Source organism: Argiope bruennichi, chromosome 8, assembly GCF_947563725.1.
Source record: "Argiope bruennichi chromosome 8, qqArgBrue1.1, whole genome shotgun sequence".
Lineage (NCBI taxonomy): Eukaryota > Metazoa > Arthropoda > Arachnida > Araneae > Araneidae > Argiope > Argiope bruennichi.
This window is the reverse complement of record NC_079158.1, coordinates 30,558,438-30,691,814: the sequence shown is the minus strand read 5'-3', so window position 1 is coordinate 30,691,814 and position 133,377 is coordinate 30,558,438. Positions and strand designations below refer to the sequence as shown.

At 28.5% G+C, this 133,377-nt stretch overlaps 4 protein-coding genes and 2 long non-coding RNA genes across 9 annotated transcripts in view; 5 read left to right on the top strand and 1 right to left on the bottom strand.

The window, feature by feature from the left end:
• Window positions 1–20,712: 20,712 nt before the first annotated feature.
• On the top strand, window positions 20,713–28,500 carry LOC129981752 (snake venom vascular endothelial growth factor toxin cratrin-like). The gene is made up of 2 exons (XM_056092735.1): window positions 20,713–20,867; window positions 26,861–28,500. Exon 2 carries the CDS (start codon window positions 26,893–26,895, stop codon window positions 27,355–27,357), a length of 465 nt encoding a protein of 154 aa, XP_055948710.1. The 5' UTR covers window positions 20,713–20,867; window positions 26,861–26,892; the 3' UTR covers window positions 27,358–28,500.
• A 2,265-nt stretch (window positions 28,501–30,765) lies between these two features.
• LOC129980888 (uncharacterized) lies at window positions 30,766–84,581 on the bottom strand. Of its 4 annotated transcripts, XR_008785275.1 has the most exons (5): window positions 84,567–84,581; window positions 51,395–51,555; window positions 35,249–35,608; window positions 32,929–33,140; window positions 30,766–30,974 (listed from the first exon to the last, which is right to left on the bottom strand). It is a non-coding gene; the product is annotated as an uncharacterized LOC129980888 (long non-coding RNA). The 4 variants fall into 4 exon arrangements; XR_008785274.1 differs by lacking the exon at window positions 51,395–51,555; XR_008785277.1 differs by lacking the exons at window positions 51,395–51,555; window positions 84,567–84,581 and adding an exon at window positions 48,961–48,975.
• LOC129980887 (uncharacterized) lies at window positions 62,238–67,695 on the top strand. The gene is made up of 3 exons (XR_008785273.1): window positions 62,238–62,390; window positions 63,747–63,937; window positions 67,496–67,695. It is a non-coding gene; the product is annotated as an uncharacterized LOC129980887 (long non-coding RNA).
• LOC129980886 (uncharacterized) lies at window positions 83,156–97,157 on the top strand. Its single transcript, XM_056091342.1, has 3 exons — window positions 83,156–83,310; window positions 94,745–95,103; window positions 96,513–97,157. Exons 1-2 carry the CDS (start codon window positions 83,293–83,295, stop codon window positions 95,093–95,095), a joined length of 369 nt encoding a protein of 122 aa, XP_055947317.1. The 5' UTR covers window positions 83,156–83,292; the 3' UTR covers window positions 95,096–95,103; window positions 96,513–97,157.
• Window positions 97,158–102,540: 5,383 nt separating this feature from the next.
• On the top strand, window positions 102,541–117,241 carry LOC129981964 (mitochondrial ribonuclease P catalytic subunit-like). Its single transcript, XM_056093040.1, has 7 exons — window positions 102,541–102,673; window positions 104,101–105,060; window positions 106,416–106,457; window positions 108,889–109,144; window positions 110,188–110,324; window positions 114,889–115,081; window positions 117,083–117,241. Exons 2-7 carry the CDS (start codon window positions 104,153–104,155, stop codon window positions 117,212–117,214), a joined length of 1,668 nt encoding a protein of 555 aa, XP_055949015.1. The 5' UTR covers window positions 102,541–102,673; window positions 104,101–104,152; the 3' UTR covers window positions 117,215–117,241.
• Window positions 117,242–126,242: 9,001 nt separating this feature from the next.
• The window catches only part of LOC129981805 (T-cell acute lymphocytic leukemia protein 1 homolog), a 17,419-nt gene continuing 10,284 nt past the window's right edge, over window positions 126,243–133,377 (top strand). Inside the window, exon 1 of the mRNA XM_056092821.1 lies at window positions 126,243–126,365. Within this exon, the coding sequence (XP_055948796.1) occupies window positions 126,266–126,365 (100 nt within the window). The 5' untranslated portion in view covers window positions 126,243–126,265. The remainder of the gene's footprint in view (window positions 126,366–133,377) is intronic.

Sequence of the window (133,377 nt, the reverse complement as noted above, 5' to 3'; positions counted from 1 at the left end):
CTGGATAATCTGCCATTCAACCACAAATTCTGAAGTGATTATTGATTGGCACAGGATCGGGCAACTGCATAAAATTTTAGATTGTAATTCTTTCAAAAATGTTTGTTAACTCCAACATTTTAAAAAATAATTCAGAGCATTTTTCCAGCTGTAAGTATATACCTATCTAATGGTTTAGAAATTAGTTATTGGGTCAATAAGCCTAGATATCCTCTAAAACTGAATTTTTCACTTTCTGAAATCCAGAATTTCTGGATTTGTGGAATACTTCAGTGAGTAGAGAGATAGATTTTATTTTTTTTTATTTAATACGTAATGCAAAGTTATATTATTCCATAAACATCCACATGTAATATTATACTAGAGAAAATTATAAAATGCCGGTGAAAATAGATAGTTTTTAAATTATTTTTAGATTTTGAAAAATATCATTTCTCAATAAAGATAATTCAATCTGAAAGAGAGAAAATCTTTCTCAAATAGGTCAAAGGTCAAATATCCTGAAATTGATATGTTATCATCTTCTGTTTTTATCAGATTATTTAGAAATTGTATTGATGTAAAATAAGTCTTCAGAAAAGAAAAAAAAAAAAAAAAAAAAGGTTAAAAAAAAAACCATTACTTGGGAGATTTTTATCAACAAAAGATCTTTTTTTCCATCGCTTAATTAAATACCATTAAACTAAAGTTTTTTTTAATAATTTAGGAAAAGTTGTCTGCTTATTGAGTTTTTATCCAAGCAGAGTTGGTCTTGTGTTAGTTGGATCAGTTGTTCCCGCTTTCGCTGCACACCAGAATACTTTTAACTCAAACTCAAAAATGAATTGCTCATCACTCAAAAATGAAAAATATTAGAATGGTTAAATTTAGCATATGGTTTTTATCATAGTTGTTAACATGCATTGCATTTTGAACCAAATCCATGAAAGGGTTAATTATGTCGGCCTATTCATGTGCATCTGAAAACTGTCATTGTAAAAATGTTAGAGTTTATACAAAAACCAACTTTTTGAAAAACCAGTTTTCAAATTCAATATTTCCAAAAAACCAGTTTTCGATTTTTTTTTTCAAAATAAATAGAATCGGGGGAAAATATTTTATTTAATTTATATAAAATAACAAAGAAAAAAATGATATCAAATTCAAAGTCAAAATATAAACAAAAAATTTAAGGATTACGTATACATATTACACAAAGTAACAAAAACTCAAACAAAAATTGAAATAAGATTTATATTATTTTCATAATATTTATTTTATTTATTTAAATAAATTTATATTTATTTATTTGATGATATATATTTAATTTAATTTCTCCTAAGAAAATAGGATTTTAAAAAACAAAAAAATATCCATTGAATGGTGGCTAAGTCTTGTTCTTATTTCGGACACCATATTGCCTGAAATTGAAAATACTCATTCACTAGTTACTGAGCTTGATTTTATAGTTTTCATGGCATCAAATAACAAATCTTTTTTATTCGTTGCCTCAATAATGAAAACTCATCTTTCAGTGCCTTTGGATTTGAAAGTTTTTCTTCAGGGTCTTCAAGATTATGAATTGATTTGTCCATGGTCTCTTTAAATAAGCATGACTCTGAGTAGTTTCTTCAATTTGCTTTTCGTCAGAATTAGTTTCCACATAAAAATTTGGAAATATTCTAGACAATATCTTCCCAGATAAATTAAAAATTTAGGTTTTTCATGCTAAAGCAAGTACACTATATTTCTTTGCTAAACTAAAAATGTTTTGTGGATTTTTCAAATACAGCAGAAGAGTTGCTAATTCTACTTGTCTTCATCTTGAATTCTTTATTCTAAAGTATATATTTAATCCAAATTTATTTCAGTGTTTAAATTTTTTAGTTCATTTAACAGAAATTCAAATATACCTTCACTTATTAATAAATTGGTATCTAGTCCTAAGCCTTCAGCTGCTAGACGAGTCGGCCCCAAGACGTTATGAAGTTCTAAAAGTTTAGGATATTCAACTTCATTCCACATATAAGAAGAACCAAACAACTACACATTCTTTTATTGCCAGAAATCTTCCAATCATATCATTCATACTATTCCATCTTGTTTTGCAGTCAAGAATTAAATTGAATTCATTTCCTTTTTCTTTTTTTTATATAATTTTGAAGAATGGTGTTTCTTGCTGGAGATTTTCTAAAGAACTTACAACTTTTTCTAATTGTGAAACTGGTTGTTTGTAATTGTCATACAAAATAGGAATAAAATGTTCTCGGTTAGAAACATTATAAAGGGAACCTTCATAATCGCTATATTCGTATTCGTCTTCATTTTCCGATTCCTCAATTGAAACATTTACTTCAGCTTCAGCCATTTCTCTATGCAACTCACAACGTTGAAAAAATGTGTTTGCTGCCCATTGTATAGAATGAATAACAAATCAAATAAGTTTAAAATTAATTTTTACATAATAATATGAATTCTTTAAACCGGTTTTCTTAATTTAAAAACAGGTTTTCAAATGTGACAAATTTACTTTAAAAAAACCGGTTTGAAAAATCATTGTGTAAACCTAAAAAATATAATATCTTAAATAAAGAAAATATACTGTGTGGTCTTATCCTAAAATTCATGAGAAAGTCGTAGGAAGAACAGCTCCCTTAATTTACTTTCAAAGATGCAAAGATACATCATTAAAAAGCTCAAACTCAAGATTTTTACGAATCTACAAGTTTTATATCTTGAGTTTGAAAAACACATTTTTGGAATTATTTCACATTATTTGGAATTATGTCAATGTTATTAGACACGTTTAGTGCAAATCTGAAACAAATTTTGGACAACAGTCGTCAAGGGGTCGACCATTTGTCAGTCCATATATTTTCAAACATGTACTTGCGGTAACTTATAAAAAAACAACTTCAATAACTTGTATTATGCAATCTTGTAACTAAAATCATGAATCTGTGTGAAGTATCGGAGTTATCTTTAAAAAATGGATTTGTTAAATTCATTAAAAGGAAGGAGGGTGCATTTATAATGCATATTTGGTTGTCCTCACTATAATACGAAGCAGGAAACGCTCGTGTGAAATAAAAATTTGAGCATTCACGCCGGTCGGAAACTTGCTCAAGATTCACAATTTTTATGCGGGATTTAAGAGATAATACCCTTATTAGGGAGTGTGGAAAAAAGTTTTTGGAAAACCATGCCGGCCATACCAGTTTTGGTGGTTTTGGAAAATCATGATGCCAGTTTTGATCGTAAGCGAATATGATCTTGTTTCGAAAATAAGATAGATGGTGTTTTGAGTGAGCAAAAGAATTATCATTGCTTTTCAGCATGTAATGAAGAATGTCGAATTTCAAAATCTGCCTTCACCAGTCTTGCTTTGATTTGATTTAACAATGTATTTTTAATAACTAGAGTAGGAAGCACCAACTTCCAAAAATTTGGAATTTCATCAAGGTTAATTTAAATTTTTCTCCCTTGGTCACGGGATCAAAATGAAAAATGTTTTGCTTATAGATAAAAAGAAGAATTATTCGTGTTTGAGATTTTTTTAATGATATTTGTTAACAGGTTTGTTTGGCCGAATTTCCTGTCTTCCAAACTATTAATGTGGAATGAATTTATTTAAAATTTCATTTTATTTGTTAATAGTGCAAAAATATATAATATAAGTGGGGAAAAATGTGTATATAATAGAATCATTCTACTACAAATTACTGAGCTGGCAAATAAAAAGGCGAGTTCGCAAATTGTACAGACTAAGTCTATGGCAAAGGATACCGACGTCCTCTGATTGGTTTAAGGCTTGGCATCTTTTTGGCAATGTTTTGCCAAAAAGATGTCATACCGAAATATATTTTTATAAAAATAAATAAAATCTGTAAATCCCCTCTCCCTCCTTATTTTTTACAGTTTACATGTAATATTAATCTGGAACACATATTCAGCAGAAAGGATCAAATCCTGAAACCTAAATTCAGGAAATATAAAAATTACAATTTATTAAAAATATTTTTTGTGCGTGTTTCTTCTTAATATTATTTTGATATAACTAAAAAAATTAACTCGAAATCACATATTCCGTTAAAGCTGACATATTTATACGTTTTGGGCATTAAGTAATCATCCCCCCATATGTAGTTGGTGGGAAAGTAACAAAGGTTCAGTAACAAGTTTTAATCACTGCATACATTTTCTAATAATGGCACGAAAATCAGAAAAATAAGAATTATTTAATTGCTGCATCATATGTTGTGTAATTACTTTCATGCAGTTTTTATAATTCTGTGCATAAGCAACATTAGTTACTTGTATTACTAGTATTATTAGTAATATTTATTATTATTAATAATAATAATTAGTATTAGTAGTATAAGTAGTAATATTTAGAGAAAGCAATTATACTAATAAAAATTTGATCGTGTTGATATTCACTCGTATCTTCCATAAAACTAATGAAAGATACAAGGTTTGAGCCAAATAAGTGAAAACTACACTATTACGAGTGCAAAACATTGCCAAAAAGATGCCAAGGCTTAAACCAATCAGCTCACGTCGGTATTCTTTGCCATAGACTTAGTCTGTACAATTTGCGAACTCGCAATAAAAAGTGTATATACTTTCAATGGAAATGAATAACCTACTTCGGAATTTATAACAAAATAAAACAATTTTTAATCTTAATTTTAACCTTGGCAAAAGCACGCGATTGAATGATGGATAGAACGATGAAATTATTTTGAATTTTTGCAGCAACAATAAAAACATTCTTATAGATTGTGTATCGAATTAAATTTAAATAAAACAAATTAAAATCTGTTATTGCGAATTTGAAATGATCATGTGAGAACATTACTTTTTTTTTAAGTCACTTGGTATCAATCCTATTGAAACACATAAATTAACTGAATTAATTTATTGCAGATTAAAAAGTGTGCATATTATGAAGCAAATGCGGGTGTGAAAATCTTACACAACTGAGTTAATGATTGGTAAAAATACGCAACTGAATATTTTGATGGATAACACCACAGCATTTAAAAAGATTATTTCGGTTAGTGTATCAAACTGAATTAAAAATATCATTAAAATTAAGTGAAAACTATACAGATCTGAAATTGATATAATTAAAAAGGTAATTTTTTGAGTTTAAATATAGTACAAAGACTATTTGTTGAAAGATACGAAATCAGTTTCCGTAAGAAAGTCATAAGGAATTACAACTAGCCTTAAGATTAATTTACAGTCGCCAAAGTTGAAATAATTGGAGCTGTTTCTCACCAAATGTAATATAACAGTTTTTATTACAACCTCTAAAAGACTTTTGTTATCATTTCTGGTATCTACTGAGGATGGCAATCTTTAGACGAGATTTTGGAGATTGGCACAATTTTGACGTGCTGTCCAGACAGGAGAATGGGGTACATGGCGGACATTTGCACCAATTTGTAACTTTTTGTTAGCGATAAGTTGCCAAATGTAACAATCTTTTTTTTTTTATCATTTTCTAATAACCTTAAAAGCAAAAACTGATGCCTCAAAAACGATAAAAAATCGCCAGTTTATTGTCCATACATTTTGAGGCTTCAAACCCCAAACAAAAACAACATCATGTTCTCACATGATAAAAATTAGAAAAAATTGTAGGGAAATAAAATTGATCGTATTAAAGAGATGTTTTGCGTTTTAATAATAAAAAAATAAAAATATTTTTATGTGGATATTTTTGGAAGATGTGGCAGAAAGACACTAAAAATTTGCTTAATTTTTAATTAACATATTTTATTTAATTCTTGGATTTTGAAATGTTGGCAATGATCTTTTTTTTATATTGAAGAACACAAGTGTTAAATTTTATCAAAATCGTACAAAAACTGTAAATTTGGATAAAATGCATGCAACCACCACCATTTTTATGTAGAGAGACTAGAAATATTCGGGAAATACAGAAACGAGACCAAAGCAGTTTTGTATACAGATGAGCAACATTCTTCCGGAAAACAGAAGTTGAAGGAGTATAATTGCAAGATCGTGTACTGAAAAGTCTATAAAAATTTCTGAACGAATTTGAGAACGTTGATAGAAAATCTAGGTCGACTCAACTTTCGTACCTCCTAAAACTGGTTCAGTTCTTAAATCAGTATGTAAGTTCTTAAATCTGGACGCTCACGTTTCTCAAAAGTTGCTCTGAAATACTTGCAATTTCTTTGAATGTCATGTCGGCTATTGACCCCAAAATGGGAAAGTAATATGATTATTCATGGGTTTATGTATTGGTAGGAAATACTGTGAAGCAAAATTTTGTTTTGATTGTGTTTTTAATTTCTCGTATAAGTAGTGTACAGAAAATATAGTGATCGTCAAAAAATTCAAACTCGAGATTCTGACGAATCTCCACGTTTTAGGCCTCCTTGAGTTCGTAAAACCCATTTTTGGAAAATGTCTGTATGTCTGTCTGTGACAAAGATAACTCAAAAACGCTTTGAGAAAGAAAACTCAAAACGCTAGGAAATTGAAATTTGGTATATAGTCTTAACACCGAGTTTGCAGATTTCTATAAAATTTTGACTAAAATCCGTTCTGAGGAAATCATTTCGGCTGTTCGAATGTAAGTTAATACAATAACTATAAAAAGAAGGGAAAGGAATTTCTCTAATTTATATAAATTAATCAGAATCCAAAATCAAACTTCATGTTAATCAAAATTAATATACAAAATTAAAATTTGAGCATCTTTTTTTACGTACTTTTTCCTAAAGGGAGAAAAAAGAAACAGAAGCACTGAAATTAAAATAGATAATTTAATTATAATCCATTGTAAGAAAACAGCCGATAAAAATTGTAATATATATATAATAGACATGAAAAATCACTTAATTTCTGTATTTACTGGATATACGATGAAAATAAGACTTGATCGTCGCAGACAATGATATCAAAACTGTGAACTACGTAAAATGGACCTTATTATGAATTTTTCATATATCGAAACTCTCCAAATCGGGTATGCCCGACATTGGCGGCAGTTCAGTGAACAAACACAGCCACAGGTGGAGTTTCACACAGCGTTTTTTAGTTTAGTTACATTAGCGTCCCGCTTTAAAGCAACGCTAGGGCTATTTAGGGACGAACCTCGTAATTTTGAACCGTGATCAGACGACGCCTGAGCTAGCATCCCCTTTCCACACCACACTACACTACACCAGGGTGGGGGACGTTTGGCCTGGACGGATTTAACGCTCACCAGACCCGCTTAGACGACGGTTTTTCCGGTGGAATCGGGTCACGAACCTGAAACCCTCCGGTTCCGAAGCCGAAACCTTAACAGTAAGCACCGCGCCCCGAGTTTCAGACATCAGTCATGAGTTTGGAGACGCAGTAAAACCATTATTGCACCTTGCACCTAAAAAGGAAATGGAAAAATGTTCTTCTCATGATCATACTGAGTTGACAGCAGCTACTTATCACATACTCGAGGTAGACTTTCTGAGGAGTATTATGTTCAATAAAAAGAATAAAATTCTTTGCATGTTCTGTGATAAAAATTGGAAAAAAATTTTTTAAAAATAAATATTTGCATTTGGTCATTCAAGAAAGGTTATTGCAATGAAAGTGCTGAAACTATTACTTTAAATTGTCTAATTACTTTTAAATATTTTAAATTCTTTTTAGATTGTCTGAAATTATTAGCATAATAATATATATGAATAAAAAAATGTCATTAAAAACATATCTTTGTATGGGTAAATTAAGTCATTTATTTCAATTCGAATCAAGAGCTTCACACTAAAGAAGATCTACTATATATTAAACTCAAAATATAAAGACAATAATTTTGAAACCTTGCTATCAACAACAATTTACATTCCTTTTTGTATATACTCTTTAAATGGGAAACTGAAAAGATCACTTCAACTCCTTCCTCCGTTTCTTTTAAAACAAAAGATATTTTAGTTCTTCCATTTAAAGTCGATGCTTAGAAGACCATTTTACAATGAATATGTTAAAATTAACAATGTCTTTTTGAATAATATATTTGATAACAGAATGCAATTATCTTGAACTTTTTGCTTGTCATTTTCGGTAATTGATATAAAAATATCGTTATATTTAGTAACTTGAAAAGTCTACATAAGTTATGCAATTTATATAGAGAAGACCGGAGCTTGTTGTTACACTTTTTTTTTCAAGAATTTTTATAAAGAAAGCATTACAAGTACTTTTCAGAAACATTCTTTAAAACTTACTCAGCTGCTCAAACTTACTCAGAATTATTGATAACTTAAAAAAGCTTTAAAACTTACTCTAATTATTGAAGATCCATAATATATTTCTTTTGTAAACGATTATACAGCGATTATTCAACAGTAATATTAACAGTTTTATACTCCTATGTATATTGTTACAAATCTGTAATTTTGCTATCCGGCACGGCGTGAGGAGCTTGGTGACCATTTGGCGACTTGGCGATGAATTTGGCGAGTTTGGCGACTAAATGGATAATACCGGAAAGTTCGAGAAGTTTCACGATCCATCCAGTAATAACCGAGATACACCGAGGTACGCCCTGATTGGTCCGAAGATTCTAGCCCCGCCTCCCGGAACTATAAAAGACGAGCACTCTGAAGTGAGGAAGTTGTGTGGATCGTCAGAGAAGTCGTGTGCGAGAGTCGGAGTCGCCGACAAGTAGAGGTCTTGGAGGATTAAACAGCAAGAAAGCTGCTGAACTATAACAATTAAATGTGCTGCGCTATTACAATTGATTAGCGATATTTGTTGTAGAAGAAAAATTTTGTAACAATATAGTAAGAACTTGTCCCATATTGAGATAATCTGTTATATAGCAATTTTTACAAAAATGTATTACGTGAAACTATCTTTATGCTTGTGAATCCATTCCAATCAATTGCGACACTGAAGGCAGCCTAAATTTTAAAAGTATTCAGAAATCTCAATTGTCGTCCTCTTCATCTAAAGATACTTGTTAAGAATCAGTTTTCCTTCGTTTATTTATCCGGGATGGTACGATTTCTGTTTCAGCTCTTGATATTTTTCCCCCTTTATTGTCTATCAATTTGCAACTTCTGTTTGGAAAGTATTTTTCTCATTGAATATGTTAAAATGAAACTCACTATCGGTATTCGCTTTGACCGCTTTTCCATAGTCAGTATTTGACATCTGACATGAACCTTTCTTCCTTCATGACGAAGTAGAGGGATTTTTATCTAATGAAGAGCTTGTGCTGCATAAGAGCTTTCTTCTAATAGAATCTCTTACTGTTTTTGCATCACTCCTTTGCGCATGTTCTGCGACGTTTCTTCACTCAAGCGAATCTGCTGATTGTAAGCGATCAGCCGTGGAAGACGGTAAAAATTCTGCATCACCAAAAATATGCTAATTAAATAGGCAGATTCCAGTTATTAAAACCTGCCATAACTTTATATGGTGTTATAGAATTTGGTTGAGCCTATTTCACTGAAAAAAATATATACATGGCCAAAGTCTTCTCAGGACTATTTCTCATCCAAGAATCAGTAGCGTTCTTAGTGATTTTTTTTTTGAAAGACCCAAACACAAACATATCTCATGGTTGAAACTTATGTCAAGTGTGAAATGAGCTTTTACATTTCTTGGCGAAATAATCCCTTCGTGTTTTTTGAGGAAATCCATTGTTGGTAACGCGGCACGACAATCATAATTATCCAAGGCTATGTTCCTTCTTTTTGTGGCTTTGGTAAATTTTTCAAAATGTCTCATGGAGTTTTAAAAATCCTACCCTAAAATCTACACATATTTATTCGTTGAAGCTACATGGATTTCAGGTATGCATGAAAGGAAGTAATATTAAAAAAAAAATTCCTATAAAAACAAAAAAAGTAAAACTCAAAGTAAACAAATAAGTTATTTTTTGAAGAAATCTTAATATTAGTAAATCAACATGACGCTCATAATTATCCAGACGGAAGTGCCTTTATTTGGTGGCTTTTATATATTTTTCAAAATGTCTCATGAAGTTTAAAAGATCCTGTTCTAATCTACACATATTTATTCATTGAGCGAGCACTTCTCTCAGGTATTCAAGAAAGAAAGAAATAATTAAAAATTTTCCTAGAAAAAGAACAAAAAAGTAGGAGCCAAATTGCCATAACTTGAGACATTCTTAGCAAAGTACACTCCTTGTTATGCATTCTCAATGTATTAAGGTATCCGACAAGTTTGTAAAAATGCTTTTTCCAGAAAAATTTGAATTTTTTTTTATGATCAGAAAATAAACTCCAAGCTTCGTAAATTCTAAAACAGACTTTGTTTTTAATAAATGTGAGGTAGAACTATAGATACAGTAGTTTCAATAATACACTTAAATAAAAATGAAATCGGAAACAGTGGTATTTTTAACCGAAAATATGTAATTTATTTTATTTTTATAGTAAAATACACCAAAATAATATTTGATATGTCTATATTAACTCTCTACCTATGTAGTTTGCTTATTTCTGGCATTTCTGTTAAAAAAGCGGGAAAACTACATTTGCTTCCAGCTTATTTGGATGAACTAATTTACAAGTGCAATATCTAATCGCATTTTCTGAAGAATGAATATTTCACTGTGATTGATTCACGGAAAACATGATATCTCAAAATAAAGTCATTAAAATTTCATGAAAGTTGGTATGCATTATATCAAACCTTTGAGAGTGCTATAGACCGCGGATTTTAAGATAGCTTCCTTCATTTAGACGTTTTATAGACTCTTAAAGTTCAAAATATACTTTGACAAAAAAACATTAAAGGGAACTTCTAATATTCATAAAAATGTTATTCATTAAAATAATTTTTACCTTGTGGTCTTTTACATTTTATGTAGTTTGAGCTATATATAGGTCAAATATTTCCATTATTTTTTAACTTACTCCGTTTTTCCTAACACTGAAAATTTTGTTAAATTTCCAAAAACTAAAGGCAATGAGTGTATTTATCTCTTCTGATAGTGACTTTCAAGTCTGTTTTAGGTATTCGGTACAATAAAGGTTTATTTATAATTTTTAAAAAATTCGTTTCTGAACCTAATCGGATACCTTAATATATACTAGTATATTGCCAAAAGTGCTCAAACTGCATTATCATGAAAGCAATACAACAAAATTTAAAAATCAAACCAAAAGCTATATCTGCAGTCCTAAAATGTCAAAGAAAATTTTGAATATCTTACTATTGAATATTCTGAGATGAGATTTTTTTTCTTTATATTTGTACTGTTGGATATATATATATATATATATATATAATTTAAGCTTCATTCTTTGTTTTAGACCAGAACAAATATACTGAGAACAACCACATTCAGGAAAAATGTATCGCATCTTGAATTTTTTTAACCATACTTCAGTTAATAAATTTTAAAAGTTAAGATATTGATTTTTCAATCTTTTCGATAGTTTAAAAGTATTAATACATTATTTAGAACTTTACCTGTCGTTACTTACTAAGCTTTAAAATTTTATACTAAATGAAGAATAAAAGTAAAATTTTGTGGCTTATAGTTATCTAATAATTCTCAGTAAATAAATATGCATTTTTGTTGCAACAAATTTTTCATATTTTATTCCGTTTTTCCCAGAGTTAAGCATGATATATGTTAATGCAATTATTATAAAAACGACGAAGAATTAAGTGTCGAGAGAGAACGATTTTATTTCAAGATTTATAGTGTAAGAAAAACGATTGCCACCTGCGTTGCAACACTATCATTGTAATTTGTTCTATATGACGTCACTTGTTACGTGGGCTATCTCACGTCGTTGCTCGCACCTGGGTTATGTATTGAGCCCCGTGGTATTCCCCCCATGCAATGTTTAAAGATGTTCTGACGAGTTTTTTTCCTCTGTTTTCTTTTTTATTATTTTACGCTTCTGAGTGAAGGATGTAAAAAGAATTTAGGTTTCAGTTTCTGTTTTGAGACCTACATATCTGGCATCAAAATCAAATCGTCTGGCGAATCCGCTAAATCAGATTTGAATTCTTTTGGAATGTTACTAAATATTTTTTCCTCTCATTTTTCCGAAGGTATTTAATAGCAATAGTTTTTAAATTTCATCTATTTTCTTTGTGGGATTTTATTCCCCGAAAATATCGTTTTTAATGCGAACATTCCAAAAATTAATTTACCGAATTCTTTATATGAAGATTTGCATTTGAAAATTATAATTAGCTTCTCGGTAATCTTGACGTTTTACTAAGAAAAAAGTTTTCTGAAAGTTCAAAGCTCTACTTTTGCTTTTGTCGGATGTATTCAAAACAGTTACTCAACTGTAAAGGTAAACTTCTTTTTTCATTTAATGGTTTTGTGCACATACAGTTTTTTAAAAAGTTGCATTTTCTATTTTTAAATTCGTAGTGATTGTATAATATGTGCTATAATGGTTTTTTAATCTCTTAAATTCTTTGACATTTTATTCTCTTGCAATATTTTTATTCTTGCGATTCAGTTTTGTAAAAGAAAAAAAGTTTAAGCAAATAATGTACTTCATATTTATTTGTATGCGCTTTTCTAAACACATACAAAATATTTCGTTGTAGTTAACATATATTATCTAACATATTTTATTTAGAAAGCAATTATAATTATATATTTTATTTGCAAAGATTATTTAGATTGAGTACTTTATTATTTTTATTCTGACTAAATAAACAACCAGCAAACTTGTTCTCAAGTAAGAAATGGTATCTCTTTTGAATTTATCGTTTGTATTTCAGTGCTTCGATATCCAAATCTAAACAGTGCAATTATTTTATTTCTGTTATATTCTTCTTCTGTTATTCGATGATAAGAATTTCAAAAATATAAAAGTAAATGAAAGGCAGTACGAATAATGTAATTTCCTTTTTCTTTTAATGCTGATGATTCTTATTCTTAAGCTAAAAAAAATTATTGAATTTATCATATACGAAAATTAAAAAATAAATTGATTAATAAATAAATGTAAATTTCATAGCGAAGAATGCTAGTATGAAACAGTATATTTATCTTTAAGCTTTCTAAATGTTTATCCATTTTGGTAATGTTTCATTTGCTATTATTATCACCGGAAGTTAGTCAACTTATGTGATTGTTGAGCAGGTGAGTTAAAAGGAGACAGTGGCTAGATCGACGGAAAAGATATTACTAGCCTAGTTTGTAAAAAATATAGTTTTTGCGAATTATAAAATATTAAGATAACATTAGCACTTAAAGTCTAACTGATTAAATTCCTATGATTTTCATTGGATTCCATTAGTTATTTAAAAACATCAAGCTTCCCCTCAAATAATATTTTTGCAAACATCGATGTCACAAATTTCAATAAATAAATAAAACATAAATATTTTTAGAAGTTATTTAAATAAAAAAATTAATCTATAGCAAATTATTTATATGATGTTAAGTTACAATGCATTGAAATGTAAAATAAAAGTATCATTATTATAAGGGAAATTTTATTGTATTACCTAAAACCGCAAAATGATTAAATCCATCATAGTAGACGTAACTGTTATTTAACGGCTAACTCTAAACTGTATTATGTTATCCTTTGATATCACGTCCTTTTTTCTCTGGCAAAATGCTCAAAGGACTTTAAAATTTATTAAAATTTGATTTGTGTCACGGGAAGATAAAATGACTTCATTAGTATACATTTTTAAAATGAAACATTTTATGATGAACACACTCGAAAAAAAGATGCTTATAACATAAAACATCAATTAAAAAAATAAAATTTCTCACACAAAATTTTACGAATTTGTATATACGAAAAATATTATTAAAGCATAATAACATATCCAAACTGAATGTAATCATATGAATAAACTATCGAATTAACTCTCAGTAGGTTTTCAACAAAGATCTAATCGAAATCGAACGAAGAAACTTTCCAATCAGTGAAACATAATCTCCGATCTAATTAATGTCTAGTAATAATGATTTCCGGTTTAATCATTCGTTTTTGGCACTATTTTGCAGACGAAAATTATAATTTCTCTTAGACATCTGGCATTATTTCGATCATTTTTTTTATCATAATCATTTTTGAGTAAATTATGCTCCATACAAATAATATCTCTGGATAAAATAAAATACCTTCATGCAATTTTGAATCTGTCAACCAATTCCTTATAGCGGATAACAATGGGATTTAAAGCGAGAAAATAAGAAAATGAATGAGTTAACAAAGTTGCTTTTTTAAAACAGTCTTAGCTGTTTTTTTTGTTTTTGTTTTTTTTTTCATGTTAAAACATGCCTATTTAAATGCGTAAAAGCCTCCATTATTCACCGGTGACGTGGATGTATGTGCTCTCCTTCTTTGTTAATTTAAGTTGTAACTTAGTATCAAAATAAGGAGAGTGGATAAAGTACTACCCTCATCGTCTGATATTATCCCAAAATTATCAGGTTTAACTGGATATCCCGTATGCACTTTTCAACATCAGTCATTCTGTCACCCACACTGTGACAGGTTCATTTGCATATTCCTTCGCCAAGATTCGTCCCCTTCTTTTATTTTCCCATTGCTCGTTTTTTTTCTTTTCTTTTCTTTTTTTGTATTCAATGTTTAATGAAAATTTCTGGATGTCTCAATCCATGCTTTGATATTGTAGTAATTATCAATGTAATTAGATATAATCACGTGAGATTACATTCATATGACGAACGCCGTTAAACATATTAATTAATTTCTATCTGCATCATTTCTTACACTGAGTTGTGATGTAATTTTTCTCTTAAAATTAACACTGAATTTCAAAAGGGAATTTGTTCGGTGCAATGCATTACGCGAGCATGGATAGACCCCATTGCATTTTTAGACATGTAAGCATTTGTATTTCTTTCTCCAGTTCTCAACGATATTCAGTTTGTGGTTATAGTTACTTTCTTTTTGTCATCGATTATTGTACTTAGTAAAATCGCTCTAACTATGCATGTCAAGTCTTTAAACCAATTTAATCTTTGGACTGCATTGTGCTTTTTATTGGAGAAAAAAGGACATGACTTTAGGGTCCATCCATTCCTGCTCTGAAATCTTCATATAAACGTTTTAGTAATAATTTTTATTTATTGTGAGATCATTACGCTTATCGTTAGAAAGTATTTCAGTCATTTTGAAAATAAATAATGACAGAAAATTCTTAATTTTGAGAATTTTCTATAGAAACTATAGATCATGGGATCCCTCCCTTTTTTCTTGACAACAGATTTCTAAAACAGAATGCAGAAACTACAATCTTGATAGTTTTAATAATTTTTTAACTGATATTATGGTATGAACGAGAGTGCAGAATTTTTATTAAATATATATTCATAATTAAAGTTGCTTCATTAAATTTCAGATTGTAATTTTTTTTAAATTTAATATATTTATTCAATTTTATAGTAATGTATGAAGACATTACTGACTATGTATTTGAAAATATCTATATAAGTTAATTATTAATTTTATTAAAATTTTAAGACAAAATTTGCAATTATTTTTTTATATTTGATATTGTATTACTTAAACGATTACTGCACCAAAATCTGAATAACATAATCATTGTTATAATGTCCAGTATTAAAATATATACTTACGAATAGTCGAACGTTTATGAGATATTATTTCAATTTTTTCTGTATCTTGCATACAGATAATAATCGGATTGAACTTGATAAAGAAAATCTTAGAAAAAGAAATTAATGAAGAGTTTTTTCTGTCTGAAAACTAGATGAGAAAACGAATTGGAAAGAGAGAGAGACAGAAAACCGATAACTTGTCTGGCATACTTATAATTTGACCTACTGCCAGAGGCTCTTGCTAGAATGATGGAAAAGTCATTAAGATTAAATTGTTAGTGCCTTCAACACATTTGTCACTTCCACTAATGTTATATAACTAATGAAAAGCTTTTCTTTAGTTACACTATAACTTTTTATACGGTAGTTTTATAATTATAGAAAATACGGTAGATGTAATTAGCAAAATCTCGTTTTCTCTATAATCATTTACAGGATTACTTTTTCAAAAATCAGTAAAATGTTTCTTTTCCTCGATGTATACTTTATTTAATGAATTCAGTTCATGTTCACATGATGTCAAATGTGCTGCCACAATTTTATTTTAGAATATATTGAGCACTTTTCACTACTATCACAGAGTCAGGGGCTCTCTAAGAATCCTTAGGAAATTTAAGGCTGTGAGATCCTTCCTCACCCCCCCCCCACAACATCCAAAACCATATTTCTAATTGATTTTAAACTTTATATACGCAGTTTTAGTAGTAAGTTTTGGCAAACTGAAATAACAAAATATTTAACTATCGTTTATTTTCAAATTGATTTCACTATTTTGTCCATGAAAAAAAAATCGAATTTAAAAATAATTCTAAACAAAAAGGTTAAAAAAAATGGCATAGACACAATATAAAAGTTGCAAACGATAACTAATTAGGAATGCTGTCAGAATAATGCTCCAAAACTTAACTTGACTTTATTGAATAAGTTCGATTGCATGATAGTTGGAAGTTAAATTTTTTTTCTGAAAATACCACCAAACGAAATCTGGGGACACTGGGGCTTCCAGCTAACTGCTGCCTCCTGGGCAGCTGCCTAATTTACCTCTATTTATTAATCCGGTCCTAGGACGTTCCAGCGTAGCTTGAGACAACATCATGCAATTAGGTATCAGAAAACTTACTTCTTATAGCTGATATGCGACAGTGATGAAATGATTCCATGAAAGTCTTGCAAATTAAGGAGAGGGGGGGGATTGGTTTCGAAAAATTCATATTAAAACATAATTTTTGATCGAATTAAATAGCCTTAATTATTGTTGAATTTTTATAAATCACATCGTAAAACTCATTATTATATTTCCTTATATAATTAAATAGTTTTAAAAATATATGATTGTAACAAATATTAAAGTATGAGCTTATTTGAAAGCGCGTTCAAATAATTTTATTTTAAATACTTTAATATGTTGGTAACTTTTTCATATTGAACTCCATATAGAATTAGACTATTTGCTGATATTTTTTTATATCACTTGCATAAAAAGTTAGTGAATTTATGTCATTTAATATCATATTCTCATTTTCAAACATTAAACTAAGATTATTATAACTGTCGAAGTATTGTCTTGTTTACTTATCTTGTTCGTGTTAAAGTAAAGCTCTGACTGTACAAAATGATCTATGGGACCCGGCGAGTTTTAAAAGTATTACTTCCCTGTTTTTTTTAATGAAAATTAATGCAATATGTAATTTTTAAATACTTAATTGTTTGTTTGAAAAAAATGTGGTTTAAACAATGATCATTTTTAAAAACAAGTGTTTTTTTTTTTTTGTTTGTTTGTTTTTTCCAAATCTGTGGAAGACTGAACAAAATGATTTCTTAAAATCAGTTTGCGCAATCGTATGTTTAAAAAACATTTAAGTTTAGAAATTGTGTAATACTAAAAATTAAAATGGAAAGAAAATTTCAATATTTATTCAAATTTAACATTTTTATTTTTAAAAAAAACACAATATTTTTTTGTACCAAAATAAAGATTTTAATGTTTTTCTTTTTTTATTTCATGCTCAAGTGATACACATCAAGTGCATATCATCAATTTTATTTTGAAATTTATCAGACATCTTGAAGGAAATTATTTGTTTGACGATATTTTTTAGGGAGAATTTAGAAATAGAATTTCATTTGATGAAGATGATTGCGTTTATTATTGTTGATTCACCAATTAATGTGATTGTACTGATCAAGTCAATAGAAGGACTTTCCCTATGGTTTTCTCATACATTTGCACTATATATTGTTGGGGGGGGGGTTGTATGTGTATTTAGTTTCATGGCACAGTAAATAAACTCAATGAGTTTTTACGCTGACGTGGTCCCAGATAAACAGAATACCTTTAGGAAGATCTCATCCAAAATTTGATAGAAATTAATAAACTTGGAAAGAAGACCATGTACTAAATTTCATTCGGCTAGATTATTGTGAATTTTTAAGCTACATTGTACGTAGACAGACTTAATTAAAAATTATTCTTTTATCCTTTTGACATAGAACGGTTTCTGAAATGTTGAAACTCATTAAAATGTCGATTAAATTTTCTTATGATTATGATATTTTTTTTCTGTCTTTCCTATTCGAGAGTAAAAATATATTTTAATTTAGCTATTCTATAATAAATTTGATGGTAAATCCTTCATAAAGTACTTGTGAAGTATTTACCATCAAATAAGAGAAGGATTTACCACGATAATATTAATAAACCAAAATTCGAGCAATTAATACATAAAATTGAATCAGTCCTAGACAGATAAAGGTATTATAGTCTTACAAAAATAATAAGACTTTTTTCTAGCGTCTTTTGATAACTAGGCTCCCTGCGAAAAAGTGAAACAATAATTAAAATAATTTATATTTTCTTAATATCAATGAGCTATTAATTATGTTAGTAATTTACGAGAAATGCACATTGTGTGTAGGGATTGCAATACCGGTATGCCGGGATACCCAATACCGGTATTTTGAGCCATTTGTACAATTTTGTAATACCGGTATTCACAAGTTTAAATACCGGTTTTCCGGTATTTACTAGAAATTTTTAAAATTGTCTCCACTATGTGTTCAGGGATCGCCAACATAGCAAAATAGTATACGTTTTTGTTTTTATGTCTCCCTAACGGGCGAAATGAATTAGCTAATTAATGGCTTAATTAATTGCTTAAATCCAAATTAGCGAAACATGGATTATCCCTGAAAGAAAATATTGTATCCATAACGACTGATGGAGCAACAATTATGAAAAAGGTTGGAAAGTTGATTGGTGCAAATCAGCAGTTGTGCTATGCACATGGAATTCAATTAGGAATAATAGATGTATTATACCAAAAAAATAAAGAACAGAAGAATCCAAATACTGTGGATATAGAAACTTCGGATTCCAACTTTGAAAAGAGTAAGAGTGAGAGTGATATTGACAATGAAGATAATGACAATGTAATTGTTGAAGAAGATATTGCTAATGAGGATGAAATATTAACCTATCAAGAATTGCTTCCTATCATTTATAAGTTCGAAAAATTGTTAAGATATTTAAACGTTCCCCTATAAAAAGGATATATTACTAAAATATATACTAACTGAAAATAGAAGAAAATATATGTTAATATTAGATTCTAAAACACGTTGGAACAGTCCTAATGATGGAACGATTTTTGAAACAGAGAAATCCAATCCAAAAAGCAATAATCGACTTATACCTGTAAATTAATTTTTCAGATAGTGAATTCGACTTACTATCCAGAACTATATCAACTATACTTCCAATAAAACTGCCTATTGAGGCATTATCTCGGAGAGATTCTAATTTATTAACAGCTAATGCAACAATAAATTTCATGTTGCAGTCACTGAAAGAACAGCACACATCACTATCTAAAGAATTATATATTACATTGAAAAATCACACAGAAGAAAGGCATACCGAAATAGAAAATATCTTATGGTATTTACATAATTATAATGATTTTAAAAATGAAAATGAAAAAGAAGAAAAGAAAATAACCAATTCAAATCTGATTAAGTTTAGAGTAAATTTTCTTAAAAATTTTTATCCACAAACCTATCCACATTCAGAAGAATTCGGTTCAATTATCGAAGATTATGATGTCACTTCTGCCGATAGTGAAAAGGAATTGTCTCTTGAACAAAATTTAGAATTAGCGATAAATAAAAAAATTTCAACGAACCAAAATACAATACAGAAATCAAAAATATCCAAAACCATCCGACGAGAAATTCATTTATTTGAAGATGAGGGATTTAGAGGTAAATACTTGGAAAAAGCATTGCTATGTGTACCACCAACTAGCGTAGATGCTGAAAGAGCGTTTTCAACAGCTGATAATTTTTGCCCAAAATTACTTTTCAGGCTTAATGACAGTACAATTGATGCATTATGTTTTTTAAGATCACATTTCAAAAATTTGTAATAGTACCGGAGACTGAATAGTGATATTTACACTTTTTTTGTGATTTAAATAAATAAGATGCTTCTTTACTTTTTTGTGATTATATACTGTTATAATTTATAAGTTACAAATTATTTTTTGGGATCTCTACCAAAACTTGCAAATAAAACAAAGAAACACCTGTGTTTTCTTTCTTTTTCTAAAATTTCTAATACCGGTATTAAAACCGGTATCCCAGTATTAAGATTTAAAAAATACCGAATACCGGTATTGAAATTTTGGTCCGGTATTGCAATCCCTAATTGTGTCTTATTTCATCTTTCTTACTTACGTAAAGTGCTTTTTCTACTTTTGGCGAATGACTGTATATATCATACTGACTTCATACAGACCTGCAATACCCCAATATTTAAATAAATGATAACTAATAATTAATCGTCTATCAAATATCTACGACCATTAATTTTATTTTTCAACACATCACCAAGTTCATTATAATAATATATCCATAAAATCATAAATTAGGCATCATTTCCCTGTAATAGAACAAAAATTATTATCGGTTTGAAATCTTTGTATCAAGCACGGTCAAAATCTTATTTACCATCCCTGTAGGATTATTATATAGAGTTTGACCTTGTGAAATGCATCCATTTGACCTTTATTTCACAACTCCTAATTTCATGTGTGTGAGGGTACTTTGACGACATTCAGGTTATTTTTTTCCTTAACCATTTCCTCCACAAGGGGAAAGTTTTGGATCATTATAATTCTTCTGTTTCGTGCTCTGAAAGATTATTGTCTGTCTTAAAGAATAATCAATGATCGTATTTTTTGCTGGCTAGCATGACCATATTGTGTTCGTGGTTCAGTGAATGAAGCATTTTGAACTTAAGGTAAGATTGCTTCTCCTTAATTTTATCTTTGCATTAAAGACATTTTTTAAATATTACTAGCTGATATATATAGTATTACGCGGGATTTAAGTTCGTTCAAGTATACTATTTTTAACGTTTAAACTATATAGAAGACTTTTTTATCGTCTGAAAGGGTTTTAATTAAAATCAAAATATCAATCGAACCAGTCGATTTTTAAAATCGCTGTTAGCTAATTTTCTGTATTATTATTTGTTATAATAAGAAAGATTGCATTCTTTGAGATATTAACTTAAGCTAGCTTTAAAGCATGAGTATCTTGCTACTTTAAGACCAATAAAAGCACTGTCAAAAGACGAATTAAAATAAAAGAGAAATAAAAAAAATTCTGGTAGAGTATTTCAAAGTGTAAAAAAGGCAAAAGTGTGCTTCATTTCTAATTACCTAAATATTTAATTAATTTTTGCACTTTGGAAAGTTGACGCATTCATTTCTCATGTCTTATGCAATAAGTGTATGAAATTTGGTGAAGTCAGCTCAGTTATTTAGAAGGAGATGTGGAGCATACATACATAAACACAATGGTTTTTAATTTTTATATTATTATTCGTAGGTTTTATTTCTATATTTTAATTATTCTAATATAAATAAATTACTCATACATTTCTGTCATTAGTATGTAGACCAATATTTTAATTTTCCGTCTATTTACTGGATTGTTCAGTAAGTTTAAAAATTGATAGGCGAACTTTTCTTTCGTTCGTTATAATAAAGTATTATGCAACGTGTTAATAAGATTCATCCTTAATTGGTTTTAATTACACAAAATCGAAAACTTTGTTGTTAATTATGCTGTTTAAGACACAGCATATGCTTTACAGGAAAGTGATTTCATACAATATAATTTATGTTAATTTGTTGTTAAGTTAATTTCGAGTTAATTTGTTGCTGAACATTTTTTAAAAACTTTCTGTGGCACTGACAGATGTTAACTTAAATTAAATGACACATTTTCAAAAACCATATATTTACCATTTTACGCAATCTCTTGAGTGCATACTGTTATCAAATAGGAAAGTAAGTATACTGTCACAGTAATAACGTTGAAAGCAAAAATACGTTTAAAAACTTTTTGTGGTACTAATGAGTGTTGATAGTAATTTTGTTTGTAATTCCACGAGTACGAGAAATTTCTGCGATTCATGAGTCGCTGTCAAAATGGATAAGATCACAATTAATTGCGGTAGTAAAATTGCTGCATTTGAATTAATTAGTTTTAAATTTTTAACTCCAATTAATCGTTTCACAGCTTAAAAACATTAATAATTTGAAACGAATGATTATTTTTTCTTTGGATATTTTGGTATAGTCCAAAGACGTACAGAAATGCACATTCCATTATTCACTCTAGCAATATAATCATTCGCAACTTCTTTGAACTATTATCTTTAGTTATTGTTAATTGTATTAGTTATGAGTTAGTTATGATTTATTAAAAATATTAATAAAAGAATATACAGAAGGCTGCAGGGGTTGGGCTCTGGAGGAGACAAGGGCACGTCGATTAAAAAACTCTATTAAACTAATTTAAAATAAATAATTTTTTAAAAAATGCATATTCTATGAATGATAAAATGTTAGAATAACAATAGCAATTTATTATGTATAGTTGACCGCACTTCTATTTATTTCATTGTATTCACCATGGTATTACATTATTTATAAATAAATACCTAGCATCTGCTTAGATAAAATTGTGTATAAATATGTATGCCTCTGAATTATAATCATAAGTCATAATAAATAAATCATTTAATAGTAGCATATAATTTTTTTATAAAGTTTTTAAAATAAAAAAATAAAATTTAAATAATTCATTAACAAATTGATTGTTAAAAATGAATGAAATGCGAAACTAAATTAACTACTTTATTAAAAGAGGAAGCTTCATAATGTACGCTTTCTAAGACCACAAAACACTAAAATTTGCCACTGCTAGATTGCTGACAATATGTAATTTGAATCGAGATTAATTTCAATGAAATGGCGTTTAGGCATGAGACAATTTATTGATATAAGTAATGCACAACTAGACTGTGTGTCTGTATATACAAAAATGAAAGTACTTACTTGATTAAGTGATTAAGATTTATGCAAATATTCAATGCTTAGTATTTCCTGTGTTTCGCGTGATTTATTAGTCGGAGGATGTAATATTCCATGGGTTGTAGGATAAATTCTGTTATACACTTGATGCACTTAATCATATTTATATGTTAGAGTTTATGAAAGTAACGGATAAATTTTATGTTATTTTAGCTACTTGAATACACCCTCCATTGGTATTATTGCATATATTTCTAAAACAGTACAAAAAAAAATCGGATTAATTTAATATTCTGGATTTAACTTTTCTTGTCAATTTTAATTGAATATCTTTCTAACGACTTTTGTTGAATGCTGATTCTTTAGTAGAACGAATTTTCTAAGTTTTAAATAATTAATTATGAATATCAAGTGTGGTTGTTTTTTTTGTCTTATTTATGCATGCTATTTGAATCACTTTTTGTTATAAACTAGTTATACATCTCCTCTTATGAATATCAAGTGTGGTTGTTTTTTTTGTCTTATTTATGCATGCTATTTGAATCACTTTTTGTTATAAACTAGTTATACATCTCCTCTTATGAATATCAAGTGTGGTTGTTTTTTTTGTCTTATTTATGCATGCTATTTGAATCACTTTTTGTTATAAACTAGTTATACATCTCCTCTTATTTTAGTTAAAATAAGTACAAAAAAATATTTTTGTCTTTTTTTTTTTTTTTTTTTTTTACTTTCTTGTATACGTAGTATAGAGATAGTATAATTATCGTCAAAAAATTCGAACTTGAGGTTTTGACAAATCCCCACGTTTTATACTCCCATGAGTTCAAAAAACACAATTTAGATCCTATGTTTTTCTGTCAATCTGTAAGTGAAAAAAAAATACACTTTGAACTAGATGAATAAAATTTGATTGACGGATTTTACACCAAATTTCCGGATTTTTATCAAATTTTGGGTAAAATCTATTCAGAGAAAATCGGTTTGTCCAGCTGTTCGAATATAAATTAACGCGATAATTGCTAAACCAAGAGAGCTAAATATGTAAAATTCTGAACACAAATTTTAACTTCTATAGTGTAGATACTTGTCAAATTTTCAGCGAAATCAACCGATTGACCGTCTGTTCGTCTGTACTTTCTAAAATATGTAAACGTTGTAACTCAAAAATGCAGTGATTTAAATATACCAAATATGGTATAAGATTTTGTAACTACAAGTGCAGTTTTGTGTCATATTTTGGTTGAAAAAAACGTGTCTAAAACACAAATTCGATTTTTGGATACCATTAATGCAGGTCAGGGATTAATCGTCTTATTACTCGCCAAGGATAACACGATAGATTCAGTAAAAATACTAAATTCATGCCAAAAATAATATTGGTAACTATTTTACTCTAGTGAAATGTAAGGCCTTCTCTGGTATGATAAATTTATTAGAGAATATGCGAGAGAGTTTTGAGAAGACCACTGCCACTGATTTTTCATAGATTTGTTCCATCCGTTTTCGCTTTTCTGATCTCAGGTAACGCTCCACTGTCTATAAATTACAGAATTAAGAAGGAAAAACTTTGGGGGGAAATAATAAATTTAGCATATTTAAATCACCAGTACCATAATTATCACGAAGTTGTTTGATTTCCTTTACATGTGCTAGAAAAGAATCAGCCACATACACAATATTTTTTAGGTTTTCCTTTACTATCCGTTTCAGACAATGTCTAGAATTGTTATTGTTTTATCGACTTCATAATTATAACTTTCACTAGTTTAGTTTAGAAGGAAAGACAGACGTTCTGATTTAGAAGGAAAGGCAGCTATAAAATTTAAAAAGAAACTGAAATGGCTTTATTTAGCTAATAGTTCAATGACAATCAATCATTAAAATATTCTTACATAACTAATTTGGAAATGACGGAAGTAAAACGGCCGGAAATCTGATTGATACAAAAAATTTACAATATTTATTAACTTGCATATGCAGGTTTGTCCGACTTTTTCAGGTTATCATCTCACGCCCGTCTGCGAATTCAAACGAAATAATTTACTTTAGCTTGGAGGTACAGTCTGACCTAACTTCATTCATTCCACATATGATGCGCCGTGCAAATGTTTTTTGGGTTTCCTTGGAAAAAATTTTTTATTGATAATAGGAAAATAGCATCAGGTGTTTGTAGAAAAAAAGAAGCATTAATAAAAGATATTTGTCGAAAATATATATACATTTGTCGGTTTAATTTTAGAATCAATAATTACCGACTGAACAAAACGCGGAGATAATCGTTGTTGATAGTTTTATAAAACAAGTTCGAATATTAACTTCAGGCAGAGTTTAACACGTATTTTCAAATTTTAGACAAAATTTATGATAATAGTTACAAATTCATTTAATTTAGTTATATTAACCTCCCGTTTTTAAAGCTAGGGCTATTTTCGGACGGGCTTCGTAATTATGAGCCACGATCGGGTGACGAGGATAGCACCTGGGCTAGTGTAGCCTTTTCGAGTATCCGCGCCGCGCTGGTGGGTGGGTGTTTGGCCCCGACGGATTTGGCATGCATCAGGCCTGCTTGCGCAAAGGTTCTGCGGTGGAATCTGGTCTCGATCCTGCCATCCTCCAGCCCGTGAAATTGCCACTATGCCACCACGGTCACCATTATAAATTTGTATTCGTTCAAAATGTATACTTCTGTGTCACTGGCTACATCCATCTCTTAAACGCACAAAATATAATCTAGCCAAGTAACAACTTTGTTCTTCTATAATAATAATACAAAATAAAAATAAAATTATGTTGAAATCTTATTTAGATTTTAACAAATATCTAATCCGTAATTTTTTTCTTTTTGTAAAAAAAAAAGGGGGGGGGGAGTTGTTTAATAGTACATAATTTGAATACAAATTGTATAATTTTTAAGAAATCAATAATCATTGTTAATAACATATTTTTTTATCTTGCAAAATTAATATGTAAGAATTATTTTAGAAATTCGAGATATGTATGAAATATCATTTCTTAGTGAAGTGATGTCAAAACAAATAAATTATTTATACGTTAAATGGAAGCATAAAGTCATTTTAACATTTTGCAATTTTTTGACATTATTTTTTTCCTTTGATTGGTATGTACTTTTTGCGTATAAATATATGTATAATTATGTATTTGTTGTGAAAAAATAAAAAATTAACTTCGAATTAATAAAACTGATGAGTGTTCTGAATAACGATTCATAGACTATGTACGAAGATACGCTTCATAGATTATGGTCCATGTACGAAGCAGAATTTTATTTCTAAATGGCATTTTCATATCCATACCATATTCAGATTAAGAGATTACTGTTGAACATCTCTTAATATGAGGTTGATTATAAAGACTGAAAATAGAGAGTTATAGAGAGTTTCCAGTATTTTCTTCAAATTAGGTTTTCACATCAAACCTACCACGACCGATCAAGTGATCGTTTCATAATACAGTTATCACCCCGGGGGGTGCCTCGAAATGAAGATGAGAGGCTTCCGGCATGGCGGTTGGTTCTCGCCACCCTGGAGGGTATACGAAAAGGTGGGGGTCTGACTCCTCTCATCAATGACGGGACGTACTTCCTTAGGGAAGGATTGTACCGTGGCTGGTGTTAGCCCTTAGGACACAACCATAGTTTCCTACAGTGTGCCTTCGAGGCAGGTCGGAAAAATCAGTGATATGACTTTTCCAATACAGTTTCGATACATCGGTAAAGTACCGGTACATTTAGTGTTAATCAAATGTTAATTAATTTTTTTTCAATTACCACACATAATTTAGAAATTAATTGAGTCTTATATGGGATGTGTTTTCTATCGTTTTGTATATATATATGTAAATAGAATCTTCTAAAATTTCTAATACTTGGATTTTCCTTTTCTAGGCATTGCATAACCTTGAACATAACTGACAACAATGCGGCGATTTCTTTGTATAGTTATTTTGTGTGCCGTTCTCCTTCTGGATCCAATAAGTGGCCGGCACAGTCGCTATCACAAACACCGAAACCACAGGGATGAGACTCCTCAGGTAAGCGCTGATGAGAAGCTGGCTCTGGAGCACAGCGAAAGCGTTGCCGAAGCGGGCACTTGCGACCAACCCAAAATGCAAGTAATTCACGTGAGTGACCACTACCCTGGACGGTACTTCTTGCCCCATTGCACCATGCTACACAGGTGCGGAAAGCACGCTGGCTGTTGCGGTACGGACCGGCTCAGGTGTGTAGCTAAAGAAAAGCAAAAGGTGGTTCTCCATTTCTACAGTGTCAAGATCCTGGATGACGGTCAACTCCCAGAAAAAAAGATCGAAAAACTGACCTTTACTAATCACACCAAGTGTGGATGCGTTCCCGTGGAGCATTTCTCAAAGCATGATCTGTAATATTCGGAGAAGCTGAAATATATGAATTGAGATTATGTTTTGTAGTCTTTCCAGTGATTTTTTTTTTCTGATGAAGAAAATTGTGTCCTTGACTTTGCTGCTAATCTAACAGAGGAAAAAAAAAACAAATTCAAAAGAAAGCTTTCTGAATCCTAGCTTTTTCTTATAAATTTGTTGTTTAAAATTGCCCTTCAGTTTTTAATGTGTATTTGAATGAAGTGCACAGTGTCTAGAATCTCACTATAAAAATCGATGATGAAATTGCAGTAACTTCGTTTGGAAGAAACTTTCTTAACATGTTTGTTTATTATAATATTTTTTGCGCCTTTCATTACTATTAGTGTTTAATTGCGAAATAATTAGGGTGTAAAATATAAAAGATGAGCAGATTCTCTAAAGTAGATTCTTACACCCTTCTCCGATGTAAATTTAATTGAATGGAAAAGTGTTTATTAAGGCATAAGATTTTGAAAACTCTCAAATCTATAAATGTCAAATAAATGTATGTTTTTTTTTTTTTTTTGCTTTCAATTTTAACTCATTGGGCACCTTAATTCACTGGGGTTACCAGCGACCGACATCTAGTTATTTCAGTAGCGCCGTGGAGATCACAGCTGACCGAAAAATTGGATTAATTTCTGAGTTATCTATCATTCACGGTTGCCTGTCGCACTGTATAAAGTGATCGATGCAGACCTTCTGCATATTGCTGCGATTGGATTTGAGAATATTATTTGAAAGAAACAAAATGTATGCTCATTTAGGATAAGATTATTTCATTTAAGGTGCAACGGATATTGATAATGTACGTTTAAAAAACCCGATCAAATTTTATTAAAAAATTCTGCAAAATAATTAAATATTAACTATTTTTATATACTCTCATAGAATAAGTCTGAAAATTAATAGTCATTTTTCAACCAATTAATATAAAACTTTTATGGCGATCAATGTATTAAGATAAAGCTGAGATTTATGCCTTAAAAGAGGAGACACTGGTTAAAAAATTGAAGTAAGGATCAGATTTAGTTGTAGTATATATTTAGGATAGCCAGCCAATTTCGAGAAAATGGCCTTTTAATTGTTTGCATAATTTATATACTTGTAAATTGTTTCCTTAGCAATTAAAGCAAATTAACGGCATGATTGTCAAAGCAATAATTTCGTAAGCAAAAAATGAATATTTGATCTTCGGTGAGTCTTTTTTCTTTCTTTCCCTTTCATTTTCTTTCAGAATTATTCAAATTAAATTTAAAATTCACAAAAAGTTTTAATAATTTTTTTATGAAAAAAATAAATATTTATTCTCCATATACTTGAATTACCATTTAATTTTTAAGAGAAAGTAATTGTAAATGTAAGTCTAATAGTTACTATTTTCACGTTAAAAGAACTAAAAGTTTATTTATTTTATTTTTTTTTATTTTAATGATGACAAATTATAGTATTTTGTTTCCTATCTTTTTACGATAATTATCAACCGTATTTAATTGTAAAATTAATTAATGTAAAATAAATCTCTAGAAATAGTGAGTAAAAAATTTTTATGATGCGAGATGGGATTTATGTATAGTTAATAATTATCAAATTATGGTTAAAATTTCATTTTCTATAAAAATGAAAGTATTAAATCCTAATTCAAGTATTAGATGAATGAACATTTATTTTTGTATAAAAAATGGAGCAACATAATAATTAAAATTATATTCAAGTTGTTATTTTAATTTAAATAATTAATTAATTAATTTACATAATTCATTTTTTAAAAATGCCTTTATATTTATAGTTATTTTTTTTTAAATTGAATGATAATTCAAATATTGGGAATATATATATATATATATATATATATATATATATATATATATATATATATATATATATATATGTATGTATATATATATATATATATATTTGACTAAAAAGGAGTAACATATTAATTAAAATTAATAGAAAACTGTTAATTTAATTCAAATAAATGTAAATGCATCTATGCATTTAAAAATTATTTGTAAATTGCAAAAATACGTTTATTTTTGTATAAAAACGAAAAACATTAATTAAAACTATTTATAAACTTTTAATTTAATTTGAATAACTTCGAACGAAATTAAAAGTTAAAAAAAAAAAAGACACATCTGGCATCAAACTCTCAGTTTCCGCTTCAGAAATTATTATCTTGGCAACTATGTCTTTGGGTTGCTGAACGGAAAGACAAAGTTATATACTAGTATGTAAGTTATGCAAAAAGTTCGAAGGCTGTTTTCTCGAAATTGGTTGGCTATTGCGCTTTAATATTTTAATGAATGAACAATCTAAAGGTATGCTACCATTACACTAAATCTCATCCCAAACTCAATTTCACAATTAGTGCTTGTGCTTGTTAGATATTAAAGACCTTAATTAGTTCAAGAGTATAGTCTATCTAACAGAAAGCATTCTCCGTTAGATAGACTATTATATAAATACTTTGGCAATTCACAATTTTGTGTTTTATAGTTAGAAAGCTTAGGAAAGTATTATTTTTCATTGCCTATTATAATATTCTATAGCAAGAAAAATTTACAAATTGTATATTTTATATTTCTTTGACTATATGATATGTGCAAATAGCGGCTTTACATCGGAATCAGTTCATTTAGCAATAATTACAAATTTAGAATTTAGAGGTAAAGGAATATTTTTTCTCTAAAAAAATGTAAAGAACTGTGCTTGATGCGAAGATAGAGAGCAAAAAGTTTTTAAAAAAATGTATAGTATACTTAACAGAAATACGAATTTCTTTTTTACCTTTACGTGTAGAGCAAAACTTCATCAATATTTCGATTGTTTATATTTGAGAATTCATCATGTTATTCTGTGTGATCATTCATTGTATAAAAACTCAAGAAAATGTTTTTTATTGTTCATCATAATGTTCCATTAATAAGAGCTATAATTTATATGGTACATTCACAGAGTCTTGAATTCATTTTTCGTATAGAACTCGATTGCATCCTTTAACAGTGATGTTTATCAGAATTTCAATTTTACATTTGACATTTCTCTCTTGTTCATTTAGAAATTCAGCTTATCTGTTTTCTATATTTTTTCATATGATAAGAGCTGTGTACAATGCGATATTTGGCATTGTAATGAAAATATATAAATAATCAATCTCTAGATATGAATTTATATACACATTAAATTTCGTGGACTACTTGTTTAACAATGCCGCATTTAAAAATTATCTGATTTGTGTAGATATGAAACTGATATCTTGTCCAACCATCTGCTACAATTAATTGTTATTGTTGTTTACTAATGTTAATGTAAATCTGAAGTTCACAGTACCTGTTTTTACTGTTATTTAAAAAAATTTTAACCTTTTGCTTTGTTAACATGTTTTGAGAATTTACATAATAAATATATTTTGCAAAAAGCGTATTTTTATTCAAATTTAAAAAATTAATTCATGAAAAGCTGTCTGCGACTGAAAAGTCACCAATAAAAAGCTCATTGTTGCACAAAAGAAAACATTTTAGCGATACAAAATTTAAATGATACAAAATAAGCCACTTCTTGACGTAAAGCTAAAGTCTTCGAATTTCAACCTTATCTTTTCCAGAAAGTCAAATCTGTAAAAGAAAAAAAATAAATTATTAAAATATCATTCGTTTTTTAAATGATTTTACATTTTAGTACAATTATATTAAAATTATATTATTATTTAGTACAATTATATTAAAATAATATTTCAGAATTACGTTATTATCACATAAAAAATTATTTCGCATGTACATATTTTAAAACAATTTTTTTGTTCACCTATTAATGTTTTAAGTTTTGATTTAACTCATCTAATTCTAATAACAATATAATATTCTTGATTAAATATCATTTATTATTTAATTCTAATAATAAATAGCATTCTTGATAACAATATTAATATGATTCTTAGCTTGGTGCATTATCAGTAACTTGAATGATGTAAAATATGTTGCTAAAAAATGCTTTATGGAAATAACTGTTGGACCTTGTCATGTATTTTCTTCTTTAATAAAAGATGCTCTCTAAAAAAAAATAAGCTTTCAAAGTTTTTATTATATTTTTTGGTTAAAAGTTAAATTTTAATTATTAATAATTTTACAGCTTATAATCGCACAAAAACCTTTTTACGCTATTTTCAAATTCAAAAAACTAGTTCCTCAAACTTTTTGATTTAATAAATTTTGAAAAAAAATTATTTTTCTCGGGCTAATGTAATAGAGTTTAACCCCTCATTCATTATTGAAATGTTCAACTGTCTGTCTTCATTTATAAAATTTAATTGAAAAATAATCCATTTTAAAAATTGATAAATTTGATTTTGAAACGCATGCGAAATATTATAAAAATGTGAATGATAAAATGAATTATTTTTTAATTGGTATCATTTTAGGATATTTCAATCTAGAGATTCGCTTTTCTCATGTTTATGATGTGCCGTTTTGAGACTTTTAACCAAGCATTTGGCGTAGAATGGTTAGAGTTGGCTGTTGTGTCATAAAACCTTGCCAAACAAATTTTTGAAGACTTATCTTTCTAACTTTCTGAAAGAAAAGGCATAAGATTCTTTCAGCTTCGAAACCTATTTTTTTTAAAACTTCGGTGCTTACAGAGATTAATCTTTAATACATATAGAGTAATAAGTTCAACAACCTTGAATAAATGACTTTTGAAGTACGGTAAGTCTTGCAATTTATTTTTCGCTTGTGATTGATTAGATCGATATGTTCATTGTTTTGTGTTCATTCTTTTGCGAAAATGCTTAAACAGGAAGCTAAAAACCGGGAAGTCTAAAAATTCATATTTTGCTTCTAGTTTAATATATTCAGTGGTTAAACCGCAAATTAAGAGTAATGAAATATGAAAATTTTTATGCTCATCAGAAAAAATTTACTAACATTAGATAATAGATAATATAAATTTAATAAAAATAGATTTTAAAACACGTTTTTATTAGTATGCTAAAAAATAAAAAAAATTACTTTAACTATTTTAAGTTTTTTTTAGTCTTACATTTTTAGTATAAAATGACAAATAGAATGAAATCATGAAATCAATAGCTTCTAAAGTTATCAGTTGGTGCAACGAGGACAGAATAAAGATTTAATCATATCAATCAATTAATTAAATTCTGAAAATTTTGAAACAGTCAGCTGTCGTCAGGAAAATATAAGTGTACAAAATTTCAAAACTCTAACACATAGGTAAATGAAAGAAAAAAAATCACAAAATATTCCGTTTAAAAAAACATAAAATAAGTAAATTTAAACAAAAATGTATATAAAAAGGCCGATTTGAAACCTCTTTGTGTATAAACATAGTTTAGTAGTTTTATTTGTTAATCTATCAGCTTCATATCGTTCCAATATTAAAAAAATTAACTGTAAATATATACAAGTATTGCATATTTTTATATTAATTATTTAAAATTCAAAAATTAACTAATATCTGGTCTTATCGATGATTGTATTAAAACCAATATCCCTTTAATTCTTTTAATCCCTTTAAGTATCAACAAAGAAGCCGTGTATTATTTATACTTACCATCTTTGATCAATTTAATACCAATATGTATGGATAGGCTGGTAGTGTAAGGGAACGACGTGTACGGGGGCTCTAAAGGCTGGACCTGGAAGGTAGAGTCCAGGCCACACTACTTTCTCTACAGGCTTTTTCTCTTCGGCCTTTGCAGCATCCTTTTTCTCTTCCGCATGTACGGTGGACACAATAAGCAAAACAGCCAAAGTAACTGCCAGCTATGGAATAAAATAAAATTATTTGTTTATTGTGAAATTGCATAAATTATAATAGAACTTAAATTAAGCAGTGAAAAAGCAGCACAAAATGCTCGTGTGCAGACTGAAAATAAAAATCTGAGCACTCATAGCATACACAACTTTCTCATTGACACTAACTTTATATAAGCAATGAATTGAAATCTTCATTGATATATCTGTTGGCTATATGTATACATTTACATTTTAGTTTTCCATTATTTTTAATTTACAAAATATGTTTAACAACACAAAGCAATTCTGTTGATCCCCCAAAATCTCATTGAATACTTTCTGATTGAATTTTCATTGAATATTATCTGTTTTAACGGTATTGTGTATAAGTGTATACAAAATTCAAGCTTACATAAGACGTTTCGATATGGGAGAGGGGTATTAAATTTAAGTAAATACCTGCTAGTCTGGAATCGTAATAGATAAATAAAAACAAAAACATATTTATAAAATTAATAAAATGAAAAAAAAAATCATTATAAAATAAACCATTACCATGCCAAAAATGTGTTGAAATAGAAAAACTATATGTTCCTATTAAAAAAAGGAGCATCATAATATGCTCTGTCTAGGGCGGCAAAACACTAAAGGCCATTAGTGTGATTAAAATTAATATATTCCTATTCAGAGTTCTGTCAAGACAATAGAGCTGAGATACTGCTCTATATATCAGCTCTATGGTCAAGACAATACCTAAAAGTATCAAATTTCGACCATACGATTTTAAGAACATAGGAAAAAAATGACTCAAATTTGTTCCAAAAATGAATGGCAGTAAAAGTGAGAGAAGAACTCGCAGTATACTTAATTAATTCATCGTATGAAGCTTCAACAGTAATCATAATGCGAGTAGGACGTCAATTTAATAAATAATCAATTTAATGTATAAAATCGTTATTATTATTATTTATTAAATATATCTTTTCGTCATATTTTTTGTTGTGGCATTTGTTCTTACGATCATTATGATTGTGTTTTATTATGGTTACTTTATTTCTCTCTATAGTGCCAATAATAGTGATACCTTAACTCTGACTACCATGTATTTACAGTTCTAGTACGTTTCACGTAAATAATGTTAATAATATATTAATTGTGTGAAAAGGAAATTTATTAAAATTAATTGTTCGAAAAGACATAATTTGTAAGCTTACATAAGACGTCTCGATATGGGAGAGGGGTATTATATTTAATTATAAGGATTTCCAATTCGTTTCAGGATCCTGAGGCTGGCAATTGTCAACACTTGCACTTCTTTAAGAGGTGGTACGCAGAAAGATTAGGGGTTGTCATGCCTCCTGATTCCGCGAATAATATGAGTTCATCCGATTGCTAAATGCAAATATCTCCTCCTTTCAACTTTCCTCCACCTCTTTTTTGACGAAATAAACGCCTCTGGGCGGATGCGCAAAAGAGCGGTTTGTTACAGAATCCAAGAATGAACTGAATGTATGAAATTGATTAAATAAAATATTTGAAAAATGCAAAAGAATTTCCAAATAAAAAAACAAATGTTTCAATTGTTCTACGCTGCCAAATTAAAATGTAAATTATTTAAAATTTTTAAGATAATTTACAAATTTGATAAAAAGATATAAACATTTTTTCCCCATCAGAAGTTGCAAAATGTTTTTGAAATCAATCTGACACGGCAACTTCTTAATAAATTAGATCTTTTGCAACTAATTAATATAAACCAGATGTAAATTAGTTTTAGCAAAATGCATTAATGTTTTTTTACATCCAAAATAATGCAAGTATAGCCGACATTGTTATTACATGGGATTTTGATGATGCGGTTTTCAAATAACATAGTTTAAAAATATTTGGAATCCTTGTACAGCATGGCATTATTACAATTCTTTTTCCGTTTAATATATTACAAAAGTAGAACAGCTCTCCAAAAGCAAGGCATTGTAAGATTCCTTCTACAATATTGCTACCACAAGAGTGAATTAATCTTGCTATAAGGGGGGGGGAGAGGATGAATACAAATAAAGTTCGATATCTAATTAATTTTAATTTTCATGTCCAAAGAACTTGCAAGAAAAAAAATTCAAATTGCAATCTCTTACCAGGGCTTTCATTTTGACGGTTGTGATTGCAGATCTACCGCAACTGATGATGACCTCGGGATACAAATATTCGGAAATGGAGGCATCTTCATCTTTTATAGTGAAATTAAGTCAAAGGCGGGACCGGTCTTAAATTTCAAGGACGAACTCAAAAAGAACGTCGAAGACTACCTGACATTTTTACCAAGTCCAAACAGAGGGGCACTTTAGTAGGTGTGACGGTAGAGGCCAACACCAAAAATAATCCGAGAGGATGATTCTTTTAGAATGATTGAAGGTCAATTGATTCGGAATGATTTGCATAAGAGACGGACATCACAGATCTTCTTCACTTTCCTTGATATTCGATGTCTTCGACGTCTGTGAAAAGAAGAACAAAAGAATTGATCAGACTGAAAATAATGATGAAACTCGCTTTTCCGTTTCAGTTAATCTCACTCAATTTATTCGAGAATTTTAAGAGCCTATTTTTGTCTCTCATGCATAAAATTCGTTGAGAATGACAATGGTTAGATCGAATTTAAGAATAATTACACACTAAAGTGAACAGTTTAATTCCAATGGAATTTTTAGTTAGTCATACAGCAGATAAGCCATTTTGCCAATTTCTGAACACAAAGTTTTGAGGCGCCAAAATACAGCTAAAGAAAAATCTGTTATACAAAGAAAACGGCTATGAGATTTTTTTAAAATCAAATGTAAACCATTTTTCATAACATTTAATATAAGTAGGGTTTTTTTATTCATTTGAAAATCATGCATATTTTTACTTTTTAGTTTAACTCGATATTTTTGAATTTTGGAATAATAACCAAGGTAAAAAAATACCTTTATAAATGCTTATAAATGACAAAATATGAATATCAGAGATTAAAAACGCTTACTTTACAAGTACTTCAAAAATATACGTAAAAATCATATATATGTAATGATAACTCTAAATCTAACTTAAATCCTCGTTAATTTCCGAATTTTTAGCTCGATTCAACCCATATTAACTTCATTCTAAAATGTTCTCTTATTTCCTGATCCAATTCCACCTTTTTTTATTTAATTAATGCAACAGAAACGCTGTAAGATTGCTGACATTCTTTTAAAAGATTCTATTATTCCCTTACTAAATCGACCGTATAAAGAAATTCCTATCAGAATATCATGGGGATAAATATTTCATTGGCTCTTTTCTCTTTTCGCTCTTGTGTTGTGAAGAAGACGTGCTTCGTCGCTTCTTGCTTGTACATAAATGATGCATCCCGGGATGGAATAAAGCAAAGTTTTAAAATTACAAAAGTGGTTTCTCTCTTCGGCCACTTTGAATTTTTAACTTCCTTTCCCTTCATACCGGGAGGCATGATATATGTACAAGTAGCACGGACAAAACACGTCCGTTCATAGCGCGACACAATAGCAGAAGAAACATAAAATAGAGCGAAACTATTTTTTCCCGGTTTTTATATACCATGAGATTCCGATGGGGATTTCTCTACACAAGTCGACCCAGGCAAAGGAATCATAGGGATCTTTTAAAAAGAATTCGCTTGAAGATTATAGACCACGTCATTAAAGAATTGTTATAAGGACGAAAAAAATAATATTGTTTCCATCCGAAGAACAAATGTTTTTAGCTCATTCTTAAAAAAAAAACTTGTATTTACAATTGAAATTTCTTAAAATTCATGATATTTCGAGAAAATTCCATTATTATGTAAAATAATATATAATTTATGGTAATTCTAGGAACTATCGGCATTTTTTCAAGGCATATTCTTGGAAATAGGCTGGCCATTCTTTATAAATATATTTCTTTCTGTTTAAAAAAGGGAGGAAGATATCTAAATGCAGTTACAAGCCCTCAAAGAAAAAGAAAATCAGAGAAAAACAACAATTGCTGAAAATGGGAACAATCTATTTCATTTTGTATTACAGTTTGATTTTCTTTTTCTGGGCTTGTCTGTTACTATATTATTTTTGCATAATCTCATTCTCGGAACCACAGAATTTCATTTTTATGTTTCTAGGAACTGCCCATGATTTTTTTTAATATAAATTTCTTAGCGCCATAAAGAAACGGGTGATTTCATTCTTAATGACCCTGGTCAAGGTCGTATACTTGCTGCAATCAGAAGACAGTGCTATTAATTTTCCCCATCCCAAAGACCCAGTATAAAAAAAAAATGCTGACTTTCAAATTTTTTCTCCCTTTTGAAGATGCGATTAATTATACGAAGAAAATTGCAGCTGCATAAATACGAACGTTATTAATTAAAGATTTTTCTTGCATGTAATAATCCATTGGTCACCTGTAACAGAAAAAAAAATCCCGCCAATTTTTTTAGCCCGTTATAATTGCATGAAAATTAACTATTACGAGCTTATCTTGCATTCTAAATTTTGTAACTTTTCACAATGCGTGGTTCAGGAATTTACTTTTAATTTGAGAAAGCACTTACATTTTAAGATTCTAACATCAAAGAGAGAAATATTCTGGAAGACACCATATCCTACTGTAAGAAAAACTTTGGATATTCTTTGTTTTATGAAACACTGTATAAGTTTGAAAGATTAAAACTAAGAGCAATTTTGTAGCCAAATAGATTGCTCAAAAGGTCTTCCTGAAGTTTTCTTGCAAACTCCCTAATAAAAGGTTATTCCTTTCAGCAAGAAAAATTGATTTTATATGTACTAAAAACTTTGTCAAATAATGTAGGAACATTCAAATAAGATTGGTTAAATTTGAAACCTCATTTTTTAGAATGTAAAATTCTGATGGTTTCTGATTCTGTTTCTTTGATATATTTTTATCATTTTTATTAAATATTTAATAAAATTGAAAGTGAAAGAAACTTTTAAACTTTTTATTAAATCTAGGCATCTATCAACCCTTATATATTAAAAACACACGTTCCTGAAGTGCAAATTTGTTTTTATATATATCGTCCACAATAACAGGGAAATACTGATTGGCACTTTTATTTTCTCTGGTGTATTTTAATTCTAAACTATTTTAGAAGGATAATAAACAGGGTCAAAACGAAGGGGGTAGCATTCCTATCACAGTTTTCATCAGGCGGTATTTTCGCCAAATCAGTCCGCAAATTTTGAGATATATAATCGAACATAATATTTTATTCTATGCTTTGATGACTCTTAAGAAACATAATTGCAATGTTAAAAAAACATTGAAAAATTCTATTTACAAAGTTTTTAAATATTTTTTACAGACTAAACTGCAGTTCTTTATTGATCTTTTACTATAATTATTATTTTAGTTGATTGCCTATCTCGGAAATCAATAATTCTAAAGATAAAATAATCTCTACTACTAATAAAGGTGTGTGTGTGTGTGTGTGTGTGTGTGTGTGTGTGTGTGTGTGTGTGTGTGTGTGTGTGTGTGTGTGTGTGTGTGTGTGTGTGTGTGTGTGTGTGTGTGTGTGTGTGTGTGTGTGTTGACACTCTAAAATATTCTTTATAAAAACAGTTACCGAGCTCTTATTAAACAGATTTTTATTTTCCTAATTTTTAAAAAATAATCATATTTCTATCTGATATCAAGAATTTTTAAAAGCTATGACGAGCGCATTACAAAGAACCGAATAAGAAGACAGAAAGAAGGAAAAAGAGACCCTAAGAAAGAATTTTGAACAATAATAGCTTTAGAAAGGAATTATGATGATACAACATTTTGATCATTGTGGGAAAACAATAACCCTCGCAAGCCTGAAGATAAAATTGCAAGTAAGTCAGATTTCGAATGATCAAGGAATTATTTTTAGGGCATTGATTAAATAGAAATTAACTATATATAATTTTAAACTATATATATTCAAAAATAGTTATCAAACTTCACGGAAATTCTTTAATAATTACTCATTTCAGGAAGTTCATGCGTTTAGAAACAAAATAAACTAAATCCTGAGAACATTATTCAATTTCTTTCTCTAACAGGGTCATATACACATGTCATCGACTTTCAAAGCGACAAGTAGTTCACAGAGGTTAATCTGGGCGTTTTCGTTCCGCGTCCCCATTCATAACATTCATCTGCTATTAAATATCGTGGGTTTAATACTCACTATAGGGTTAATTTCTACATAAAAAAAAGAATCCGTAGCTGTCATGATAATGCTGAATTTTTATTTTTTATGTCAAAAGTTAATTATGAAAAATGACTGTACTTCCGTTCAAAAAAAAATTAAATAAAGCAGTCCAGTCTTTAAATTCCATTTGAAAAAATAAAATGATTTCTACTTCTAATTAATAATCAGAAGTGAAGTGCTAACTCCTAATGTTTAAACCAGCTGCTTAAGCTGTGTTTGCAGACAGATATAATTCCAAAAATATGTTCCTTTAAATTAAGGAAATGTACTGATGATGCATCAAAAATTCGCGTACGTATTCTTTGACACTTATAAAAATCTTTCTTCGTATAATAGAAAGAAAAAGATAAGTTAAACATACAGATGATAAAAATGCTTGGAAAATAAATTGGTATTTGATGAGTACGAAAATCGTTATATATATAGGGTGTTCATTAATTATTGTCGGGGTTTCCGTACCTCATAACTTTCGAATAAAAAATATTACGCAAAAACCGATTACGTATTCGTAAATTACAACTCAAAGAATTTTATTAATGATATTAAAGTGTAAAGCTTGCACACTTTGCACTTTGTAGGCATTCAGCTGAAGCCGATTATGTATTCGTAAATTCGCTGAACAAATTTTGACTTTTGATAATCGTGCGGGTTCTCCAAGCCCCATATTCTACAGTTATGTTTATACACTTTTTCTGACACATAAAAAGTGGATTCGTCACTGAAGAACCATTTCCGAAGGTAATTTTCATCATCCTCAATTCGAGTCAAAATTTGTTCAGCGAATTTACGAATATATAATCGCCTTCAGCTGAATGCCTACAAAGTGCAAATTGTGCAAGCTTTACACTTTAATATCATTAATAAAATTCTTTGAGTTGTAATTTACGAATACGTAATCGGTTTTTGCGTAATATTTTTTATTCGAAAGTTATGAGGTACGGAAACCCCGACAATAATTAATGAACACCCTATATTTCTCGTATACAAAGTATAGAGAAGCGGACCCTATGCAAAGATAGTTGCATGTGGTCCGCGTGCCTCTTGTTTAACACTCTTAGTGTATAGTATGCTTCGATTTTTATTTCATTGTGATTTATTAAAGAAATGTCTCAAATATTCAAAATTTTTATTATTTAATTTTTATTTCGGATTAATTTGTTGAGATCAAAATCACATTTTATCTTTATTATTCTGATCACCCAATCGTTAATGGTAAATACTTTCCTGCGAGATTTTCCTTTTGAGATTACATTTGCTTATTTATTTTAATTATATATAAATACCTTATAGACCTAAAGTAAACAATAATATTGAATGCTCATTTAATACTATTTTATGCTTATAAATATCCATTACAGCTGGATTCACGAAAAGTTCTAACTTTTCAAATATGTTGTGGCATTTTAATTTTTTTATATAATAGTTTATTAGAATTTCATTAATTTCAAAAGATTCGTGCTTAGCTGCTATGAGTCTGAGACCAACTTTTTAGATGACAGAAGGTATGAGATATAGTTTAGTTTTAAATTTATTGCAATGGAATCTATAATATAATCGTCTATCGTCGTAGTTAAATTAATCAGTTAGTTAATTAAGCAGCCGTTATAGAATGTAATACCCCAACTTTTATTTTGGCATCTAGCAAATAAGACAGGGTTTTCCTTTGTTTAAGCTGACTGATTTATAGGTTGTATAAAGCTACTCATGAATAAAAATTAGTTACAGAATAATAAGCTCCATAATGTATTAAGATTCTTTTTTAAATTTCGACTTATTTTAGATTGTAGTAAAGGCTAATGAGTTGAGGTCTGCTAATTCCAAAAATTCTCACTTCATTTGGAAGTTATTAGTAACATTTTCTGCCAGGATTATTTTTATTTATATTTAATATCGCATAGTACTTTTTTATCTGTCAGTGAATCACTATTTGTTTCGAATTTCGAACCAATTTTAGTGATCAGTTTTTATTTGAATCTCTGTGAAAATTATGGATAAGAGAAGATCCCATTGCAAGGAAACAAAACTTTTAATGTTACTATATACTAAAGAGTACTACAAATAGTATTTTAAAAAAAATTCTTAAGCACTCTGCTAATATGCATGAGATTTCTTACTATAACTTTCAATAGTTTATCTGTGACAATCATATCCGAGATATTTTTAAAGGATAATAACCCGTCTAAGCGGTTACATATTCAAGCAAATTAATAAAAACTAACAAATATCTCCGTTTTCATTCAATCCATTAATTTATTCAAATGATTTTAGTATTTCTCAAATTCTTTTCTCACTGAACCAATCATCTTAATTCAACTTTTACATAACAACCTAAAAGAAAGAAGAAGAAAAAAAATCTTGTTTACTTCTTTGGAAAGAAACACATACACCCCAAAAAGTAACTTTTTTTCGTTACTGGCCTGAAAACAATTGCAGAACCTTGGGTCAGCCGAGAGTTTCACGTTCATTACTTTCTTCTGAACTTTCTGGAATCGCCATTTATGTGTGCCATTTTTTTTATTACATCGTCACGGCCAAATGTCACAACTTACCGAAGTTCCTGGCAAGTTGAGATGTTTCGAACGCAACAGGAAGAATAACTCACGTATCGAATTTCGGGCAGTGCTGTGGTGAACTGTATTGGTTCCGAATGGGGTTATGGCGGGTCATCGCCGTTTTTTGACACGAATCCACCCTTTAGAGGAAAGGGTGCGGTTCCTGATTGAACTAGGGAAAGTTTCAACTAAAGCAGAGTAATAGAAACGCAAGAAGAATAAGCTCATGCCTATGTGATGAACAAATCAGTCTGATTCATTTTGATGCTGTAAATTCATAAAACGTAGAAGATAAATTTCAGAAATGATTTCTAAATGCATTGCTGAAGTAATATTGAAGTGTTAGAATCCTAAACCAGCGGGTGTGGTCTTCCTGAAGCTTTCTTACACAGTCGCCAAATTTTTTATTCCCCCCCCCTCCGCATAAAATCATGGCAGTTGTTTAAGACCACAAACATCTTGAATGACATTAGTCAACAATAGTTATGAAATCTAAATTTTTGACATGAAACTAGCATTTTGCTGAAGTGCGATTATGTAATTTGGGGACCTTGACATCAACATTTGACATGTTAATTATATAATTTGGGGTTAATTGACATCAACATTTGACACGAAAATACTGTAGTAGTCACAAGATAACATATATTATCATGGACATCCGTATTTAAAGCATACGAAAATGCAGATCAACAAACGTTCAAATGTTTGATCGATTTGTTTCAAAATTTGAAAAAAAAAAAAAAAACTATATTTTTAGACGCTAAACATGTGTACCGAATTCCAACTATCTAGCTCTTTACTTATTGTGGTCACCGAGCCAGACAGATTTTCTGGGAATGAATTTTGTTCAACATTTGACAGAAATCTACAAATCTGATTGTAAATCTGTGAACCAAATTTCACCTGTCTTGCTCAAAGCTTTTGTGAGTTATTGTATTCACAGGTAGACAGAGTGACATTTTTCCAAAAATGTGTCTTTCGGATTTAGAGAACTCTGATACACGGACTTCCGGCAAAATCTCGAGTTTGACGATGTCACTACTTCCTCTGTACTTCGTGTACAAGAAAGTAAAAAAATAAAAACTGTAATAAAAATTTAAAACCATTAACAATTAACTCGGTTTCTAATTTTGTACCAACACTTTCTATTTATTAAAGCCTTCAAAGAAGCAAGTTTATCATATGGAAAGTAACCGTAGAGATTTGAGGAGATTCTGGGCTTAAAATGGAAGAATGTAATGATCGGACTTGGAGTAATAGAATTTCGATATATTTATATATATATTGGATGTATCTATTATGGTTTTGTTTTAATAAACGTTAAAAATGCAATGTATTCTGGATTTACAAAAATGAGTAGGTTTTTTTAAATGAATTCATATTTAATCAGAAATTAAAAGGCTTGGTTTTGAAAAGCTTTCATCTTACTCTTCCCCTGTTTGTGAAAAAATGTTCAATAAATATATATTTTTTATTTTTTCATTATTCTCCAAAGAAAGGAAAAGTGTTTACATTTCTTATTATATTAAATATTTATCTGAAATTAGAGATGCATTTTTATAATATTACTGGCATATTACTCTATAATTTAGAATAATATTTGTTGAAATAAAGTTTTAATAAACTATTTTTTTATTAAAAGTCGCTACTTACCTATCTTACATTATTTTTGTTTTTTAAAATAATATATTCACGCTTTAGTATAAGTAAATCGTAAAATAATCAGATATTGCCAATTTAATATTTTCCTTCTGGGATTCCAAACTATTCAACTCCCCATTTCTTAATGTTGGGGTTCACTTAATATTTTCAATAAATAAACTAGAAATAATTATATCAAAAAAATCTTTAAATTAATATTTCTTGAACACTCAATTGTAAATTTTTCGAAAAATGTATGATAGAATATTTTTGAATATGAAAACATGATGAATAGAATATTCTGTTTTGTAACATGCATATTTTTAAAACTTTCGCAAAAGCGAGCATGTCTGCATTCATCATTTATATCAAGGAGATGCAACCGATTAATTTCAGAAGGGGAAAGAAAAAGAGGGTGAAAAAAAAATGATACACCATTGCATCATTTAGGTAACCGTTTGACGTTGCGCAAAACTCTTCAAAATTCGCCTCACACCAAATTAACGTAATACGATCAAGCGGAAATATCGGAGGAGATTTTCCTGCAAGGAATATTTCGCAGGTGTGTTTTTTCCCAGTGACCACTCCCTGCTTTCAAGGTCACAGGTACTCTCTCTCTTAGACCGGGTGATTTTCTTCATCGGAATCATCTTGTGAAGCGAAATTTTCTTTTTTTATATAACTCGTTATATGGCATGACCTTGGCTTATATTTGTGCTGTAACTTAACAGATTTTTCGAGATAATTCTTTTGTTTTAAATTATTTTTTTCAAAAATTAAATTTATTTTAGCATTTTTCGAATGCAAAGATCACCTGAGATTAACAGTGCAAAATCCTTAATAAACACTACGTTTTATTTGCAACGTCCTCTGCATCATAACTTACTCCACCCCTTTTTTTTTATTTACCTATGTTCTCTTTTTATCTTCCCATGAAAAAACTTTTTTTTTTTCATTCATAATTAGCAGAAAAAAAAAGACAAGGAAAATATAAATGAATGGTTCGTATCCTGTGAGAACAAAAATTGAAAAGCTGGTTAGTAGACATAAAAAGGTTGGGCAAATAAACGAAAAGCCTTATTTTAAAAGTAGGCTTATCTTAAAAGTAGCCTTATCTTAAAAGTAGCCTTATCTTAAAAGTATCTTAAGTAGGTGTGTTCTAGTCCAAATGCAGCTTTTGTACGGACAGACAGTGTGGTAATTTTGTCCAAAAAAGTTGTCTTTCCATTCTAAAATTTATCCAAATATGCAAAATAAATAAATTACAATACTCTACTTAAAGTAAAAGGAAATATTTCAAAACATTAGAAGTCTTTCATATAACTATTAAAACCTACCAGATTGCATCATACTGGTATAATGCAAAATTTCTTTACTACCATATTTCAGTGATTATCAATCATGGGGGTAGCGTCCTGGTATAAGGGTAGCGCGTCTTCCCCGTGATCTGGGCGTCCTGGGTTCGAGTCCCGGTTCGGGCATGGTTGTTCTTCATCTGTGAGATGTGTGAATGTGTTCCCTCCTCCTGTAAAAAGGGGTTGTGCAAGCGAATGAGTGATGCGTGAGTAGCTAAGTCGTACTCTTGGCACTAGTTGGCACTACTACAAACAAAAGACGCTCTCCTACCGGCTTAAATCGCTGTCTTCGTAACAGCGGGCTTGTCCATGGCAAGTGCCATAAGAGACAACAACAGTGATTATCAATCTGTGAGGCTGTCTCTTCTCTTCCCCTTCCCAAAGAGTTCTGCCGCATATTATAAATAAATTGTTTGTAAGTGGAATATTAATGTAATTACTTTGAAGCTGAATTTCTAGCCTCAAACATTTTGATACATACATAAAAGAGGAAAATTACCATTCTTAGATATTTGACTTCATTAACGAAAAAGTTGAAGGGAAATTGCATCATCTGTCCTATTACTATTTTAACATGATAGTACTATATTACCTGGCATATTATATCTCCACTGCGTGATGAAAAATTCTTTTAAAACATTTCCACTAGATAGATTATTGGATTTAGAGCTATCAAATTGAGCTCGTAAGTTATTTCTTAGGTAATGAAAGCTCACTAAAAAAGAATTTTCCAAAATTTTAATTATATTTATAAGATTTGTTCTCAATAACTTCGGAGAATTTAATCATAAGAAAACTATTTTTATACCTCTTTAAAATAAGATTTTAAAAAAAAAAGCTTTTCAGTGATGCTTGTCACAATTTCATATAATTTTTCCCCTTAATTTTAATTAATTCAAAGTGCTTTTAAAAGATTATTTTACAACTGTGATTTTTATTGTTTCAATATCTGAATTTATGCACAAGCCAATGACTCGTAGCTATCAAATGCAATTTTTTTGCATGTTATCAATACTATATAACTAAGGATGAATTACAAAAAAAAATACGATGAATAAAACTTAAGTGACATATTATCATATTACGATATTTCTGAATGGATATTCAAATCTCAATTTATTAAAAATTTATTATGTATTTTAATAAAAAGATAGTAAAATTCACAAGTTTATTAAAAGTACTTAAAAAATTTTTATCGGTTTTGCTGAACATAACAATTTTTAATCAATGTCACTAATAATCCAAAAATTATTTAAAACTTTTGGCATAAATTATTCAAAAAAAGGAAAACAATCATTGCATATTTTTGTAAACATACTTTTCATTGGAATGAGGCTTCATTTGCTTAAAATAGGTAATTTGTCATTATGTTAAAAACGAATGCAAAAATGATTATTTTCCATTCGCCAGAGAAACTTGTGCATGCATTATTTAATAATTTTTTTTTTTATTTATGTTCAATTTTTAGTCACATTTTGTCTTAGAACATATAGTTTGAATAAAAGATGAGAAAAAACTTTAAAAAACAAAGAGCTAAAAATTTTAAAAAAATGAATTGCTGATAGAAATGAAATTACAATTGATGAATAATAAGTAATGAGAGGAAGGAAAAGCTAAATCTATAAATATATTTGTTTAAAATGTATGTTTTGTTTCTTAGTTTCATAATTATATATTTGTGAATAAAATGTTGAGACTTATTTCTTCATATCAGTAGAGTATCTTCTGGTAATCAATTGTTGTATGACATCAATTCTCAAATTATTAAAATATCTAAAAACATTTTTTTTAAATAATCTAGAATTTAATAGCAGTTTATTTTTATTCCTTATATAAATCAAGATTATTAATTGGAACGCATATATTTTTATTATTTATTTATTAAATTATCAATTTTTTTTCTATTTCTTCCCTTTTTTCTTATCAAACTTATTTTTAATTATTAATTTTTTTTCCTATCATCATTTTTTTCTTATTTTTAATAATTAGGAATAAATTTAGTTATTTAAAGTTCAATATCTCTGGAAATATACAATCATACGATAAATCCTTTAACCCTTTAAAGGGCCATTTTTTTCTAGTCATATTATGTTAAAATAATTTTAGGCTTGAAATTAGAATAAGAAAATTGATTCATTTAGCTTATTAGACAAATTTAATTTGATTAATTAATTTGGTTAATTAATAATTAAGTAACAAATCAAGACACATCATTTTGTGTGAGAGAAAGAACTGAGCATCTAAGTTTCTGTCTTTCTAAAAAGATTTGTCAGAACTTATGCCAACCTACATAATTTCATACAAAGATTGATAAATTTGGTGGGAAGCATACTTCCTACGGCCCTAGAAAGGGTTAAATGCATTTTTCTAGAAAATTATGCCTTACTAAAATTTCCAATTTTTTCAAGTGACAACTAATGCTGTGCAATTCTTATATTATTTTTAATCTCTCGATATTTTTATGAATTATAATACTTATGATTTTTTTTTTTTTTTTTTTTTGTAATCCGGAAAAACTAATGAACAACGTGATGATCGAATCCAACATATTTTGGCCTGCACAGGCTTTGTGATATGATTTCGAGTTTCAGGTTGAAGGATTACGGGTTCAAAACCCGATTTCACGCAAGATCTGCTGTACATGTTGATATGATACGACTTAAATTTTATGAAGATGATGAACGTCCGCCTGCTGATACTTAGAGGATTCTTAGAGAGAGAGAGGTGTTAAGTTATCCTTGTCATCTGGCTGTGAATGAAAATACTGATACCCTTCCCCAAATATTTTTCATACGCTTTAAAAGCGGGACATTGATATAACTGGACTAAACATACTAATACCTTTTGGATTTAACTTTTTAATCCAGTAAATTACCAATTTGGATCACGCATCCTATTTTACCATTCATTATAGTTTCAGTACTTACAAGAGTATAAAAAACACTCGAGATACTTAAGCATGCCCAAGCTATTTTTTTCCTTTATGCCATGTGAGTACGATTAAGATGAAATTTTTGAAAAATGTTATAAAATAGTTATATTCCTTAAAGTTTCCATAAAATAAAATGTAGAAATGCCTAAGAAACAAAAGTATATTGGTTAAAAACCAAGAATGATTTTGGGGATAAATATCGTTTTCGGGGGTGGGGTGAGGGGAGTGCTAAAAAAGATGTATAAAGCAAAGAACTTCTGGCTTGGATACTTTTTGCTTAAAAGTTTTATCAAACGATATGTACAAAATCTTTCAAATAACTTGAGATATATATTATCTAGTTTTTGAGTTAAGAAATATTTTTATCCAATTTTTAAATGCTGGTGCTAGATTGATAAATGCCAAAACTACTCCATTTTTCCGTATAATGAAATATTAAGAGGGCTGTAATATATTTTAAAGAAGTATATTGCTTATTATGCCATTCAAAAACCGCAGATTATATTGAGAAGTTATTATAACACATTTGAGCAAAAAAAGATGCATTACATTTTAATTTATAAGATTTTTGGTATAAAGATCTTAACAAAATTTGAAATCTGAGAAAACAGAATTAAAATATATATTGCACAAATACAAGAAAAATTATTTTTCAAAGAATGAATGTAGAAACAAAATCCAAAGGGGTTGATGAAAACGGCTCAGAAATTATAAATATTGAATAAAAAATATTCGATATTTTCACCAAAATTCGATTTGCTAAAGTAGTTGCATATTTGGCTTCAGTACAGATTCAAATGTTAAAAATTCTGCAATTCGATATACGAATCAGGTAAGTCGTTTCATGCTAAAAAATAAAAATAAAAATAAAAATTTCCATAAATGCGTAAAATTATGGACTTCTAAAATATTATCTGAAATAAAATTTTATCTCAAACTATCTCTAATGAAACCCAGATAAAGCGTGAAAATCATCTTTTAAAATTTCAAAAAATAGCAACATCGATTAACGGATTAGTGTTTCCTTCTCAGAAAGTTATACAAGAAACATCTTCAAATCCTTGTGATGTTTCGCATGTTGAAAGTAGGTGACAAGTTAAAACGACATGAGACGGAATAAAAGAGCATATACCTTCATCAAAGAATACACAAAATGAATTGCATAAAGTGGGTGAATCTGATGTGGTAGTACCTTCAGTCACGGTCTAAATCACACAAATGAGAGTTGTTATCAGTGAAAAAGGAAAAATTTCCTCGTATGCAAGTAAGATTCGTGGAAGATCTATTTTAGAATGAACTCCCGGGTAGCCAGTTCTGAAAGTTCCAGAGAGTAATGAAAAGTAACATATATAGGAAGAATATGAGTGATTGGAATGAAAATGAATTACCTCTTTAATCTACTCGTTGGTTACTATTCTGTACTATACAGTAATACGAATGGTCAGAATTTCTATTTATTATTTTTTTTAAATGCCTGTGTGCGTTTCAAAACAAGGGGAAAGAAACAATACAGGATATAGTCGAAATGTATAATATAAGAAAATAGATCAATATTTGATGACATAAAAATAATTTAATCACAATCATATAATCAGTCATTCAACCATTATTGCAATACATATGAAATACAAACTGTAAATGGTACAGGTAGGAAAGAAGCATAAATAACTGTTAAGATTCTGTCTTTAAACTGAAGCGACGCAGCATGATAATGTATTAGCTTGATCCGTCTATCTTTATTTTATTTTTAAAGTTTACTTTTAATTATATAGCAGCGATAACGTGTCCACGTAAATTGTGTTTAATAAAACTAGCCTCCTTTTGCGACCAGCTTGCTCGCCAAGATTGTTGACTCTTTAGGCTATTAAACTATTAATATGAAATTTAGCAGCAAATTATTGTGGATACAAAGTGTATATACTATGGAATAGAAACGGAAATGAAAATCCTGTTCTGGTTTGGTTTGTTTATATTAACGTCCCGTTTGAAGCAACACTAGGGCTATTTTGGGACGGACCTCGTAATTTTGAACCGTGGTCAGATGACGAGGACGACACCTGAGCTGGCACCCCCCTCTCCAAACCACACCAGCGGGAGGACGTTTGATCATGACGGATTTAACGTGCAACAGACCCCCTTACACGACGGTTCTTCAGTGGAATCGGGTCAAGAACCTGAAATCCTCCGGTTCCGAAGCCGAAACCTTACCACCAGGCCACCGCGGCCCAAGTCTTATTCTGGAATTAGTGATTAAAATAGTATTTTTTTATTTTAATTTTAACAATGGCAAAAGCACGCGATTGAATATTTTGATGGATGAGTTTAAATTTCATAATATTAAAAGCATTGTGACAATGTAAATTAAACTTGAATTTATTAAAAGTGAAGAAAAGAACTGTGCAGAAATGAAATCGATATGGATAAAGAGGTGATGTTTTTGAGCTTTAAGATAATGCAATTAATTATAATAAGGGAATTAATAGTTTTGGAAGTCATCTATTTCCATAAGTTGTTTGTTTGTTTCTTATGGCACTTGCCACTGACAAGCCCGCTGTTACGAAGACAGCGATTTAAGCCTGAGGGGGAGCGTCTCTTATTTTTTATAGCAGCGCCAACTAGGGCCAAGAGTACGACTTTGCCACTCACGCATCACTCATTCGCCTGCACAACCCCTTTTTACAGGAGGGCACATTCACTCATCTCACAGATAGAACAGGAAGAACAACCATGCCCAAACCGGGACTCGAACCCAGGACGCCCAGATCACGGGAAAGACGCGCTACCCATATGCCAGGACGCCGGCATTTCCAGAAGTAAGTCGTAGGTAGATGTGAAATTTTTAAAAAATGCATTCCATGTTAATCGTTTAATAGCCTAAAAAGTCAACAATAGTGAGTATTGAGCCTATTGCGACTCTCGATTATTAAATTTACCCGTTAATGCTCATTTTTTAACATCTCCCGACTGAAAGAAGCGTTTGACGAGGCGAACAGCATTAATTTTATTTAATCAGCGAAGCGTTGCATTAAATACAGCTGTAAAAACGTTGAATAAAGCAGACTGCTGAAAATTTTGTACATTGATATGTTTACATTTGATTGCTGCCATTCCATAATAAGTAATAATAGCGATTCCTGTGCCCACATATGTTGGTTTTTCGGAATAGGAAGATTGTAGCATATGTAGAAGCATGTAGTGACTAGCTTATAAGCCAGTTAACAGCTACGCTACACGAGCAATTGATTTTGTTTTGTGGTCATGTTACTGGGCTGCAAACTACAAGTTCCCAGGTTCTATTCTCTCACATTTCAATTCACCACATTGGTGACCTCGGACAATGGACCTTCGTACAGCTGTTGTGGCACCATCTACCCACAGCAACCCAAAGTCGTCAGAACTCACTTGACGCAGCAACCCAAAATCGTCAGACTCATTGGACGCAGCAACAGCAACCACTCACCCACACACGCTCGCTCGCCATAACGCTTGGCGCTACTCAAATGGGTACAGGCGCATTAGACTCAGCTAAATACATCACCACTCAACAGCCGTATCGTTCATCTCACCTGATTCACTGGAGGGAGCGTCTGTGATGAAATCTTATAAGCCACTTAACAGCTATGCTACTCGAGCAATTGCTTTTGTATTGTGGTCATGTTACTCGGCTGCAAACCACACGGTCTCAGGTTCTATCCTAGCTCATCGCAATCCGCAACAAGCCCATTTGCTAAAATAATGAAAAATATGGTTAAAATATTTTTTTTCAATTTATATAATTAAAAAAAATTCAGAAATAAAATTAGAATAACTAATATTTTTTAATGTTAAAGGTGTGAAAAAAATAATTTTTGTACGATAATATGTGCAGAAATTAATGCTTAAAAGTATAAAAATTTTGAAATTTTTTTGTTTTACCGAACATTTGTTATACTAGAACTTCGCTCCAAATTTTGTTAACTCTTAGATCCAGCTGTTTGCCTGGTAAAATATATGGACCTTTTTTATCATACTTCCAGCCTATAAAAGTTATGTAAAAATCAACAGGTTGCGTAGTATCTCTACATAAGACATTATTCGATAGAATTGGACAAGATTTCCACAACATTTGATGCTACGATCATTCTCAGTCATATTAATTGCGAATTTATGTGCCTTTTTGAAATGTGATCTGATGTATTAATAAAATTAGACTATATTGACAAAACGCTATAAGAAAAAAAATACTATCCTTGATATTTTATTGAATTTGCTGTTCCAAAGCTGTTTCTCTGTTAAAAGAGACGAAAAACATACATTTTGTGCTAAAAAATCGTTAGAGTTCCAATGATCCGAAATATTTGATAAAATAATAATTTAAATGAAAATATATTATACTATTTCATTTCCTGTAACTTCCGGAAAAAAGTGCCTTAAATGAAAGCTCTGTATCATATCTTGAATAACATGCAGCTAATTTTTACACAAAATTTAGTCGAAATTATGGAGTTTAGTATTTTTGATCTCCATATTAAATATTAAAAGCATATCTCCATAATAAAGTTTCTTAAAATGTAGTTCACAATGAAGAATTAACTTGTTTAAAAAAAATTGCGTTCCCATCGTTTTAACTACAAAAATATTTATTTTAATCAACTCCGAAGAACATTGAAAATATAAGAACACCACAGAGAATAAAAATAAAATACAAGCGAAAGTGTTCTGCGTCACAGTTACAGTTAATCTGATGCTTAAGTAAAAAAAATATATATATAATACAGTTAACAATGAAAAATTGGAAAATAAAAAATATACAGTCAAACAAACAGTTATAATTTAAAAAAGAATTCTTCAATTTTGTTTTTGCTAATCCGCTACAAGATCAGGAGCTATAGTGGAATCTGTTAACTAAGTAGCTATTTCTAAATTCCAAGTGAAAGAACTGACGAAAAACATTTGAGAGAAAGGATTAGGAGATATTTATTTAAACATAACAGAATATTTATGACAATACCAGTGAAATTAGCATCTTGCGAATGTAGTTTCAGTAAACTGAAGATGGTTGAAGCTGCTTTTATTTTTTAAAAATAATTCTTTTAAGAGGGCATTTTTAACGCTGAATGTATGAAAATTGTTTTAGATCAAATATATCATATGCTGAGAAACATATAACTTAATTCAATTTGAGGGAATGATTTTGTACTTCACTGTAGAAAGAATATATGATAAAAAAAATTACTCAAACTGCTGATAATCTACATTGCTGTTAAGAATTTTAATTATAAGTATAATTCCCATGAAACGATAAGCTTTAATGTATCGTAAACAGTTTTTATGATTAAAATGTTTAAAACCAATCTTTTGCTTTTAATAAAATGCAATATAATTGTTGTACAAGTTCTAAGAGTTACATATAAATCCATGAATTTTAAATTATCATAACTTCTCATGCGGAATGAAATTCGCATAAAAAAAGTGTCAACAAAGAATTACGACTATTAAATAACAAACAAAAGGATTTTAGGAATGATAGTTTCTTTAAATCTGCTGTTGATGTCTAATAAAAAAAGATAAAATTCGTTATTATTCAAAAGTTTGTTTTTATTTGGTTTTTATCTGTCATCGACTGTCTTTAAAAACACCGCTACTATTTTTTTTTACCTGTCTAGACAACTAGCAAAGAGGAAAATATTTATAAATGACAATTCGCTGAACAATAAAATGAAAAAAATAGGGAAAAAACTTGTTTCTCTCTATTTCCCGTTTTCCTCGAAAAAGTGAAAACATTTGATGATGAAAAAAAATTAAGAGGTAAATTTTAGCGCTTTGTCTGTTACAGCATTGTAGCGCCATCTTCACCATAATATGTATATACACTTGTACTTCATATTAACTTGAACAGTAAATTTTGAGTGACTGAATATTTCACATTTAAAAAGAAAAGATGTTATTGAGTATTTAATGAATATGCAAATATTTTGATTGTCACGTAGACCAAAACAAGAGAATAAAAGGTGAAATGGGTGATGGGAAAAAAAAACACATTGAATATGCATCATACGCATGATTTAAGTTTTTATTTTTCTCCTCTGGATGTTGCAAATGATAAGAATCAAATAACGCATGCAGACTGTTTTACTTTTAGAAGAATTGTGGAAAAATCAGAAAGGCTAACTATATGCTGATTATCTACCAGCATATACATATTGTGGCGGATTGTGATGAGCGAGGATAGAACCTGGGACCTTGTGGTTCGCAGTCCAGTAACATGACCACAATACAAAAGCAATTGCTCGAGTAGCGTAGCTGTTAACTGGCTTATAAGCTTTCACTACAATATTAAAATCTTATTACTTTAACTGTTTTGCTATTGTTCTATTCTTTGTGTATGTGAACTATTCTTACAGATTCAAGCACTTGACACCAAAGCGTTGTTAAAAACATAAGTATGTGATCTCATTTATCTTCTAACTTTTATAGTAAGTACTGTAAGTCTTTCTTATTCGTCATGTAAACTACAGAGATATCAAAGAGAATTTTTTACCTTAACATTCAACAATGGAAGAAAATCTCGCGATTAAATGTTTTATAAAATAATTAAAACAGATTGAATTTCTTGGAAACAATGAAATCTGTTGTCAAAAATTAAACAAAAATAAGACAATTTTTTTAAATTTCAAAATGGTTCAATAGTAAATTTCGTGTTGTAAAAATTTTGAATGTTTTGAGGAAAAGTACCCAAATTTCGTTTAATTTTTTTAAATAAATAGAATTTTAATTAAAGTTTTTAAAAAATTGCTCCGAAATGCGCATTTTCACCATTCAAAACATATATGTACTAAGTTTGATAACTCTGAAACAAACGGTTTATCCTTTAGAACTCACAATATGCAGCATAGACGTGCTCACTCACTTACTTTTATTATTAGTAGAGATTAAATATTTCACCCGAAACTTGCAAAAAAAGTGGTTCCAAAAGAAAATGAAAAAATAATGTTGGAAAATTCAAACTCAGGGACATAATTAAGTAGATGAAATCAATAACGAAAATTGCACTTCAATGGTATATCCAAATCTAATACATAAAAATGAATGCTTGTTTGTTCGTATTTTTTGCTGTACTGTTCATCCGATGGCGATAAAACTTTGCCAACTTAGTTTAACTTTGCTTCTTTAACTTTACCAACTTATGCTTTTAACTTTGCTTTGAACCTAGAAAAATCCATGTTTTTCACATGGCAAGTAGTATGTTGGATGCTCATGAATCGGACAGCCATGAAATTTATTTGTTTTTGCTGAAGACGGAAAAACAAAAAAATATTGTCTATCCTAAAGTATACTTAAAAATAAAGTAAAAAAACATAGAATAAATATTATTTATACTTCGCCTTTATATATCACTAGCCGGTTCGCCAATCTTAATGCAAGTTAAAATTTTAATAATTAAATATTTTATCCCATTCCAATTAAAATGGAAACTCCCATTTTAATTGCTTCTTCATTAAAATATTTTAAAACTTCAAATTTTAATAGTCATATAATTCACTCATAATATTATAAAGGCCTTCAGCCAGCCATAACGTAATATGTATCTCTCTAATTTTCTGTTAGCTCCCGTAAAATATATGCTTTAAATTAAAGTGGAAATGATTAAACTGCAATAAATATTTTATTTTTTTACTGAAACGAAGCATTTTTTAAAAATATGAGTACTTTATTTACCAACAAATTTTAATTTTCCGATTTATGAGTGGATGAGATAAATGTATCAAATAGAATGAGTCAATTATAATTAGCATAAACAACTTTAAATGATGTCTGTAACATCATTAAAATTGGTTTAACTTGTTTTAATGAGACTTAGTTCCGTTTGGTACGAGTATATTTAGTTAAAAAAAACTTTTAATAATTAGCTAAATTATTTAGATTTGATAAAGATTTATGACAAAGCCATGTTAAAAAAATCAAAACCCACTGAGTTATATAATTATTTATTTTCTTAAATATAAATATTTACTTCCTTGAACAATAGATGGAAAAGAAATTAGCACACAGATATTGTTTACAGTCACTTTCGTACCTTTACTCTTCGTTTAGAAGAGTGAATTACGTTTCTTGAAAGATAAATAAGGTTGTGTTACTCATTTTAACAAACAAAGTTACCTCCCTTATGAAATGAAGCAATTTATTTGTTTTAAGTACCATCTACCGCCATTGTTATTCACAAAGAACTTATCTACAATAAAAAGTAAGCAACAGTAAGGTTACAGTTAAAATAAAAGTAATGATTTACTGATCATGTGCCATCATTAGTCAAAATGGTTCTGCTTAATTTCGTAGGTGTGTCTTTTTTTGCTTTTAATGTACCTGGCATTGGATTATACTGAGTGAATAATATCTTTGGAACGAAAGTTATCAAGATAAACTCCTTTTCTTTAATATAGGTATTAAAAAAATTTGGTTTATGGGTTAAACATTTAATAATACTTCTTGTATGTACTCGCAGCAAGTGTAGTTTAATTCATTCTAGTTGTTTGAAAACTTTTCCTAACGACTGATAACGATTAAGTTTTAATAGCCGCATCGGTGGATACAGTGAATGACCTAAAGTCGTAGTTTCGTAACGGTAATCAAAGTTTATTTAAGCTTAATTGTTGCACCGATTGTAATGGTGGGATGAGGAAATATCTCCTTATATCTTTGCTTTAAAGTTTGCGTAGGGAAACTTAAAATGTAGAGCATACTTTATTTAATCTTTTTAAATTAAATACTTTGTACATTTTTAGAAACTATTATTGTGCAAAGAAATTTTCTTTTATTTAAAACAGAATTATTAACATGGATACATCTTTGAAGAAAGTTTGAAATTGGATATTGTCAAAATATGAAGTAATAATCTGAAAAGAATTTAATAGATGTGTCCTATATTCACAGAAAAATAAATCAAAATAAACTTCAAATGGCAAACATAAATCAAAGTAATGTGTTAAAAAAAGACTTACTTGTGCATTAAAAACCGGTGGTTCATCGAATCTCATACCACCGAAAACAGAAATATCTTGTTTAAAATGGTTAGTGGAATCATTTCATGGTCCCATGATACCTGCCTAATGTTTCTAGAGTTGGATTGATATCTGGATTTGCTGTATCAGGTACAGGTTGATACTGATACTGTATGCACCTGACTTTGTACCTGGTACAGGTTGAAATTGACACAAAGTTGAATTCGACAAATTTGTACCTGACACAAAGTCAGATACAAATTGATACTGATACTGGTCTGTATCTGATATAATCAATAACCGATTCCTTCCCCTTTGGAATGGAACCGAGTACTTCACCGGTATCGATTCTTGCAATTTCATCGAGATTGGTAGGTATACTGGCACAAATTGGGATTCCATTTCTTCAGAGTAGGAATTGATGACGATGTGCTGATATCCTTGGTTTGGATAATGATTTATGGGTGGGTGAGAAAAGGAAATGAATGACTACGTTGATATATAATCGGCGGAGAAGAAGACAAGGATTTTTCAGTGGTATGCTCACCGCTACATAAAAGTATGGATGTGCATAAAAAATACATATTTTTAAAAACTAATAACATTTGCTAATATCGTCGCAGAGATAGAACGGTAAAATAGACTATATTAATGCGATACTTTGAATTAAATTGATATAGTATCACTCGATCGAAAGCGAATGTGGTCAAAGAGGCTGTCAGTCAAGGCCAAAAACTGATGGTGAGTGCCTAATACTCTTAGTACAGCTGATTTTTTGGGGGGAGGGGGGTCACTGTTTCAAAGTATTACTTGATGCAGTATCATCTAATATTAGCGTAAGACGAAGTTTAGCTTCGATGACCTTTAGGTGCCAGATGCTGGAGGATTCTTGTTATAATATATTGCATGGTTTGAAATAATGATTGAAAAATTTGAAATTTATGGAATAAAAGGAGTTAAATTAAGAAACAAATAATGTGAAGTTTGAAATACAACCGCCGTTTAAAATTTTGCTTTTGATATACGGTTACGTTATGCAAAAAAGTATAAAGGATGAAGAATCCTCGGAACTTTCTCGCATGCTCTTTAATAAGGATATTAATCCCCTCCTTGATAAAATCTTCGACAAAACCAAGGACATCACGAGTGCTCGGATTTTTATTTTTACACATGAGAATTGTGTGCTTCATAATATAATAAGAAAAACCAGAACTTCCGTATTGACTGCATGCCGTAAGCGAACAATAATTATAAAAGATTGAGCTTTGGCATGAATCTAGATATTTTTACGGAATCTAATGTACGGTCATTGGTAATTAATCATTGATACAAATATTAGAAAATCGAATATGTATTTCCGAGCTTTTTTTTCAGGTCGATTGAAACCAAAGTGTGAAATATAATTACAATTGTAGTCTTAAGATCATATACCAAGTTTCATTTATTTAAGTCGATTTCCTAGATATAGCGTTTGCAAGTATGCGAAAATACAGACAAACAAACGGCCAATCCCTAGATGGATTCTGCTTCAAATCTGATACGTTCCGTCTAGCTGTTTCGTATTGTAGATATCTTGTTCCTTTATATTCGTACAGCTGGACAGACAGACTTTCTAAAATTTGATATCGTCCAAAATTTGAAAGAAATCGATAAATTTCGAGTAAAATCCATATGCCGAATTCCATCCATCTATCTCCATCCATCTATTCCATCCATCCATTTCCATCGAAGAACCGTCGTGTAAGGGGGTCTGTTGCACGTTAAATCCGTCATGACCAAACGTCCTCCCGCTGGTGTGGTGCGGTGTGGAGAGGGGGGTGCCAGCTCAGGTGTCGTCCTCGTCATCTGACCGCGGTTCAAAATGACGAGGTCCGTCCCAAAATAGCCCTAGTGTTGCTTCAAAACGGGACGTTAATATAACTAAACTAAACTAAATATCCATCTATCTCAACATTTTTGAGATGGATGGCTGAAGTTCGTAGACGGACAGACATCAAAAAAGTATATTTCAGAATCAAGTAGGCTTGAAACGTGATATTCGTCATAATCTTCAATCGGAGTTTCTGACGATTGCAGCAGTCTCTTTGTGTATATGAGGAAATAAAAATGCAGATTCAATAGAAAATCTACCGATTATTGTTTCATTTACGAAATTTTGACTTACAAAGAAGTCTAATGAAAAACTAGAAATAGTTATGCAAATACAACTATAAAATAATAATCAAGCCCAATTCTAGGATAGTTCCAAATCCTTTTTTTTTAACAATAAAATCTTCCATATATATGGAAATTCAGAACATGGTGGAATTTACAACTCTTACTTCCATTTTTTGTATTTTTTACTTGTGTTTATGAGCTCGGTAGAATAAAACTATTGATGGTATGAAATACGTTCATATAAACGATATTTCTCTACGTATTTTAAAATTTCATATTAAAAATTAATTTTGTAAGTTTAGATTTTATAGCACTATACTGACGTTCTTTTTTTTATTATATCTACGTCCTATTTCAGTTTCAATTCTTTGTGTTGTTTGTTTTGTATTTTTATAACTTCATTTGTACCTAGTACTGTATCAACCATCGCTTTGTATCGTCTCTTGTGTTTCTGTTTATGTAGAAACTTTTATGTAGAAAAAAAGACTTCGCACCTTTTGTTTTCGTTAATCAAGAAATTCCGGTATTATGCGATGTTATTCTCAGGCTATATCATTTTATAAATGTGAATTTGTCTTCTTTAAATATGTTGAAATTACTTGAAGATAAAGGGCTAAGACTTCTTTTCTTTCTATTGGTACCCCCGGGGGGGAGCACCTCGAAATGAGGATGAGATGCTTTCGGCATGGTGGTTGGATCTCGCCACTCTGGAGGGTACACAAATAGGTGGGGGATCTGATTCCTCCCATCGATGACGGGACGTACTTCCTTCGGGAAGGGTTGTACAGTAGCCGGTGATGGCTCTTAACCGCAGTTCCCGCCAGTGTTGCTGTTGCGGCGGTCCGTTCATTCAGTTTTATGGTTTAAATACGTGTGCCTTCGTGGCGGGTCGGAGAGTCCGATGGCTGACTTTCCTTCTCCTGGTTCATCAAGATGTTTGGATTGAATCAGCCCTTCTGGATATTAGAATAGTACGAAATTTAAAATGGCAGCATTCGAAATTTACAAATGTCCATTCACCGATGAATAATGTAATAATTTTGAATGAAAAAGATGTCTCTTGAAGAAATATTTTACTTTAATGCGTTAATTTAACCAGCGGGAGTGATCTCCCAAAAATTGGCGTACAATAGTTATGAAAATAAACCTTTGGCTGGAATTTAGCATTTTTACTGAATATATCGTGTTATCCTTGGATACTTATTTGAAGATTAATCGCTGGCGCGTGGTTAATAGTATCCGCAAATCGAATTTCTGTTTTAGATGCGTTTTTCCTAATTGATTAAAACCAAAATTTTACCCAGAATTACACTGGTAGTTACAAAATCACTTATCAAATTTAAAATATTACAGACATTATGTTTTTTGAATTATTGTTTCCACGTGTTTCTGAAACTACAGACCGACAGATGGTCAACCCCGTGATGAATTTGGCTCAAAATTAAACACTTTTCTATACTATAAATATTAAATTCGTGTATCGAATTGTATCTCTCTGGTTCTTTTCGCATCGTAGTTACTGTGTTAACTCATTTTCCAATAGACTAATCGACTAACTTTCTCTGAACGGATTTTACTCGAAATTTAATAGACATATATAAATTTGGTGCAAAGACTGTGCACCAATTTTCATACATTTAGAAAAAAGCCTTTTTGAGTTATCTTTGTCACAAACAAACAGACGGACATTTTCCAAAAATGTGTTTTTCGAACTCAGGGTGGTCTAAAACATGGCGATTCGTCAAAATCTTGAATTCGAATTTTGTGATGATTACTATACTTTTTCTACATTAAGTATACGAGAAAATAAAAAGGAAGTTAAATCCATTTGCAAGCAAGTGAAAAATAAATAAAGTTTTAAGTTGACATAAGATAAAAAGTAAAGACATCTTCAATTAAAAAAAACCGTTGGTTTATATCGCAAGTACAATTTAAACATATTAAGAACAACAATGAAATTAAATATTTTCTTCCTGACACTTACCTATTCCTTCTCTGCTACCATCTTTCCTGCTTTAAGAGCAGGTCCGAGGGTGCATCAAAATATTCCATACTGTTGGTTTAAACAATAAGTTAAAATAATTTATTTGGCATTCTGTGTAGGAAGTTGCGGACTGAAAGCTCTGGTACTCTTTGAACGTTCCATCATCGCTGTCTGTACTGTTAGTGTGAGGAAATGACACTGCATTAATATGTAACTAGTAATAATTAGATGCATATTGTTGCATCACTAATAATGAATTAATTAGTAATGACTAGTAATAACTAGTAATCAGCCATTGGTGAATGTTATGGTATATCATTAAATATTTTGCTTCATTAGACATATTATTATGCTATGACGTTTGCTACAAAAATTTTGAACATACATTTATGTTTGCCGGACAGTAAAGGTATTCATTTAGGACTAGAGTTTGACTTTTAGAATAATTAGACGTTTAGAATAATTTTTTATAAAAATAGGATCAGTTGGTTTGAAAATAAATGCTAAATATTTTCTTATGATGAAGATGTTGTGTCCGCGTTACAACGGAAAGGGGATGCCGTAGCTTCTGAGGATAAAGACCCCTGAACACCCGAGGGCAGAAGTCTGACTTCTATCTCATATGAAGATGATATTCACGCACTCGCTTGCACAACACCTTTTTACAGGGGGGGGGGGGGGGCTTTCACGCACCTCAACGATAAAACGCAGGGCGAAGAATAACCATGCCCGAACTAGGACTCGAAACCGGGACGCCCAGATCATGAGGAAGACACGCTACCTCTAGGCCAGGACGCCGGCTCTAAATATTTACTCAATATATTCTTCTATTCTTGATATGTCATTGCATCCTAATTTCATGAATTTTGTTATAAACTGCTCTACTAACCGTGAAGATTTCATTAGTCATATTACACAAATGTGATTTTTACACGCTTTATGGACATCAAATTTACATCATACCGAACAATCTATTTCTTTCTTATAATAAGTAAATAAAAAAATTAAAAAAGACTTTCATCTTACCAAAAGAGGTTCTCGCTAACGATTCAAAGGATATACAAAGCATTCCATATGATTTTACCAGATCATTCCATAAACTCATCCTCCATTTTTTTTCTCTCGATAGAATATTATGCAAATTAATGAACTACAAAAAAGGCGTTTGCACAATGTTACGTTTGTATGTGATTATCGATGTTTTCTACCAAACAAAATCAACAACTTGTTTGAATACATCAGAAACCCTCCCCGCCCTGCGTCCTTCAGATAGTTTCAGTTCCATCCAGAGGGATTCGTCCCTGGGATTTTGTTTTAATTCGAAATGATAGCATCCAAGGCGTGGCAAGGACAATTCATCACTATATATACGGATGCATCGGATTGATTAAAAATAAGTCCTTTTACATTCAGAAGGAAGTGATCATCATCATGAACAAAGTGGTAAGTCAGAGTTTTTATCTGAAAATTTTCCTTCCATTTTGAATTTCTGAAATTTTAAAACTCCAGGAATAGGAATACGTTTAAGAAAAGGGCCAAAATTATGGAATTGAAAATTTTCTGTTTTTTTATTTTGTTTATGAAGAGAGCAATTAACGATTCATCAAATATAAATATTCTCAGATCATATGAAAATAAAACACATTTCTAAATTTCATTCAAAACATCATCACAAAATTTTGAAATGTTCAAACAAATCATTTCCCCGAATAAAAATGGCCTTAAAAAGGTGTTCCAAGATGTGTCATTTTTAAAATTTATTTTTTGTAAAATTGAGTAAAGAATGTTATGTGAATCACGAAGAGAAAATGATCACACAACATTCTGAGAACGACGAATTTTAATCTCTTTATTCAAAATACTAGATCCTGTCCATTTTAAAAAATATTTTAAGAATAAAAAACTGTTTACACCGTGTCTAAAAATTTGTCAAAAATAAAAATTTAAATAATTCTTTTCATAGGTGTCATAACTGTTCAATAAAATTTTTAAACTGAATTTAGTACTAGCTTATACGCTTTTATTTAACTTAACATGCTGCATGTTTGTTTCATTGATGGAATTTTGTAATAGATTTTTTTTATCTATTTTCAAATTTAATAGAATTCTGAAACTATTTGCAATTGTAGATTTCGAATAATATTGCAATATTTTAAGATATTTAGAAATTAATAGCAATCAGCTGATTAATTTCTTACAAGTATTGATTTCATGAAAAACGTCGTTTAATATAAATTAGGAAAAAATTTAATGGCATGCAATTCATTAATGAAATTAGAAACATATTAAGACTTAAAAAGTTACAAATAGTTAAAGCAATTTTTTAAAAAATGTGCCTTTAGCAATGAACAGGAGATATAATTTTTTAAATCAAATTTGAAATTCAAGCAAATTTGTATTCCAATTTTATAAGAATATTTATAAATTCTTTTTATGATCCTATATTCACCTCCGTATTTTGATAAGAGAATTATGTTCTTCAATACATAAATAAAAGAGTGTTTTAAACAAATTTTAATTTTTATTATAAAAACTATATTTATTCTAACATTAACCAACATTGAGTTGTGAGGTTTATTTTCTTCACTTACATTTTTTATATTCATTTTAAATCGTTTAATAATTAACTTACGTCATTTCTTACGAGTTATATACAGGTTAAGCGAAATTACTTATCGCATATAAATTGCAAAAGGAAAAAACATTTTTTTTAAATAACTTTTCAAAAATCATTAAAATTATTCTCTTCCAAGAAATGTTTTTGTGCAATGACAATAAAATATCTTTCATTTTCCGTAGGCTTGTCTCATTGTCCTCCTCGGCCTGGTCTGCATGGCCAGCGCCCAAGTTTTGCTGTCCGGAGGCGTCAAGGATCTTGCTGGCAACTATTACGACTTCACCACCGGTCAAGTGGCCAGTTCTGCTACAGGACGAGTCTACAACACTGGACATTTCCCTCTCCCTTATGCCCGAGCTGTGTACTGGTAAAGGTAAGGAGCTCCAGATTAAAATTTTGAAAATTTGCAATGCAATACTTTTACTTTTTTATATTTTTTTTAAAATAATATTAAATGGTCAGATTGGGGAATTATTAATTATTAATTTACATTTAAACTGAGAAAAATGGACAATTTAAACACAACCAGTCATTTCATTTTTCTTATTAGTTCAATCGAAAAGCCATGTAGAAATAACACATTATTTACTATATCTGCTGGATTTGCTACCATTCCGAAGGGGGATGCACTGGACAAAAACAGTTTCCACAGAGTTTAATAATTTAAATCAAAACATCAATTTATCACTGAGATCATATGTTGAATAGCCCAGATAAGTAACAGACTGAAAGATAACTTAAAGCTAATTAATTTCAGGAAAATGGTTAATTCATTTGTCCATATCAGAAGTTCTTAACTTGTGGTAAGAGTACCTCTAGGATACTTATACTGCGAATCTACAGAGGGTACATGAAAGTAATGACAAAAAAATACAAAACGTAAAAGACTAAAATAATGCCAAAATCTTTGAAAAAAAATTATTTTCCCAAGTTTATATGAAAAAAGAGAATCGTTCATTTGGACCCACTTATGTATTTTTCACTGGACTTCATTAGCATTAATGCCCATTGATCTACAAACTTATCCGGTTTTGCTCAGAGTTAAAATATTTTGTCTAATACTTTAATGTATTATTGTGTTTATATAACATATTTTAATACTCGTAGTCCTTTCATCATCTGAAGCGTTTTTTAGTTAAAATGAGAATAACATTTGAACTAGACGATTTTTAAAATCCTCCGATATATATATATATATATATTTCAAAATCGATTATATCAATTCAATTATTTATTAAATTTTCCAAAATTAGTAAAAATTGAAAATATTTCACGACAATGAAATTGGAATCATTAAAAAGATCAAATTTTGAATTCTAAATTCCTATAAAATAATTCCTGTGAAATAAATTGCTCCAAAATTACTGTGGAAAAAACGACAAAATCCAATTAATTTCTAATTAATTAAATATTTAATGAACATTAGTACATTGAAAATTGTCAATATTCTTTCTCTTGTCTTAAGTGATAAACGTGCAAAATTCGGCTAATTTTTTCGGCCAGTTTGGTTCAATTCGGCTAGTTTTTTAAGAGGAGATACATACATGCACATACATAGCATCCATGACTTTTTCTAATGTTAACATGAATACTTAAACGTTTTATATTTCTTCTTTTGATATTGTTCAAAAGTATGTACCTTTCTTAAAAAGAATATATATATAAATTTCAATTGCATTACAGTCATAATGCTATCTTATAGTCTAATTTTAAAAAAGTGAATTGTGATTGATTTCTGAGTAGCAGCGAAAATTCAAAACAATAAAATATTTATTACCTTTCACGAGCAAAAAACTTGTGGAAACTTGTATCTCGTTTACTGCGTATATTAGGAAAAAATATCAGAGTAACTTTCACAAGGCTCCAAGTCTGTCATCTATATTATAACTTCTTTCATATATATAGTTAATATTATATAAAAAAAATCATATTTTCGTTTATATCTAATTTTATAAAATTTAACTTTTAACTTTAATAATTGATTAGTGCGAAGTGTAATTTTCAGACTTTATCAAAAGTTGTTGTGAAAATATTTCAATTTTGCTTTATTCTTTTATCGTAGTGGTAATGCTGTTATAAATAATGAAATAAAAAATAACGTTATATAAAAAAAACCTTAAGAATGTGGTAAGTAATTAAAGTTGTTTGACTCTGAATCTAATGTAAGCTCTTAGTATCATTAATAGATATTACTTTATTTCACCAATATTGGAAAGGGATAAAAAAAATTAGGAGACCCCACCCCCGCCAAAAAAAAATTGCCAAAGGTTGCAACAGGGAAAAAAGATTTGAAAACTGCTTGTCTAATTTAAATTGCCAGTCAATACTTTGGGATAATTTTAATTGTAATTAGTTCAAATTATCTGGTAAATAACGGAAATTTTAAACTATCGATGATGTTGGTCAATAACCGTGACTGAGAGCATTAGTTTATAATTTTTCCCGGATTATAAATATAATAGTTAAAATTTCAAATAACTGACATTCTTGAAGCGTACTATAAAATAATGCTTAAATGATGTTTATAAAAAAGAAAGTCTTTATTTTTTATTTAACTTCTTAACTATTCTAACTAAGTAAAATCTTCTTACCACAAGTCAATTTTAATCATTCTTTATTACTAACTCCTGCTATTTATAGTTTTATAACAGCTTAAATGAGCGGTATAATTTAATCATTCATTTATATCAAAAAATAGACTAATCCCAAAAATTTTATAGAATATTTGAAACACGATATTTACATTGCCCGATGCAAAAGGGTTAAATCAATCTCTAAAAGAGTTGCCCACTGTGTTATAAGATGTAGCTTGTATTCTACCAAAAGTAGAGACTTAAGCATAATTCAGTGATTAGTCAGTGAGTTCATAATTCACGAAGTCTCTACAAAATTTTAGTTTGCGGGAAGATCTAAATAGAGTGATAAACTATTTTAAATGGTTCTTTTTTTGAAGAATGAAAAAGGAAACATTTATTGCTTATGAGATTAAACTCATGAAATAAATGTTGAAATATTCTGAGCTTTTAATGTTTATTTTAATATTAAGAAAAGAAGGAAAAACGGTCGGTTGACAACATACAGGAAGTTGTTTACAGCTGCGTGAAATGAAATCGCGTAAAATGTGGATTATTTCCTTTCTAATTGCAAAACTCGATTAAATATTACCATTAATTAATAGAAAAAGGAAATAGAAATAAATGCTCCAAGAAACAGGTGGGACAATTCTTTGTTTTTTTCCCCCAGCTCTTTGAGTATTTTGTCTTTTACTCTCTAGTTCATATTTATTCTTCGAAATAAATAGAACATGTAGGGTAAAAATAGATAAAAAGTTTCTGCAAAAATATAATTTCACAATACTTTAGAGAATTTCGAGTTTTATTAAGCAAAATAGGTGTTCCCTTTCTTGGTATTCGAAAGTAAATAAAAACATAAACAAGTGAAATGATATACAATTTTTCTGATTTCAAATTAATGTTAAAATTAAAAAATAATCATTGAAATATTATAAGTCCAATTGAATACTTCTGTTTATAAACGAATTTTACTTTTTGTCGTTGCCAGTTTTGTTATGGAAACTATTTCTTGCAAAATAATTCATATTACTCTGGAAAAACTTCTTCAGAATAATATAAATAATCTAAGGAATAACTTAAACTTTGTTAATTCCCTCTCATTCTTTCCTTCTTAGAAATTAGTTATTATTATTATTATTGCTCACAAAACTTATTATTAGTAAAAAATTTCTGAAACAGTTTTACTTACTTGAATAGTGTTTGAATAAAATTGATGTAGCAAAGAATGCAGAATTCTTTATAACTTTAAAATTGAGGTCAAAACCTTCTCTTTTGCAATTCTGTGGAACAAATTCTTTATATTGATCAGTTCTTTCATTCATTTTCTTCTTTACTCATTTTCTTCTTTTTATTTTCAGATTCATGGAAAGGAAACTATTCAAGCTGTCTGCAGTTTTGACTGATGATTCCTGGTGATGACGTATAGGAGATTTCAATAGTCAAATTCCGCGTTTTTACAAAAATAAAAGAAAAATCGATTTTTTCCCCTTTTTAAATATTGTTTTCTTTAAATTAAGAAATTACTTTTGTCATTAAAATTCTATTTTGTAAAAAGCAATTGTTGTTTCTGTCGTTCTTTTTATTTTCCCGTATACGAAATATACATAGAGAAAGTATTGTAATCGTAAAAAAAATTTGAATTCAAACTTTTGATGAATCTCGCATTTCGAACTTCTCCGACTCCAAAACCATATTTTTTTAATTATGTCTGTCAGTCTGTCAACATGAGAACTCAAAACCACTTTGAATTAGACATGAAATTTGGTATATGGTCTCTAGTCTAAATTTGACGATTTCTATCAAATTTTGAACAAAATCCATTCAAAGGAAGTTTGTCTGTCCGGCTGTAAGATCACATCCCAGCTATTAAAGTACCAAAAAAAAATTCAAAATATTGCTCTCTAATAGGCTTTTTCGTAAGTACTATTCGCCAAAGACATGCAGTTAATTATATATATAATTACATTTATTATCAATTGTATATATATATATATATATATATATATATATATATATATATATATATATATATATATATATATATATATATATATATATATATATATATTTGGAGTGTCCACTCCTATTGGTTTAAAACAATTATTATTGACTTGCATCGAAGTTTCAAAAGTTCACTTCGGAACTATTTCCAATCAATCAGTCGCACAACAGTTAATTGGTAAAGTACTAATTATTTTTGGAACAATTCAATCTGTAATTTTTTTCGGAAAAATCTATTTCTATTACTATTTGTTTTGGAATCGGTTCTCATTTTCACAACTGCTCAAAATTTAAGATAAAAATAAATAACAAAATAATAAAGCTGCCTAATATTGAAAAATATTCTTTTTTTATTCTAGAATTTACTGGGCAGAAATATGTTATTGCCATTTGCAAATTAAATTGTGCATTTTTCACTTTATTTCAAAATAAAAGAGAAGGTATTTTAAACATCCTTGACATATATCACGCGGGCATGGAAAGAAATTAATATTTCAGTAGAATTTGTATTTTCAGATTGGATTTTTAGTATTATAAAATTGATTTCATTCCCTTTTCAATACAACCTTAATTTATTTATAAAAAAAGTGTTTCTTGCCTCTAAAAAGGAAAATACGAATTTTTAATTAAGAATTTAAGAAACAACGTTCAATAATTCTCAAGTGTAGAGCAAAATCAAACATTCCCTTTATAGCAAAAATGCCTTTTCAGCCAACAAAATAGCATGCTTACGTTATGAAATTAGGCTTAATGATCTTTGGATTGGAAAACTAAAAGTCAGAAACGAACATCAAGGAATTTCAATTTCTCAATAACTAACAGAATTGCGTAAGGTTTTGATTTTAATTTTTTTTTTCTGAACAACACTTAGAACAAGAAATCGAATAACCTGCACGTTGATCTTAGCTATATTCATGCTCTGAGGATTAAAAATAAATTATCTTATTCCTATTCAGAACATTGTACGGGGAAAACTACATAGTGTAAAATTAAACGAAAATATAAATAGCAAATTATTGGTAGAGTTGTCGTTAAATTTAAATACGGGGATAAATATTTTACTATAATTATTGTGTGCGTGTGCCATGTATTTCCTCATACTCCGAAATAATAGACCCGAGACATAGTGTTCTTATAACTATTGGTATGTCTTTTTTACAATAAATCTTAATTAATTAAATTTTACAATAAATTTCTCTTTTTACAATCTCTGAATATTAATTATCGTGCATATACATCTTATTTTTTAATGCTTTTCTTACACGAAAAATCAATTTTTAAACAAATTAAAATAGAATAGACTTTTGCAGTTATAAAATGACTGGCTAATAAACGTTGGTGTTCATAATAATGAAGAATACGTGATATGTTTTGGCTCACATTTCGAGTATGGAATATTAATTTTAAGCAGTTTAATGGCGTTCTCATTTTTAGAGTTTGGAGTATTCTTTCCCTAATTAACAATCCACACATTCCTTTTCTTTTTCTTTTGGAAAAGGATAGAGCTTTACTTCAAATAGAGTAGCGAATCTGGATTTAACTAAAACAAAGAAAACTGCATTCTAAAACTTTTCAAGAAAAAGCCTTTTGGAATTTTTTTAGCTGTTTCTGAGAACGTACGACTCAATCTGTAAAACAATGCAGCTGATTTGTCACTTCGATATGTCATAAATGCGTTCATCATTCTAATTTTGGAATCTATGGAACATGTTTCTGGTAGAAAATGTCGTAGTGTTACAAGGCAAGATAGTGTTCAGTAGTTGTAATAATCCAAATTTTAAATATTAAACCTGTGAAATAAATTTTATTTATTTTTGCGTTTTGTAGATATTGAGTTCACTTACACTCAAACAGCCAGACGAACAGATTTCCTCTGAATGAATTTCATTCAAAATTTGATTTAAAATCCATAATTTAAATTTCATTCGTCTCACTCAAAGCGGTTTTGAATTATCATGTTCAAAATCAGACATACATATATAATTTCAAAAATATGTTTTCCGAACTCGGAAAAAATCTCAAATGCAGAGATGCGTCAAAATATCGAGTTCCTCATTTTTTGACAATTAACATATTTTCACTGTACTTCGTATATGAAAAAGTAAAAAACAGTGATAAAAATATTATATATTTATTTATATAATTTTTATTAGGAGTTATATAGAATGTTTGGCTGTTTTACCACTGGAAAAATCCTTTTCTATGTTGTCATCCATATTGGGATATAAATGGAAACACCAGAGAGTTTTCCCCCAAACTGTCTCGCATACTCTCTAATAAACTTATCGTGCTAGAGAACGCCTTTCATGGCACTGGTGTACAGTAGTTACGAAATATTAACTTTTAGCGTGACTTTAGCATTTTTAATGAATCTATTGTGTCATCCTTGGCAAGTTATTTGGCGATTAATTTCAGACATGCTTTAATAGTATCGAAAAGTCGAATTCGTGTTTTAGATACATTTTTCTCAACTGATTGAAGCAAAAATTTGACACAAAACTACACATGTAGTCACAAAATTCCATATCAGATTTGATGTATTTAAGCCATTGCGTTTTTGAATTATCGTTTTTATATGTTTCTGAAAATACAGACCGACAGACAGTGCTCCCTTATTTGGATTTAACTCAAAATTTGAAATGTGTCCATACTATAGATGTTAAATCTGTGTACCGAATTTTATCTATGTAACTCTATTTGTTTTGTAATTATCGTGTTAACTTATATTCGAAAAGTCAGACAGACGGACTTCTTTTGAATAGATATTACTCAAAGTTTGACAGGAGTCTGAAAATTTTGAGAAAAGACCATATGCCAGATTTCACCCGCCTATCTTATAGCGTTTTATAGATTCGTCAAAATCTCGAGTTCGAATTTTTGACGATTACTATACTTTATACTACTTATACAAAAAAGTAAAAAAAAAAAAAAAGAAAAAAAAAAAAAAAAAGAACGTTTTAAAATTTTTTTAAATAATCGAACAAAGTGCAACTCTCTCTAAATAAATAAATTTAATCCTTGTATTTACGAAAGAATAACTATTTCAAACCATATCTAATCTTCTATTCTTAATAAGATATCATTTTTAAGAAACTTGCCCTTCTGTCTCCATTTCAAGTTTTTCGATTGTTCTGCCTTAGTTGTGTAACTCTTTCACTTAATTATTATTGCTAGGTCACACGTTTGATATCTGATAACTGAATCACAAAATATGTTTTATAATATGAAAGAGAAAACAATTATCATTTGAAGCAAGTTCAGTAGGAAGGACACAATTACTTTGAATTATAGCTACAATTTTCAAATGTTTTCATTTTTATTCTAAGTAGAGACCGTTAACAACAAAGGTGAAGGATCATTAAATCATTTTGATAAATATATCACAATCAGAACCTTACTTTTATCTAAAAAAAAAATTGGACCTTCCTTAGTTTTCGATAAGATGTTTAAATTTTTAAAAAGCAATTACTGCTCAAAAATAAAATAGGTAATTATGCAGCTTTTAAATTGCTTTCTATCGTAAGCTATTAAGTATTAATAACTTAAGCAATGATAATAAACAGTTTTATAGATGAATTAACTTATTCGCTTCAATGGATAAAATTGATTTAAAATTAAATGCAAATCGATTACAAATATAAGATTTGCTCTTACTTGAATTATAGAATTCAGACATTTTTGTTAGTAATGAATTAAAAATATTTTCATTTGACATGAAAATCAACAAAAACCTGAAGATTTATGGCAATAATATACAGATTTTTGTTATCCTTGAAAACAAATTGGATAAAACAGGAATTTTAAATTTATGCCTAGCTAAATATCTTTTATTTATATGCTTATATCGTTTATATGCTTATATCGTGATTTTTTTAATTTTATTATATTATGCCAATCAATGACCGTCTCATGGGAGAACATTCTGTTGTTTGGATGGTTTTCTATTATCCGGCTATTAAAGCTGTTTAACCCTTTCTAGGGCCGTCGGAAGTATGCTTCCCACCAAATTTATCAATCTTTGTATGAATTTATTTAGGTTGGCATAAGTTCTGACAAATTTTTTTAGAAAGACAGAAACTTAGATGCTTTAGTTCTTTATTTTACACAAAATGGTGTGTCTTGATTGGTTACTTAATTATTAATTGACCAAATTAATTAATTAATCAAATTAAATTTATCTAATAAGCTAAATGAATCCCTTTTCTTATTCAAATTTCAAGCCTAAAAATATTTTAACATAATATGACTAGAAAAAAATGGCCCTTTAAAGGATTAAAATAGGAAATTCAAAGTTTTATTTATCTCAATGAGTTTCATTTACAGAAGAATGAAATCTTTTTTATATAAAATGTTATTGAATATTTACCAAACATGACTGATATATATAAAAAAAAGTATATAAATTTACTCTTCTTAATTTTTTTCAGTTGTACAGTTACTGACTCAAAAAATATAAAACATATTTTTTATATGTCATTTGCTGCATTTTTTCGATTGGTTGTTGTTGTTTCTTATGGCTCTTGCCATGGACAAGCCCGCTGTTACGAAGACAGCGATTTTAAGCCGGTGGGGGAGCGTCTCTTGTTTTTATAGTAGCGTCAACTAGGCCCAAGAGTACAACTTTTCTACTCATGCGCCACTCATTCGCTTGCACAAGCCCTTTTTACAGGGGGGCACATTCACACATCTCACAGATAGAACAACGGAAGAACAACCATGCCCGAACCGGGACTCGAACCCAGGACGCCCAGATCACGGGGAAGACGCGCTACCCTTATGCCTGGACGCCGGTTTTCGATTGGTTGCATATGCCTATCTTTAAAATTTAGAAACTAGCAACTAAGTTATTATTAAAGGTATTGATCAACTTTCAGACTTTAGATACATAGGAATTTTGAAAAGGAATATTTCTGAAATAAAATTAGGATTTAAATCAAAAAAGATTTTCCCATGAAATTCAATATTCGCATTGCACTGTACTAATGAATAATACTCGAAGAATCAAACTGAATTTTCCTTTCTGAAATTCATTTTCATGAAGCATTCTCTCTTTTCCCATCTCTGAGCTGAACACATTTTGTTGCTCAGATTGCTTTATTTATTTAGCCCTATATCTTTTTAAAGAAGAAAAAATTACTATCTACTTTTGGAAAATCTATCATCTTTAAGATAACTTAATAGAAAAATGAAGAATAATCATGCGTTTTTTTACAAATTAATATTTCAAGTTGCATTTTCAGCTTATAATCTAACAAAAAAAAATCGTACAACTTCTTATTAATGTCATCCGTAAAAAAATAATCTGTCCTCAAGATTATTTGAAAATTCCGATCAAAGTGATAAGACAGCAATTAAAGAAATTGAAACTTATGATTCACGAATTCCAAAAAATTTAAGAAGAGCATGATGTTTCATCTGTATTTGGCTTACTAACAACTTGCCTCAAAACTATATCAACAATATTCAGTGAAATGAAACTCCAGGTAATTCTATAATGTTAATAATAAACCTTATTTCTAATTTTTTTCTTTATATTTTATACTTAATATGTTTGTTTATATTATGCACTCATATAAATTTTAAGACTCTTCCATTTTTGCTACGTAATTGTATTGTAAAATCCCTTTTTCCAATCAGTAGCAATGTTCGGATCTTAAGAACATTTGAATTCCCTTACATCTAGTCAATGAAAAATCAATCTAGTTAAATTGATAGTTTTGTTATGAACAGTTAAATGTCCCCGAAAATGACCCTAATAAATATGCAATTAATTTTGAAAAAGTAATCTATATTCTATGCGATAAAACTCTGCAATAAATAAAACTAAAATTATTTGATTTCATGAATAAATGTGTAATTTCATTCAGTTGGGGATGGTTGAAGTTGCATTAATTTGTCTGATAATTCAAGTCCCATATAATGCAATTTCCTATTACGCAGGACGTATCTACCACCATAATAAACGCGAATAATGTCATATGAATTTCTTAACAAAATTAGTTTTTGATAAGATGTTACTGGATTAAAATTTGTGACGAGAAATAAAGTTCAGAATCATAAAATAATTTAAATCAAATTCCATAATTACTTCAATTTCGCAAAGTCATTTTACTCTAGAGTCAATCCATAGGTAAAAATAAGGAAATATAATTTACCTATGGGATCCTAAGTTTTCTTTTACTTTTTTAATTCTTTGAATTTTTTTGTTCGTGAGTTCTTCAGACCACTTAATTGTCATTCAAAGAACGTTTTCTTTAAATCAGCTATTAGTATGTGTACCGTAATACTTATTACCTTCCTTATGGCCAATGCAAATCACATAAAAATATTATGTGGTTTCCCCGACATAGCAATTAATAACAAAAACATTGTAGGGAGCTTGCAATTTATTGCCATCTTGTTGTAATATTGTTGTAAGAATTCCTTCAATGTCACCTTCTCAAAAAGTTTTAAGTCTAGGGAAAAGATAAATGCTTGTTTTTATTAGGATAACGTTTTGTCCAATATTATTACTATCATGTAGACTTTATAGCTTTATTAAACTGATCATCTAGATAACCCAATGTAATGTATAAATAATTGCTTGTTGATAACAAAATAGGATCACATAAAGCTGAAACATTCTATTCTATTTTATATAACGTAATGTTTACATCTTTTTTCCTCAGATTCAGAAATAATGTAATCCATTATAATAGTTTATAAAATCTATTTATTAATTATTATAAAGAGATAAGACACAATTATAAAAACTTCAATTTAACTAATTTATCTAACAAAAATAAAACTATCAGTGTTTATTGATGCAAGCAATAAAGTGAACTTTATTATCCTATATGGCGTCCATTAAATTAAATCTTTGAATAATAAAAATGTTTTAAAAAGTAATCAATCAAATGAACAAATGAAATATTAATAGCATGGTAAGTAATTTTTATATGAGTTTTTGTTTAAATAAAGGCTATCATAATTAATCTCTTATTATTCTATAATGAAAAATTCTATTATAACGCGATGAATAATTGGATAGTTCGCAAACGATAAATTTATCGTACATTTAAAATAAATTCCACACTTTTATAGATGTTGAGTTTATATTTAGAAAAACAAATGTGTATAAGTTTATATGAAAAGTGAAGCAGGCGATATAAAGAAAGTAACATTCGTCGAAGAATGTGCGTCACTATTAAATTAAAGACACGTCACTGAACCTGCATAAATTCATCTGATAGTGTTTTCCCCATTCTATTAAACGTTGTGCTAGAGCTTAATTTATATTTGTTGATAAAAGCAAGTAATTAGATAAATATTATAACTGTTTAATAGTTGAAAGTTGCATTGTCACTCTTTTATATTTATTATAAAATTTTGAAAAATATAATAATTGTGCAATTCAAAAAGGATTGTATGATACAAGCCTACTTTATTTAAAATCATAAATAGATGTCCCATATTCGTATTAAATTATTCAGCATTTTATTAAGTCATAGAAAACTATTCATTGATAATTTGCTATTTTTTCATTCTAGTTTAAATAACTGGAAGCAGTTATGTAATTGAAAACCATTTCTCAAATACACATTATAAAATATCAATCACTTGGAAGGAGTCTATCAAAATACGAAAAACTATAATTTAACAGGAAAAGCATTTCACATACAATAATTAAACCTATTTCCAATAGAATAATAAAGGCTTGGCTGCACTGAAAAACTGTTCTGTTTAGTCATGTGACATTATGTTTCGTTGAAACAGACAGAAATAGAATGATTTGAAGTTTTCCATGTTACACCAGCGGGAATGGTGACCTTGAAACTTTCTCGTGTATTTCTTAATATCGATTTTATCCCCTATCCTCAACCCCTCAAATAAAAATTGTGGAGCTTAAGAAAGGCCTTGAATGCTACAAGTGCTCAGTTTCTTATATTTAGAATTCCACATATGAATGTATTTTTTTTATTAGTATAATGAAGAGAATCTAGTATTGATTTTTGACGGCTTTTTCTTTGAACTGATTTTAACACAGAGTGGCGATTTTAGAAACAAGAATTCATACGGAAGCTCTTTTACCTAAGCCGTTACATTTTGTAATTATCACATTTACATGCAGACTGACAGATGGTCAACCATTTGACAGATTTAGTTCAAAACTTGATAATGATCTACAGTTTAAATGCTAAAACAATGAATTAAAGTGTATGCATCTAGTTCTTTACGTTTTATAGTAATACTGTTTGCTTGCTTTCAGACAGATAGACTTCCTATGAATGCATTTCATTGAAATTTATCAGAAATCTATAAATATAATATAATGAGCAAGTACTAAATTTCACCCATCTAGCTGAAAACCTTTTTTTTTAGGATTATTGTGTTCACAGACACACAGATAGACATAATTCAAAAATCATTTTTTTTTCAGACTGAAAGAGGTTTGAAACATAAAGATAGTTCAAAATCAAAAGGTTGAATATTTTTGATAATTACAATGATTCCTCTTTGTATACTTCATATACAAGAAAATGAAAATCATGGAATATATCGTAATGCGCAATACTAGCACTATTCTGTTCTAAGAGCACTATATAAGTTCGCAAAACGCAACAGAAAAAACTTCTGAGAGCTTAACAGACATTTTCTAAAGCAAATTGGTTCACTATAAGTATTTAGCTACTAAGCCGATACTATTATTTTGATTTTGCATGCCATATAACACACAAGTGGACACAATCTTTACTAATAAGAGAAAATCATTTGTAAAATGGCTTTAGATTCTGGAATTCATTGCTCCTTATAATTACTGGGCATAATTTCTAATTTTTAATATTCATTTCAAAGAAAATGCACTCTTAATTTTTTCATTTTTTTTCCATGAAAATGTTACGTTGCAACACACACGTATTCCTCAATTGCGTACCAGTTTCAAGATAACATGCAACAAGCTCGTCTGCCATCCTTTATACAATCAAAACATTTGACAATTTGGATATCTACAAATTTCAGCGTAATATTGCCATAGGTCATGACTCCTGCTAATAGATATGTGTTTATGTGGTTGCTTTAGATTGCTATATGGGATTGAAATATCGATGCAATATTTTAGTTTCTCGTATACGGTGATGCAAAGAGAACACATTGTAATCTTCATGCTGATCTCTAATTAGAGATAATCTAGAATCTCTTTTCTGCAAAAACTGTGAATTGGAAGAAATGCTAGAGATGAGAGTTTGCCAATATATATTCAATTTAAAAAATTCTCAAACTTAATAAAAATTTGAAAAATTTTCAACATTTTATTACTTTCTCTTTCTTTAACCATTTACCATATACATTTTTAATTCTCCTCTTGTATTCATTTCCATTTGTTAAAGCAGATCCCTAAATTTTCGTATTATCCCTTTGCGTGGATCTAGTTAGAAAAGTGAAACCTCATCGATGTCATTTTCTTCAAAAACAATTATTTTCAATTTAATTACTTCGCCAAACAAAACATAAAATATATATAAGCACTCTCTTTGTTTTTCAAATTCATATATTTTATGAATTAAAAATAATTAAAATAAAAAAATCCAGAAGTTAAATACTATATTGGCCTTCTATTCATATTAAGAATTCAGAATGTGACTATGCTATGTCTTTGCTAGAGTTTTTCTTTTAATGTAGTTTAAAAAAATTACATGGAATATTATATATATATATATATATATATATATATATATATATATATATATATATATATATATATATATTATTATTATTATTATTATTATTATTATTATTATTATTATTATTATTATTATTATTATTATTATTATTATTATTATTATTATTATTTTCAATCCCATATCAAACATTAAAAATAAGGAACTTTTTGAAGTTCAGAATTTTGTGAATCGGTCCAAGAAGTTAATTTGTTGCCGCACGTTTTTAACTCTTACACATAAATCTATTTAAAATAGGACGGTTATAACCATCTTTCGAGGCAGCGAGTAAGATCTCACCTACAAATAATAATGATTGCTTTGCATTTACTTATCTTATTTTTTCTTCCTATTTTCAGAGTTATTTTCATGACATGAGTAATCACGAGAAAAATTAACTGAGAATAAACAATTACTTCTAACAATGCATAAATTCTTTCTATAGGTGTCAACTGTAAAGGTTATTGAAGAAATATTTTTTTAAACTAAATAAAATTCAAAAATCGATACTAGTTTTAAAACAGATTGAAATTTTTGAAAAAAACCTACGACCTGCACTGATATTACATAATTATGATTGTGACAACTCTTAAAGTCATTGTCAAAATGAATTTATTAAAAGTATGCACGTGCACACAAACGTGAGAGTTGAGTATGGCATATCAAGACTTACTTTCCATAAAACAGCAATAATGGAAATGTTTTAACATTAACATTAATTACAATTAAATAATACATTAATTAAAATTAAATGCATAATATAATAAAATAATTAATATAAAAAGTTGTGTCTATTCTGTCCATTATCACACATGTACATCTAAAAATAATAATATGCTGAATTATTTTTTTACTTGTTTATAGCTTAATATATCCCTTTTATACTGTATCAAAAATCACTAAATTACCCGAACTTTTTTAAAAAATTGTAGACATTTAGTAATAGAACTGAGAATTGACCATTTCGTATTCTCCTGCTCTCATAGTAACAGCCTTTACTTTACGAAATAGCAATTTCAGCTATTAAATTTGGCAGTAATAGTAACATTATTATCAAAAAATATTTATCTAATATTAAATAGTTGCAAAGTTTTGAAAAACAATCGATGAAATTGATGATTCAATTGTATGTAAATCAATCCGGAAATAATTTGTTTTGAATTTAAATGAACGCTAGTAAAGAAGTTACTTTTCTTTCTTTCTTTTTTTTTTAATTTCCTCTCTCAAATAGATAATTTCTTTGTTTTTAGCTCAAATCAGCTGCCTTGTTCTCTCTCCAAAGTTCGCAATTTCTGATTAGTTTTTGTTCGTTTTCTGTTTTATTTTTTATTTTTATTGGCTACTAGCTTTCTTGTCAAGCTTGGTAGCTTCGTTTCAGTAGTCTAATTATCAATACAAGAATTGTTCTTCTGTTTCGTCACGCAACGGATATCGCTAACCCATATTTTTTTTTATTTCTACTTTAGATCAAGTTCCAGTGGACACGTGCGACTGAAAAATTCATTAAGCAAGTTATCTATGCCGTGGATTCGTTATGGATTGCTTGATTAAAACTGATCATTTACTTTTTTTCTTCTGCTTTCAAACGGAAAGTAATAAATATTCATGAGATTATAAATCGGGAACACACTTTATATAACAGTGAAAGACTTGCAATTTGGTGTTTTACCATTTTTAGATTTTAATCGGACTACGATTACAGTAAAAACACATGTTCGGATAAAAAGTAATAAAAAAATCAGAAATATTTCAAGGAATTTCACTAATTTTCAAGTTAACTTTGAACTAATAAATTCAATCTCTAGGAAGATTATTTTTTAATCATTTGTTCCAGTTTTTAATTATATTTGTACATTTAAATAGCTAAAGTACGTGAAGAAATATTTTGTGGAACTCCAGTAACATTCAAATCAACTGTGAACCAATAGATTTAATCTCTAAGAAGTTAAAGTTCTAAGCATTTTTTTAATTTAAAATATGCTTTAATTTCAAAATAAGTCATTTAAGCTATCCGACAAGGTTCAGAGTAAATTTTTCAAAAAAAAAAAAATGTTTATAGGAGGGTTTTTTTATTAATATAAAGATAAAATGATGAATAAAAATGAAATTATCTAAATATATATGTAAATATATATTTATATTAAATATATAAATAATTTTGAAGAAAAAAAGAATATTTTGTTGTAAATTTTAGCACTTATTTATAAAAACCAGAATCGTTCTAGAGAAAAGAGTTATTACAGTTTTTCATTTTTCTTTGTAACATTACATGAGTAACATATCTTAGAGCGCAACTAACTATTATTTAAGAATTATATTCAAAAATAAAATTTTTATGTGCAATACATGAAATTATCTATGAAATTTTGGAATTTTTTTCAACAATATTTACAATAAACAACATAAATCCACTTCTAGAACATTCATCCTTAAATCCATGGTCATTATATTTTGCATAACAGAATGAGCACTAATTATAAATTTCATTAAGATATCTTGATTATTTAAGAGATGACGATACTTGTACAGTAGAAATATGAAAAAAGTCCTTCCACAGAAAATGCAAAATAAAAATTTGCATTTGCATTGGAAATAAAAACGTTCTTATTTTTTAAAACTGCAAAAAAATAAAAATTTTGAATTTTTATTAAAATTTATGCTTTTAACCTGGTTGAATACCTTAAGATGGAATGAGATGGGGAAAAATTATTATTAGTTGCTTTGCTTTCAGTCGTTTCATAAAATTTGAAACACTATTTTGGATAGCAAATTTTTTTTTATTTGTTGAAGAATTCTCATTATTTTTCTGATTTAAACAACAAATTTATCTTGGTCAGTTTATAATTTTTTAGGAAAATTATATTATTATTTGAAAGAACTTAAAAGTAATGTAAGTTCTACTGCTCTTATTGAACCTGTTACGAAAATTCAATTATCTAATTATAAAGTTTACAACAAAGTAATTATACATGAAAATAAAGATCGCTAATAAAAAAAAATATTTAAAAAGAATTCCAACGTTGTTTTGAATATCTTAAACTGAAATGTATTATTTAAGGAAACAGCTACCTTAGGGCTATCGATAATTAATTATAAAATAAATATCAACCAAATATTATTATGAAGATAAAATGTTGTGAAACTCTTCGTATGTATAATAAGTATTTTAAAACATTTATTGCTCTTCTTTCTTTTCTTTAAATTAAATAGCCTAAGTGGAAAACCACTATTACATCGAAAGTAATCTAAAAATGAAATGTAACTAGAGAAAAGTATGCAATACAGCTTCTACGAAACTGATTAATATTCAACTCAAATTAAGATTTTAAATATTGAAGTCAATTTAAATTTGAAATGGCTAACACGTTTAAACAGAACTGACCTGAAAATTGAATGATTGAGGAGAATTTTTTTTTCTGGTAAGTTTTTTTTAGATATTTCTTCGAATCATATAAACATTTAAAGAAATTATAATAAAAATAGAAAAGTTTTTGAAAAATCTATTAAATAAACTTTTTAAAGAACTGCCAGGTAAAAGCAGAATAGATCTAAACTTTAAAAACCTTGAAAAAAATTTTATTTTAAAATCAATCATGCAACCTTTAATAAAACGAAAAGTTTTTAAAAATTATGATAAATGAAATTATAATCATAAAACATATCTAAAAGCATAGATTAATAATCATTCTGAACGAATATTAAATGTATCGTGAACGATAATATAAAAACATAAAAATTCTGGACGAACACTAAAGTTATTGAAAAAAAAAGTCACAATTAAAGTTGGAGATATTTTTTCGTTTTTGTTTTACAATTTGACTAACAATCAATATTAATATAAAAAAATAATGAAACACGCCAAAAAGCGAAATTAAATTTCTGTTCCAAACACATATCACTATTTTCAAAATAAATTGTAGGAAAGAAAACGATATATTTATTAATTCTGAGAGAAACTTGTAATAGGCTTAAATTTAAGCTTAAAAATATTTTGCTGAAGAATTTATTACTATCAACTTACATAAAATATTTAAATAAAGATTTTAACGACCAATAATCCCGGCGAGCTAACTGATAACCAAAAGCGTCTAGTTTATAATATACAAATTAAAGAAGTAGATCACAGAGATTCAAATGTTTAAAAGAAAATTATCAAAATCTCCTTTTCTTTGAGAGTGTACCACTCAAACTGAGTGATTTATTAAATTTAACATAAATAACTTGCTTGTGGATAGAAGAAGATTAGTATTATCGAGTTTGCAAACATATGCGTTTGAGAATGGCTATAAATACATAATAGATTCGCCTATTTATTATATCAGTTTTAATAAAAACTTTTCTCTTGACATCTATTGTGCTTGCTCTAATCTGCAAGATATTGAAGACAGAACATTCATTTATTATTATTTTACGTATATTATAAATTTGTCAATTATAACTATAAAATATGAATTGTTAAACTAAACCGAACATGCCGTACTAAAAGGAATAAAAGGAACCAAATCTCCAAAGACAAGAAAGAAATCTGAAAAGGTTAAGGAATATGCCCTTTATAAATAAAGAATATTGCTTTTATGTGCGAAGCTTTCCATTGTATAAATTTGAGTTTCAGTTCATTTGAAATTCAGTTGAAAGAAAAGCAATGATTTACAAGCATCTAAACACAAAATGAAAGGCAGGTTACAGCAGTTGGGCAGTGACTGCAAAAGCTGTAACTATTACTATCAAATTCCTCGTTTTATTAACTCACATTATGCATTCAGTTTTCCAAACAAAATCGAGGTCGCTTGCCATGTTTATAAAAGCATCTCAAAAAAAAAAAAAATGCCTTTCTTAATAACGAACAAATTGCCTTTAAATTATCTGACAGTTAAGCTAATAAAAAACTTATAAGCAAGGTTAAGGTCTTATTCCACCACCTAGAACTTTCAGAATAGATTTTTTTTTTCTTTTTCCGCTTACAAACATTAAAATTGTGTTTCCTCCTACAAAGGGTTTCGCTTTCAAAAGCAGTCGTTTTATCATAATTTAAATAAGGACCATGAACAAAATGAGTATTGAAATAAAAGGGTGTTTCACTAACATAACCAATGGAAATTTCTGGAAGCTATCTTGGAATAAATGGTGAATTTCATCACTATAATTCTTTATATTGCACTTGAACTAAGTGACCTAGCAACTTACTTTGCAATTTTAAGTAGTTTTGCCTTGTTTTTTTCGATGTGGGGAAGAAAAACTTTATAAAATGCTAATTACCCCATCGCGCTGAAATCGAACTTTACCTGCTGTTTTCCCCCTCCCGGCAACGTTTGGGCGGGAAAACGCCTCAGAGAAATCACGTGATACTCTGTGCCAATTCGCTCTCGCGCTGTATATATAAACTTTTTAATCAATTAGGTCAGAGTTTGTTATGTGAACGACCGTCGAACGTTAACTTCCTCACAGAGAAAACAACAATGCTGCGTCTACTACTGGTAGGTAGAAATAACATCTCTTTTAACTATGAATACTTATTTCATATTCTTTTAGCACAATTTACATTCGGTAGGATATGGAATTGAATTTTAAACAACGAATTAAATTGCGTTTATTTTTAATTAAGATTTCAGGCGATTGTATTTCATGCTTTTTATATAATTTATTTAAAGAGCCAATGAGTTTTAAATGAAATAATTTTCATTTAACTCGATTATTCTCTCAATCTGATAATTTGAAAAACATGAAAATTTTGCATAATGTAACATTTTGGTAGAATTTTGAAAACCAGCAGGGGAAAACCAATGTGCTCTTTATAATAGTTGTTAATTTAAAATTATCAATACATCTATTAAATTAGAATTCCGTAAAATGAAATTGTCATTTAACTTTTCCCTTTTATTTTATTTGTGGTTTATCTATTATAGAATTTCATTATTTTATCCCTTTTAAAATTTTGGTGAAATCTAGTATTTTTTTCTAGTGTGAAGTTTTATTATTTTTATTATTTTATTGCTTTATTATTCGTTATTTTGACAAACATCCATGTTTCTGATCTCCCTGCGTTCAGAAAATACATTTTCAGAAAATTGCATTTCTTTTTACCTCTCTGTGAACGCTTTAGCTCGAAAAGGCTTTGAACCACGCGAATGAAATTTGATATGTAGTGTATTTTTACAAAATTTGTAGAACGAACTATCAAACTTTCAACGAATTTCTATTCAGAAGAAATCTGTTTGTCAGGCTGTGCAATTACTAACGAATGTGATTGCTACAAAAGATTAAAACCAAGAGAAATAAAATTTGGTGAGAGAAATGAATTTGGCATCTAAAGTGAAGACTTTGTCAAATTTTAAATCAAATCCATTAGAAGTTTGACCATCTGTATATCTGTATACTTTGGCAAGCATACAAATACTGTAATTCACAAAAACGATGACTTAAATAAATGAAATTTTGTTGTCATCTTGTGATTGCAATTGTAATTTTGTGCCAAATTTTAGTCTTTTTGTCCATTAATAAAATTATATTCAAATTTCATTCAGAAAAGAAAATATATTGAATATTTATAGCGTTTAAACCTGAAACAAAATCCATAATTTTTATGTGGTTATTGGCATCGGCAGATAATAGCATCTGTATAACGGAATGTGCGAGAAAGTCTTAGAGAGATTATTCCTGCTGGTTTCAAATTAAAAACAAATAAAAATTTTAGTCTTACAGTAATATAATTTTTAATGAGAAAGAAACTTACTTTTTTTATGGTTATCATTTCCATCTGCTTTTAGAGAAACGAAGAGAAGCTATGATAGGTGCCCAAAATTTTCTTCGAATTTCATTTTACTTCCTTGAGATGAGAAAAACTTTTAACTCGTCAAAGAATATTTTTAAGAAGGTGTTTCATTTCTACAAGAAATGCTATTGCTGTAAAAGCAGGCAACAGAATCTTGATCCGGCGTAAGGAAACACCGCGGCGTGGTTTCTTTAAGTTTTTACCTATGAAAAATTTACTGCTAATTTACTCTCACATTTTTATTTCGATTTTACTTACTAAAGAATTGAAGAATTAAATTAAAAGAATATTAAAAATGATCACGTGGGTGAATAGATTTTACAAATCGGTTTTTCTTTTTCTTTTTTTCTTTGAACATTTACAAGTGCATTATTGTACGGTAAATTAGAAACTAAAATTCATTGATGCATTTGGATATAGGGGACCTTATTGGATTCGGATAAGAGAATTACAAGTTCTACATTTTTCCATTAATATCAAACGTCCTCAAATTAGCGTCGATAGGACATTTCAGAATAGTGGTTCCATCTCAAATGTTGCTCTTGACATTTGATTACGGCCCACAATAATAAAGTTTGATCCAAAATAGTGTCGTGCTGTAGTGGTCCGGTGGTAGAGTCTCGGTTTGAGACCGGAAGATTCTACATTCGAAACGTGATTCCGCCCGATAACTGCTATGTATGCAGATTTAATAATATTAAATCAATCGGGATCTAATTTCTTCACAATGATGCGATGTGGAAGCTTGAAGAGATTGCTACCACAGATGCTATCCTCGTCATCTGACTGCTGTTTAAAATTATAAAATCCATTTCAAAATATAACTAAATAATCCAACAAGTGTTTATTATCTTATATCTATGCCATCCCAAACCGATGCAAGATAAAAATTTATTTACTAAAATGTGTTCAAAATAAATTTTAATCAGGGAAATTTTATATTTATTTAAATCAGAAATTTTAAAACTCTCCAATTATGCCCATGAAATAAAATTGTAAGTTAAATTATCATTATGACTTCACATCAAATTAGAATATCGCTATACCCTTAAGAAACGTTTACGATACAGAAGTCAAAAATGTTTTTAAGTCTGAGAGCAATAACAAAAGTCATTTTTTCAGAGCATCATAGTGATTTTATAGACCTGGTAGATTTCTGAAACAGCCATATTATTTATACTTATATTTCGAAACCCATTCTTTCTTGACGGTATCGGACATTTAACTGTGGAAGCCTTCAAAAACTAATTTTATAATCTCAAAATAAAAGGATAATCTACTTAAATTAAAGTTCAGATGCTCTCCTTTATATAAATTATACTCAATATGGAAAATATTTGCACATTGTAGCGGATTGTGATCAGTGAGAATAGAACTTGGGACCTTGTGGTTCGCAGCCGAGTAACATGACCACAATACAAAAGCAATTGCCAGTGTAGCGTAGCTGTTAACTGGCTTATAAGCTTTCACCACAATACCATATGAATAATATAGAAAACCTCAGAAATTGGCATTTGGTTTCGGTAGCTTTTCCTCAAGAAACTTTTCAATACTTATTCCGAACAGTGAAATCTTGTTTCTGAGAATTAAATGCCGTATGTGAAATGTTAGTATCATTTTATTTTTATACATCGAATTTTCAATACTTTTGTAGCAAAAAAATAAAAATAAAATAACTATTTCTGCTTACTTCAATTCCACACTGTTCGTTTCCTTAACATCTTGAAACAATTTGGTGAAAACGCAGCATTATTCTAATCCTTTCGAAATCGAATGAAACACATTTTTATCAGTGAGCTTTGAAATTATTTCAAAATTGTCTAGAAAAAATTAAAGTGATTAAGGAGTTTACTCCGGAACATCTATACTCAATTAATTTTCATCTGAATTTCTTTCTTATTTGCTGTGAATTTCAGTTGCATCGTTACTTTCAATCTAGTATCCAGGTGAAATTAAAGTTAACTTCGCGTCTTTAGAAAAGTGCCATTTCGAAAATAAACTGAAAATCTTTGAAATGTGAAGCCAAAGCGTAGAATTTCATTAAATTTAAATCTGAAATAACATGTTGTTTCAAATTTCAAATAAAAAAAATCAATGAAATTTGATAAAAAAGCAGTAAAAATAATCGATAATACCATACATCTAAAAAAAATTCTACGCGAAAATTAATTAAGAATTTTAATCGTCTGTTGTCTTTAAATGAAGGTCATTTTGATAATTTCTCACTATACTGGTAGATATAATTTATTTCATCTTGTACAAAAAATAAAATCAATTTTCTCACTCAGTGCCTTGCTCTGCTGTGGTGGATTATCCCTATAATGGATTGAAAGTGTTTTTTATAAAAAAGAATAATAATCAATTGATATATCTCATTTGCATAAACATCCTGGTTCGTAAAGCTCTTAAAGATCTTTAAAAATTCTTTTGCGCTTATTTATTTACTTTCTCGCACCAATTGAACTACTGTGTCCTTGAGTTTCTGTGTGAGTAGCCTTGCATCTGATAAGACAACACAAATACATATCATTTTTTTTTCTTCTAGAATCTAGTTTGAAAATCAATTTTTCACCAAAAGTGAACAGATTGAAGTTACTACCAGGCACAAACAAATTCATGTGTTTTTAAGTTGGAGTGTTGATTACACATCTAGATGCCCTTAATTTTTATTCCCATTTTAACTGAAATTTCAAGGCAAATTGGTCTTTGCAAAAAATGAGTATCTGAAAGTTTACCAGTTCTTTGAAGGACGTAATACTTTTAAATCTTCTATTAGATTGAAATATCAAAAATTTACCCTCACATGGTGCGCAACCTGAATATATTTTATTTTATTCAGGTTGTACATGATCTATATAGATAGTATTAGTACATGATCTAGAAAAGGAATCTAGAAAGACAGTACTAGTCGAAAATTTTCATTTCGAGATAAGCAAGTTTAAGTTTGAAAATATATTATTCTTCGGTAATCAATCAAATTTATAAAAATACTCTTAATACTACAACATTTATTAAAAGGATTTATAAATAATGTAGAATTTTGCCTGGTACTGTTTTTCTCGTCACAAATAAAATGAAAAAGAATAATTAAAATTCGCAATTTATAATTGCTCACAACAATTTTTTACAACAATGTTTTATTTTAGATTCCCTCCCCTTCTTTTTAATCTTGAAATTTATTGTTTCTCCAACATACTAACAGATAACACCAGTTGAACGGGATCAAAATTTGATTTAATTAATGATTACGTAATAATCAAGCTGTGAAAATATTTTTAAAAAGTATCGTCATCAAGTGTATTCAAGTGTAAAAAATTTGAAACCTTTGACATTTAGAAGGAGAGTGAAAAATCGAATACAATTTTTTTTTATATGAAGCAAATCAAGATAAATAAAAATGTTCTTGAAATGAAACAAATCACAGCAATGCTTTAATTTAAAAATGGTAAGAATATATTTTTAAGGAGAGTACTAAGAGAGTAAGAGAGTAAGGAGAGTTTTTAAGGAGAGTACTTTCGGAGCTACTAATTAAAAACATTTAAAAGAGTAGATCCATTTCTTTTTTTGGGGAGAGGGGGGAAGTAGTTATCTGATTTTAATAGCATGCTTATACCTATAAATATCGATGCTTTAAGAAACATACAGCTATATTAATTGAGGTTTCTCAATATTTAAATTTTGTCTATTTGTCTAATTTTGTCTATAATGTCTATTTTTGTATTTGATAAATTCTTCTTATCTATTCTCATGATTTAATTTCTTTTCATTCCTGAAAAAAATTAAATCATAAGAATAGACAATGAGATTCCTTTTTTTTTTTTTTTTTTTTTTTCATTAGTCTGTATAAGTAGCTTAGCAAAAATAAATGACGCTCAGACCATTGCACTAGTTTTCACCCTTTCATGATATTTTTTTGTAAAAAAAAAAAAAATGACATATAAACGTTTTTCTTATTTGTTCCCAAGACATCTGTATCCTCGATTGCTACACCATTCATTGCTTCTATTTTATAAAATTTTCAAATTTCCTATTAATATCAATATTTTTAAAAAATACTGCTATTTATTCTGTTTGCCATTTTACTACCTCTCATATAAAAAACAAACACTTTAACAAATTTATCTACGGCCAAAAACATTTTCGAAATATTTTCTTTTAATCATTTAGTAAATTATAAAAATGTTGCCGGTGTCTTGGCATAGGGGTAGCGCGTCTTCCCCGTGTCTGGGCGTCCTAGGTTCGAGTCCCGGTTTGGACACGGTTGTTTTTTCGTTGTTCTTTCTGTGAGATGTGTGAATCTGCCCTCCTGTAAAAAGGGATTGTGCAAGCGAATGAGTGATGCGTGAGTAGCAAAGTCGTACTCTTGGCCCTAGTTAGCGCTACTAACAAACCAAGAGACGCTACCCCACCGGCTTAAAATCGCTATCTTCGTAACAGCGGGCTTGTCCATGGCAAGTGCCATAAAAAAAAAAAAAACATAAAAATGGTTCCTATTTAAAAAATTAATCTGTTGCTAAAAAAAACTTAACTTTAAAAAAAAAAAAAGATAGTTAGTCGACTAAATCGTAAAAAATTGCTCCAGTTCAAAGACTTAACAAATGATTTAAGTGTAAAGTATTCCGTACCTATACCTACGTGATAAAGATTACTTGTAAAATAGACCTGTTTGTCAATTTAGACAACATTGTTAAAAAGACCAACCTAATATAATGCGAAGAATAAATAATAGTTTTCATAAAACAAAATATCGATTTAAATTTCCTGTCTCTGCTTTGATTTTCCTGATACAAAACAGATAATGTACTTCTTTTCCATCAACCATTCAATATGTCCACAGTAGACGAAAAATAAATCGGATCGAATTCGCAATACAGTTATCAGGAGGAAGTAACATCTAAGACACGGATCCTTTGTTGCTCAAGCGAAACATTTGGGTTACTTCACAATATCATTGCTTCTTAAGATAGCAGAGTTACAAAGAAAACATAAGAAGTTTTCATAACTCTTTTTAATGAAAAAGATTGTAATTTGTTTGAAGGAAGAAGAGGTATTTAAATGCCTTGGAAACTGAAAAGGAATTGACAGTTAGAGTTTTAAAGGAAAAATTTATTGGAATGAAACAAATGCAATTCTTGGAAGAATTAAAATGCTTCGATTCAAAGTTTTCAATTATTAAATGGCAACTCTCTAATGGTTGTGAATTGTGATTATCTCAACATTTTGCGAAATACAGAAGTAAAGAATTTTAAAATTGCTATTCCATTTTCATGACGAACAAGTTAGCCTCTTTAATCTTTAGTTTTAAGCTATAAAAGGCTTTTAGGAATGAGTTTTAAGACCTTGGATTTGAGCATCTCTTGCTCCATAATCAATGAATACATTTATATTGATATTTTATATATAATATCTTAATTAAGTGTTTAATAATCTCATCTGTGTTAAATACCTTCTGAGGAATTTTGGTTTATGATTTTAAAAAAGAAATATTAACATGCTTCTATGTGTATAAGTGATTTTAAGGATAGTTGGCTGAATAGTTAGGAAATAATACAAAAGTGCAGCAAAATAAATTCCATATATATGTTATGAATATATAAAATATCAAATGAATATTTAATCGCTTTACTATAACCCATTCTTGTTGAAAGAGATAGAAAAAAAAAATTAAAGGAAATTCGAAACGGTTACTCCAAAACAAAAAGTATAATAATGTTTTAGATAGTGACAGATTTAGGCATTTTACATCCCACCGGTGGTGTCACTTTAGATGAGAAGATTTCGATATGGTGGTTGGTTCTCACCACCCTGGGTTACCCTGCTCACCCCACTCAGCCTCTACGAATGCTATGATAATTAAGTGGGCGTAATAAAACAGAGAGGAATCTGGTTAATTGTACTTAAGTTTTATTAAAGTCTTCACATTATTTTATTTTTCATAGAAATTGCATTTTTTACAAATTTATTTATTTAGATATTAGTCTATTAATATCTTTTTAACCACCTTGCCTGTAGCCTACTTCAGTTCAGAATCCTAGGCAGCTGCCTACTCTGCCTAATCGGGAATTCGTTACTGTTTTTAGGCTTGATTTACTTCTCTTATCTTCGTCTGGCTCGACTGCATCAGTTATTACATTCTTTTCATAACGATTTTTACATCACACAATTTACAATCACAAAGCCAAACTACAAATATTATTATATTAATTAAAATGAAAGCGAAAATTGTGAAATAAAATTAATATTTGAAGAAATTTAAAATTGTGAAAAAAATAGTCGATAAAATTGTCGAAATCACGTCAATATATGATTTTATAACTAAATAAAAGTGGTTTGAATTTCTTTATAACAACAAAAAGCATTGCTACAAATCGTGTTTAAAATTACCTTTGAAACATTTATCAGATTAAAGTTAGAAATTATGCATAAATAAAAATGATATCGCCAATAATATATATTTTTTCATTTTAAGATTTCATCATTATAAGAATAGCTTTGTCCAATAACATGTTTCGAAATTATTGAGAACAATTGTTAACATTTCGATTGCTTTTTAATAAATTAAAAATCTAATCAAAATTTCGAAAAATCGTTTTTCAGTGAACTTGAGATATGTAATAAGTTAATATCACTTGATACGACAATCTGCCTTATAGAGAATTTTGAATGACTTTTCTTCCTCATGTAATGTGTCACTCAATTTACAGATCAAATCCAACCTTAAATAATTATCGAGTTAAGAATAACTTCTTTATATATTTTAACTTTAATTAAACTGTCAATATGCTAAATATTCTTGAAATCCTGTATATTTCAAAAGCAGGCGTGACTCTCTCAATTTTTAGGATTATTTTGGATATTTTCAGTTGGATTGTACATAATGATATTTTCAATAGGCACCACGTGAGGACAAATAATATCAAAGTAATATATAATAATTTTACCATGATCTAATATGAAAGTCGACCGTATTATAATGACGAATTTTTTAAAATAGCATTAGTTGATATCAAGTTCTTTATTTTCAAAATCTGAATGAATGACAAACATTTAAAATCTAACAATGATTGGAAGACGACAATTATTTAGACAATCAAACTAAAACTAAATTAATATAATAAAAGAATTTACTATAATTTTAGATTTATTTCATCCAAGTATATCTTGTCTTTGTTTATTCTTTGTATGATGACTTATCCATGTAGTAACTATTGTTTCCTTTTTCTTTCCTTTCTTTCAAGCGATTAAAATATTTTTTTACAAGTATCATTATTTTTTGATGCCCTCATCTCCACATTCTCAAAATTCTAGTTAAAATTTGACTTATTCAACAGATATAAACTATCATACGAATTAAGTATATTAACTATAATCTAAGTATATTAACATATTAAACCCTTTCGATTATTGAAACAGAATAATAATAAATTAAAGCCCTTTTACAACTTTGTTTGATCGAAACGTTTTTACGTTTTCTGTCACTAGTTAAATGTTATTTTTAAAAAAACTAGATAAACGTTATTTATTAAATAAACCAAGATGAAACTTACGAATATTATTATAAAAACGAATATTTTTTTAATATTGCGAATATTATTTACGAAAAAGGGATTTTTAACAATCATATTCCCTTTCCATAATATTGTAATTTTGAAACTAAATCAAATTTTATAATCTGAGAAATAAGACATAAGTTTTATCTTGATTATTATTAATAAGTTTTTATCTTATTTATTATTTAGTGAAGCCTTTTTAAAAAAACAAACAAATAAAGCAAAAATTGCTTAGCAAATAATTCAAATCATAGTTCTGCTTGAACTTAATTTACGCAACAGATACAAGCTAATTTCATGAATTCAAATAATCTACTAACCTTTAACTTCCTGAGGATCGTTAACTTACTAACCTTTCATTAATGTTGCAATCAAAGAATAGTAAATACTTTTATTGGCATAATCAGATAGATGTTTTTTTTTTATCTTATCAATTATCTTGTTAAATATCACGTTCAAAAAACCAAATAATAATTGCTTAATAAATAATCCAGTTTTTCATTCAAATCTCGCTTAATACAATGTGTGAACCGGAAAAAAAAGTTGCATAATGGCGTTGTACTTCAAATACACATTGAAAAAGAATTGGCCTAATTTTTCATCCGGATTCGCACGGTCAAGTTTCCCGCTAGAGAGAGAGGGCATTGACTTTATCCTCCAAAAATATTTAGAATTCGAATGTGCTGAGGTGTTACTAATTTCAAGGATTAATTCTCAAAAAAGTAAACATCTGTCGTAAGACAAATCGTTAATAAACCGAAAAACTGTTAACAACCTCTGTTGTTAAACCGAGCTCTAACGACTTGAACCAAATACTAGCTAAATCTTTTATTTAATTCTTAGTTTAATTCAATCACGTGGACAATTTATTTTATTTTTTTCAATTAAAACGTTTCAATTATTCCATTTTAATTCGACACTAAACCTAATTAAAATTCTTAAAACCTTATAAAAATAATTTTTAATTGATTTTATTGAGATCAAAATCCGTTTAATTCACAAAAATATTTAGTCGCTTATAGAATGTAATTGAAATCAAATTTATTTAAATTAATTATAATAGTTTTTTTACTACGTAGTTTTAATTAGAATTATAAAAATTTCGCTCACTAATATTGAAGATAATGATACAGAAATTTCATCTAAAATTGTACTATAACCAAAACTTTGCAACTTTTGCTAGATATATTCTGTCACATTAAATATAAAAATAATTTTTTGAATGTAATTAGATAAATTTAAAGTTCAATTTTCCCTTTAGATTCACTTTTGTGAAATACAGTTTCTATGGTTAGTAGTAAAAATATTTCTGCTTTTTTTTGTTTTTTGTTCAAATTATTCTACATTGCATAACATGTGAATAAGTTATACTAATAAAGAAGAAGTCTGAGCTGTATTTATCACTTTATTATTTAAAAGCTTAACTTTCTAACTGGTGTAACCAGCTTTCATGATGATCGTATTTTATTTAAGAAGATATTATTCATATATTATTTGTACAATTTCTTAAGATTTCCCGTGAAAAATAATCTTGAAATTTCAATTTAGATTATATGATAAAAATATCGTTTGTTGGTATGATAGCTCATTTTTGTGAGCTTAAAATTACTGGATCAAAATAATTGGCCACTCGGAGGGTTAAACATTCTCTAAATTTCAAAACAGAAATAACTAAGAATATTTATTCGCAAATTTCTTTCTTGTTTATTTTAACAATATTTTAAGCGCGGTCAGTTTATTTCCAGACAGAGTGTATTATTCTAATTACAGATGTAGGAATATTTAAACTTTCTAAATAATAATTATATCTTCATTTTTTTCATGAATAAATAGGTGGTGATCACTGTTCGGAATTGGAGAGGTATCTTATTCAAATGAAGTTTTTAAAGCCAGAAGTAACATTAAAAATTGGTTTTGGTAGTATTCACATTAATTATTGAAATCAATTATTTTGTCGTCACAATCGCTACTGTTCGTTTCAGTACTCTGAGATTACCACTTTTCGACGATTCCATCTCATTAAGGGGAGAGACACGGATGGATGAGCGCATTTTCGGAATTTTTAGTCATTCTTGGACTTTGATTTTCGTTCTATTAGATACTTTTTTGTTCAATTTTTTTTCACATGTATGTAAATATCATGTCATTTCTGACTGTTTTATTTTAAGTCAGTCTGCGAGTAATCCGAGTTTATTTTATTGTTAAATGTAAACATCCCCACCTTTCATCTTTCCTCTCACACCTATTTTGACGAATTATACCCATCCTGACGCATGCGCAAAAGCATGGTTTTAGAATCCGTTGTGAAACAATAGATTAATGTGACTATGCATGTCATTATCATCTTAAGCTGTGCTCAACACCACTTATTTAAAGAAACGCAATTGATTCCAAAATTGCACTGATGCTTCTAGTTTAGTGTACATTATTTAAGCATGAATGACTCCATTTAAAAATGTAATTACAGAGATAATTGTTTTCAGTTTTAGAGATACACTATAACTTAATTTTTAAATATAAAATGAGAGTTAATTAAACATTCTTTTATAAAAAAATACAATTATTTATAATAAAATAATATCTTTGCAGTCCGCTCTCTTTTTGGCCTACGTATGTGTGGCCCAAGAACATCACCATCTGAAAATCGCTGAAAAATTGGCAATCCCTCATCACATCCGACACGCCTATGATTACCCACAGATCAACTTGAACGTGCAGCCTGCCAGACCTGCAGTGAACCAAGGCGCTGGATTCCGAAGCCAGGGCTTCAGCCAGCCTGATCCTTTCAATCAACCCCAGACAGCACCAACCTCCTTCGGAAGACAGCCCCTCAGCCCCGTTTCAAGTGGGCCCAGCCAACCTGTCAGGCAGACAAGGTTCTTCAACCTCTACACACCTGGCAGCAGGCCTGACTTTACTTTGAGCAGGAGAGAATCATAAAAAAATGAGTAAGTTTCTCTGGGAAAATGTCTTCAATTAAGTTAGAATATAAGAAAGGACACTGCTAAGCAAATTTTTGTTTTTATAACTTATGTTTACCTTTAGATTTGTGTAGAAAATGGAAGTACAAGAAACCCTAAAACGTTACTTAAAATTGTGTTGAAATGAAAATTATTATTATCTGTGCAGTGGAAGCGAGAGCATGTTTTCGGGAACATTTCTTTAATGATCACATTTCACACAAAACAAACACAAACACGAAAGACAAGACAAGACATTAACGCGCGCACCTCTTGGAACAGCATATCATCTCATTCTAATTACAATCGCAATGGATTATGGGATGCGTATCTAATCAGGCATCGCCATCTATTATCCAAAAGAGAAGATAGAATAATTCAACTGCTACAAAACTAAAATGTCACTTCTTTTGCACCTTTGAGAAAAAAAAAATTATTGTCACAAGAATATTAAATCAAAAATCGTTTCGAAACTTGAACCAACAAATGACGTAAGAATATTCAGTAATACCCGACATAAATGACATTTTTTTTTTGTTGTTGTTGTTGCTAACTATGGAAAAATAATAGCAGTTATCAAAAAGGTTGTTGATTGTAATTTGTTTAATCGCTAGATAATTCATCTTCGGAAATAAAAGCAAAAAAGATTCATTCAGATTTAATCCATTATTTTATTCACAGCTAGCATTTACGGAGCTCAAACATACCGGCATAAAAAGAATTCTATACTTTCGCTTCGCGTTCAATTTCTTGCACATTCTCAAAGGTAAACAAGCGCATGGAGAGACCACAAAACCTTAGGATTCTTCACATGCATTTATTAAAGGCGTCGCTTTTGGAGCACATGTTCAAGTATGCTTATAAAGTTAAGTACAAGATACGCCATAGTGTGTATTTATACGAAAAAGTTGAGAAAAAAAAACTCATTCTGAATGGCTTTAAGAGTTTTTATATAAAAGCTTTAGAAAATGTCTTGCTGCGGTCAATATGCTTGTTTTAAAGGACTTTGGTCGCTTTGTGTTAAGCTCTCGATTCTGAGAGTGAAGGGCTTTAGGTTCGATTCTACATATATAATATATATAAGTAGATTTAAGTGGCCTTATAAGTGGATTTGCTGCATGCTAAATCTGTGGTAAGCAAATGCCCATTCAGAGGAACGTTAAATCTAACATCGATATTTATTTCCCTAATGTTGTTTAGAGAGAGGCGGTTCAGGTATCGCCTTCGTCATCTGACAGCTGTTCAAATCTACTAGGTCTATCCCAAAGTGGTCCTAGTGCTACTCCAAAAGAGCCAAGTTAAATTAAACTGCTTGTTTCAAAACACGTTGTCTGTACTTTAAAACAAATCATTTTTCTTCAATAATTTTAACTATATTTATTTACTTATTTTTGCAGGTATGTTCGAGAAGGTGAAGAAATGGAACAATATTTGCAGACATAGATGTTGTAAAAAAGCGAAAGGAAGCGTTCTATTCTTTATCACATCCACCTATTCCAGAGTTTGTTGTTTAAATTTTCATATGCAGTGAAATATCATATTTAAAAATTATTTTTTTGAAAAAAGTTTTTATATGATAAAGCGTTATATGTGTTGAAACTGAGATATTTAACATTTTTGTAAAATTGCCTTTGTTGTGTATATCATCTAATTACAAAATCTGAGAAATAGGAAACATTCTTAAAATGGTCTATTTATTTATTTATTCCTCAGTTTGATGTATTTAGATGAATTTTTTTTTTTTTCAGTTTATTACACATTTTTTTAAATATTGTCCTACAAACAACATGTAAAAATAAAACTGAAAAAAAGTAATATATTTTTATAAAATTGTAAAACTATGTTGTGTAAAAATGAAGTTAATTTCGTATTTCTGGATTCATATAACATCATAAAAGACTGTGGATTAATCTATTTCCTTGTAAAATGAACAAACCTTGTAAAGTTTGTCGAAATTAGTGTTAAGATTATATAAAAATATAATGATTTTTGCGCACAAATGAATGTATTGAATTTGGTAATAAAATTTGTGGTAAAACTGACTTTGTGTTTCAATTTATTATTAATAATGCTTTAATATTGCTCACAAATGTTCATTCTTAAAATTTATGCAGAAATATACTTTGTTTGCTATCGCTATATAATTCCCAAGAAAGGGCATATCAGATGTGAGGATGAGAAACTTCCGGCATGGTGGTTGGTTCTTGCTACCCAACTGGGTGCAGAAATGGTGAGGGTCGGTTACCTCCAACTTATTTTGGGATGTGCTTCCTACTGGAAGGTTTGTATCGCGGTTAATAACGGCCTTTAGGAATCACTTTGTTTCAGTCAATGTTGTCGCGGCTGTTCGGTCATTCAAATTTAATCCGAATGTCTTTAATTATGCGAGGGCGTTGTGTGGTTATCACTATAAAGAAAATACTTTATATCATTATATATAAAGAAAACGTTTTGTATTATTATGCATTGAAACTTGGCTAATTTAAAGCTGGAAGGACAATAAAGATTCAATTTATCCAGATTAAGATAAACTGGATCTAAAATTGAGAACAGGAAAGGGAAATAACAATTTTTAAAGTAAAAACGATATAAAAGCTTTTTTTTATCCATGGTTGACAATTTTAAGATATAATATATTAATAAATGAATAAACCGTAAGTAATTTTAATTAAAAATTTGGCAGGAAATTAATAACCTCGATAAATGAGTAATTTTAATAAATAAATAATAAACAGCTTTAAGATTACAGCAAATGTACATAATAAAAATTTTGCATGTGCAATATCCTAATTATACTGTTTATTTTACATTTAATTTCAAAATAAACTGCGCATGTAAGATCTAAATATAATTCAGATTTTACTCGTGCAATTTTTTTGTGGGGGGAGGGAGGGGAGGAATGAGAATTTTTGTATAATAGTAAATTTTCTCCAGAAAAGAATTTTTTTATAGCACTTAAATCCTCGAATAAATTAAGGAACATTGAAAATTATTTGCATGTGATTGCTGAGTATAAAAATAGCAGACGATTGAATAAAAGTAATTCGAAATAAATTTTAAAAAATGTTTTCAGTTTGACTTCGGATAAATCAAAGCAAATTAGAATTTTAAATGAAATTTTAATATTATATTATTACGAAAATCAAAGCACCAGGAAAAAAGAATTCTAATTACCGATGAACTGGAATTAAATCTTTTGAATCAGCTCTATTCGTTATACTTTGATAGGACGAGTTACATTATCATTTGACAATATCTGAATTATTTAGTTTATAGAAAAATGAAAAAAAAAAAAAAAAAAAACTGAATAGAAGTTCGATATATTGCGATACTTGTGTTGAAGTACACCGAACACTTTTTGTATTATAAGTCACTTCATAAATATTACTGTCTTTATCTATACTTATAATAAAGCTCAATGTGTGTGTGTGTGTGTGTGTGTGTTGGCGCTCTACAGGCCAGACCGTTTGACATACAGCTACCAAATTTGGTACATGTATACCTTGGAGGTTGGGAATGTGCACCTGGGGTTTCTTTTTTCGAATTTTTAATTAGAATTTTAATTATTAATTAAAAACTAACTTTCCCGCCAAAAAAATCTTCCATTTTCCCCACCGCCAACTTTTCCGCCAAAAAAAATCTTCCATTATCCCCAGCGCCAAACGAGAAAGGCTTCAGTTTTTTTTTCTCCCAACAGTAATGAGGCTAGGGTTAAAATTTTTCGGCGGATTATTTCAATCGGTTCTGTTTATTTTCTTAATGTTTGATGTATTTAAAATTAAACATTGTTAATGAATCAATCTTTCAGATTCTTTCTGAAGTACTTTTGAATTAAAATAAAACAGAATAAAGGAAATTAAAAATTTCTAATCCGCATAGCGTTACCCCAACTGGCGTGGAAAAAATCACGTATTTGCGTTACGTAACCGGCGAAGAAAATTCACGCATGCGCATTCTGTTCTGATGGTTGCCATGACAACGTTATCAATGGATGATTTAAATTATTTTTGGGTTAGTTGCAAGCTTTTGTAAGTAAATTGTATTTATGTTAGTTATATATTTTTTGTATATGCTTATAGTTTTAAGTACATCGTTTTTTAAGTAGTTTTTTTTTAAAACCTGTTTTCAACCGTTTATTTTAAACGATTCGTTTTATTTTCTTAGTGTTTGATGCATTTAAATTTAAACATTGTTAATCAATCGATCTGCTCATAATGAATCTAAGAAAATTTTGTTGACCAACTCTTGAGATATTACATAAATTTAAAAAGATATTCTTTAGTGCCCATAAAGTTTAAACGCTGAGTGACTCGATTTTCAGTAATCAGATTATAAAAAAATGCTTTGTTTCAGTAAAAAATATTATTATATTAATTGAAGATAAATTCTTTCCACTTTAATTTAAAGCATAAATTCTACGGGTGCTAACAGAAAATGAGAGAGATACATATTACGTTATGACTGAAGGCCTTTATAATATTATGAATGAATTATATGGTAATCAAAATTTGAAGTTTTAAAATATTTTGAAGAAGAAGCTATTAAAGTAGAAATTGCATAAAATATTTAATTATTAAAATTTTAACGAACATTAAGATTGGCGAACCGGCTGGTCGCCAAAGGCGGCTAGTTGCTGAATAAAATCTAGTATTGACTTGACACCAATGGGATTTAATAATGCATTTGATTTCATTGAATCAATAACTACACAAAAAAAGAATGAATTTATGAGAACAAAATATGAACAATTCTGATAGGTAAAGAGATGTAAATTTCTTCATTCACAGAAAGGATTAATGGACAAATGTTCGATTTGGCACACTACTTTAACCTCTACTTAGCTTTTTCTTCATGACAATAGAGCCCCTTTTTTATTTTCTTCTATACAGAATATATAAAATATTGTAATCATAAAAAAAAAAAAAAAAAAAAAAAAAAAAAAAAAACGTATTTGAGATTTTGACGAATATCTATGTTTCATACTTTTTTGAATTTGAGAAACATATTTTGGAACTATGTCTATGAATACAATAACTCAACAATGCTTTGAGCTAGACGGTTGAAATTTGGTATGTGGAACAATAAATTTGAAAATTTCTATAGAATTTTGAACGAAATTCATTCAGAAGAAATCTGTCTTTCAGTATGTCTGTATGCAGATGAACAGATAACTAACTACAAATGTAAGGAACTAGATAAATAAAATTTAGACACAAAACTTTAAAATCTGAAATAGAGACCCAAACCAAATGTTGAACCAAATCCATCAAAAGTTTCTGTATATTCACATCTATGTGTATGTGCCAAATTTCGTAACTGTAATTCAAAAATGGCCTAACCTAAAGTGGACCAACATAAACACACATACACGTTCATCTTCATTATTAGAAGAGATTATCCACACTTTCAAACAATACATATATAATTTATATATATATATATATATTATTTTGATGTAAGTTTTTGTCTGCAAATTTATATGTTAATAATATAACACTAAAATGTTTCACTCTTTGATTGCAAACATCTTATAAATGATGCATTGATTTTTAATAGAAAAAAAAAACTTTAAAAAAAGATGAAAATATTTTTTAAATTCATACTTATGTGGAGCAAAACCCCTCTTTAATCGAACATCAGATGAATTACATCGATATACTTTTGATGTCTTAGATTACAAATTGAAGCTGTTCTATTAGACTTTGTTCTTAAAGCTTGTTTGTTTGGAATAGTTTGGAATAGAATCCCCTTTGAGTAGATGATCTAAACGACTTCCCAATAAAGTATTTTTTAATTTAACGCGGTGATATATATTTGACGTGCACTATTTTAAAACTTAATATCTACTATTTTCATTATATGGACGCATCTACCTAATTACGGTTCTGCAATTGACCTAAAATTTTTTAGTAGATTTTTTGAAAAACCGAAAAGAATCAACATGTTCGTTGAGCTAAAATATATTCTGAAAAGTAAAAAGGATGATAAATAGAATGATTCCGTACCGCAATTTTTTTATGAATCACAAAACACATTTCATAATTTACTTAATATATTAGTGACGTTTCGTGAACTGTTGGAATAAAAATCCCTACAAAATTTTTATAAAAACATTATTTGTAATGTAACTTTCTCACTGTGTAAAAACTAAGCAACAAGCATGTTTATATTCTAGACTTTAACAATAAAAGAAAAACGCGCCATTAACAATTTGTAGAAATAATGAATATAATTTAAACTTCTTTTCAACAATGGAACGCCTTGTGACAAATAATATGCAAAAAAAATTGGGGGGTGGCAAAATTTGGGAAAAATTCGTTCGATAAAATTGGATTAATAAATTTCTGAGGTTTAAAATAGAAAGAAAATCTTTTTTATGTATTAATGTAAGTGATTATGAAGTTATCACAGGAAAACACTAAACTTTATCTCATATTTAATTAATTAAAATATTTTTAAAAGATCGAGATAAACAAACATTAATCACCAACCTTCAAAGTATAATTGTGACAAATTTGAGTTTTTGTACAGAACATTCTTAAGAACATTTAATATTAAAGATTTGTTTTTCAGCTGTGGCGAGACTGTTGTCTCTTGATATTTATTGTATTTTTCAATTTAAAGATATATAAAAAAAATTTATTGTTTCATTTTTTTATTTCTTTCATTATAAAACGATTATCAAGGAAAAAGTCTGTAGAAAGAGAAAAAAATTGGAGTATATTTTTAGACATTCATATAAATGTTGACTAGCATATTGAAACACAGAAAACTCCTTAGAACTGTCTTGTCTGCAGGATCTTAAAATTAATTTTCTCTTAATATTTATAAAATTAAAAGGTAACGGATATGATTTGCTAACATATCTTACAAAAATAACGGTCTCTTCAAATATAACATATATCTACTAAAATTCAAAATAAATAAATAAATAAATAAAAATAAATTACTACATGGTAATTCGAAAAAATATTAAAGGCGCTGTCGGTTCTGATTGTGTTGCCATTATGTAGACAAAAGGAGATTCAAAAGAAATGGAAAATACATTTTTAAAAGTAAAGAACTACAGGATAATTTTACAATCAATATTTGTCAGTCAAAAACAATGAAAAATAAGAAAATTATATAAATGTAAATTAATTGTTTCATTGTAAAGAAAATCTACAAACAGTGAAACAAATTTAAAAGAGAGTTGACTATTCCTAATTAATGGTTCATAAAAATTAAACATTCTAAATAATTTATATAAAATTTGATTCAGAAAAAAATAAAAAATTCAAAACTTTTTTTACATAAAAAAGTTTTAACGGAAACATTTAAGTATTTTCATTAGAATTAATGAACTGAACTTGAATTACAATGAATGAAGCTCAAATTGTAGCTGTAACATATGATTTTTTTTTTTTTTTTTTTTTTTTTTTTGTGCTTTAGTGGAAACACTATAATATAAAATACTAATTTTCTTCAATGACGTATGGCAACGCTCCGTTTTATTTATAAACAAATCGTGAAATGGACTGGCTCGAAGTAAATCACGTGTATAGCAAACAATTTTAAAGTATGTGGTTTTATTATTTTCTGTTGCTTGATTTTTAGAGATACACTGCACCTAAGAGATTGAAATTTAGACTAGAAAGAAGGAAGTGTTAGATACATTGTGAGAAAAAAAAATTAACCTTAAATTAAAAGAATGTGTTTGGAAACTCACGTTAACTCAAAATCTGCCGATCACATTTTTAAACTGCAAAATGCTTTTTAGGTATGTCCTATAATTTTGAATCAAGGAGCGTGATATTTGTAGAACTATATGAGTAAATGGCGGGAATAATTCTTCACATGCCTCTATCTCACTTTAGTTTTAAAAAATTTATTGGCTTTAAAAGCCCAATTTAACTTTAAAAAAAATGGGCAGATTTTTGTGCCAATCTCTGCTAAATCGTGCCGAACAATTAGGAACTCGATAAATATTAACTAAAGAACACAAACCATGTTTGGAATTTCTTTGGATTAAAAAAAAAAATTACGGTTTAGTAATTGCAAGCTCAACATCATTATCTATGATGCGAGTATTAGGAAATATTATATAAATAAACATATCACATATTTATTCAAATAAAATTTTAACTTTTTTTCCGTTACAATAATAAATGAAGTGGATGCATTGAAATATTGTGGTTATTGAAATTCTTCAAGCAGTTGTTCTACAATAACTATTAGTGTAAATAAAAATTTTAGATATAGATATGGAATTTAATTATAATGATCTTTCAAATTCTCATTATGATATATAAAATTAATTTGAAATTGACTCATGAATAAATTTATACATTGAATGATTATATTGTAATAAAATTATATGCAGTTAATTCAAAGTAGAAATAGTCAGAAGATTATAGTGAATAAATAAATAGAAATAAAAAAAAAGGGAAAATGAGTCTGGTTTGATAACATGATGAAGAATAAAAGATGTTAAAAAGTTCCATGCATACTTCTCCTTAATTTAAAAACTATTTCTTAGCAAAGACGTTGACACTGGAAATTGAACTAACCTAAATTTAGTTAAAAAATATGCACTGAAATATAAACAAATTTATATATTCAATTTAATATGTCTTGGAGAAATGATGAGTGAAATCAGTATCAATAAAAAAACAAACTTCTATTACTTTAAGCACATTGGCTAAAGAGAGAGAAAAAATTTAATTCAAGCTGCTAAATGAAGCAGAAGCAGTGTTTCTGTTCCTTATTAGCACAATTTATTGTATAGTACCTCTACAATTTTGTTTGATATATTGAATAATGTCAGAAAAATACTGTAACAATAGTATTGGCATTTTGTGCTGATAACATTTATTGATGCAACTGTTGTTTTAAGCAGAAAGGAGCTCTTTATATTTTCCTCTTTTATATTTCTTTATTTTGTGGTCATACTTTTTGTATTTTTTTATTATATATTCATATTTAATATTATATATTCATTTTTAGAGGGAAGATTTAATATTATTTCATCAAATTCTATCAATTGCAAATCAACAGAATGTTTGCAATTCGAAGACTGCAGTGTAGAAGAATTTTTAAATCTAAGTTCATTACCAATCAGCTGACATCACTATTGGAAAATCCTCTTGAGCTACCACCAAAATTTATGTGCTTTACACGTGAAGCACAGCGCAGAAATCCTGCTCTTCCAAGTTTCAACGAAGGATCTTTTGCTAGTCGTTACTTTCCAACACCTATTATTGAAAGGACTGAGGAGAGGATTAAAGAAATAGTCTCTCAAAGAGAAATCCGAACTACTGAAGACTGGAATGAAATCAAGAATGAATTATTTATTGACTTTGAAATTTTATCTGAAGTTAATTTCAGTAGTATAGTCATGAATTGTCTTTTAATGTTAGATAAAATTAACGAAGCACATTCTTTTATGAAATATTTAAAAGACGTTAATATGGAACCTAATTTCTTAACTTATCTGAAATATATGGCACTCTGTGGCAAAAATGTTGATCAGTGTGGAGAGGAAATAATTTTTCAAACTTTTAAGAAAGTTCAAATTTTAATTGATTCTTCACCAGTGCTTGATATAAAACGTACAGAGCATGTTATTCAAGGATTCTCTGCAACTAGTCAGTGGCGAAAATGTTTTGATTACTTAGAGAAAATCCCTTGTGACCCAAATTTTGAAATTGTAAACTGTTTAACAGCAACAGCCATTAAAAACAATGATGAAGTTTTAGCATGGGAATTACTTTCAAAATGGTTCAAAGAACATGGCATTCCTAAGGCTAATGTCTTGAAAGAATTTGTTTTATATGCACAAAGACTTCAATCAAAGAATTGGAAGCAAGCTGATGTATTTATTACGAAGCTTTTCCAATTTATGCATCAAAGGGGTGCTATATTTGATATGGAAGTAGCTGAGTTAATTGAAATGTATTTTAAATGGTAAGATGCTAATTTTTTTTATATTGTTTCCTTTTAAAAAGTAAATGAGATGGCAGGTTTTTAAATGCTTTGTTCTAAAAATTTTCTATATTCTATAAAATATAACTGATGTAAATAATTATACAAAATTTCATGATAATTTTAAAAAGACTTTTTGACATTATGAATATTTCCATCCGTTAAAAGGATGCATTATATAATCCTAATGTGTTTATACAGAGTATATAACTATATCTTTGAACTATTATATTACACTAGAATGCAGAAAGTTATGTTTATAAAGATAATGTCTACTTATTGTAAAGTGGACTACGCTATTATCTAAAAATAATCACAGTTGTCTTAGAGTTGAATTTTATACTATTTATCTCTAGATATATAATATCTATTACAAAATAATTAAAGTAGGGGAATATTTTGAAACAAATGTAAATGAATTAATAAAGCTAACATTCTTATCAGAAATCAGTATAACAATAGGGTATTCTAAAGAAGAAAAATGTAAAATGATGTTTGTGAATTATATCAGATCTAAATTTAATAATGTATGCTTAGAGGACATATGCTTGATTCCAATTTTCAGAACTTCTAATTACTGAATGTCATATTAAATTTACTATGCTTTTCATTATTCTAATTGTTCTTGTTTTCATTATTTGTTATATTAGATAAAATCTCCAACTTTCAAAATATAGCTATCAGTTGCAAATGACAATGAATGGCTACTTAACTACAAATTAAGATTGCTTTTATAGCTCTAGATTTTTTTTCTTTTTTCATTAGTGTACAGTTTCATTGTATACAAATATATATTCTCTGTACCAGTTATGCTGATACACAATAAAATGAACAATTATTATATTATAGTTTTACTATCATGATTTCATTAACATTTTTGTAATGAAAAATATTTTCCGTTACTAGTGTCATGGTACCTTGTCAATTGTTATAAGAAAATTAAATAGCTCTGAAGTTTATGTTATAAAACTTCATAGCTATGTAGCTTTGTCCTGCATTTATATAAAAAGAATTTAAAAAAACTTTATTGTTTGAAGATTTAAAAATAATAATAAAATGGTATTTTCAGTTATTTATTTTGAACTATAATACTAAAATTAATTTTCTTTCAAAGAATTGTCTAATTTAAATGTCTTTTTATTTCTTTTTTTACCTAAATTTAATTTGCTGTAATAGCAGTAATAATCCATAACATTAAAATAGTGATTAAAGACATTTTTAAATTTTGCATTTCTGTTTTGGAAGTTCATCCCCAATTTAAGTATCATTTCAAATAAACATTATGTAGTTATTATTTCAATGACTTTTTCAACAATTTTTTATTTATTTATTTTCAGTCATCCAAATAGGTGGCATGTTTCACATGCAAAAGTAAGTCGGTAAGTTTTTTTCCAAATTAATTATATTTACCTTTTATTTGATGAAGAAATTATATATATTCATGAATGTATGTATATGAGATCACATGTATTTCATTCATATAAGTTTTCTGTATTTTATAATTTTGAACATGTGAAGTGTATTTATTTATTGATACTGTTTTTAAAATAAAAGATGATTTCAAAACATGAAATAAAATTTCTATTTCAATAAAAATAGTGTTATAGATCTAAATCTAAATTAAAATAGACTCATTTGAATATTTGAAATTTTTTTTAAAATTTACAAATCCATGGCAAAAATTTAACTTTAATCTGGTGAATTCAATTAAAAAATGGTTGCATATTCAGTTTATAAAGGGAAACTTTATATTTTTATTACTATATATATTATAGTAAATTTTATATAATATATAATTATTAAAAATATTATCATAAAAATATTATAGTTTAGATTTCAACGACCATAGAATTTTAATTATCTGAAGTCAAATTATCTAAAAGTCATGAGAGAAAAATAATGTCAGAATTAGAGAGTTCATTGTGGAAACATTGCCATTTACCTTAATACATCCATTGTGGGTCAAAATAAGCTATTTTCAACTACTAAAATAAAATACAGACTTATTGCATGGTTTGCATGAAATTTTGACACACACACATACACACACACACACACACACACACACACACACACACACACACATATATATATATATATATATATATATATATATATAATTATTTTTACTTAATTTTTGAGGTTTATCCAAACATCTGAAATCATCGAATTGCCATTTATAATAGAATTCATCTTCTAATCATAAGAGTTTATACGGTATAGTTTATTATTGATTTGCTTATCAAAATTTTAAAGTAGGAAATAGTTTTTATTGATGAAATTAATACCTTCCCTTTTAGTCAACATTATTTGTATCTCATGTTGATATATTAAATGTCATTTTTATTTTTGTTAGACATTCAACAAAGTTTTATTTTCTAAATAGATTACCTGTATCAAGAAACTATTCATAACGGTTATGAAAGTTATCTAAACTGGACAAAGAAATTTAACTGATTTGAGATTAAAAATATTTTTACTCAAAATCTCTAAAAATGTAATGAAATTGACCTCTTATTATTATTATTTAGTTTTTATATTTGTCAAGACTAAAGGGGGAAAAATGGTTTGTTAGGTAGAAAAATGTATTTAAATAATCAGAATGACTGCTCATAGAAAAAGAATCTTTGAAAAAAAAATGCTCAGATACTGTGGATGTGAGGGAGAAATAGGAATATACATGTATGTAATGATATTTTAATTCTAATTAATTTCCTAATTTTATCTTAATTTAGCCCAAATTAACTGCATGTTAAAATATTTTCTTATTTCCTGATCCAATTCCACCTTTTTAATTAATTAATCCTACACAGGCTTTCTAAAACTGCTTTAATCAACAAGTTCTGTGTGGAGGGATAAAAATCTGGCATGCTTAGCAAATTCTTTTAACCATGCCTAAACTCTCTTTCCTAAATTGACATGTGTCAAAGAAATCCCTGTCAGAATCTCATATTAAAATGATCAAAGGGAAAAATTTCAGTCTCTTTTGCACTTGTATCATGATGTGAATGCACGTCAGTTTCATCATTGCTTCTTGTGTATAATATGCCTCCTGAAAAGGAATAAATTGAAGTTTAAAATTTTCAAAAGTATCTTCTCTCTTCGACCATGAAATGCTTAAAAATATGTTTTACAATTTATGTATTTTCAACTTTTTATTAAAAAATTATGTAAAAATATATTTAATTATACATATTTTAATATTAAATATATATTCATATTATAATGCTATATGTAGTTAATATTTTAAAGCAGCTTAAATAACCATTAAAAAAAAACTTTCCATAAATTAAAATCAGTTATCTGAATTTCTGTGGCTTTCTTAATAAGTGTTTGAGGGTGTGTTTGGAAATGAATGATATAATTATTATTTTTATTTTACTTTTGTTTGTTTTCGTGTTTTTTAAAAAATAATTATATATATTCAAAATCACTGAAATTAAGTGGCTAGAGAATTCTGTCAATATGTAGAAAAAGTGAAAAAGTTTGTAATAAAGTGAAGCTGGATTTTCAGATTTACTTTTCTGAATGTTCTTTTTAAAATATGTTTTTAATTTTTAAATTAAATTTCTGCATTAGCATTAAAAATATATTTTAGTGTATTGCTTTATTTTTAATCCTCTTTATTTATTTGTGGATACTTGATTAGTTAAATACTTATATTTTGTTAATGTAGAGATTAATATTTGCACATTAACTTTATCAATTTTTACTAATCATTCTCAATAAAAGATCTTGCAGTTCTCATATTGTCAAATTACTTTTTATGTTTTCTGTATATTATATTATTCATTTTCTTATTTATTACAGAAAGGGTGAATGTAATTCTTGCAAAAGCATTTTAAAACTTGTAGATCTATCAAATGACGATTTCTTAGAACTCAGAAATAATTTTCTTGAAAGATCTGTGAAGAAAAGTGATATTTTTATCAATACAACTAAGAAAGAATTTGATCAATACATAAAATTCATTGATACCAACAAACCATTTGAATTTGTTCTGGATGGTCTAAATGCTGCCCATACATTTGAAGGTGTAAAAAATCCTAAGACCTTAGCTCGTCAAGTAAGTTCTTGTTTTTCCTCTCAATTTGTTTAATTTGCAATTTATTGATTGAATACTTTTAGTAAGATTTATCTCTTTTTTTTTTTTTACTATATTGTTATCATAAGTTCAAACTAAAAAAAAGATTTGTGAACTTTTCAAAGTGTTAAGTATTTTCAATTACAATATTAAGTATATAATAATTTCTTAAAGCACATCAATAAAATTATTGAAACTATTTTTCTTCTTAAAATAATAGAATAGTCACAATCATTTTTGAATATTTATGTTATCTCTGCCTGATTCTGACTTTCATCCAAATGCTTGTAAATTGATTATTTGCTATGGATTGCTTGGTTTTCTTTGTCACAGATATCTTAATAGAAGAATATTCATTTACTTTCTTGATTCTTGTATATACAAATGATTAATCATAAAAACAAAACAAAACAATCGCTAAAGATGTCATTTTATTCGTAGCTAAAACTTGAACTTAAAGTTCGCCATTAGCATGTAGTTGAAGCTAAAATTCTCCATCACCATACAGTTAAGCCTGTAGTTCAGCAATGGCTTGAGATTTATGCACAAGTATCACTTTCTTCTAGCTATGATATTTTCTCACTCCTAATTCACTTTATTTTTATCTTGAAATATCATTATTGTTGAACAATAATGATATTAACATTTTATGTTTGTATGTTTGTGCTATCTTTCTGTTTAAACTTATTTTTCATCTAACATACAGGATATTTACATCAATCTAAAATTTGAATTGGCATAAGTTCTTTTTATCTTCTTGATGTGCAAGAATATTCATGGGTTGGACTTTAATAGTGTAGACAACATTGCTAAGATTCTATATTTAATGCTGATTTGATATCTGCAAAATATATCAGAGTAAACAATATGTGTATTATATTATCTTAAATTCTGCAAACTATTTAAACATCTGTAATTATTACCTGCAATAATTAGGTTTTGATAATCTTATTTGAACTTGAGTTATATTGTAATCTTTAATTTATTATTTTTTTATTATTAAAAGTTAATGATGTATTTTTCAGCTTCTGAAAATTGTTGATCGATTATCCAAATATTCTGACAAGATACTGGTTTTAGGTCGCTTTCATATGCAACAATGGCCAATATACATTATGAACAAAATATCTCAAAAAGCTACATTGTTTTACACTAGCAATTCGTAAGCCATTTTTTACTTTGTACTATAAACTATTTTTGACTTTTATCTTTCTGATTGCATTTCCCTGAATAATAATTTGTATTTTTTGTGATGGCTGTTATCAAATAATATATCAAATCTTTTTAGAAATGTACTTATTACATAATAAGTATTTATTTGTAATTAATAAAAATTTTTGGTGAAATTTTTTAAAAATCAGATACATTTGTTTCACTTTATGTAACATAATAAATTAATTCAAAGTTTTATTAAAGGAAAAAGTATAAGGATTTTTTTTCAATGTTTTAGATACAATTAGTGTCATTTAAGTAATGTTCAAAATATGTTAAATTCTTTATAAGGGGAAAATTTTTGCATTGTTGCAAAGTAGACTAAACCTGTCTACTAAAAATATAGGTAAATGTGTATACATTTTAATTAATTGACTGGAAGAGCTAGGAAGTAGAAAAATATATAATAAGGAATATTTCCATCATTTTAAAATAAAATAGGACACATTAAATGAAATGCAAAAGAATGTTATTTTGTCATCAATGATTTATAATTAACTTCTCTGATAAATCACTGACATTGCATTGTGCATGCATCATATCCAACATATATCTTTTTATTCCTTGCTTCGTTGCTCAAATATGTTTTTCATTAAAAATTTATTGTCCATAAATTTTTAAATCTTTTTCAAGTAAGCAGAGACTTTTTGTTAAGCTTCCATTATTTTCTTTTCTAATGGATCCAAATCGGAGGTAACAGATTTTAATGATTTCCTCACATATCTTTATAAATTTATCAAATTTCAACCTGCAATATGAGTCAAATAACTCTTTGATAACTTTGTAATCATTTTCCAAATTGAAAAAAAAAAAAAAAAAATTGACTAGATTGGCCATTCTTTCTGTTATATAAATAACTTCATAAGTTTTTGGATCATTTTAGAAGAGAAGAAATTTTCTTTCTACAGAATTTATATGTGTGTGTTGCATTTGTATTATATTCTAGAACATTAGATATTCAAAATATATGGAAGGGATTAGGAACTATTGACGTTGTGTTTTCATAAATAGAAATATTACTGTAAGGAAATTGTATTGAAAAATGGTATAGATTTTATTTGGGTACAAATAAAGTTAGAGACAAATTCTGCATTTTACTTTAAATCAATAGCGATTTTCTCTTATAAAAACTATCTAAATCCTTTTATTACCAACTTTATGTATATAATGTTTCTATATCCTTGATCACAAAAAGAATCTTAAAAATTGGATGCTTTCATTTATTAAAGCATCTGATTGTGTTGACTGAATTACCTTGAGCTCTGATAGTAAATGGGATTTTTTTTTCCCACCAAATATTTGATAGTAGTGCAAATTTGAATAAAATATTCCGATTTATTTAGGCTTCTGTTTCTATATTTAGTAATGTAGTAATAATATTTCAGTAATCATATTTTTATACTGTTAAAATGGTTTTTCTTTTCTTTTTTTATTAATATATTCATGAAATTTGTCTGTATACTATGTTCTGCTTTAATTTTCAATTTAGAGGTTTAAAAAAAGTGAATTAATAAATCGATATTAATATTCTCTTAAAGCAAATATATTTAGTTCATGAGTATATTCAAAGAATTTGAACTGTAATTTTATAACTTGAATAAATTTTTACTGGTCATCAAAATTCATTTTTGTGTTTGTTCTTGTTCAAATTATAATTTTGACCAGATGTCTAGCATTCAAATATTCAACCAAAAGAAAAATCATATAAAATAATACTTGAAGTAGTAAATGGGAATTCCAAATATCTTATACATTAATTTTTATTTCTAAATGTGTTTTAAATTTTTATTTTTAACCTTTTTGTTAATTCTGATGTATATTAGTTTTAAAAGAACTAATTATTTATTACTATTTCATCTGTTGATTGAATCGACTGCCTAATTTAATTTTACACATGAGCTGTTGAGAAATGAAAGTCAACTAAGCTATGATCAGATGATATTACCATACCTACCATTATTATTGATGGCCTACTATCATTATATCTCCAGATTTCCTTTCCAATAAGAGGAGGGCATTTAGGCTTACAAGATTAGATAGATTTGACATATATCAGTTTCATGGAATAATAAGGTTAATTACTACATTCTGACCACTAATATAAAAAGTACCCTTAGCCTTTTAACTGACAAATTGCCAAAAATACTACTCCAAGGAAAATTATTTATTAACAATTTATGAAAAGAATTTGCATATGGAATTCATTTACTTTTGAAAAAGCATTGTTTTTTTTTTTGTTTTTTTTGCAAATCTGTGTTTAATTATCAGTCTCCCTGTGACTGTGACTTTTGGAATTTGTTATTATTATTGTGAAAAGAATAAAGAATCTAAATCTAATTCAAAGTTCTAGTCCAAAAAATCATATAAAGGTAATGTTTTAACTTTATTCACCATTCTTTAATTATATAGCATTCATAATGTGAACTCAAAAATATATTTCATTTTAATGCAACACACATCTATATAAGTGCAGTTACTAAAATAATAAAAAAAAAATATTCTAAAATCAAAAATATTCTAAAAATATTTTTTAATTTATTAAAAACAGGAAAAAAATTGAATGGTAATAAAATAGGTATAACTGAAAATATAGAATAAAAATAATCGATTGATGCTTGGTTAAAAATTTAACTAAAATATTGAAAAATTCTTTCTTAGTGAATGCCTTTTATGAAGAAATAATTATATGCCTGATTTATAGTTCTAGGATCAATGATCTGTTCTGTAGAACTTTTTGTGTGAGTTTTGTATATTAGGATACTATTTTCAAATGGTGCAGTGGCATATAAATATTATCATTAAAAAAAAATCCTGTTTTAGATTGAAAACTCAGCAAGTAGAACTGTGGTCTGGATGTAGGCAGATTTTTTTTATGTTGTTTTAATAAAATATGGACTAATAAAATGTAAATTCATTATCTTTTTCAGATTTTGTTTTAAAATAGGTATAACATTCAGACTATAAATATAATGGTATACAGACTTTAAAGTGTTGCTTATTCACATTAAACAAAGATATGAGTTTTTGGCTCAGAAAATCCCTTTCAAAATCCTATTGATAAAATTTTAGTGATAACTTATTGAGTAACTGGACAACTTAAAACAATTCCTTTATCCTATTAATTTTCCTTTCCTGCACCTGTTTATATATGTACTTCAGCTTCTAATTTATATAATTCTATAAAGAATCTTGCTCTTTCTACTTCAACGATTAAATTACATTATTTTCTTCACCAAATTGCTTTGGTAAAGAAATTAATTATACTAATTCGGTTTTGATTGTTAGTGGAAAAAGGTATAAACATACAAAGTCTTTGAAATTTTTTCTGTCCCCCCCCCATTTCAAAAATCAGAGCTAGCTTAACGCCACTTTTTTTTTTAATTTCAAAGAGCCTTAAAATATCAACTTTTTTTTTTTTTTTGCTTTGCCGATGAATTTATGTAAAAATTTGTGCTTATACATTTTAATACAATAATATTCTTGAATTATTTTAAATTCAAGAATATTATTGTAATATTTGTATAAAAATTGTAATTATTATTGTAATTCTTGTATAAAAATCATTTCAAACTTTTATTCATTAGTAGTTTTATTCATTTAGTTGTAGTAGTTTTCAAGATGTTTGAAATGGAATCATGATTGCATTTGCATTTAGAAACTCTAATAATTTGCTCAGAGTTTTAAAACATTGTAGTGTTGTTTGTTTGTTTTTTAAACTTGCATATCAATGTCAATTTATGATGAATCTATTCAAGATTTGATTATAAGAAAATCTTCATTTTTATTTGGTTATTCGTCTAACGTATTAGTGAAACAAATATGAGTAATTTTAATAATAGTTGAATATCTTAAATTTCGAACCAATTAACTTCTAAGATAACATTTTTTTTTTTTTTAGCATAGTTGAATTCAGATATGAAATCCAAATTAATTGATCATTGCATACAATATTATGAAAAAATTAAAATATAAATTTGCTAAGCAATCATTTTTATAATTGATTAAGGTGTGAGTTTAAAATTATGTTATCACTTAAATTGTAGAAAATGTACGAGATCATCAAAAGTAAAAAATTATTTACATAATAGTATCAACTTGTTTGCTAACTTTTTCAATACAGAAAAACCAATGCTTAACAGTAGTCTGTAAAATCTGTATACACCTGTGCAGAAAATGGATGATATCGCATTCCGTAATGTGATAATATGACATTTTCATAATCTTTAGATCAGAAATTTTCCTGATGAGTTGTATCATAATTTTGACATTCTCATAATTTGACTAACAAAACTGTGAAATTCATATCTATTACTTTCATATTCATTAATTTAATGGTTTCCAAATATTTCTTTGCTGCACTTTTCACTTACTTGATTCATAAATTTGAAAACATTATTCTAAATATTAACATATTTCTTTGTATGCTATTAAAATGACTCATAAATAAAAATTCAAGTCTTTTTGTTAGAATCATTTCCAATGTATATAATTTTTTATTTATCTTATCTTTACAGCTCTCAGGATGATCCTTTTATGGTGTATGCAGCTTTGGCAAGTGGTCCTGAAGCTTTTATTGTTTCACAGGACTTGATGAGGGACCACATTGCACGTTTGGATGACCCTAAACTCATCTGGCAATTTAAAAGGTGGCAACAAACACATCAGATATATTTATCTGTCAGTGAGGATAATAAATTGAAATTTTTGGTAAGATATACCAATAAATGATTTTTATTTCTGTTAATGTAAGGCTTACGTCTTGACTTTGTTTATGTAATATATTTATATGAACATAAGTACTTCAAATAGAACTCAACTGAAGTTTTTTTTTCTTTCTTTTTTTTTCCATTAGACTTTATGTCATAATACAAATTTGTTTTAAAATTGTTCTAGTTAAATATTTAAAGCATTCTTCTACTTGATACTTAAGTACTAATCAGTACTTTAACATTTTGTACTTTTGCCTGTGTATGCATGTAATTTCTAAGCATACATCAGCAAAGCTAAATGCAATTTTATATGTGTTCCATGTTGGTGTAAATTATGTTTTATCTCTAGTGCCAAATTAAATTAAAATCAAATCATCTGAAACTAAATTTTTGCAGTCCATTACTGTTTCTTATAATGTAAAACAGTCTTTAGTATGTCTAATTTTTCTGTACAAATCTTGCATGATCTGATTTAAATGCCATCAAAAACTATAAAATAAGGCTCTCTATTTTCAAAAGTAAGTGTTTAAATATTTTAAATTTTTCAAAAACCTGAAAATTGTTTTTACTTTTCTTTTATCATTTATATAAACAAATATTTGTAAAAACGACCATCTCTTTAATGTGTTGAATAAATACCACAAAGAAAAGAAACAAAAATTATGGTATTGCTTACTTGTGATTGCAAAGGATTATTATTTATTTAGCGACCTTTGACAACTATATAATTTGCTGTGAATAATGTTTTTTTTTTTTTTTTTTTTTGGTCACTTCAATGAAATCCCCTAGGCATGTTTTGATGCTCATAATTTTTTCAACTAAGTATTTTTAAATGATAAATTGTAATACAGTTGAGCAGTTATTAATACCATATTATTTTAATAGCAGTTGTTATGTTCTATTTAATGAGTCAAGTCTCATGACGTGATAGTACAGGTAAAAATGTACCAATCTAGATAATTTGTCTTTCAATTGTACATTTTCTGTCATGGTATTGTAATTTGATTTTTTTTATTCCTCTTGTAAACTGTGTAGATTCTGTTTGTTTTTTTGTCTTTCATTAATAAAGAATAGTTGTGCAGTTAAATTCAATACAGTCTGAGAATGCAATGCAGGATGTTTGAATTTCATTCCAACAATGAAATTAATAGTTGAAAGTGATGCAAAAAAAAAAAATGTCAAAACTTAGGACAAATTACATGACAAAAATTAATATATATATATACTTTTTTTAAAAATCTTTTCTCGGACACAAATTGCAGATGAAACAAATTCTTTATTTTAATAATTTTATCACATTGGAATCTAATATTTTCTATAAAAATCCTAAGTTTTCATTGACTAACTACTTCTTGTGCAGTATTGGTGCATTTTTAGATTAATGCAAATTTCTATCTTATAAATCAAAGGGTATGAAGATCTATCTACCCACTCCTTTACTCGTACTGATAAAGAATAAAATCTATCAAAATTCTGATAATACTATGAAACAGAATATCTAATTGCAATTGAGAAGGTGAAAGATAACTTTTAGATTGGAAACAAAGGCATTTTTTTTTTTTTTTTTTATTGTTGCTTTACATTACATTTCAACTCCATCTTGTCACATTAAATATGCTTTGAAAATTTACTTTCTAGAATTTTTGTGATGTCAGATTTATTCTGATTTATGAAAAATTTATTTTATATCCTATACGTATCATATTTTTGAAAAATAAAATTAAGTCTAGCATAAACATTGTAATTCAAAACAAAAATTGTTGAATTTAATGAAAACAACAACAAAATTTTCATAACAAAATGTTTCATCCAATTAAACAGTTAAAAAAATTTCTAGTAATTAAAGATAGTGATGATTTTAAATGAATGTGGAAATTAATCAGAAATTGAAATATTTTATTTATCTGGACTAAAATATTTTATCAATCTGAGCTGAAATATTTTAAGAATGGATATTTTTTATGTGTAATTGTTTTTGTGTGTATTTTTTCTCCTTTAGGAACCTCTGCGCTACAGCATCAACATTCAAGGCAGCATGAAGGAGGGATGGCACATTCCTTATGATGACAAGATCATATTAGATCCTTATGAAGAGCTCAATAACTGGCTTTGTGTACATAAAGAACCATAGTGAAATAAATTTTATTTTTAATTTACATATTATTAAATGAGTATCAAAATTAATGCAACTGGAAGAAAAACTTGTTCCATGCTTAATATTTGCTTGAGTGCTTTGTAGAAAAAATTTGTTGCATTAATTATTAATCTTTTTCTGCATACAATTTTTGCTTCGATTTCAAGAATTCATGTCAAATAACAATGAAGGTGTATGATAGTGAATTATCTTTTCAAATCTAAAAGCATTAAAGAACTTCCAGTCCTGCTTTGATCCTTTAAGGTATACTAAAATAGTAAGAAAGTACTTGGCATGTAAGAGCATATACTAACATACCATGAATCTGCGAATTAGAATGTGAGCTATAACAATAATGATACATAAAAACAAAATGGAAATGAACAGAAAACATAAAAATAAAACATATATGGAAATATAGAAAAATTAAAAAATACAGTCTCTAAAGTATATGCAATGTAATCTAACAAATTTAAGCAATCAAAAAGATCCATTATGAAAGAAGACAAATATGTGGCATCAAATTTATAGCTGAACAATTGTATTACAAAAGTTTTACAATCATATTTTTATAACTACATATACAAGTCATATAAAAGTTTTTTAAAAAATCAAAACATTATTTATGTGAAAAATATACCAGTATAGAAGATGTTATGTGCATGAAAAATATGATAGCATCACACACAAAAATATTTTTTTAATCCATTCATTTACAAAACCAAGATTTGCCTTATTTCCATAGTCCAAAATTTTAATTACATATATTCTTCTACATAAAAGTTAAAGCAGTTTATAATCAGTCTTCAATTGTAGGACTATATTTGATTTTAACAAATCCGAAAGAATGGTTTTCCTTTTAAACATATATGAAACAAAATTATAGCATATAAGCATTAAATGTATTCAGCAAACACAAGCACCAATGAAAACAAATGTCCATTTAATATTGTTATCCACCAATATATAAAAATAGGAATCATATTTATACATTATTCAACCAATTAATTGTAGAAGAAAAAACAGGCATACAATAAAGAAGAAATAATAACAAACAATCTCCCCTCCTATATATATTTCCTATTTTTGTTTATTGGTTAAAACTTACTGTTGGTGATTGGTTTAACATGTTTTTTTTTTAATTTAATTAAATTTAAATTAGTTTTCTTATTATTTTTATTCCAGAAAGGTTTGTTCAAAGAAATACTGTTTACAAAATAATGTTTAACTGAAAATAAGAAAGAAAATTATCCATGCACCTACATTATTACTTTATTACATATATTTATTACATTACTTTATTACATGTTTTACTTATTACATAAGAGGCTCAAGATTTTTAATTGATGAGCATAATACGAAAATAAACTGTGGTTAATAAAAACAAGTGAAATAGATATTTGCTTGTAATTATGTGGTTGATGTTGATGAGAGACATAAATTCTGTCACATGCTGTTCAGTTTCAAAAATTTTGTTGTAATTTTGATTGTGTATTTCTTTTCAATAGAAGCATATGGTTGAACAAAAAAAAAAAAAAAAAAAAAAATACCCTTTGCCTGCTATGTTCAATAGCAGTTTTAACACATTGTTCTATTAGCTTGCCATTTGAATCTGACCCTGGTCAAGCTTTCTGATTGCATAGTCTATAAAAAGACTTGCAATAAATTTTGAAATTTAATTAAGAGTGTCTAATGGTGATAAATTATTAAAATAAGTTTTGTTAGCAGCTTCTAAGTCTTTCGCCAAACAAATTGTAACATCAAGTGCTGCAGCCTTGGTTCGGAAAATAGAATTATAAGAATATAAACAAAAACAATAGACTTCAAAAACAGATGTTAATTCTAAGGAATACTCAATATTCACAATTACCAATCTCGCATTCATTAGTGTTCACCTCGTTATCGATAGATTATATTTCCTCCTTTAAAAGCTGGTTGTTTTTCATTACGAAGGATACATTTAATTGCTACTATAAAGTGATGTTACTTCAATCCAATAGTAACTGCATTAACGTCCTGAGGATGCTAACTTGAAGATAATCATCACTACTCCTCTGACCTTAACTAGTGTCTGAGATATCAAGTCATAATATTGTTTTGTTCTACTTGTTTTTTGACAAAATCATATTTTTTTGTAAAAACACAATTTTTTTTAATCTGATAATTTCCATCATCTAATGGAACTGGAATTACAGAAAATACTGGATTTTGCATACTGGAATTACAGAGAAGATAAAGACAAAAATTTTATTTGTTCTATTCTTCTTAGCAAAATAACAATGGTTTCAATAGATAAAGAATCATTTAGTACTATAAGATTTATTTCTAATGATTATTTATTGTTCTATTAACTTAAAAATGGGGTTACTTACCAGAAAAAGAATATAACTTTAGACTTTTATTTAATTATTTATTTTTATTTTTCAACTTTAAAATATTATACTAATATAATTACTTTTTTTTGTTATTTTTTTCATTAAATTATTTAGCCACTATTTATAGGGCAAATTTGAAATCTAAATTCACTCGAAATTGCAAGAGTTGCGCTGAATGTAGAGCATATGTGCTTAAGTTCTGTAAGATTGAAACCATTGTATCAAAGATATATAGAATGTTTCATTAGTGATTTCGTAAGCTATTTCCAAAAAAATCATAGAAATATTCTTGAAAGAAGGCATGTCGAAGGAAATTTAATAATTGATTCAGATGGAAAAGCAATCCATCTTTATCAATGAATCTTATATTATTATCATATTTTAGGAATTTATAGAAAAATATAAGGGAATGGTAAAATATTGTATTCAGCATAGCCAAATTTACTCTACATTTTCAAATTTGTCAAAAAATATATATCTAAACATTTCTATATGTAAATGTGTTATTCTTAGATCTAGGTTTTGTTTCAGCATATTGCATGTTTTATTTACTTATATCATTGTAAATATGGACTGCATCCACGTAACCTCTATCCGAGGATTACTTCAGCTCATATTTTATTAATTTTTTCTTATCTGTTGATTTAAAAAATGACTTAAGTTCTTAAAAAATACCTTAAAATTATAAAAAATTGGATTATATTACAATTAATGTTTTAAATTATCATTTCTGTGAAATATAAAAACGAAAGGAAAAGAAGAAAAGGTGAAAAGGCAGTCTAAAAAAACCTTTGTGTATGATACGTTGATTTATAAATTGTCTGACTTGCATTAGAATTATTCGATCATAAAAGCCATATTTGAAAATGAATATATAAGGATCAAGTAACAGCCTGTGAAAGTGGAATACTGAACAAAATAGTAAGAGCATTTAGTAGAAGAGATATTAAGAGAATATTTGCTTATTAGAAAAAATAAACTTTTAATTTTGCTCAATTTAATAACTTAAAGCTCCCTCCGGTTTGCAATATCATGAAGTAGAATATTTTTGATTACATATAAATATTATTATTAATATTTCAAAAAAATATTGAATATCCCTCAGCGGTGTGTCCTTTATTGCTTGATTTTAAAATGGCAATTATATCTTACTCCTGATATATTGGTGTAGATTATGGAATGAACATTGAATGTAGATCAATAAATGGACCTATGCAATTTTGTTTCTTCCTTTTCATTAATGCAAAGTGTTACATCAAGAACACATAAATTGTGCAAAGCGAGAATCCTGTAACAAAAATTGGCCAAAGAACTGCATTTCTTTGATATACTGTTTTCGAGAAAAATGCGAAAGAAAGTTTTATCTCGCAACCGGAGCGTAGAAAACAAATCTCAATGAAATCAGCTAACCCTGCAAATTTTCCAGTTATGCGTTTATCGCGGTTACCATGGATGACTCCTCTAAATTTTCTCTGAAAGAATCATGTGAAGAAAATGAATGATACGTTGTTGGATCGTGTGAATTAAGTCATTATGCGAGAAAATGCTTCTATATGCGATGTGATTGTTTTGATCCCTTTCTATTGAAATACCGAGTCATTGCAGTTTCTTTTTTCTAGTAAAACATTTTTTCTGTTGTGGATACTTTAATTTTTCTTTTCTTTTTTTAATTATCCTCCATTGAGTTATAGTTTTTGATCAATTTTTTCACTTCGCTCGAAGAATCTTGTTCTATGTAGACAGGACTGCATCGTGGGTATTAAGCGCCCTTGTTCAAATTGAAATTTGGCGCCCCTTTATGGGATTCTGTTGCACTCTTATAAAGTGCTGCAAACTATATGTGAAATAATCCTTTATAGTATTCAAAATTTGACTTTCGAACTGAAAAGCTTTAAAATTATAATGTTAAAACACGTTTGTCTTATTGTTTATTGTTTTTTATTATTACTTAAATTATCTTATTGTTTTTTATTACTTCATAAATTTTAAAAACAAGATAAGGATAAAACATTTTTTAAGTAAAATATAAGAATTAGAAAATATATTTAAATATGGATTCTCCTAGCTTTAGCAGCTACAAATGCTCGTATCAATTCCTTTATATTTAATTTATCCAAAATTTCGCTCTCTATGGATATTATTGACAAGTCCGGTAAGCTCTTCTGCGCCATGGTAGATCGCATGTAGTTTTTTTTATAATTTTAAGTTTTGAAAAACTTTGTTCTCCAGTAGCCACCGAAGCTGGAAGGGTTAAAGAAATCCGTAAAGCTATTCCAATATTTGGAAATGTATCGGTAAGATTGTTTTCATTTAAAATATCAATAGGTGGCATATCCTCTTTGGTAAAACATCGCAAAGGTAAGAGTATTTTCTGTTAATTCACGGGCACACTCACAAGGTGCCGCCGCCGCCACCGCCACCATCATTACGAAAAAAAAAGCAAACTAAACAACGACGTTCAGCCGCAACAGCTTCACAGCACATAAAGAATAAATATATTCCGATACAAAACATTCCCAATTCCTGTTGTTACATGTTACAAATTCTTATATTTTTAACACGTTCCGTGTGGTAGCATTAACTCTACACGGAACGTGTTTTTATTGTTCGTATCAGCAATCAAATTTTATTTTACACAAACGAAAACAACCCGCAGGAACGAAAATAAAAGTAAAACTAAATTAAAATAAAAATTAAATCTAATTTTATTGCTTAGAAAATACAAAACATGCAAAATTTCTAGCGTATAATTAACAACTATTATTTAAGTAACATTAAATAAAAAAAACTATAAGTACTATAAATTTTGGCGCCCTCGTGGCCCAGGCGCCCTTGTGCGGTGAACAATTTTGCCCCCCCCCTACGCGGCGGCCCTGTATGTAGATGATGCAGTCGCGACTGAACACCGTTTATAACAAATATTTAAGCAAAGAAATATATATATATATATATATATATATATATATATTAAAAATTGTAATTTAACTACAGAATTAATATCGTTGCATATTCTAAAGAAATTGCATATACTATTGTATCTGTATGTTCAATCGATATGCCCATTAATGAAAAATTAAACTTGTAATTGAAAGGACAAAGATAGAAACTAAAGTCAGTTTCGATCAAGTAATTTTCTAAGTCAAATATAAAGAATACTCCACATCAGTACCACTGGAGTAGTGCTATTCCAAAATCAATCGACTGTGCGAAAACATATCAGGATATGCATGGCGTAGTGGATTTTATATACTACCTATCCATACCATCGCTTCATTTGGAATGCAGGCGGGTAATTCAAGTGATAGTTTTTGAAATATTTTTATTATTAATTTTTTTAAATATATATAAGGTACTCTTGAGATTAGATTGTTGGACATAGAACTTCAAATTTGGCAAAAACATGTTTTAAAACGTGATGATGGCGTTGGAAAGATTCTTTTTAAATATTTAATTTCCAAAAACTAATGAAATATTGGCGTTTGCGGGACTGAAAGATATTTTGGCATTAAACTGGTGATATTTTAAAAAGATATTTTAGCATTAAACTTGTGATATTTTAAAAAGATATTTTAGCATTAAAGGTATTATTTTATTCCATTCTAAAATTAAGAAATTATCTTTTTGATAATAATCTATTTGTAACCTATCTATGGCTATCTTTGACGTTTGTGACTTTAAGTGATTTAATTCTATTGGACGATAATCTAAAGCATATTACTGAAATTTATTTCCTGTCACAGGAAAAATAATTTGAAATTATTTTGATATGGTATTCTTTTTTCTAATGCATCCCTTCATTTAATTAACTGTTTTTTATTTATGATACCAGGTTACATTCAACTGAAAGAGTCCGGTGTGAAGGGCAATGCTGTCCTTTCATTTTTATAGCTTGAAAGCAAGTTCTGGTTTTAACTCCCATTTTTAATAAATAGTGCACTTCAGATCGTTCACTTTTAATAATGTTGAGCCAGTATAACGTTTCATTTTTCTATAAATGTCAAGGCTGTTTAGTGAATGAGCTAGAATATTGCAAACAGCATACATTAAATAAAAAAGAAAAAAATTCAATGTAAAGCTCGAATAAAACAATTTCCATCATAATTTATCCTTTATAAAAGTATTTGGCTGGCGAATGGAATATAACTATAAAAAGCATATTTATACTAAAATCGTCTTCCTTTTTATTATACGAGAACATGATGCTGTTTTGGAAATGGAGTTTGTGATATCAAATAATAATAATAATCGAACATAAATATTGCCACTTTAAAAAAAATAGCTAAACGTCTACGCTCATTTCCTTATCTTGAGAATGATAAAATGCACGTGGTACAAAATTTAATAGCCTGAAAAAAGATTAATTAAATAAGTAAAAAGGCAGGAACATTTATTGAAAACATTACGTAAAAAAAGAATTTCAGCTAAAGAAAATTCTAGAAGTTGCATCTGCTTTCTTTTCAAAATTAATACATAAGCGTAGAATTTTGATTATTTTTAAATGGGGCAAAAACTGTAGACTGAAATAATTTTAAAGATATTTGAAAGATGTCCAGTTTAAGTGAGATTTTAAAGTAATTTTTGATTTCTTTTCGTTTAAAAATGAAATGCATTGCCAACTTAATCAATCTGCATCACTTCTGGTTTAACCTTTTCTAGGTCCGTGGGAAGTATGCTTCCCACCAAATTTATCAATCTTTGTATGAAATTATGTAGGTTGGCATAAGTTCTGACAAATTTTTTTTAGTAAGTCAGAAACTTAGATGCTTCAGTTTTTTATCTCAGACAAAATAATGTGTCTTGATTTCTTACTGAATTATTATTTAACCAAATTAATTAATTAATCAAATTAAATTTAGCTAATAAGTGAAATAAATCCATTTTCTTATTCTAATTTCAAGCCTAAAAATATTTTAACATAATATAACAAAAAAAAAATGGCCCTTTAAAGGGTTAAGTAATTTCTAGATTTTTAGTTCTAAATAAATTAGAAATTTCTAAATCAGTATAAGAATTGATAGTTCACCAAAGTATAGATAGATTTTCAGAGCAAAAATCTATTGACAGTGGAAAAAAAACTACTTATTTAGAGTTTTACAAATCATTTTAATTACATTAAAAGAATGTAGATAAAAGGTGCAATAAAAAAGCAATGTTCAGTTTCCACTGTAATTTAATATAAAAAGTACTATTCAAAATTTTAAAAAAAATGTATTGTAATTAATTATGCAGTTTTATACTGGAGGGGGGGTGATATAGATAGAATAAGTTAGATATAAAGAACCTTAAAGGAAGAAAAAATACCTTAACGAAAGCAAATTATTTGCAAATAAGTTTGTATTTCTAAAAACCATTTCTTTCATTATTTTAATTGAAAGTTAATTCTATTCGCTTAAATTAAGCAGTAAGTACTTGAAAACATAACAACAGTGTGTTGTTTCTCCTTTTTTCTATCATAGCGTATTTTGTGTTTTGCATCGTCATATAGTAAAGGGAACCTAGTATTCTTTTTGGACCGCTCCCATTTGAACTATTGGGTTTCAAAATGTATTGGTCAACAATTTTGGTGTAAAAACCATTTAAATAATATTCATTTGCCTCGCGTATTGCGCTTTTAAGTTATCTCATTCAAATGTGCCCAAATAAGAAAAATGGCAGAAAACAATCACTCGTTTGGCGGAATTGATATAAAATTTCATGTACAAACTTCAGATTCTGATGATGAAATCACATGCTAAATTTCGCCCATATAAATATTGTTCAATGGTTATTCTAAAGAAAAATATTTGATACGCATTTTAATTTTATCATTACAATATAAGAATATGAAAACGAGAAGACGAGAAAAGAAGAAAAAAGAAAAGGATGAATTGAACCTGTTCGTTTTAATGAAAATCCCAATATTTATTTGCCATTTATTCGTTCTTCACTTTCAATTATTCTATGGGATGCATGGGGTGGGTGGTGGGGTCAGGGATTAGATGTTTGTTTACCTAAAAAGGATGATTCGTAGCCGTCTTTTGTTTCTGTACTTCGTGAGTTGTGGGCTGGGATTTCCCGTACGAATATATTCGTACTTGCATCTACTTTTTGATAGAATTTTCTCGCTAATTTTTGATGAGATTCTTTGATCGTGTTTAATTTCAGGCCTTTTAAGTTAAAGACGTTAGACACAGAAACTAATAATCCATGAAATTAAATTTAATTAACATGAAGCGCAGAAAACAGTAAATACTGTGAATTTATTGTAAAATGGTTCTTAGAATTGAATTGCTCCTAATTCAACTTTCATTGAATATAAGCTATACATTGATCAAAACCTCATCGCCGAATTTTTTGATGTATGGAATGCATTCTTTTTGAAATTTTTTATACGAGAAAATAAACAGAATGTGAACATGAAATCAAAGTATAAACGCAAGATAGTAAAATTTGATGTCTTTTCTTTATCCTTCATATATAAAGCACATTTATTCAATTTTTCCCCCTTAACAATTCCTCAGCTTTAGATGCCATAGCAATGACAGTTTATTCGATGGTGAAGGATTGGGTCATGAATCGGTAGGAGGCGGATCCTTGTTGCGGATTGGACGGGAGGCGTCATCTTCGGAGAGCACCGCCCCTTCACTGCATTTTGCACCGTGCGTCCGGCATCAGCGATCCGACTCACTTGGCGATGAAGCTGGTTTATGACAGTTCAACTACCATTCGAGATGGTTACGCATCTGACGATTCGGTTGAATTCGGATTACAAAAGACGGAGGCGAGACTGAGAGGTGAGCTCGGAATTATTCTTATTCGAAAAGGTGTTGAAAATATACTTTCAAAAAATTGCGCAATTAGAATGAAAATTTATTAGAAAATGATCCACTTTCAAAAAGCGATTTTTCTTTTAGTGGGTAGTGGGGAATTTTGAAAATTATGAAAAATTAAACCCTTACAATAAAAAAAAATGTCAAGCAGAATTTTTTTTGCTTTGTTAAAATTAATTAGTTAATTTAGTGTGTTAACTAAAAAAATAATAGTTAGGAATAGTGAAACTCTCGAAATTTCTCAAGAGATTTGATCTAGAACATCCATTTTCAGTTTGGAAAATATTTTATTTATTTGGTTAATATTTAGATGTATTTGACACGATTTCAAAGAAGAAACTTTTATGAGCGGTAGTGATATGCTTAAGAGAAAAGACTTTCTTTTTAAAAGTTAATTTTTATTTCTATTTCGAAATAAAATGTTTAAATTTCATTTAAAACCTTTTACTAATTCCCTTCAAAATCGTACTTTTAATTGACTTCTTTTCTATAACCTGATTTCTCCGAACATGGTTTTAATTGAGTGTATAGCATAAACATTTATTTTAAAAAATTAAAGAAAATTCGAACTTCTCATCGGAAGCATTGTAGAATGGTAATGTTTTTAGCTAATTCGTCTATCCCTATATTATTTAAAAAAAATATTCTCTTAATTATAAAAACCATGATGTGCTCACAAAATATGTATTTAATATCTTCACAATGCTTGTGTGTATAATGCAGTAACTAAAATTATGAGATGTAGTTGTAAAGTGAACTTTAAACTATTTTGAAAAATTTATTTAAATAAAAGAAAAATTGATGTAATTGATAATCTAATTTTTTGAATTTTAAAGTGGTGCAACAATAGTTTTGGTGCGTTAACATGCTTCAAAATTATTGAGGAAAACTTAAAAATTCCCAAAGATTTTTTTTAATAAAATAATCTAATTAAAATTTTGGGAATCTTTAGTGAGTATTTATTACTAAAGAAAGAACTATTTTTTGAATATGTCAACTCTATGCCAACAGTCTGCCTGTGGGTATTTTAAACAATGTTTTCATCAATGCATGTTGTAATTTACTGGTAATATACTATAATCATTATCATGCTAAAAACAATTCTTGGAAAGTTTTTTTTAGAAATAAATCTGATTTAATTGATCATTTAATATGATAATTTAGTCTTTGATTCAGAAAAGTACATTAATTGCATAATAGAAATCATCTGGGTGAATCTGATATTGCTCACAATGAGTTAGCCAAATTTTCTGAAGTGTTTCTTACATAAATAAAAATTGTTTCAAGAATTCACATTGCGGTGCATTTCGAAAATTATACAGGATGACAAATATTTTATACTTGGAATTAAAAAATTTTTTAAAATCAAATATAAGGCTGAAGATAATATTTTTGTCTATCATCTCTAATTTTTAACTTTCAATGTATTAAATTAGGAAGTATTTTAAAAAAGAAAATATTCCTCTAGCAGATAAAGCCGAGAATTAAAGTGTGATGATTGAAAGGAGGGTTTCATAACATGATCTTTGAGAAAATGACATTTCCACGAACATTCATGCATAATAAGGATTGGACTTAAAAACTTCTTATTCGGGGACAAGTTGAATATCTTTGCTTTCTATATCAGTGAGATGGCAGAGCTAAGTAGTATTTACTACTGGATGAGAAAAGAATGACCAACAAAAGAGAATATGTTTGTTAAAAAGAGAATGCCTTTTCGGAATCCTTAATCAGATATGACAGGATCGCTTTTCTTCCATTGCATACAAAGCTAAGGTTAATGAATAATGTCGTGAAAGCTATTGATAAGCTTGAAATAAGTATTTTCTTCTTTCCCATTTTTAAATAAGCTCATTAAAGAAAGAGTATTTACGATTTCTTTTTTCAATTAACTAAAATGCTTTTCAAATGTGATTCAGGACGATTTTTTTTTAAATTTATCATCTATACATTAAACCCATAGCATTAATATGGGTAAAGTAGGTGTGATTTTTTTTAGACGAACTATAGTGATTGACAAAGGCTGGAAGCTTTCTCTTGAGGATTCACCATGTTCGCTTCATGACCTGGTTAGAAAGTTGTTATTCGATAAGTTTTCACAGAATCCAGATGCCAAGGCTGGACGGAAGCTTACTTTTTTGGAAACCTTAAACCGAGGCCGTGCGCGAAAAAGATAAACAGAAGTAGCTATGCAGGAGGCCGAAAGGTTGAATTCGTGACGTCACAGTCGAAAGCCTTTGCTTAGCTCTGTTGGTGATGTAGGAAACCCTATTCCTATGCAGAAACTAACTATTTCGTCTTTCGATAGTAATTTTTCCATCTTTTTTTACGGATTCAAACTAACCTCGGAATGAATAGCCGATAAAAACTAAGAATTCATAAAACCTCTTTAACTAAACATTTATTTTCTTGTTGATTAAGAAGACCTTTGAAATGAATAGGGGATTTGTATCTTTAAATCCATAAGTTTCCTTTCAAATTACAGAAACACAACAGAAGTACTAAGGTTTTGGCAGTTACTTATTACTGAAAGAATTTTTAACATCGACGATCAATTAAAATAAATATTTGAAAGAATAGTACAAGTAAAATAAAACACTTTTAAAAAGGCTTTGACACAAATTTCAATTGCAAGAAAGGAATTTTGATAGTAGATTACCCATTGTTTAGAGAAAAAGTACCAGAAACCAAAAAACATTTTTTTTTTCATATTCATAGAATAGCATATGCAAAAAACTGATATTTCATTAAAAAATCAATTTTAAAAAGATTAGTTCAAAGCAGGAAATTTTGATGATGGATAATCCAGTGTTTTGAGAAAAAATACACAAAAACGATAAATTATTTAATTTTATTTACATAAATTTCTAATTAAATTGTTAGAAACAGCTTTCCACATCACCCTGGGGGTACTGTTTCCAGATGCACTACCCCTTTTCAGAAATATTAAGCGAAGGCGGGTTCCCCAGTAGGTCTATTTCCTTCGTTTGCTAAAGTTTATCCTACTAAAAAAAAATTGACAGTTTTCTTTTCAAATTTTAAGCTCTAAGCTGGTCATTCTTAATAATGGGGCACAGGTTCTACAAAAAATGTAAGATTAAAGCTAACTAAAATTAAAAAAAGCTAAATTAGCATTAAGTTCAAGGATCTCGACAAATTTAAATTATTACCTGCAATAAAAATAATATAGGAAATATTTCATTAAATTATTTCAAATTAAAATTCTTTATTCTGTATGTTTAAAAAATAACTGTGTTTCTGAACAATTTTCTAGCGATTTCCTCCAAAAACCTATAATTTTCTTTAGTCCACAATTGAATTTTAAAAATTATGTATACTTTACATAAAGAGAAAAAGTCCGTTAATTTTCAGCCGAACAATTTCGTTTTGCTCGGCCCGCACAAGCGAGTTGGCGCTCTAGGTAGCGCTCTTGTCTTTTTCGCGCACGGCCTCGCTTAAACCCAATATAAATAACCACCCCATGTGTAATGCTACTAATGTGACTCTTACTGACACATTAAATCTGGTGGGCAAAAATTTTCGTTGTATTTGTTTTAAATTCATGAAATGCACATAAAATTCAATTTAAAAAAATTCCCAGCATCAAAATATGTGTTTATAATAAGTGAAACAGCTTCATTAGCCAGTTTATGTATCCTCTAAAATTGATGTGGGCATAAGTTAGCCGGAACTTCTGTGTTGGATTATTCAATATTCATATTGAATAATCCAAATCCAATCCAATTAACCCTTTCTAGAGCCATGGGCAGTATGCTTCCCACCAAACTCATCAATTTTTGTATGAAATTATGTAAGTTGGCAGACGTTCTGACAAATTTTTCAATAAGACTGAAACTTAGATCCTTCAGTTCCTTATCTCACACAAAATGGTGTGTCTTGATTTGTTATTTAATTATTAATTAACCAAATGAATTAATTAATTAAAATAAATATATCTAATAAGCAAAATGAGTCACTTTTCGTAAGCCAATCTTAATCCTAAAAGTATCTTGATTTAACATGATTAGAAAAAAATGGCCTTTTAAAGGGTTAATTGATAAAATTAATATTATATTATTTCAAATCTTTATTTGTAATACCTATTTTAATATCTTTATTGAATACAGTATTATCTTTAAAATTATTTATAATATTTATATTTACTAGAAATTTTTATACTATAAGCAACAATATGAATCTTTTAACCTTGGGTTTATATAAAGTTGAAATAGAGTTATTAATATAGAAAGTTATTAGACAGAACTATAAAATTATACGAAATGCTGTTTCTATCTTAGCAGTTTTAAAAAAAGATTAAATTGAAAATCAGGGAATTTAAAAAAAGATCTGCAGTTTTATTCATCAATATTCGTGACAATATACAATATGTATATTTTGATTTGCAAATCATTTTGTTGTTATGTGCAATTCCAATATACAGATGCGTAATAAAAAGTTTTAATATTTCTCGTAAAAAAAAAAGCTATTTATTTCCTTACTATACAAAACAATCTCTTGATGTAAATGATAATTCGAAACTAGTTTTCATGCAATTTTAAAGTGCTATTCCAAACTGATGAAAATGGTGAATTGAATTAGCATGTAAATTTTAGCGAAATCTGCATCAGATTATTTTATAAGATAATCATCTCAAATCTTTTTGCCTTCAAACGCGTCACTCTTCCTATTCCCTGAAGTTAGAATCTTATTTCTTTTCAAAAAAGAGAAGCGAAAATATGATCTTTAATATTCAAACATATGACTTTTATTGAACTAGTGATGTCTTGAAGCTATCCTAGCAGCCTTACCTCCTTCCCCTTTAAACACATTATTGTAGGAATGAATCGCTTTTTGGAGAATCTCAAGACTGCTCGTCCTGAAAAAAGTAAATATTGTAATTGTATTCTTTACAATTGAAAGAAAGCTCTAGAGTCCTAAAATGAGAATTCTTATCAATATTTTAAATCCTATTTAGTCTAAGGAAATATAATTGTACCACTGCACTATGAAGTTGTTTCAAATCCTTATCGGAAGAGTTAAACATTCTTTTAAAAACATATTTGTTTCCCCTGTCAAATGGCTACTTATATTTGTTTCGACACAGATGTCTAGATAACTAAAGCTTCAGCATACAATTTACTTTCGTGCCAACCACAACTTGTCTCCAACTCGTGTCCATATGTCCTTAAGTACAGGTTTCTATTTCTCTTTTGACTGACATTTCCGGCTCATCAACAAAAACAGTGGCAAATGCTTATTATTCCATAAGGATCCAATGTCCCATGGTCAAGCGATAACGCCCCCAGCTTACCCTTCCGTAAACAATCACCCATTCCCGCACGAAAGGGTTGTGGTTTTGTTATCTTCTCCAATTTCGTTTTTCAGTAATCCTTCTGTTTTGACCTTATCAAATGAACAACTCTAGAAGTCAAAACCTTCTGACCCCATATCAGTAAAACTGGTCACTGAAGGCGTCATTTTATCGTTGATGCGTCCGAAAGTGTCTGCGATCTTGGGTCTGCAAAGTCTTGGGAGTTAATTTCAAGTCTGCTTTTTGACTGCTCATAAATTCTATGGATAATTTTTGTTCATAGCAAATTTTTGTATTTTGATGAATTTTTTAGAGTTGTAACAAATCCGTTTAATGTACCCCCACATATGGGAAAACTGTGCTAATTTCCTGTGCTGGATTATTAAATAGTCGAAATAAGCAATTGCCTGGGGACTCCACAACTTTGGGGGAGGGCGAGTCCTCGAGATTTCTTTGTGGTAGTTTGAAACTTCATTCATTTTGACCTTTTATTTAATTATTAAGACTATGAAACCGATCTTTAAGTTAGAATCATGTACTGTTTGAATTAATTTCAGAACTTATTGTAATAGCATAATAGTCATAGTTAAAAAACATTTGCATTTATATCATATTATTTTATAATATTAAGCAAATGTGGAGCTTTATAATTTAAAACAATATTTGATTTTATTATTAAATATTATTTAGATTGTGTTAAGAAACGTTTTATTATTTATTTATTTACTGTTTTGTTAAAAATTACTTTTAAATTTCAGTTTTGCATTATTTTTATACGGGGTAGACGGAAATCAATATTTTAGAAAGTAATCATAGTTTAGTATTTTGTTACTTCATTTTGTCAAGATTTCTTACTTTAAACTACTTATATAATAATTAAATTAAAAATGATAAAAGTAATATTTGGTTTTGAAAGTGCAGCGAGGAATATTTAAAAGTTTAGAGCTTCTAAAGGGCTTTAGAAAGCTTAATCCGGCTTTGCTAATAGCTTTTGCAGGTATGGAAGTGGACGCTGGCTGGGTTGGAGGGAAGGATAAAGTAGGTATGGATTTATATTAATCCAGTTATAAGATTCTAATAAGATCACGCATGTGTAGAAAAAGCAGAAAGTAGTAAATGCATGTCTCGACAGGACAAATACTTGCTGCTGTATACAATTTCTGCGCATGCTTGGTCTTACTGGAATCTTATAACCAGTTTAATGTAAACCCACCTACAGAAATAAAACTGTCAGCTAGATTGTAAAATATTTAGGACGATCCTTAAAGACATTCTAACCAGACATATCCCTAACGGACGCTCAGCTGTTAGATTTTCTGTACTTATTTCCTAAATATAATGAACACTTATTTGAGATCTGAGAATATTAATTCTGTATACACACTGTAATTGAGTGTTTACTCAAATAATAGAGGTTCCAAAATTTTGGAGAGTTCCGGGGTCTCGAAATTTATTTTGTGATTACTTGAAAGTAATTTAGTTTTGTGTTTTCATTTAATTTACAAGGCTCATGCAACAGGTGTTATTCAGTTTCTAATGCTTAAATTTTGGAACATTTTTTAGAATTTAAATATTCTAATTAAATATCTTTCTCAAGCTGTTATTACACATTATTGTTTTATAATTCTAAAATAATATATTACATTGTGATTTTTTTTAAAAAAA

Excerpts from the sequence above, each read along its gene's own strand:
- LOC129981964 (XM_056093040.1), top strand. The coding sequence starts at position 104,153 with ATGTTTGCAATTCGAAGACTGCAGTGTAGAAGAATTTTTAAATCTAAG. Across the intron at positions 106,458-108,888 it reads TCACATGCAAAAGTAAGTCG|AAAGGGTGAATGTAATTCTT; the intron begins GTAAGTTTTTTT and ends TATTTATTACAG. Across the intron at positions 109,145-110,187 it reads CTAAGACCTTAGCTCGTCAA|CTTCTGAAAATTGTTGATCG; the intron begins GTAAGTTCTTGT and ends TGTATTTTTCAG.
- LOC129981752 (XM_056092735.1), top strand. The coding sequence starts at position 26,893 with ATGCGGCGATTTCTTTGTATAGTTATTTTGTGTGCCGTTCTCCTTCTG.